The sequence below is a fragment of the Anas platyrhynchos genome, chromosome 1 (assembly GCF_047663525.1).
Source record: "Anas platyrhynchos isolate ZD024472 breed Pekin duck chromosome 1, IASCAAS_PekinDuck_T2T, whole genome shotgun sequence".
In the NCBI taxonomy this organism is placed as follows: domain Eukaryota; kingdom Metazoa; phylum Chordata; class Aves; order Anseriformes; family Anatidae; genus Anas; species Anas platyrhynchos.
In genome coordinates, this window is record NC_092587.1 from 189,605,221 (window position 1) to 189,749,399 (window position 144,179).

A 144,179-nucleotide genomic window follows, 5' to 3' on the forward strand; every position below is an offset into this window, starting at 1 on the left:
TGAATAACTCCCAGTTGTTCCCTCACCTTTTGCTACAGAGAGTCATTTCTGTCCTCGTCTTGAATGCTTGGTGAAAAAGAAGTCATTTCAATAAGTTTGGAGGTTTGACAAATACAAGCAGTGGTGGGCCTGAGCTTTGTCAGGAAGCTGATGAATACTTGGTGAATCGGAGTTGAACTAGCAGAAATATCTAGGCTTGTTTCTAGTGTGCATGGAAATATCAGAAGACATTAGATACAATGGAAGCATATTTGGGGCCAAATTTTCTCCTAGGGGTGTTGGATATTTGCTGATAAATCATTCACTAAATTGATTTGGAGCGGGTATTTGTAGCACCTCGTTTCTTAGACTTGCTTGATACAATCCTTGAAGGAAGAGAAGATTTTCTATGCCTACTTAAGCCCTTTACAATTATCTTGTGTCAAACACCTCTTGAATCACATTAGCCTGCAAAACTCTCAAGAATGGGCTTGATGAGTGAATTAAAACTCTGCAGCACAGAGGCAGGCAGAGGTCTCTAGGAATCCACTGAAAGGAGCTTGCCACATAGCTCCACCAACGGTTTGGGCCATTTCCTCCTCCCTGGAACAGATCTGGTTCTTGTCCACCAGAAATAAATTATACAAATAGCTCCAAAGAGCAACTCCATTGTTTTTGGAATAGACTAGACTGCGCTGAGTAAATAACAGATATTATTACAGAAATGTCCTGGGCTGGGAAAATGTATTTTCCCTGCCTTGCAAAGCTTTCTTGCCAACAACCCTCTTCAAAATGTAAAGCCAAGGGCTGAGCTGTTCTATCCACAGACTTAGCTGGCCAAATCCCTTGTGGACGTAAATCATCTGAATTCAGCTCTGCTGGAGTAATTGGAGCTCTACTGATTTACATCTGCTGAAGACCGTTGGCAGCACACACCTGGGGAAGGAAACAGAACATGCTGGTAGCCATACAAATGCATACATATAGCTCTTCCTTACCTGTGGCTGTGTGACTGCATTTTTGTTTAAATGAGAAAACAATTAATAGATTTTGTATATGACAAAATAAACAAGGTTTACACTAACATGAGTCAACAGCTAGATTAATTTACTTGAGATGTTAGGTGTTGTTGGGGAGGGGTTTAACCAGAAGTCTTCTGTTTAAATGAATTTTTGCTCCCAGATTGTTTGGCTTTTGAATAGCGCTAGTGTCAGACATTTCTAGAGTGTATTTTAACCTGGATACTGAAAAGTACGCCTTAAACCTAACAAAAATTTGATGGATCAGTAAATGACTGCTAGACGCTCATCACAGCCAACCTGAGCTATTATCAGGACTGGAAGCCAAAACTTCTAGCACCCACCCCTACCTTATGGATGGGGACGCCGTGGAACCATGGGCTCATGGACCTGGCAGTGGTGGTTTAAGAAGCTGCTAACCTCCAAATGCCTGTCTTTCCCTCCCTCCTTACCTTCTTTCTCCCCCACACTTGCACAAAACTGCCTTCACCCACCAGGCACGTCACCTAGCCTGTTCTAGCAGAGTTAGCTGCTATAGCTTAAATTACTGAAGGATCTTCTCAAGACCCACTAACTGGGTCACAGATGGGAGGAGGGAAGAGGTGAGAGAAATTTTTACATGACTACACCTACAAGAGCCTGTCAGACTGTGGCTGTGTATGTTAGCATCACAAAGCACAATATCATCAGATTTTCAGACAGTGAGATGCATTTGCACCCCCAGTGACCATCAAGCAATTTCATTTAAATACCTCTCACTATCCTTACCCAAAACATTTCATTGTAATGGAAAGCACTTACCAAAGACGCCTCATTTTGCCTGTTCACTTTGTCCCTGTGCACAGAAGAAATACAAGCTTCCATTGATTAAAAGGTGATGCTTTAACTATTGTAAGACCTTTTCCAGCTTCCCAGAAATTGTGTGCTTTGAAAGTATGCTAATTTTCTCACTCTCCCAGAAAGTGCCCCCTTGGAAACGCTGCATTATACAAGAAATGCAATGCGTATCAGAGCAATTTCTGGTGCTTTCTTCTGATTTCCATACGTCTGGCAATTTCGCATAATCAGGGTAGACGTACCTTGCACTGTATCTTCTACCCAGCAAATGTTACTTTGGCTGGAATCGGAGCTGGAAACTTGCATAGGTTTGCACATACATCCGAGTCCAAACAGCTTCTTATTGGCACCTCGCTGTGCCTCTGCGTAGGTTTCTGTGGCAGTCTATGCTCATGTCTCTGCTGCTAAACACGGAGTCAGGACCTGGGGCTGGAGGACAGGGGACATGGAGCATCCTGCCTACAGCTGGTCTGCCCTGGGGAGCTCCTGGAGCCCCTTTGTCAATTCAGCCTTACCAGGACCAGCCAGGAGTCATGGATGGGCTGTGAAAGGTTGGAATCCCCCCAGTACACCCATATAAGACTGGAGGCCCCGTGCTCTGCATCCCTTGCAGAGGCAGCGAGCCCCAGCAGTGCCACGGCAGCTAGCACGAGCAGCAGGGAGCTGCGAGGGGTAACCAGCACCTCTCCGGAGAGAGACACAACTGCTGCTGTTATGATAGTGCTCTGGGAATTAGTTACTGCTGACTTATTTATCTGCCTAATTAATTTCTCGTCTTTAATAAAACTGTTGCTTATTAGCCATTTAATTCATGTTTCTGAGTGGGAAGAGTAGCTCCTTCAGTGCAATAAAGCTTAGCATCACTTTCTCCAGTTCCTGGCTGTGGGGTTTTGAGAGTGTATGTGTGTTGTTTTTTTTTTTTTTTAATAATCCGCTTACATTTGAAGCTGCCCTTTCTCTCTGCTGCTTGAAAGGAGAGAGGAGCCAGGATTTCTTAGTGAGTCATTATCCTTTCACCATCCATCCCAACCCACTGAACAAAATCCGCTTATGGACAAGATCTGTGGGGTCGCACACCCCAGAGCTGAGAATCCACCTGGTCCTGTCTTACAGAATCGCAGAATCAGAATGACTGAGGTTGACAGGGCGCTGTGGTGGTCTCCTGGTGCCACTGCTGCCCAAACAGGGACACCCAGAGCAGGCTGCCCAGGACCACGTCCAGGCGGCTTTTGGAGGTCCCCAAGGAGGAGACCCCGTTGGTCCCTGCCTTGGGTGGAACTGACTCTTTTAGCTTTGGCTCATGAAGGGGATACAAACCGGTGTCTCACTTTGAGTCACTGCAAGGAGGAAGTTTGGTCCACCAGCTCTTCAGCAAAGCCTTCAGTTAGATGTCACCCATGTCTGGCAATCCAGAGCCATGAGAAATTTGGAAGTATGCAAGTGCTCCAGGTCTAATGTTGTAATACGCTGGGGAGGGTCTTGTGACCAGGGAATAAACGTACTGGATTACTGCATATGCACTAAAGAAAACCTGGCCAGTCCTCCGAGAAATTTTACCTCTCCGCTCTGCACTGCCTTGCTAGGGATTGCAAAGGGATTCATCAACCAGCTGAGGATCTGCCCCAGTTGCAGCAGGTCTCTGCCCATGGTTCTGCCATTCACAGCATACCTCCGTGGTGATTTACTCCAGTGCTGTTGAGCTATCGGTACCTCGATTTTTTACTAACTCTACAGATGCTTTGCAGCCCTGCATGCTGCCTCGCTAAGGATAAATTGTGTTTTCAGGTCATTTTTGTTTTAAGCACCAAAAGGTTTTTGTGCACAGGAACACATAAATTAAACATTATTAATGTTATTACTATGATTGCATGTTCCAGTTCCCAGGCTTATTTTAATGATGTACATTATGAAAAAGCCATGTTGGCATAACAGTGAAAAATATGCTGCTCTCCATGACATTTCATTTTATGGATCGACAGGAGAAGTCTATGATGATGACTAATTTCATGATAAGATCATGTCACTTACTGCCTGCCATAAATGAAATGTCATATGCAGTCACCTATTCTTCATTCTTGAATTCATTCTAATTACTGTCCTTAAACGAATGACTGTGGCTGAGATTCCCTGCAGACAACAGGACTGTCTTTGCCTTTATCCTCTAATACATGCCAAATCCACACAGCACAGGCTAAGACTTGACCTTAAATTAATATAAATTCTGGTTTAGCTGTCAATTACACCCATTCTTTTAATGTATGAAACCATATGTATCTGTGGGCTTTGTGCACTCAGCTTGATCCCTCCTTTCGGGTTCATTTCATAATGCCTCTTGGTTGTAGAACTCTCAATTTAATCTAGACATTTTCTTTCCAGTTGATTTACTAAGGTTTCTATTCTACACATAGATGATTGAATAAAGTAACATAAATCTCCCAATGATTAGAAAATGTGATCATTTATTACATGGACAATCAGTTTATTTAAAAACATAATTGGTTTGTACCTCAGGAAACCTCTCCCCAGTTGTGATAAACTATAAATAATTACTGGCTCTCCTTCAGTGAAATTAAAAGCCACACAATGCTGCTACTAGGAATGTGTGATTTGCTGGAGAAAACAGGTTCTGTTTTCCCTCTATTTTCACCAGATTGATTTTTCTTTCTTCTCATACCTTAAGAGACAGAGGGAAATAGAACAGGTAGATTTTTAGGGGACACAGATTGACAAAGTTAGCATAATATTGCCAGAATTATCAGTGACTGTGGGAATTTAGTTCGCAGTCCTCCTCCTAATCAAGTGAAAGGCAAAATCTTCAGTGATGATAGGAGGTGTTAATGGCTCTTCTAGAAGCAAACTGGCCAGGTTTTCTGATCCTTAAAGCTGCATCCTAAAAGCTTCCCTGGACGAGAGCCACAAGACATCTCACACACATTGAAGAGCTGGGGCATAAGGAACAGATCACAGATGGGAGCTGACAATGCCTCCCTTAGAAGAAGAAAAGATTTTTGGGTGTTGATGGATGTGGACCGTTAGGTCACAGAGGAACTCAGTGACATTGGACTGAGGACACTCTAATAGCTCACACCTCCCAGCACACTCCCAAAGCCAGGGATCTGCATGGGAGCGTCTCACAGGCAAACACAGCTCTGCTATCAGCCAGGTGATGCTGTCATGGCATAGAAGTTGCACTTGAATGACAGGATGTCCAAATTCAGCTCAAGAACACAGGCTGGCAGCTCTGCTGTTTTGGGTGCTATTTCAAATGAATGCTTTTACTTCTATTCTCACAGGTCTGCATTGCTAACAGAGGCATATGGGTGAATTTGTGTAGTGTAATCTCACGGATGAATTTGCTATCAATTGGGTAAAACCTAGCTGTCTGCATGCTCAAATTATCTTTATTGGGCCCACTCCTCTACCTGGATGCTGGTTCTGTTATCTGCCTTATCTTCATCTCTTCCTACTTGAGAATTTGCGGCTCTGGAAGGATGTTCTGAGCCCTGTCACCAAGATGCCATCTCCTTAGCTTTCTACTGTGGTTCACTTATTTGTAAGATGGGAGTAACATTTACTGACTTGACAAGGTCTTCTGGAGCATTCACACATTCAGATCTCTAAAGCTTTCCAAGACCATTCTCAAGCTGTAATGTCAGGCATCATTATTCACACAAATTGTTTTGAGTCAGATCTCTACTTCTGGAGAAGTCTTGCTGCAGTGCCAATGACAATGAAATTCACTTTCCAGTCACATAGTAAAACACAGGTTCTGAATTAACCAGCCGATTTGTCTGTGTGTAAGGCTCTCTTGATGGTCACCCACCTGTTGGAAGTTACTGGCAGAGCTAGACTCTATGTTGCAGATGAACAGCACAGGTAGCAGATTTATGGCGATGAAGATATTATTTGTTTGTATTTGTTTCTGGCACCTCAATTTTCTTAAATACTGTGGATTCTGCTACCAGCTTGAGCAATTTCCTTATCAAGAATGATCAGTCATTCACTGTGCAATCTGCTCTCACCCTTAGCATTTATTCTATTCTTAATTACCATGCTGTCAGGTTCGTCCTTGTAGGATAAATTGCACTGCCCCACAATACACTGATAAAGCACTGAAATATTAAACTCCTGATAAACAAAAGTCATGTGTACAACAAGCAGAAAGTGAAGGGGAGGAGAGGAGATGGAGGAGACTGGCAAGCTCTCAAGCCATTCAGCCATGTCCAAGAGCTGACGGTCACTGTTCGCTCAGCAAGGAGTGATGGGGGGGAGGGAAGACGAGCAAGATGAGGCATAGCACAGCAAGACTTGTTCAGGCTATGTGAAGTGTTTAAGACCTGAGCCCAGGCCCATTAGAATCAACTAAAAGGCTTCCATGGAAAGCCATACGTTTGAATTAATCTCTTGGTTTCAGAGAAAATCAGCTTTTTATCAGTTCTTAGAGCTGGTCTGATCCAGGAACAAGAAGGTCAAGTGACTTTCCTGAGATGACACGGTGATGGAGTGCCTCATTTCTGTTTAAACCTAGAACTATTCTGGTTGTCATAATTGTCTACCTACCTAGGCATTTATAAAACATCCATCATTGTGGTATCTCAGCACTTCGACAGTCACTTAAGCAGGCGACCCTCTGAAAATCTATTCACCACAGCCTCGTACTTGCTGACTAGGGAGGGAGCTATTCTTTTTCATCCTTCTCCTGTCTCCAAGGAACTGAAAGCAAACTCTTTTTTCTATTGCTATGGAGAAGAGAATCGCACTACCCAGGCTTGTTAACTACTAGCTGTGTAAGACAAACATCACTAATAAAAATCTGTCCTATAATTTAAAAGTCAATTTCTTTTCCAAATAGAAATACTAATTTGCAGCAGAGCACCACCCTCTCTTTGCTAATAGATTTGATATCTTTTATTTTTAATTTTTCCCTGTCTGGAGTCAGTAAAATAAATGAACACACAGTTATTTGGGCCAAATATGTTCTTTATTTGCAGCCACCTCAAATAACATTTTATATCTCTCCTACTCCCAGCTGTTACGTCTCAAACCTGTATCATCAGCTTTGGCAAGGAAAGAATATCCTGTCTAGTGCCTGGCAATATCCAGCTTTATAACCTTTGCTCATGCTTATTCTGTGGGAGGGCAGTGCACATCTGAAAAAAAAAAAAAAATATATATATATATATATATATATATATATATATATAGATTAGAAATCAGCATGCAAAAAGAATTATGGGAAACATATAACAAATAAACTAGAGAAGACTTTGTGTGAAACTCAAATAGCTCAGTGCAGAACCAGCCTGAGAAGAAAATTGCATGGTGGAGGTGGGATTCAGGAGGAATTTTTCCACTAAAATATGACAACCCACCTACAATCATTCACCACCTTATTATTAAAAAAGATAATAGAGATAACACACAGAAGACACTTTCCATAGTCATTTGATTGCAGTCATATCAGGAACCAAAAATAGATTTCTGCCCTTTAGGTCTGTTGTATATTTTAGTAAACTATATGCTCTGAATGTGACTAAATGGGTTGTTTTTTAGTTTTTTTAATTAATTCAAAATTTTTCTGTATTTTTTTTAAACTCTTTTCTTCTGGTTGCTTATCTTAGCTTTGCCCTGGATATACCTAAGGGATCTAATTTATGTAAACTACCCAATTATCTTTCAACTGCTGTCTGTCTCCGTTGCAATTTATAAATGAATCTGAATCTAGAAGAAGGTATGTAATTATATGAATAATCAGAAAAAGAAAATGAAGAAAAAACACAATATTTCTTTATTATCTAGAAAGTTAACATTGCTCTCAGCAAATCTTTCCAAAACCAGAAATTTATCCTTGGCTTTCCTGCCTCAGTTTCACATTGATTTCAAAGACACCTATCATAGATTGAAGGGCACCAGCATCCATTTCAAATTTATGCCCAATAATGTTCATAAGTAGAGTCTTTCTGGCAACTCCTGGGGCTTCACACCATACAACTTCAAAATGGAGAGAAGAAAAAAGGCAAGCATTGTAACTGGAATGACGGGGCAAAGGGACATTGAAGAACAAGGAAATTCATAGCTCCTGAAAGGCTTAAAATATTAGATTGAGCTGTCTTAGAGCGTTTAGATGACCCGGTTGCTGCTGTTGAGAGACAAAATACACTCTTTGCATACCTCCAAGAGAAGACACTGTGACTGGTGACCTTCCTAATTCTCTCATGTCCTCAATGTTCAGTGCAAAGGACACTTGAGTACTCAGTCAATCAGAAGGCTGTGGCCAGGCTGCTGCTGTGTAAAACCAAGGCTCTCTTGTAGGGTTGGACCCGAGATCTGTGCTTTGTACTCTGTATCCTACAATGTCTCAGACAAGAAGTTTTAGAGAAAGGCATTAACATATCACAGTAGTTTGGTAGTCTGGACAAAGAGCACTGAAGCACTGAAATTTAATGTTCCCTCCAGAATCTGATTAATTAATTCTGGTAATTCTGACACCCCTAGAAACACCCTGATTAGTTCGTGTACTCAACAACTTCCTTTGACAAGAAATTCCATAGCTGAATTACTGGTTCTGTGAATAAGTACTTCCTTTAAGAGGTCTTGAGGCTCGCACCTTTCAATTTTATTGAAAGTCCAATTTTTCTGTGCTCTGAGACACACAAGGAAAAGTTTCCAACCTCTTCACTGTATGACATTAATGATCCTATTATACTTTTTTTTTTCTTTTAGACCTTTCCTTCACCTCCTTTATAAGGACTTTAATAATGTCCTTATAAATAGTTCATAATACATATTTTCAGACTATAAATTGTTCACCTCGACTCAGAGGTTCTCCCCTTTATAGGTTTTCAAGGTTTTGTAGTACCAAGGAAAATGTTTAGTTTGCGCTTGTTCTCGGGTGTTATTAGTGTTGCATCTATCTCAAGAGTTAGCATCCTCCCGACTCTACATACAGCCCAACACTTTTCTGCTCAATTTCTTTCTTAACTATCCATACTGGACCAGTACTCCTCTCTTGTGGTCCCACAGAGATATCTGGAGTGGGCAGCTAAAAGAGCGGTGGTTCCCTCCTTGAACAGTGTTTTCAGTTAATCAGACCTGACTCTGGTGTGTGATGCCCAACATAGGTGCAACACCTCAGAGGAAGCTGGCTACAGTGTGAGCCAAATCCTGTCACCTGCAGCCAACAAAGAGGGTCATATGTGCTGCATACCCGTTGTAGGAACATAGGAAGATTTCAGCAAAATAAAACAAAGCCATCCAGCAGCTTTGGTCCTATACAAAAGGGACCACTTTCATTACAGATTGGTAGCTGAGAAGAGCTGACACAGAAGCACTGCTAAACATTGCATAGATTGTTCTGGTGACCTTCAGTTGTGTTGTAAGAAAGTGAATGTCTGCAACTTCTAATAGATAAAATATCACAGTTGGTACTTTCCCAGAATATTTTTATTTTGTCAAAAACGATGCGACAAAAATCCATGAAACTACACAGGTTCACAGTTTTCCAAATACATTTATGATTTTTACATAGCAAAGTTTTAGTAGCAGGAGGAGGCTGCAGGGGTGACCTCTGTGAGGAGAACCCGGCAGCTGCCCCAAGTCAGGGCAGATCCAGCTCCAGATGGCTCCAAAAAGGACCAGAGCTGAGCCACAAGTGACACTGGTTGAGCCTCTGGAAGAGTAGACTGAAGGAAAGGGAAATCTGCTGTGCTTCAGCAGCTGGGAGAGAGGGGTGAGAGCTGAGAGAGCAGCAGCCCTGCAGCCCCCAAGGGGAGTGCAGCAGGAGGGCAGGAGATGCTCCAGGCACGCAGCACAAGTTCCCCTGCGGCCCTTAATCCTGGGGGATGGACCCCGTGGGACGGAGCCGTGTGGGAGCAGTTCCTGAAGAGCTGCAGCCTGTGGGCAGCCCCCGCAGGCTCAGTTCGGGCAGGACGGCATCCATGGGAGGGACCCCACGGGGAGCAGGGGCAGAGAGGGACCATGAAGGAGTGGTGGAGACGAAGCTCCAGGGACTGACCGCAGCCCCCATTGCCCATTCCCCTGTGCTGCTTGGGGAGGAAGTTGGGGTGTGGTGGTGTGGGAGGAGGTGTTTTGTTTTTAGTTCTCACTTCTTTATTCCAATATTAATAGGCAATAAGTTAAATTAATCTTCTTTATGCTGAGTCAGTTTTCCTTATGATGGCAACTGGTGAGTAATCTCCCTGTCCCCATCTCATCCCATGAGTCCTTTTTCACCATATTTTCTGCCCCTATTCTGTTGAGGAAGGGAGAGTGCAGGAGTGCTTTTGTGGAACTTAGCTAGCCATCAGTGTGAAACCACCACCATGATGAAAATACCAGGTGTCACTTTTTCTTTCTTTCTCTTTCTATACCCAAGGAAGTTCACGACTAGCTTCTCAGCAGACCAGTCAAAGTGTGGCCTCAGCAGAGCTCAGGAAACCTCAAAAACCTGTGGGACACCCCATGCCCCTGCACACCCAGTGGGTTAGTGCAGGGCCAGACTTGCCTGAACAAACTGCTGTCCTGCAACAGCAAGGCAGCTGGCTGTGGGGAAGAGGCAGGGAAGCAATGCTGGGGCCATGGCCCCACGGAGCCTGTCCCAGTGCCCGAGCACCCTCTGCGTGCAGACCCCTTCCCTAAGCCCCAGCCTGACCCTCCCCTGTCCCAGCTCCATGCCGTTCCCTCGGGTCCTGTCGCTGTCCCCAGAGAGCAGAGCTCAGCACCTGCCCCTCCGCTCCCCTCGTGAGGGAGCTGCAGGCCGCCATGAGGCCTCCCCTCAGCCTGCTCTGCTCGGGGCTGAGCAAACCAAGGAACCTCAGCCGCTCCTCATTCATCTTGCCCTCGGACCCTTCACCATCTTTGTAGCCCTCCTTTGGACACTTCCTAGTAGTTTTAGGTCCTTCTCTTACTGTGGTGCCCAAAACTGCACACAGTGCTCAAGGTGAGGACACAACATCTAGGAGCAGAGCGGGACAACCACTTCCTTCAACAAACTAGTAATGTTGTGCCTGAAATTGCAATTAATTCTTCAGGCAGCAGCAGTACAGCTCTGTTTGGATTTGAAAGACTGTCCTGGCTTTACTCTCGTGCTGTATGCTGTAGCTTTATCTTTTTTTGCTGTGTATTCCATGAAGATCCATGAATATATATATAAGCATATATATATATTATATATAAGTATATATATATAAATTGATATACTTGTAAATCATAATATGAATGTTCAGTGCTATGCCATACTGTACAGAAGCACAATTGGAAGATATGACACCCAACATAGTGTTTATGTGTTCTAGTCTTGTTTTCCTGCTCACACAGGTTTATTTTCTCTCTCTCAAGTTCAAAATATGCTACTGAAATAGTCCAGAAAATAAGAGACGTGTCTCAGAATATGTGCTTTGTTCAGCTTTGTGATTATCTGATTTCTCTCTGCCACAGTTCATGCTAGTTAAGCCAAACAAAGACCTACTGTACCTTGACAGCGGGACCATCTGGAGTTCATTCTTGTAATTATTTTCAAACATACACAGGCCTCCTTGGGCAAATAGGTATTTTAAGGCATCACAGGGCATGTGTATTAGCTTATTGTGAATCAAAAGGCGAGTCTCATATCATTCTGAAAATTATGTTTTGGTCATTGTAAATTATCAATTCTGATATAGAAAAAGTGTGAATGAGTGCATGTGTGTGTGTGTGGTATAGATATATAATTACACGGCTGCCCGCCTGCAAGCTGGGGATTACAGATGACAGTCAGGGAAGATTGATTTTTCATCCTAATAGCTTAGAGACTGTCTTTTTAATTGCAACTGTTTTGCCAATTCTTTGCAGGAATTGCATCTGGTAAAGGGAATTAAAGGCATTCAGACTGTGAAAGGAATTGCAGTGCAAATGCATTAGCATCAAGACTTATTTGCATCTAGATACATATTCTGATTGCATATTTTATACGTGAGCAGAGAACACAGTACTCTGTTTTTTACAGGGATGCACTGCGAACTTATATTGCCCAAGCAAAATTTGGGAATTGATGTACCAGATGTAATCATATGCCTTTCTGCCTGACACTCACAAAATATATGCTTGCTAGGTCTGATTTCCAAAAGTAACTAAGTGACTTAGAAGTCTATGAAAAAAAGAGCATTAAAAACAGATTTGCAGAGGAATGGAGATGGCTAGTTAGATTTACAAAAGCCTGAAGATGATTTAGGAACCTAATTCAATGTTGTTTTTCAATGCCTTACCAGTTTGACCATTTTGTTGATCCCCAGTAGGTGACTATCTGCATATCTGGATGCTCCAATATCTTTGAAAATCTGACCCTACACATAGAAAACATCACCAAGACTTCACTACATCAGAATAATAAAAAAAAAGAGTTACTTCCTCCTTGTGAGTTTTTGATAATTACTCATCCTCTGTCATTCTTATTTGCTAGTTAATGAAGGACTACCCCTAGGGACTGGAAAGATGAGATTGATTTTACTTGGTGTTAGACGTTTCTACTCTAGGTTTCATCAGCTGTGTTTCTCCCCACCCCAATGGAAAGTAAAAAGCACTAGCAGGGCAAGATTTATTTGACCTTTATTAGATATCTAATTAAATATGAGGTGACTCATGCTTAGAAGAGCTTCTTTCTCTGCAGTTCTCTCTCAAGAAAACCAAGAGAAGCAGCTTAGATATAGATATCTTGATTAAAGATACAACATAGGGAGGAGCACAACAAGCACATTCAGGGAAATTATCATTATTCCTCTCCACTTGGCAATAGTGAAATATTATGTCCAGTTCAAGAGGAATATGGAGAAACTGGAGAGGGCTCAGAAAGGGGCTACCAAGCTGGTCATGGACTTTGAGGGGACACACTCCCCGCTCCCAAGGGGAGGGTGTGAGAGATGGCCCTATTTAGTCTGGGGATAAAAATGCTAAAGGGAGATACCATAGCAGCCAAAAACTACTCAAAATGCAGTTGTAAAGATGACAGCACTAAAGCCTTTAGTGGTTGATGAGGTAACAAGGAACAACAGCCAGAAACCACGGTGTTGGGGATTCAGACTGGACCCAAAAGGGTGGTAAAATCTCCCTTCTTCAAGTTGTTCAAGATTTGGTTAGACAACCCTGGTTGACCTGACCTGACGATGAGTTAGACCGAATTTGGGTGGGAGGTTGACCTCCAGACTTCCAGAAGTACCTTGCCAACAATATTTCTACAGTAGAAATCCTTTACATAAGACTAAGGGAACAAAATCCTACCCCATGTCAGCCTGAGAAACAGTCTGAATTTGGCGGTGTTTACAGCTTTTCCTAAATGCTTATACTAATTTTATCCCCAGGTCTTAATTCACTCCTGACAATTCACACTTGATCATTTTGCTTTTTTAATCTTCTTGTATCTAGAGGAATATTATTCTTTCAACCCACCAGTGATTTGTGACCGACGTGAAGAAGCTAAACAGCGATTCCCACTAGAAACTGATATTAGGTTTTGTCTCTTGCAGTGACCAGCAATGCAGGGGTGACTCTTACTTTACAGACAGATGGGCCCACCCCCACCAGAACTTTATAAATCTCAGTTGCATCTTTCTTTATCGTTCTATTTTAACAGCAAAATGCAGAGGTAGCATAATGCAATAGGATCCCATTTTGCGCTCAGCTGGAGCTGCCATATGGAAACTTGTTAAAACATGTAACAACTTCCCATAGAATTTTTGTTAACTAACACTGAGAAGTGGGAAGTAGTTCTTATCTATTCACACACTCGTACAGTAGCCCTCTGTTGGGATTTTGCTGGCTGTCCCCATGCTTGCAAGGATGGGCATGTGTCATCTTGGACTGAGTGTGAGAAATAATGTGTAGGAGAAAGCTTACAAGGTCATTTACAAGGTAATTATAATTTTTTTATCTTTCCAAAGTATAATAGCTAAATAATTTCATTTAGTTAGCATTAACTTTATAATGAATAACCTGTACTGTTCTTATTTTGTATTATATTGTTCTCTTAAATCTCCCCTGTGTTCTCTTAAACCTTTCCACACATAGAAGCCTATACAAAAAAAAAAAAATAATAAAATTGTGTTGAGATTCCCACTAGTCAAAATGCATTAGAGCTGCCACTAGAGAAATGTGAAAACCAGATTCCTTTTTCAGCTGATCAAGATCCAGAAATAAAATGACTTCAAACACTGCAGATATATTTGCAAGGATTGAGATTGTAAGCTTTGTTATAGATGCTTAGATAAATACAAAACTCTGAAACCTTTCTCTCTATTTTCAGTAGCTATGCAAAGCCAAACTTCTTTTAAGTCAGTAATTGAAATGAGGTACGTGTACAGGAGCTGGATAGAAATGTCACACTGAAAAGAAGACAAACAGCTAAAATGGAAGCTTCCACAGATCCTAAATATTTCATTTCCACTCATGAGGATAGCTTTAGTGCTCATCATTTAAAGTTATTCTATCTCTCGGGTCATGGTAATTTTGGAAGTGCAGGAGCTCATGAGCTTTCTGCCCATATTTTAAAAGAAAGTGTCTTTGTGAAAGAGAAGGATCAAGCTAAAACAAGTCCTGTAGCAAAGGCTGGGTAGAGAGCAGTGGGTGGGGTGAAATCACATGAGAGAGGAGAGACTAAGCACCAAAGTTAAACAGATAAAATGTAAAACAGCATGTCCCTAAACACAGGAATCTCTCCTCTTTTACCAAGCAGGCACACAAGGCTGTGGTTTCAGTGAAGTGAGCTTGAAACAGTGTGCTCAAGGGCCCCACAGCCTCTGCTCCAGAAAAAAAAAACAGATGTCTGTGGAGTCCTGACCATTTGTGTGGGAGGTATTTGCAAGAAAAAACACAAAATCCCTGGAGTCAGCAACCCATGTCCTTGTGTAAGGGATGGGACTCCAATTCCACAGCCACTCCTGTCCTCACAGTGTAGCACCATGGTCCCAAAACATATCAGTGTCCAAGTGCAACTCTCAGTGACTCACTAGGTACAGAGCTGTCCATTAACTGGGGCTCAGCAGGCACAGCCAGCCTGGTACAGCCAGGGTCTCCCCTCTGAGTGCTTATCTTCACCTTGAAGTTCATCTGTTTTCATCTATTTCAAAGCAACTTCATAATGCTTCCAGTGAGCATCTTCTAGTCACAGTTCTGTGGGACCTGGTGGTTACCTAGTATGTTAAAGGTAAATTAGAGAATGACAGAATGGTTGAGGTTGGAAGGGACCTCTGGACATCACCTGGTCCAAACCCCCTGCTCAAGGAGGGCCACTTAGAGCTGCTCACTCTGGACTGTGTCCTCCACAACCCCTCTGGGCAGCCTGTGCCACTGCTCCCTCACCTGCACAGCACAGAAATGCTTCTTGATGTTCAGAGGGAGCCTCCTGTGTTTCAGTTTGTGTTCATTGCTCTTGTCCTGGCACTCGGCACCACTGAAAAGAGCCTGTCTCTGTTCTCTTTGCACCCTCCCTTCAGGTATCTATACATATCAATAAGTTCCCCCTGAGTCTTCTCCAGACTGAACTATTCCATTTATCTTACTTGTAGGGTTCAAGACTCACAGTTATATTTGACAGAGATGGCGAAGCCTCCCACCAGTAAGAGTAATACCACTGGTTTACAGTTCTTCCCCTCCTTCATTTCATTTTCCACATTATACTAATTCACTTTTACTAAACAAAAAGGATAGTCAGAAATTGTTTCACTGGGAACTTCTGCATCTCTTCATCTCTTGCAGTCACACACTGGAGCAGAGGGTGAGTAGCCTTCCCTTTCACATGTCCCATGTGTCCTCATACCCTTACTTCAGTCATGCTTTTGAGAAACATGAAACTTATGGCTTTATAAACTTTGTGGGCATACATGAAAGGCTGCAATGTCTCACAGAATGGCAAAAAAAAAAAAAAAAAAAAAAAAAAAAAAAAAAAAAAAAAAGCCTTGGATATGGTGCACAAACCACTGCAGAATGACATAGTTTGAGGGATGAATTCTTAACACAAGTATCTTGAGACTCCAACTGCAAGTGGAAACAGAAACAAGTTTCCAAAAGGCCATTTGCGACCTGTTTCAACTAAAATATGGAGAGTGAAGTAAATCTCTCTAGCCCTGCCATTCTATTCCTCTGGTGAAAAGATTTACTGAGTCTCAAGGCAGTTAATTTGTCATCCAAAGTCCCTGTCTACTTTAATTCATATGGGCTGAATTGTGATCAGCAGAGACACAGTTTTGGAACACCGTGTTTACAAGGAAAAGCATTGTTTACCAAGTTACCAAGACTGTGATGCTGTCTGCCATTTCTGTTTATGCAGAAAAGCAGAACCATGCAACTTCAGTGTTGGAAATACTCTTTGGGTTTTGTTGCTGTATCGTGACAGCATATTATCTTCAGTGAGACAAAAATCCCAGTACTACTGGGAAAACACCTTCCAAGAGACAGCACTCCCAACCTGGCATCCAGGTAAATATCCAGGTATAAATGGTGCAATAAAATCCGGGGTGCAATTGTTAGATCTGGTACCAGAAGTAGTTTTGCTTCTCTGGTGTTGGAGCAAATGAGCCCTGGAGAGAACAGACTCATATTATCCGGAGCAAAAGGCCCCAGCCCCCAGCCATGCTGTTCCCAACCCCAGCGTCGTCCTGCAGACAGTGTCAGTGACTGTCCCATTGTGTAGCAGGGGAGCTATACAGGGTGAATCTCAGCTCTGTTGAAATCAGTGGCAGGTTGGGTTTGGGGGAAGTTTTTAACCGACATTGGTACATCCAGAATTTCATCCTGTCTAATTCTCAAAATCTCTGGTTACCAAGGTAGGATTCAGCCCTGCTGTAAATGGAGACAAGTCATATAGACAAAATGGAAATCAGCAAGGTTGATTTCATCTGCACCTGTTCTGATTTCTGCTTTTGAATTTTCCCTGTTCAAAAAAAAAAAAAAAAAAAAAAACAAAAACAAAAAAAAAACTCAACAACTAGAGGGTTTGTGAATTTTGTCTTCAGTGAGGCAGAAGCTAGTATGTAGAATGAAGTAATCCAAACAAAAATTATACCTTTACTTCTAAAAACACTATATGCAAGTGTGTGTATGTGAGAGAAAGTATGAGCATGTACTTCCACCAACTAGATACTTATATTTAGCAGCCTGGCAGCCAGAAAAAAAAAAATAATCAATTTATATGCAACGACCACCTCATATCTCCTAAATTCATGAAAGTTCTGGGACTGAGAATTCATATTGATTTTTTAAATACTATTTTAGTTTTTATTCCTAGGAATTGATTTCAGCAGTCATTTAATATTATATATCAGTAAAGTTGAGTAAAATCTACACAAGCAGTTCTTCTTTAACACAAATTAGCTCTAATATTTCTCCTTGATTAAGTATGACATATGTAGTTTTACTGTTTGCCATTATGCAAGGGAGAAATCTATTAGAGGTTTTATGAATTACAAGAAATGAGAAAATGCCATTAATTCCTGGACTCTTGGATGATTAATACATGAAGTTTTGTACAGAATCAAATGATGCTGAAAATCTGCAAATTATATTTCTCTGGACTTGGTGTTATGCTTGATAAATGTGCACTGCGACATGCTGTGTTACCTTGCAGTGCATATGGACAACATGGGGGTCAGTAATTAATATATCGGTATCAAAGACACCACCTGGCTTTCTACTCTCAAACAACAGATATTTATAGGGACACTAAAACTGAAGAAACAGCAGGTACTCTGAATGAACCAGAAGAGGAACTTGAGCAGATGTGAAAGATATCCTTTCTGATGAGAAAAACTGCAGCCAATGCTGGTATTTACTCTACCTCATCAAGACGATCCCTCTGAAGTTCCAGAGGGATTCAGACTTAAGTATTAGACTTTGAAGCCTGATGATTGCAGCTCTGATCTAAAACCAACATTAAGATTTATTTAACGCTTCTGAAGAAACTGAGGTAGACCAGGTGGTAAATGCTTGTGTATTTTTGAAAATGTGGTGATTTTATGGTGTTTTCAAGGTACACTAATCTAAAGTGAGTAACGCTGGTTTAAATCCGTAGGAGAATATGAACACCCAGTGAGATCCCGACTGTATTTCTGTATATAAAATTCAACCAACCAAACAAACAATAAAACAGCATAAGTGCCCACTTAGTTGGTGCACCATTCCAGGTGCACAAATGGTGGGATTAATCTGGTCATACATAAATATCTGCAGTGTAGAAATCTCCACCTGGGCTAGTCACATTTACCTCCTGCTGTAGTCTTTGAAGTAGCACCTCTACACGGAGAAATCTAACCATGAGATGCTCCAAAGAGTCTTATTTCTCTCTATTAACTGTGAAGTGTATATCAGATAGCTAGTTCCAACAGAGATACCTAAGTCTGGTGAGATAGATCCTACCTGTAAAGACTGCCAGTGCCTTATGCAGTGCTCCATCACTGAAATTCTCTGAAGCCCTGAAAATCCATTACAGAACACCCAGAAGTCCTTCAGTCAAGTCCACAAATGGCACTAGCCACTACTGTTTAAATAAATGAATCCACTCTCAGATGTTTAGGGTGACCTGAACTACTGCCTGTACAGGTTGTACAGATATGTACAGATATGTCAAAATGATATTACTCATTTAATTTTCTCCTGCTCTTTTAAGGTCTTATGTTTAGATCTTGTCACAAAGGGAACATCACCCACTGCTTAGGCTTTATTTATCCACTCTGCCTCCTGGCTTCATGCTGCCTTTGTGCACACATAACTCTTCCCAGGCTGGAGTAAACGATGAGCATTTAATAGCTTCACTAAGGATGGACCATATCTTTGATAAGAGGTGGACCAGCTTTAAGGAAGCACAGCAGAAACCTGCTGCTCTCCCAGTTAGGACTGATACCTGTGTTTAACAGAGGTCTCATTAACCATCTGAAGAATTTCCTAAGAAATGCAGTGATTCACTGTCATTCCTGAATCCTTTTTTTATATACAGGATAAAGTTACACTTTTTTTCTTAAAAATGCACCTAGATCAACAAGACATAAAGGATTTGATGCAGGAATTATTAGGTGGCATTCAGTGTGTCATGCAGGAGGTCAGACCAGATAATAATAATGGCTCCATCTGACCTTAACAATCTCTGAAATCTATGAACAGTTCACGAGTAAGAATCAGGTTAAAATATACAGATGGCTGTGAGCAGAAGTTACTCTCTGACCTTCAGCTCTGTGTGAGCCATGCATCAGACTTATGGCAAAATTCATCATAGTACAAGATTAAAAGATTTGGGTGGGACAGTGCACCGTGTCTTGATTAAGCCAGCAGAAAAGCCATAAATTGCTTGCTTCCTTCTAGAGCAGAAACTGTTGTTTCTTTTTTTGTTTGTTTCTTTTTTTTTTTTTTTTTTTGAAGGTCTGCTAATAAATGTACTGCAGCAAATGTAAAAACTATTTCCCTATTTTTTAGTTCTTGTTTCATTACAGGTGAGAAACTGGGAGCACTGTAATCCAATACTATCTGCACAGAGGCAGATTCGCTCAGCTACTGAGTGAAATGTCACCTCACATCAGCTCACATATCTACCTCAGCTGAAAGAAAACTCCCTCACTGAGAAGCTGTTCATACATTTCCCCCATTATTCAAGTTTTATCTTTCCTGGGAAAGTTATTAGTGGACTGAAATGTGTTGAATTCATAAGAGTCAGTCTTTGAAATGACACTGACATGTCAAACTGGTTTCCACATAACCCAATCCTCCTCCTCATGATTATTCCCATTAATCTCAGTACAGTCCCTAATTGCCTCCTGATGAATCAGGAGCTCATGGTGCCAGGTGCTATACAAATGCAGGACATAAAGGTATCTTCAGAGCACTCAGAACCTGCAACGCAGGTCAACAGGGAATGCAAAAAATGTAATGGGAAACAGGAAGAAGAATTGAGCTTGGCTGTGGCCAGGTGATTTTGAGCACAGCAGCATCCAGTGTGAAGCTATTGTGGGCCTAATGGGAAAGAAGAGATTACGAAGACATCAGAGAAGGATGGTGGAGGTATGCTACTTTATTACACCATGATTGCCCCCCAAACACAACAGGCATCAGGGACAAATATATGAGAACACGTACTTGAAAGGTATCCAGGTGAGTAAAGGTATCTTGCAGCAGGGGAGGGTCCAGCAGAAATTGAGATGGGATGCAGAAGTGACCTTCAACACAAGGGTGAAAGTAATCATAGAAACAGTTAGACAAGAAGGTAAGTAGGCTGGGTCTGCTGCATACTGAAAAGGAATCTGCTGAAGATGTAAAAAGGATAATGTTATTACCAATGATAGGAAAACAATCTTCTTCCTTTTTATTGTTGTTATTTTTTTAACTCCTTGCTGAGCATATGCTGGCAGGGCAAGACACTATTCAGTAGAGTACAGGAAAAAAAAAACAAAAAACAAAAAAAAACCAAGAATGGCAGTGGACAAAGATGGGAATTACCCAAAGGAGAGTCTAGGTTACCCAGAACCTTCACATGACTGAACAAAATGTTGCTGAGACCAAACATTAATTATTTTCTATTGATTTGTTCCAAAATCCTGGCACTTCTGTTTCTTCTATTTATAGTTATGCTGGGAGCACAAAACAGTCATACACTTCTTGAGTATCTTCATCCCTCTGTGTCACAGGCACAGGCTGAACCCACCCCCACATTACTCCATCCCATGGTTTTACAAGAGGGTGAGAGTTCTGCCTGGAACAACCTCGCTCTGGAGTCCTCTCCTGCTGTGAAATATCTCGTCCCTTCCCAGAGACATGGATCACAGCAAACAGTACATTTGCGAGCAAAAATGTGCTAAGGGCTAGGATAATTCTTTGCCAGGGTTAAGAGGATCACTAAAGACAGGGCTTGCCTCTTCCTCCCAAAGCTGCCCTGGAGCAGCTGAAGATCTGACCCATTGCACTAACATTGTGAAGTTTCACACTCTCTCTTGGGATTAGGTCTTTTACATTCAGCATAGCTTCTACTGTCTCCTCCATTGCTCCCTGGCTTGCTCCTCACATTATTTTATTAATTTCACCAATGGATTTTGACTTTCTCAAGTTTATTTTGTCATAGCATAATGTCTTCTTTCTTCCGGGCTGCCTTCCAAACACCGGTTGTTGAAATTGGCTCCTAAATTTTAATTAAAGGAACCTTTTGTTTGGCCCATAAATTAAAATGTTCTGAGTTCTTTTTTTTCTGTCCACTTCAAGGCATGGAGCCAAACATGAATACTGAAAACTGTCCAGACGTATCCTTCTCTTTATGCTCTTCACTCAAGTTCCTCCCCCAAGAGACAGAGCTACTGCCAGCAAAGTCCCCACCACAGTCCTGTGACCGGCCACTGGAAATACTCTCTCTGGAATGACTGACCTCGTGGCAGGGCAGTCATACCAATGAAAGCAAGTCAGCACACTGAATAACAACCTGGGCATCGCTATCCTGCTCTTGAACTGCTGGACATTTTAAGGAGTAGTTTTCACAAACTAATTGGGTTCTGCAAGGCTCCATTTTAGGGCCAGTCCCCTTTAATGTTTTCATAAACAACTTGGATGCAGGACTTGAAGGCATACTAAGTTAGTTTGTGGAATACAATAAATTGGGAGGAGCTGTTGACTTTGTTGAGGGAAGAGAAGCCTTACAGGACCTGAGGGAACGGCATGGAGCTGGGACAGGGGAGGGTCAGGCTGGGGGTTAGGGAAAGGGTCTGTACCCAGAGGGTGCACTGGGACAGGCTCCCTGGGGCAGTGGTCATGGCACTGAACCTGCTGGAGTTCAAGAAGTGCTTGGACAACGCTCTCAGACACATGGTCTGACTTTTGGGTGGTCCTGTGTGGAATCAGGAGTTGGACTCAATGATCACAGAATCATAAAATGGCTTGGGTTGGAAGGGACCTTAAAGATCACCTATTTCCAGCCCCTCTGCCATTGGCAGGGATGACATGCACTAGATCACATTGCCCAGGGCCTTGTCCAACCTGGTCTTGAACACCTCCAGGGATGGGGCATCCACTACTTCTCTGGGCAAAGAGAGATCTGATCGTTGTGGGTCCCCCAAATCAGGATATTCTGTAATTCTATGATTCAAGGTGTCCACAGGGACAATAACACACATCTGCTGGTTGAGGTGAATTTCCATTAAATGTTTTGTCTTGCTCACAGGAGATTAGACGTTAGGATAAGTCATCTTCCTGATTTTTTAGAGTTTTGTAAGCACCATGATTTGAAGGAAAAAGGGACAAACAGTGACAAAAACACCTCCCTTACTTTTTCCACCTCCCTCTGTCTGGCATCTTTAGCTGTAGGAAGGAGACGCTGCAAGGAGGATATAAACAGCTTAAAAGATCAAACCACTTCCACGCACAGGATAGCTGGGATTTAATGAGCTCTCCAACTGAGCTCACCACCTCCCTATGGCACCCCAGTGCCTTTGCTGGCTGTCACGCACCACCTCAGGGGGAGAAGAATCAGATTTTGCAGCTCCTGGGGCATGTCCTCAATGGTGATGAGTTGCCCTATTTCACCTCCCTGCTTGCTTCTTGAGGGTTTTATACCTTTCCACAATTTTTTTTCCTCATGAACCTTTGAGCTGGCAATGCTGCAATCTCAACCACCCTACCTTTTCTTGTGGTGTCCTTTGTGTCCGTCCACTGTGGTGTCCATCCACTGTGTCCTTGCCAGGGGACTGTGGATGTCTCACAGCTCCTCCTGATGATTGCACAATGCCCACAGCAGCCTAAGCTGCAGTAGTGCTGTATCAGGGCCGAGGTTTGAGGCCTTCAGAGCAGGTGGTTGGTCCTGGGGAGAGGCGAGGAAGTGACAGCCAGGGTTGAAAACAAAGTTTTGCTTTCCCTGTTTTGCACACTGTATTCACAGCAATAAACTCAAAGATAAAGAAGTAATCATGGTAGTATACATCTGAGTCAAAGCCTGGATCTTCTGCATGAAAGAGCAACACTTACTACTTATTTAGCAAATGACAGTTTGTATCCTGACATAAGGAGGCTAATGGAATCTGCTAGCAGACAAAAGTTCAAGCATCCTCACCCCAAGGTTTCATCACACCCACGACATTATCCCTTCTCCTCAAGCTGTTTCTTCTCTCTTAAAGTTTTGTTATTTAATATACAGGGTCAGATTCCCTACTGGCACTCTAAACTGTAATGACACTAAATGACAGGAGGCAATCTGGCCTATTTTATAGAGCATGAACATGGTTTAGCAGTCATTGACAAGCAAAGTTTAATGCTTGGTGGGATATGCCACAACACAGACTGGGGAGGGACCTAAAGAGGAGGAGGGAGATGGATACAGGGAGCAATTAGCATCATAGTATTTAACTGTGCGGTCCCACCAGGTTCATCTGTGTGTATCTGTGAAGAAGCATAACTGTCTCCCAAAGGTATGGCTGAGAAGAGATTATCTCTAGAGCTTCACATCCAAGCTATGGAGGCTGGAGTGCCATTTAAGTCACTGCCAGATTTGCACCTTCTGCCAACATTGTGGAAACAGGCCCAAACTGGGTAGGGTTTAAGACCTTTGAAAAACCTGAGTGCACTGCATCCTACTATACTTGTTGGGTAACAATGGTGAAGGTACTTATTGAGATCAAGACAGTGTGGCATAATGTGATTTTAATTTTCAAGGACTTTAGAAAACACAAAATAATAAATTACATATGTAATTTGTACCTACTGCATGAGGGCCAGGTCCCTGCAACAAAATAGTATGTGATTATGTGATACTGCACAGAACCCAAGTCAAATAAACATGCACACTTTACATTTGGGAAGAATGGGAAGATATGCAGGTGCTCTTCTGATACTGCCCCACTTTATCCACAGCCAACAGTACTTTCTGAGGTGCTGAGGAGCAAGAAGGTCTATCCCCTCCTTCTGCCTTTTTCCCATCTCAGAGAAGCTAATGTGCCAGGACGTGCAGATGGGATCACTATGACTATTCCAAATCTGTCCACTAAATTTCAATGAATTCCATGAGCCAGGATTAGCCATACCTAGTCACAAATCAGACCTTACAATTCATTCCTTACTGATCTTAATGTGGCATTATAACTCAGAATGCTGGAAATCCTACCTTGCAAGGAAGTTTTGAGACTGGCAATCACTGGGCTGTCTGAAGGTCAGTAGATGTTAATTGAATTTTGCCCAATATTCACCTTTTCCTAGCTGTACTGTCCTAGGTCAGCGTAAAGGATCTACCATTCCCACAAGCTCCAGTAACAGATATTTGGTATAGCTATCACAATAATTCTACAGCTATTTCTACATCTCTTTATGAGTATCCCATCCAGGATACTTTTTGCCTTTGGGTTCTGCTTAGGACAGGATGGAAACAAAGAAAACAAATGGCAGCAAAAGAATGGTGTTTACACAAGCAAAATGTCAATTGAAAGGAATAATTTGAATTGCTGTGAAATTAAATGGGTGTAATAAAATAATAGGGTGTAATAAAATACTGTGAGTAGGTACCCACACATATGTATATACATGCAAAAAATCACAGAATCGTTGATGTTGGAAGGGACCTCTGGGGTTTGTCTAGCCCACCTCCTCTGCTCACAGCATGTTCACGTAGGTCCATTTGCTCAGGAGTTTACCCAGTTGGGTGTTGAATACCTCCAAGAATGGAGAACCCACCACATCTCTGGGAAACCCTTTTACAGAGTTCAACCACCCTCACAGGAAAAAATAAAAATAAAAATAAAAATTGAGTTTCTTGTATTTCCGTTTGTTTGCATTGTCTCTTGTTATGTCACTGGACACCCAGACACCACTGTGAAGAGTCTATCTTTTTTACTGTCTCTTATAAGGTATTTATACGCACCGATAAGATGCCCCTGAGCCTTCTGTTCTCCAGGCTGATCAGTCCCATCTCTCTCAGACTCTGTTTATATCAATCTCTTACTTATTTTTGTGGCACTTCACTGAACTCTCTCCAGCATGTCCATGTCTCTCTTGTACTGGAGAGTCCAGCACTTGACACTGCACTCCAGATGCTTCACCAGAGCTGAGTGGAGGGGAGGGGCAGGATCACTTTCCTTGACCTGCTTGGGATGCTCTTCCTGGTGCAGTCCAACCATCTCATCTATCAAACATTCTTTCCTGTTTTGTTTCTTCTGCAGATTTGTTGAGGGTGTCCTCTGAGCCATCATCCAGGTCATTAATGAAGATATTACACAATGTTGGCCCCAGTATTGACCCCTGGAGTACCCAGATAGCAACTGGACTCCAGCCGGACTTCATGCTGCTGATTACAACTCTCCAAACCCAGCAGCTCAGCCAGTTTTCAGTGCCCTTCACTGTCTATTTACCTACCCCATGCTTCATCAAATTGTCAATGAGGATGGTATCAGAGAGAGAATCAAGAATCTTTTTAAAGTCAAAATAAACACATCCACTGCTTTCTCCTCATCCACTGAGACAGTCATTTCTCTGTAGAAAGCTATCAGATGGGTCAAGCATGATTTGCTTTTTGTAAATCCATGCTGACTACACTCAATCACCTTCTTCCCCCTGACGTATACATATATATAAAATACACCAATTGAAATTGTTCCACATATATACACAATCCAAATAACCCCTTGATTGCTAAGCCTTAGACACCATTGCAGACAAATCCTTAATAAATCTTGCTTGACCTATAATATCAGTTGTTTTTTTTTAAAAAAAAAAAGTGTTAGCATGAGCAGAAATATTGGGCAAGTCATGGATGCATCACTGGATGAATCCGAAGTAAGCCAACATCCAGAAGAGTATCCTTTAGCAGTCCTATCTAAAGGAGAGAGATGCTACATGTGAACTCTGGGCCAGACTCAGAGATTAGTGCCAGTCAAAGATCCAGACACAGGGCAGCAGGAGACCAGCACTGATGTAGCGTTGCTGCAGCAGGGGCTGACAGCCCCAGGGGACTGACATGGGGCCCTGGGCTGTGGGCAGGGTGGGGGGAGCCCCAGAGGAGGTGGTCAGGGCCACCGAGACCTAATTGTGCACTCAGGGCCCTGAAATACACTGCAGAAGACAATCCTGCTCTGCTCTGCTTTTGCCTTCCAAAACACTGCGATAATCATTTTATGGTAATAGTTCTAATTAAGTCAATTAGGCAAAATTAGACGAGTACCATAAATGGCAGGTGAAAATTATTTACATTATTCTACTGCCTGAGGACTCGTAAATGCACAAGAACGTAAATATGTTTAAATGCAGCTGACAGTGTTTGCAACAAGTGAAGACAGAAGAATACTGATGAGTGCATAAATATGTATCTTAATCATTTTATTTCCATTCAATCATTTCAGGGAAGGGAACTCTGCAAGTGAACTATCATTATTTAAGAGACTTAGACCTTATCCTCATCAAAGACCATAAGAGAAATGTTCAGCCTTTTACCAGCCACCCATTTTTTTCTAAGAATTTGCAGCAGTGGACCAGAGCTCTGCTCAGTAATGGCACTCAGGAGCTATATAAACCTGTTTGCACCTGGAAAAAGACACTCACAAAGTAGTTTTTGCATCAAGACAGTTAGCCTGGTTGGTTTGCTTAGTTTTTGCTCTGAGTTAAACCTGTGCTAAGGCACCACATGGGCTGGCAGCTTCCTGGGGTCAGCATCCTATAGCATCAACATCCTACAGCATCAGTGGGGCAGTGACTGATGGCCCTGGGCTGGGATGAGAGTGGGTCCTGGGCCACGGGGGAGGCCCCAGGGAAGCCAAACAGGCCAGTAAGACTCAGTACCATAATTAGGACCCTGGCATGGTGAAGTGTTGGGAGAAATAATTCAAGTGCCTATGCCCTTTAGAAAGCTTTTATTTTGAAAGGCAAAAATCTGGAAGCAAGAGCTCTCCTGTGGTTTCAGGGAATGTAGCATAAAAAAGGTACATTACCAAACTGGCACCTGTCTTGAAATATTACAAAAGCCAAAACTGTTCTTGATGTCGGTAAGCATTCTAGGGCTAGACCTAAGATGTATAAAAAGCTATAATTAAGAAAACTGGAAATAAATCAGATGCTCTTGGGATAAATGTGCTTGCTGCTTTCATCTTACCACTTTGTGAATTATCACTGGTGGTGATGGGTCCTCCTTTCTGGGGGATCACGTGGCAGGACTGTGTTTCAAGTGGCAGGGGCGAGCAGACCCTCCATCTCCTTTTTCTACCTACGTTTGCATCGCACTTGATAAATCACATCAGTGGTAAATACCCTGACAGGTTCTGTTTTCTCCGAGTGGAAGGAGGTCACGCTGGTAATGGTTGTGTTTGAAAGGAATGCCATTACAGAGCATGGAGAAAGCTGACAGTGGTTTGAGGAGGAAAAATGTGTCTATAAACATAAAAATATCAATATCTGTGTGCCATAGAATATTATCAAAACAAGTAAATAAAATTTGTTATTGCAGTATATAAAAAGTGAAGGTTTGAATCACCGTTATTAGAGCTGATGCACATTCCTTTAAGTCATTTTTGCTTCAAGAATATACCGATCAAGACTGTGTGCCCTAGTTACTGAGTGTAAGAAAACAAAATAATAAAAAAAGTTCCCAGCAGCCTCTGAAACATGTAATAATAAATACAAAAAAGGAGTATTTAGCTATGGCAATGCTTCTTGGGGTAAGGATACATGGATCTCATCTCATCATTAACAAAACATTAGGATCTGGACACACAAACAGACACACAGACACAACGGCCTAGCTTTACAAGATTCCAGGAACCCTGACCGTGATTCTTTCAATGTAGCTCAGTTTGGTTTATTAATGCTGGTGGCTCACACTCAGTTTGGCATCCACCATAACACCCAGTCCACTTTAACAGGATAGCAACTCAGTCAGTGCTCAGCCCGTATCGATGCCTGGGGTTATTTTTACCCACCTGCAGAACTTTGCACATACATGTATTCTACTGACTGTCATTAAGTTTTTTCTTGGCCTAGTCACCAAGGTTTTCCTGGACCGAAGCTTTGCCTTTCAAGCACATCAACCACATCCCTTATTTTGTAGTATCTGCAAATTTTCTCAGGGTGGAATTTTTCATCATCCAGCTCATACCTAAGCTATTAAATGATGTTATGTTATCATCCAGATCTCTGATGAAATTATTGAACAATATCAGCTTCAGTAATAGTCCCTCAGTTAATCCATTTGTTAGTGTTTCCCAACAGGACGTTTACCAACTGTTTAGTTTTCATAGGAGTCTGACCAGGGCTACACTCCGTGCTGGGACATGCCCATAGCAAATGTGAGAGCTGGAATGGAGTGACACAGAATCTACCCTTCACGATGGGCCTCAGAAATTTATCAGACTAGAGCAACCACATTTCTTTGTCTAGAAAAGTGCCTGGATTGCTCAAGTCTGGACACTGAGGCAGATTATCTTTGTCATTGTAATTGAAAACCAACAAAAAGACCCAAACAAAAGGGGACACTAAACTGTAAGGGATCAAGCCCAGGTGCACGGAGTACTCCAGAAGCAGTGGGTGTTCTGTCTAGTTTAATTTAACCTCCTTGATTACCTGGCAGGATAGGTAGGAAATACATTAATCAAGGAGTCTGAACTGGGAGGTGATAAGGCCATAATCATAAATATATGAGAACTATGTAAAAAGTATTCCTTTGGGATTTAGGAAGGTTAGGAATACGAATAAGAATTAAGATGAAATTCAATCTGGAAATACACAAACCTGAGATAAATAGCAGCATAGCAGTTTCAGGGAGCTCACTATCTAATAAAAGGTGACAGATGGCCTAAGAGTATTTGACTGACCTCAGGACAGCTGGATGGATTAGCTGGCCATCTAAAACCTCTCCTACCTGTATCTTGCTGTGATTCTTGTTTTCTCCTCACTTTATTTCTTCTTCTGATTCCTTTTCTTTCCAGCTGCTTTCAGTTAGAATAGAGGAAGTATTATGTCTTAGCCAGCTAACATTGCACTTTTTGCAAAACTGTTGTAAGCCCTGGATAAGAGAGGCAGCTAAAAAGCAGTGGCTAAGCAGTTCAACACCTGATGCTAGCAAGAGGTACAAGCAGAACAGTGCACACATCCTGCATTTCTCCAATAACATAATTGCAAAGAAATAGCATTAAAGAAATGGCGTATATCATGACCGTATTCTTCTCTGCCTTTCCATGTTTTCCCCTTTTTGTTTTGAAGGAAGCAGGATACTGCAGGAAAACCAGCCCGTTTCATGTAGCCTTTGGACTTTTTTCCAAAAAGGCTAATAATTACAAGCCTTAATGTTTCAAAAAGACTGTCAAAAAAGGACATTTTTCTTATGAAAACTTAATTGAGCTGAGGGTAAAAAGGAATACTCTTTGAATAAGGAAGCTAGATAAAGCATAGGTGGAATTAATCTCTTTTTCTTCTTTTCTGTATCAGTAATAAAAGATTTACAGTGCTTTGGTGGTGATTGAAGACTGAGCTTCATGCATTCAAACCCCCAGCTTTGTTTCACTGCTTAATGCAGCATAATGACAGGGCTGTATTTATACCTCTGCCTCTGTGCCAATAAATACAAAGCTGACCTGATCACTGCAGGTAGCTTCTTACACATTAGAAAACACCTGCTAGCAGGCAAGGGGGAGAATGAAAAGGAAGATGAAATTTTCATCCTTTTGATAAGATAAAAAAGCATCCAGGAAGTTTAAGTGCGATACGTTCAGCTCTGAAGGAAGAAGCAGTTTCACCACCACAAGGAGAAATTGTGAACATGAAGTGCTACTCAGTGGCAGGCAGCTGCCCATGCTGTCAGGCCTGAAATGGGCACCGATACCAGGATCCTTGATCTGTCTGTCTGTGTCTGTCTGTCCCCTCACTGGCCAGGGACAGCGTGCACACACACACACACTCACCCAGCACAAGATTTGCACATCTTGTCATCCCTTGGCTGCTTCTTGGCTCTTCTCTGGGCCACTTGCACCTCCCTTTCTGGACCCTGGCCTCCTCCCAGTGAAACAACTGCTCTGGCATCTTTTTCCCCGTGGTGCCTGTTCTGCCACACCCTTACCCAAAATGTGGCATTTCTGACTGTTACCTGTGTAACCTTGGCCTTGCATGGCACTGCTGACGTGGTCACCTGCTGGCTTTGCCCAGCTCTGCCTCCCCAGAGGCCTGCAGTACTCCCCCAGCGACCTGCAGAGCTGGGGTGTTTGTCACAGAGCCCCTTGGCCACCTGCATGCCCCAGGTGACCCCCTTCTCACCCTGGTGTGGCTGAGTCCAGCAGTTCGTCCCCTTGTGCCCAGCAGCTTCTCATGCCCTCACCTGTGACCATTCCCCCAGGCTGGGACCCAAGGCCCTACAGGGCCCTGCAGCCCTAACAGAAAGTGCACACAGACTTAGGGAAGCATGATTAACTCTAAGCAGGATTTCTGCGTACCACTATTTGCACTGAAGAAATTCTCCTTCCCTTCATGAACATTTCTTGGCATGCATTTTAACACTGCCATTTAACACGGCAGAGACAACAAAAATGTACTGCACAGAGGCTCAATTTTGCTCAGTAACATTTGTCTGAAATACTCAGAGGACATAAGAGATCTGATCACCCTGAGTCCCAGGAACTGGAGATAATATACCTTTGAGGACATGAACTGTGGTGTCCATCAGCAGCATTTACCTACCGCTGTCAATGAATGCCCCTGTTCTTGCTGACTCTGTGCACATGCAGCTCCTTGGTGTCTTTTCCACAGCTGTGGGGATTAGTGCTTTCAGTCCTATGTGGAATAGGATTTGCCGAAGCAGACTGTTTAACTTCTGCCATGGAGCAGGAGGTCTGTCACGGGCCAGCAGCTGGAAAATAAATCTCATGCAAAATTGTGCCTAAAGGGCAACTGTAGAAGTCTGGACAGAGAAAATGGAGGGACTAGAGACAACCGCAGGGAAGAAAAGCGTTAAATGCAAGGACCTTTCTCTGAAAGCATACCGAGTGAAAGGCTTTCCCCTGAGTACACCCTGCCTGAAAAGGCTCGGTATTTTTAACCTGACCTTCACAAGTAGGCAAATAGGCTCACGGGGGGGTTCAGGGAAAAATTCTTTTGCTTTCTTTTCCCACTCTTTAAGTCTTGGATTAAATGACTTGCAGTTTGGTAGGCATCAAAACTAATATTTCTTCACAGCACTAAGAGGATAACTTATGCCTAAAGATTTTAGGAGGTCTTAGAGATATTAATAAATTGAAATTTTTGAAGCTGGTGTTATATCCAGAACATATGAGATTTATGAAGTTTATTATAGTTGTATCTGCATTTTACATTGGAAAGAACCCAAGTAGAGAGGCTGCAACTGGCATATCAGATATCTCTGAGAATAATGGTGTTCCTACGGAGTGAGGCAGCACCTGGACCCTGGCTTCACCCCCATCCTTTTTTGTAGGATCAGGCTTTCTTCCCAGTTATGCAGTACACATAGTTTCCTCCCTGATCTGAAGCAACTCTTTTGCTCAGTCACCTAGACATGGTCTTGGGATGCTGAACTGCAGTCCCTCTCTTCCTCTCTCCCACAGACCATATGCAGACTGGCACCTACAGATCGGGGAAAAACTGGTGGCAGACGAGTTTGGCTCAGAGCATGCTTGTGCATGCAACAAGGAAAAGGCCTGAGAGGCTGCTAGGAAAAATGAGAGCCAGGAGTTTCAGAACAACTCATTTGATCCGTATCTCTGACAGGTACCAGGTTGTACTGGGCTGATGGTTCCACTTCAGCCCAGTTCTACAACCACTCTCATTTTACGTGCCTTTGGTTTTTGACATAACAGGTACTGATGGTCCTGCTGGAAATCCTGACACCTGAGTCACTAAAAGCTACAGTAGGCAATGTGCTTGAGACTGGATCTGGACAAATGCAACCTGAGATCAACCAAATCTATTAGTGAGTGGTTGTGACTAAGAAAATCAAAGCAAATGAATTTGTGAAATGTTTTTTCCTGAGGTATTCCAATGAAGGAGTCTCCTGATTAAGTCTGAAAGTTCCCCAGGCAGAGTGTTGTTTTGTTGTTGTTGTTGTTGTTGTTGTGTTGTTGTTGTTGTTTTAAAAAGGAGTAAAGGAAATCTAAAACAGAATTAAACATTTCACTGAGGGGAAGACAAGTAATTTGGTTAAACAAAAGTTATTATTTGTCTGCTTCAGTTATTACATTCAGCAAGGGGGAAAAAAATAAGGCAAAAACAAAACAAAACAAAAAACACTTGGATTTGACCCAAAACACTGGTAAGTAGATAAATGTTTGAATAACACACTATATGAGAAAATACATGGAGGAGGACCAGCTCTGAGATAATCTGGCCAGAAAGTGGTGTTCAGACCATGAACTGGGCCCAGGCTACAGACCAAATATGCAGCCTGCTTTCTAAGGTCAATCAAGCTTTTAATCCAATTATGCCCAGAAGTACCAAATCTTGATACAGATCATGGGAAGAACTAATTTTAATGATTAAATTACTCACCCATAGTAGGCGCCCTTAATGCATCCCACAGTGTCCCTGAAAACTATTGTCTGTGTTTGATTTCAGAAACCCTATTAGTGGGATTTTTTCAGTTTCTAAAGAAGAATTGCAAAGAATGGAGATTAAAAAGGGAAGTAACACAGCATTTTGCAATGTATCAGAAAGAGTTCTTTTTTAAAAAAGCTGAAAGCATATTCAGTTCCTTAAATACTTTTGTAATTATCAGATTGCTATAATACATAATACTCATCTGAAATCCCAGCTTAATTACTACTTTTCTGTTGAAATTTAATTTTGTAACCATAAAATATTGTGAGGCCTCTTGATTGTATTTAATATCCTCACACTGATGCTCTGTGTATACACTAAGCAATGCTCACACAAAGCAATGCTGGAATACACTTTCCAACTGCTGCCACATTTTATGCAAGGGAAATGAGATTCCTTTTTTTTTTTCTTAATTTAATCTCAGTTCTATTTAGTTATAGTTTTAAGAATTGTTTTGTTTTTGAAAGATGTGTTAAATAGAGGTTTTCAGGCAAATCATTCACTATGGGTTTGAATTCTGGACCAGATATTTTAGGCTATGAATAAATTTGTAAGTGCTAGCAGCACCAGAATGTTAAAGACCTGGGAGACAGGGATGACAAAGAATTTCCTTTTGTCTCCCCAAGAAGAACTGTAAATGGAAGGGTTCTGTGGTTCTTTAGGCATCTTTGCTATTCATTTCATGTGCATGGGTTTTGGGAGGAAGAGTAATGGGACAACTGCTTGTGTTTGCTATTTTTCTGTCTTACTTTTTCCTTTGCATTATTCTAAACTAATTTTCCTTTCTTCTAACTAGTTAAATAGGAACATTTGATCCAGTGGAGGATGCTGTGATGTTGAGAAACTTTACAGAAATGACTCCTGACCACAGATATCTGTGGTTTTGGAGCATTCAACTTGAGAGAACTTCTGCTACAGAAATCTGGTTCATCACCACTGTCGTGGTTTAACCCGGCCGGCAGCTAAACACCACGCAGCCGTTCGCTCACCCTCCCCCCTCCCTCTCTGGGACGGGGGAGAGAAATGGAAAGTGAAGCCCGTGAGTTGAGATAAAGACAGTTTAATAAGACAGGAAAATAATAATAACAAAATAATAATAAAAATAATAACAATAATAATACAATGGTGATAATAGGAAAGTAATAATAGTATGTACAAACAAGTGATGCACAATGCAATTGCTCACCACTCGCTGACCGATGCCCAGCCTAACCCCGAGCAGTCCGGCCCCCTCCCCCCGGCTAGCCACCCCTATATATTGTTTAGCATGACGTCAGATGGTATGGAATACCCCTTTGGCTAGTTTGGGTCACCTGTCCTGGGTCTGTCCCCTCCCAGCTCTTACTGCACCCCCAGCCTGCCTGTTGGCAGGACAGAGCAAAAGGCTGAGATGTCCTTGGCTTAGTATAAGCACTGCTCTGCAACAATTAAAGCATCGGGGTGTTATCAGCACTCTTCTCATCCTAAGCCAAAACACAGCATTCCACCAGCTACTAGGAAGAAAATTAATTCTGTGCTAACTGAAACCAGGACATCTATCCACCCCTTATTCCATACCATTTATGTCATGCTCAGGTTACACTCTTTTCCATACATTCTAATTAGTCACCTATAGTAATCATGGTAGTGATAACATACAGTATAATATACTATTTAACATGGTACAATTCAGTTCATGGGCTATTCTCACCCAGTATTAAATCTCCTTGAGGTACACACCGGACCTCTCCGTTCTTTTGCATCACCCACCAAGTGTATCCAGGTCCCTGAGCGAAAACAATTCCACGAATAGGTTTGCCTTTTCCTGAGGCAGGAGTAGCCCAGACTGTTTTACCCAGCATATTTTTTACATGCACTACAGGAACTTTATCCCCATCTACAGTACGTAACAGGTTTGATTGGGCAGGTCCAGCTCGGTTGGTAGATCCCCTAGTATTGACTGACCAAGTGGCCTTTGCTAAATGCGTATCCCAGTTTTTGAACGTCCCAGCGCCCATTGCTTTCAAGGTAGTCTTTAACAGGCCATTGTATCGTTCGACTTTTCCGGAGGCTGGTGCATGATAGGGGATGTGATACACCCATTCAATACCATGTTCTTTGGCCCAAGTGTCTATAAGGTTGTTTCGGAAGTGAGTCCCATTGTCTGATTCTATTCTTTCTGGGGTGCCATGTCGCCATAGGACTTGCTTTTCAAGGCCCAGGATGGTGTTCCGGGCAGTGGCATGAGGCACAGGATATGTTTCCAGCCATCCGGTGGTTGCTTCCACCATTGTAAGTACGTGGCGCTTGCCATTGCGAGTTTGAGGGAGTGTGATGTAATCAATCTGCCAGGCCTCTCCATATTTATATTTCAGCCATCGTCCTCCATACCAAAGAGGCTTTGACCGTTTGGCTTGCTTGATTGCAGCACATGTTTCACAGTCATGAATAACCTGTGCTATAGCATCCATGGTCAAGTCCACCCCTCGATCACGAGCCCATCTGTATGTTGCGTCTCTACCTTGATGGCCTGAGGTGTCATGGGCCCATCGGGCTATAAATAATTCACCTTTATGCTGCCAATCCAAGTCCACCTGAGCTACTTCAATCTTAGCAGCCTGATCCACCTGCTGGTTGTTTTGATGTTCTTCAGTAGCCCGATTTTTGGGCACATGAGCATCTACGTGGCGTACTTTCACAGCCAGGTTCTCTACCCGAGCAGCAATATCTTGCCACAATGCAGCAGCCCAGATGGGTTTGCCCCTACGCTGCCAGTTGTTTTGCTTCCATTGCTGTAACCATCCCCACAGGGCATTTGCTACCATCCATGAATCGGTGTAGAGATAGAGAACTGGCCATTTTTCTCGTTCAGCAATGTCTAAAGCCAGCTGAATGGCTTTCACTTCTGCAAACTGACTCGATTCACCTTCTCCCTCAGCAGCTTCTGCAACTCGTCGCGTAGGACTCCATACAGCAGCCTTCCATCTCCGATGCTTCCCCACAATACGACAGGACCCATCAGTGAACAGGGCATATTTCTTTTCATTCTCTGGTAACTGGTTGTACAGTGGGGCTTCTTCAGCACGACCCACCTCCTCCTCTGATGATATCCCAAAGTATTTGCCTTCTGGCCAGTCCATGATCACTTCCAATATTCCTGGGCGACTGGGGTTTCCTATTCGAGCCCGCTGAGTAATCAATGCAACCCACTTGCTCCATGTAGCATCAGTTGCATGATGCGTAGAGGGGACCCTTCCCTTGAACATCCAGCCTAGTACCGGCAATCGGGGTGCTAGGAGGAGCTGAGCTTCAGTACCGACCACCTCCGAAGCAGATCGAACTCCTTCATATGCTGCCAATATCTCCTTTTCAGTTGGAGTATAGCGGGCCTCAGATCCTCTGTATCCCCGACTCCAAAACCCCAGGGGCCGACCTCGAGTTTCCCCAGGTTCTTTCTGCCAGAGGCTCCAGGTGGGGCCGTTCTCCCCGGCTGCAGTGTAGAGCACATTCTTTACATCTGGTCCTGTTCGAACTGGCCCAAGGGCTACTGCATGGACTATTTCCTGCTTGATTTGTTCAAAGGCTTGTCGTTGTTCAGGGCCCCATTCAAACTCATTCTTCTTACGGGTTACTTGGTAGAGCGGGTTTACAATCAGACTGTAATTTGGGATGTGCATTCTCCAAAACCCCACAACACCTAGGAAAGTCTGTGTTTCTTTTTTGTTAGTTGGTGGAGACATAGCTGTTATTTTGTTGATCACATCCATTGGGATTTGACGACGTCCGTCTTGCCATTTTATTCCTAAAAACTGGATCTCTCGTGCAGGTCCTTTGACTTTATTCTGTTTTATGGCAAAACCGGCTTTCAGAAGGATTTGGACTATTTTCTTCCCTTTCTCGAAAACTTCCTCTGCTGTGTCACCCCACACAATAATGTCATCGATGTACTGCAGGTGTTCAGGAGCTTCCCCCTGCTCTAGCGCAGACTGGATCAGCCCATGGCAAATGGTAGGGCTGTGTTTCCACCCCTGGGGCAGCCTATTCCAAGTATATTGGACTCCCCTCCAAGTGAAGGCAAATTGTGGCCTGCACTCTGCTGCTAGAGGGATGGAGAAAAATGCATTAGCGATATCAATTGTGGCGTACCACTTGGCTGCCCTCGATTCAAGTTCATACTGAAGTTCCAGCATGTCCGGCACTGCAGCACTCAGTGGTGGCGTGACTTCGTTCAGGCCACGATAGTCCACTGTTAGTCTCCACTCGCCATTAGACTTTCGCACTGGCCATATGGGGCTATTGAAAGGTGAATGGGTCTTACTGATCACTCCTTGGCTCTCCAATTGACGAATTAGCTTATGGATGGGAATCAGGGAGTCTCGGTTAGTGCGATATTGCCGCCGGTGCACAGTTGTGGTAGCGATTGGCACTTGCTGTTCTTCGACCCTCAGCAACCCCACAACAGAGGGGTCCTCTGAGAGACCAGGCAAGGTAGATAATTGTTTAATGCCCTCTGTCTCTAAGGCAGCTATACCAAAAGCCCACCGGAACCCTTTTGGGTCCTTGCAATATCCTCTTCTAAGATAGTCTATGCCAAGGATACATGGAGCATCCGGGCCAGTCACAATACGGTGCTTTTCCCACTCATTCCCAGTCAGACTCACTTCAGCCTCCAATACAGTCAACTGCTGAGATCCTCCTGTCACTCCACAAATATAGATGGGCTCTGGTCCTTTATAGCTCGATGGCATTATAGTACATTGTGCACCGGTGTCTACTAAAGCCTTATACTTCTGTGCGCGTGATGTGCCAGGCCATCGAATCCACACAGTCCAATAAACTCGATTGTCCCTTTCCTCCCCCTGGCTGGAGGCAGGGCCCCCCTAATCCTGGTCAGAATCTTCTTCGTTTCTGTGTTTGAAGGATTGTCTGCTGGAAGTTGGAGCAGCAAACTTTTCGGAGAATCCTTTTTTCCTGATTGTTTTCTTTTGCAACTCACGTACCCGTGCCTCTAGGGTCGCGGTAGATTTTCCATCCCATTTTCTCATGTCCTCTCCATGGTCTCGTAAGTAAAACCACAGGGTGGCACGGGGTGAGTACCCACCATATCGTCTTCCTTGTGTGGGTGAACGCCTACCCCTGACAGCTGAGACACTGCTTTGTACAGGTGCGGAGGAGAATAATCTCTCTTCAAGTTGGTGAAACTTTTCAGAAAGTGTTTTCTCCCAGGTGTTCTCTTTTGGTCGGTGGGCACTGGTTGGTTCAGGTGGGGAGGACAATAGATTCTCTTCAAGTTGGTGAACCTTTTCAGAAAGTTTCTCCACAGCTGAGACGCAGGCCTGTAAGGAAGAGGAGAGACTTTCTTCGTACTGCCGGAGTTGTTTAGCCGCTTCATCCACTGTGGGTTCCTCATCCTCTTTCCAGGCCATTATTGCCAATGAGCTGGCATATGATGATGGTGCACTCCGTACAAACTTCCGCCACATGGGTCGTGTACACTTGACTTCATCTGGATCTTTGGATGTTTGTGTCTGGTCTGGATCCTCATAAATCACTTCCCGTACGGCTAATTCCCTCAGGTACTGGATTCCCTTCTCCATAGTGGTCCACTTGCCTGGTAGACATAAAATATCTTCCTTGAAGGGATACCTTTCCCTCACAGCTGAGAGGAGACGCCTCCAGAGGCTGGTGGGTCGTGCTCCATCTGCAATTGCTTTGTCAATGCCGGCGTCTCGAGCAAGGGATCCCAACCGTCTGGCTTCCCTGCCGTCTAATTCCACACAATTGGCTCCAGAGTCCCAGCACCGGAGCAGCCAGGTGACAAGCTGCTCACCTATACAGCGACCAAAATCTTTTCGCACATCTCGTAGCTCGCGCTCGTTTAGGCTTCGGGTACCACAGGACAACCACACATGTAGAAAAAACACCCCAATGGACTGGCACACCATTCTGGAGATGGTATCTGGTTGTCAGATACCACAGCAGAGGTTTTCATGCTGTGATAACTGTTCACTCAGCCTGATTTGAAGAACTCGTTATCTGAAGGCTGAAACATTTGGAGAAAGCAGTGTGTAAACTCATGGGGAAGGAAGGAGCAGAGAAGAGAAATGAGATATATCTCGTCAAAAATATTTAATTAAATGAAAACCAAAGACACCATAAATTTGTCTTTAAACAGAGGAGCAATGACACAGAGAGGCAGGAAAGTGGAAGGCAGAATACAAAGCTGGACCCACTAAGCTGGATAAGAGATGCAAACCTTAAAGTCTTTGACAAGCACACTTAGGCCTGGAACTAGGTACAGATATATTCAAGCAGATGTAACAGTATTTGGCTTCCAGAGCAATGCTTATATCCATCTTGAATGGAAAAAGCATCCTAATAGTCTTATGTCTAAGACGGTGGAAGGAATTTCAAATCAGATCTTCTGCTCATGAGTATTCCACTCTGGTTCTGGTGCTTCCAGCAGAAGTTTTGTTGCTAATTACTCTTCTCAAAATCTTCTCTGTTCTTTTATAGTCATTATCTTCAGTATTATTTTCTTTCTTTCTCACTAACTTGCTTGAGAGTACATTAATGCTCTTTAAGTCAATTCAGGAGCCTTGTATACTAGGCCTCCTGGCACACCAACATGTTTTCCCTTATTCTGAATCCCTCCTCTGATCTTGGTTGCTTCAGAGGGCAGCCCACATTCATGAACATCAGGCACAGACAAGACATGCAGTTTTGGCTGCAGGTACCACAGGTGAAGAGAGTACTGCACGCAGCTAACATAGAACTGCTCATCAGTTCTCTCTATGGAGGTTATGATTATCTTACAGCAGCATAGCTGCATGGAGAGCTGCTTCCTCTGCTTGTTCTGTCAGAAGAATGGGTTTTATAAACCCAGGCAGAACTCTTTATGGTAAATCAAGATCTTTTGACAGAAACCACTTCAGGAGCAGTGAAACAAGACATGCCACCATATCTGAAGGGACAGCAACCCTCTGTTTAGGAGGCTGAGACAGAAAATCAGCAGAGGTTAGGCTAAAAACATAATTTCCTGCACCCTGTTGAAATTTCAACTGCCCCTTATATTTGACTTTAAACACAAGAAATAAATATTACACAGATCACTGTGAGTCCATTGTTTTTAAAAATACTTATTTTATAAGTAGAATGGATGAATCATTTTCTCTTATTTTGTCCATGTTTTAGACCATAAGATTTTTGAGAGAACAAAGATTTTAGTTTGACCTTGAAGAGGTTTATGCATAGTGCATCTCCAAATTGTGCCATGACCAGTAGGCAGTAATATAGTACAATAGTACAATATTATCACCACTGTAGTGTACATAGTACACTGGCACACAGTACAAATATTATCACCATCCTGAAAATCTGTTAGTTGTTCTGAAGCAGTCTTCAGCACAGTAATAATTTACTTCAATTTTAGGATAGTTTCTATTTAGCATGTTCTTCCAACTGGCAGCATTAAAGATGAAAAAATCAGTGGAAAGGATTTGCTGAACCCCAGTTCTGTTTCAAATATAGCAGTTACATAAGTGAGATTCCCATTAGAGTTCTCTTTAACTTCAACAAATTGTTGCCTGAAGAGCTTATGCAGCATGAAAAACTTTCATTACAGCTTAGCAGTTAGGTTTACCACCACACAAACTATCAAAGTCTTGTTATATTGGGTAGCAAGGGTCAGAATTTGAAAACAAATAGAATAAAAGAGGCTTATTAAGTAATAATAAACTCTTTTTTTCCCCTCTTTTTGAATAGAAAAAAAAAAAAAAGCAAAAAAAAAAAAGCTTATTCTAAACATAATGTCATCCAGTTAGAGAACATTATGAATAAATAATATGCCAGCATTACCCTCCTAGGAAGTTTTCTCACCTAAAAACATATTCCTTTCAAATTCCCATGATGTTATATTTTTGTCAGCATTATCTAAGCTTGGAAATTGTGCATTTTGTATTCTTCTGACTTCATGTTGAGAGAAAATTCTCTGAGAATCTTCTGAAAAGTTATAGGAGCACATACTGAAAAAGCATTGGCAAATACAGCAACTATAAATATAAAAGTCCTTCTTCTTCTAGGATGCAGTCTCTTTTTCTTAAGGCTAGTTTTTATTTCAAACTATGTTCTTGCAGCTGTTTCCTTTCACTGTCATTCTTGCCATCATTTGCTTATTTATGGTATTCTGACTCACCACCTTGCTGTATATCTTAGCTATAGTTTTGTACTTGGACTTTATTGGGATAATGGTTCGAGGAGTACTGTGTTCTAAAGACAACATTAAAATATTTGCAAACTTTGACATAAAAACTTATAAAATTTATTTAATGGCTAACTAGTGCTGAACTTTTCATATTAGTTTATAGGTCTGCAATTGGTAATTATATGATATTTAAGATTTTTTAGGAGCCAGGCACGATATGTGAAGCTATTGTGTTTTCACAGCAAGCTAGTACTACAGCCAATTAGTCCTTTTACATGAAAATGTTTCTGACAACAAAACAACTGTTCCCATGAAATAAAGAAGCTCAATTTGCCCAGGCTGTAAATCTTGAGCTTGATTGACTTCAGTGTCTAAGAGTGCAACCTCTGATTGACACCTTTCTGCAAGCTTGATTGACACCTTTCTGCAAGCTGGGTTTTTCAGAAAGTCCCTCTCCCAAGTGAATCTCAAGAATGTAATAGGAGAATTCTCCATTGGCAGCCTTTTCCAAAGAGACAGTTGTGGAATAATTGCTGGAGGTGAGTTATTGAGACCGAAGGTATGTCCGTATCTTAAGAGAAGGTTCAGCGTTAAGGAAAATTCCAGGGTGAGATGTGGCAGATTTACAAAGAATCTATTCCATGATATTCCCCTTGGCAACATAACCTGCAGTTTTAGATATTGGCAACACCAGGGGAGCTTGGTGTGCTGACTCTAAAGAGAAATAGCATGGAGGGTGGAACAAAGACCCTGCATCCAGGCTCTGTGATACCACCACAGGGATGGGGAACCTGATGGTACTATGGAACTGATGGACTGTATGGCCAGCCCTGAGACAAACTGATAACAAAATCATGTCCTCTGGGTGAAGTTAGCTCATTACAATCTCATTACAATGCCAAAACCTCCATCCCAATGGCTTCAAGGTGTGACCACCCTTCACTGAGCATGAGCTCTGAATTTCTCTAAGCCTATACCTTTAAAGCTAAAGCAAGAACATTTTATACCAGTCATAACGAAGATATGTATGACTACAGTCACTCAAACTCCACCTAAATGTAAGAATATAGTATAAAAATGGCTCAAGAGAGGACAAATGTTAGGGAAGATACCATCACAGACAAGTCAGGAGGACATTGCTGACTTCTGGGATCAGTCGACAGGCTGAACCTCTCTTTCCCCCCACAGGGATTCCAGTTGGGTGAGATTCAAACCCTTGGTTATACCAAGTGCTCCCTCAGGAAGCCTAACAGTCCCTGCAGAGTTGTTTCATAAGCTAACTCATTTGCAGTTGGTTGTGTTTGTCGTATGCTTGGTATTTGCACATGCTTTACATCAGTGTATTTATCACTGACAACCCAAAAGAACTCGTACTCCTGTTGCTTCAATAAACTACACCAGTCATTAATCTACTAGACTGAAGCTGTATTGTGCTATTTGTGTGCCTGTGATCATGGTAATTCAATATATTGAATGCAACTGGACTTTAGTGCTGAATTGGGCATCACTCCAAATCTAAGCCCTGCCACCCCCAGCCCCTCTGATATCTGAGGGCAAGCTGGAATTCAGGGGGATTTAGGTCCTGCCAAACTTCTTTACCCTTTAACACAACAGACAGTAAAACAAACTTACTGCATTAGCCTGGTGCTGGCTGGCACGAAACTCACAGAAAATATAATGCCTTTGAGACTTCTAACCCTCTCTCAGTGTAATTGAATTTGGCCTACACACTTTAAATTATTAGAAAGTAACTTTCCACACAATCTCAATACACACACACGTGACACAAAGTGTGGCCATATAGACACTTTTTTTTTAAAGGAAAACCAAATAAAAAAGCAACATTTCCATCAACGCTTACCCAATCTGGAAAATGCCTTTTGTTTTGTTTTCATAAAAGGAATTTGTAGTTATTCTTAATTCCAAGTAGTTGCAGAAAACCAAAACATGATCTCTTGGTAATTGTTATATGCTGAGTCAGTGTGAGCATCCATAGGCTTGGTGTCCGGAATGGTTTCTAGACCGTATTTCAGTGTTTTTTTTAATGATCACAGTCAAAATTGATTCCTTCAGTTAGAGCATAAAATAAATGACATGCAAGATAAATGAAATGCTGCTGTGCTATGTCAATAGCAATGGTTTCTAATCCTCAACATGCAAGCCGTTACGACCACCATGGGGAGTACACAGCTATCACAACCAGGTAAATTGTGTTTTCCACAACTTGGGGGGCTACTGACTCCATTCTCCTCACAAGAAGAAAACAACAGACAAGCGGTAAGAGCTTTTACTGCGTTCACACTGTCACCTTGGGCTGTGAAGCTCCTGGATCAATAAGGGGCACAAGCACACTCACCTAGAGATGACCTTCTGCTGGGTTGCCCTGGGAAGTGCTTTGAGTTGCCTGCCTACTATTCAGTGAACTTTGATGGACGGGCTGGATACCAGCGTATTTCCAATACAGGGAAGAAAAGTGATGGCCTGGTATGTCTTGTACAGCCTCTGCACAGACTCTGGAGAGCTCTTTCACCTGAACTTTATTCTTCAGCATGTGCTGTCTGAGCTTGGCACTGCACCTCATCAGTGGCTCTGGCTTCTGAGGTGACGTACAAAATCAGGGCATCTGTGCACATAGAGTTTAAGGCCAGTCCAAAACAGACCCACAGACATCATGGGCCAAAAAAGTGGGCAAATAGCAAGAATATGCCAGGTTGGCAACTCTTGTTAGTAAAAGAGAGGACCGTGTCCCTAAAAATATGCTTCTCCTCCCCCAGCAGAGTAGCTCTGTTCTCCTTTCTTCTGCCTTCTTTCTTTGCCTTCCATCCCTCAGCAAATGGAAACACTGTAGTTTTGTCCTTCCTGCTTGTGAGACAACTCACCAAAGACTTGACCTTTATGCTAGGAACAAACCTCTGTGTCATGAGTAAAGGTAACTCCATACTTGACCTATGTTTTGACTCCATATATGACCTACAGGAAAGGTATCGGCCAAGAACATCTGAACAAAGGCTTTACTGACCAAGGGCAGGGTAACTCCCAGAGTTGTACAGAACAGTCAATCTCTGAGTCTCAGAAAGAATAAATGTTCCTTCCTAATATCAATGGGAAGGAAACAGAAGAAAGATGGTGTTTTGTACAACAGCTTAAACTCTTTTCTATTAGGAAAGGACTAATTATTTACATCCTGAAACTGTAAAGCAATTGGGAAGTAAAAGGCTATCCACATTTTCAAAGTTTTGTCCTTGGAACAACAGACACAGCCTTCCCAAACACAATAATAACCACAAAGGAACAAAGGGGATGTAAATACAACAGTAATGCATCTCTAGATGCTACAGAACAAACTTGTTCAGTTGATACAGTTTAAGCAAATCAGTGCCAAAGCAGTGTTGCTTAGCAAACAAATTGACAGTCAGTGAACAATACGTCCGGAATCAATATCAGTAATACAGCAGGTAAACCACAATACCAGATGCTTACAAACGTTAACAAACAGCTACAAATGACCAAAAACTATTCTGCAGCTTATCCCAGACATTTCTAATCACACACACATACACATGTGCATGCACAAACGTGAGTTAGCAGCACTCACCCCTCTCCTAGCAGTGTGAGCTCCCCTGCTTGCACACTCCTTTAGTAGGTATGGGTGTCCCAGCCCTACAGGAGCCTGTGCTGCTCCCTGCAGACCACTAATATGTGCAGTGGTGAGAAAGGACGGCCAGGCTCACATACACACAGTCCAGATGTGGATCCCCACTTGCAGCACCCCACTAGCTGGGCGCCAGCCCCTCGCAGTGTCCATTGGGCAGCTGCTCTGCCCAGCCTTGGCACAGGCTGCAAATTCAGTGGTAATTCTGGCAGCATCACACCAAGTTTTGTCTGATGCTGTTCCTGCTCCAAGGTCTCCCCTGCTGTTAGAAATTTTCATGTTTCTCTCATATTTCACATTAACTTCTTTGTTTCAAAAGCGTCTCTGTAAATCACTAGCTACTGTTTAACCCAGCTGATGGTCATCTTCCTATTTTACTTCATCGCTTTGGATAAACACCCTCCCAGACAGTTTTATGTATATGATCCGTGCTCACACTGTTTATAGCCACGTTCTTATCACAGCATCTGTTGTGGGCCAGGCTGTTTGCCAAGGCTGGGCCATAGGAGCGTGCCCACACTGCAGACCCCGGCTTCTGGTCAATCCTTCTGGGGGCACAGGATGATGAGAAATCAGAGTCTGCCAAGTGGCATGAGTGGACTCAATATTAGTGTCACTGATGGTTAACAGTCAAAGTAATAAATGAAGCTATTAATTACTTCTTTTTTGAAATGATAATCTTAAACCCAACACTAACCCAAGCCACAGACCAGACAAGTATGTGATAAATGCATGAGATATAGACATATATATTGACTAGAAACCCACACCAATATTCTTTACAGAGAAATTTTCTAGGATGTGTTTACATTGCTGCTGGGCCTTCTTCTTATCTTTGCTCCTATTCTGAGCAACCCAGTTCATTTCCATTCCAGCTCATAAAGAGGGTTTTCAGCTCTGAGATGAATTTGATTGGTGAAATATGGTGAAAGATATTGAAAAAGAATAAGTGTATGGAATCTGGTTGTATGAATTCCTTCCAAGTGACCTGGCACATACTGGTTCAAAACCTACCTATCTCCCTGAATGCCAGCCGAATTAGCAGAGGGCAACAGAATGTGTTTTGAGAGAGTCAGAAGACTTTCACATTTCTAGTCATATATTACCACCCTTTATCAATATGCAAACTCAGGGACAGTATTAAAGCTTTTGCTGAACTCAGTTATACACTTCCAGGGTAGCAGGAACAGTCAACGATCTTTAAATGATGCTCTCTTGTCACAGTTTAATATAATCTCATTTCTAGATACACAGGAAATAAAAATATGTTAGACAGACACCAAACAAGAATGTTACGATAGAGACAAGGCAAGACTCAGCACCACATAAATAATCCATTGGAGACCTTTGCATCGTTTTCTGAGGTTCCCAGAGAAGTAGCTCAAACCACATCCTGTACCATTCTAAACTATACTTGATATCCTATTGAGTCTTTCCATATATCCAACTCAAATCCTATTGCTCTAATCTTTTAGTGAAACTGTCTTGGCTGCCATCAAATATTCTAATTTTAAATGCAAAATTTTGATTATTTAATGTGTATTTCTACTAAAGTGTTGTTCTTTCAAGCTGGGGACTAAAAACATGGGTTTGGTGATTGTGTGCCTGCTGCTGTACCTGCTTTGACAACATGTCCCTTGTGGCTGCTCTCACATGCTGAGTCTTCAGGGGGACTTTTTGGCATGTATGGCGTGGTATATTGCCATATCTCCCACAACTTATTCAGCTTATCTCTTGTTAAATTTTTTTTTTTTTTTTTTTCCTCATTCACTGAGCACTGCTTCTGATATTAAAAGTGCTTGCAGCTGCTCTTTTCATGTTTGTGTTTCTATTCTTCACTGGTCTGCTGCAGTTCCTCCTGTACTGCTGGTATGTAGGTCAGCACCACTTTCGCTCAAGCCAGTATTAGCAAGCGATCTGAGCCTAAGTGTAGGTTGTGCTGATGAACTGGTTGTCTCTTTTGCCAAAATTATTTTGCCTCTTATTAATTCCTCTTTTAACATTCTGTATATGCAATATTCAGCAAAACTGTGATCTGCAGTAATAAAAGCTTCAGCTGTTTGCCCTTGTTCCTGGCACCTCCTAGCAAATTTGGCCTTTTCATGTATTATATTTTGCTTGTCTTTGACATCAACTTCAGAAGTCTCTTTTTGTGCTTTTTTGTCACCTTTTTTTTTTCTTCCTTCAATGACAGAGATAGGAAAGCAATGGCAGCAATAGCCAGGACAAATACCAAGGCACTTATTCTTGCACCCTTCCAATTGAACTGCCATAATTTTTAGCTCCAGCAAGGCCCAAGTCACCAAAATCAGTTTCTTTAACAGTGCCATTTGCTTTTCAGGTTTTCAGGTCCTTGCTCTCCATGTGTTCACACTGGTTTGTGGTCCACATCAGAGAGAGATGTGGACTCTGGCAGGTTCCTGTGACACACTGTGCCTCCAGATAGCCAAATGGCACTGGTTGTCACTTCTGTCATAGCCAACAGCAGGGTGCTGCTGGGACATCACTCCTTGCAGCAAAGCCCTAGATCACCTCCCTCCAAACAAGTGCAATTGCTGTGCTCTGCCTTAGACCCTTCTGCACCCTTCTTACTCCCTCTCCCCTTCTCAAAGCACTTTTTTTTTTTTTCCTTCCCCCCCCCACCCCGAATCTTCCTTTTCCCAATTTCTGTGGTCCTTTTTTTTTTTCAATCTAAGACCCTAAGTTCACTTCTGACACCGCATAAACATGAGCATGTTGGAAATGAGCTGTAAACCCATAGTATTCTTGAAACAGTCCCCTCCTCTCCAGCAGGATCCTGCCTTTTTTTTCCTTGTATCTGTGGAAATTTTCTGTTTGTTTTAAAAACATTTATTGTAAGTCTGAAGCAAGGTCTAATCATACCTGCCTTGCCTCAGCAAGCTGCTGCTCTTTTCTTCTGCGAAGTGATTTGTGTGATTTGATATTGCCAGTTTAGTTCCTCTGCAAATGCTTGTGCCAGTGACGTTAACAAATGTCTCCAGGCTGGGCAGCAGGAGAAGGCTGTGGCGGGGGGGATCTGCACCCCCTCGGAACAAAGCTCAATAAACTGCGTACGGTGACATTGGGCATGTCTGGATCTCAGGGAACAGAGTTATTTTTAGCTCCTGACAACAGCTGCAGCACAATGTTCCCCTTCTCCATCACTTGGGTAGCCTGAGATGGGTGTGGATGAATACACGTATGCTCAGACCTTAGGAAGGTTAATTCCAGATTTTGCAAGGGTTCATCTGTCTAATGGTCCTGAATAATTAAAGTTTTGGTGTTACTACTTTATACACCTACAGCATATTCGAAACAGTGGTAGAAGAGCCACACCAACACCCTGAATCAAGAACAAAACAGCAAAACCTTTCTAGGTCAGTAGTTTAATATCAGACTGAACTCAGCACTTTCCTTCCTTAAGAGAAAGGCAAGAAGTGCAAGGAGTGCTCCAATGCAGAGCAGCCCCCAAGACACAGCTCCTGAAACAAGAGCTGGTAGTTGGTAGGGAAAACCCCTCCAAGGAGCACGGAGCAATGTCCCTTCTGGGCTTGGTCCTGGGCAACCTGTTGTAGGTGTCCCTGCCTGAGCTGGGGATGGGACCAGATGGTCTCCAGAGGTCCCTTCCCACCTCAGCCACTCTGTGATGCCGTGAGTGGTGCTGAGGCTGAAAAATAAAGCAGCAATGAGCTGAGAGATGATGGCACGGAGACTTTGACAGCTCTCTGAAATCAAGCCCTGCATATTCTCCTGCTGACGTAATCCCTTTTAACCAACTCCTTTTGCCTTCTCTCCATCTTTTCCCTTGCAGAGGAACTGCTGATAGCAGCTGCAAAAGACAGTTACCTAAATGTGCATTGCACCGTGTAAGTTTTCCATGGCTTCACACTACAGCAGTATTTTTTACTACTGTAAGCATTGCTATTTTTAGCTGTATAGTATCTACTAAGCAATGATGAAACTGAAGAAAGCTCTTCTATTTTTTTTTCCCTTTCTTTTTTTTTACCAGCCCATTTCATTAGAACCATAGGAAATGAAAGCAGTTTGTGACTGTCATATATAAGAACTGCTTGTAATGTTCAGCTCTATGGCATCTTTCAGTCAAGTGTCAGAGACACTAAGAAATTAAGCCTGACAACATAGCTATGAGGAAGGAATTTTATTTTTATGTGCTACTTATACTGCTGGTATTTTATAAATGTGACATTATAATAATTTTTATGATAAATAATAACGCTAGCAATCATCAATAGCAGAAACAAACTAAATCAAAACTGACTTATCTGAAAATAGGATTTGCCCACAGGATACGTAATTTCAAGACATCAGTCTTGGCTGAGAGGGTTGTCTTGATTTTTTTCTGCCCAAATCCTCAGGTTTACAGTATTTTTCACAAGCTTGTGCTTGACAGAAGTATGTATTACTCTCCATGACATTCTGTCTTTACTTTCTATCCATTTTTCATATTGCCTGTATGAAGCTGGTAGCAACTTCTGTGTTCCTTACAACAGGCAGAAGCAATGATCAGTCATGGATAGAGCCTCACTTTCTGAAATACACTGCTAGGGACAAGAGGACAGCCAAAATATCATGAACATGTAAAAATACTAATTGATGGGATTGTGCCTGTCCTTTTCTCTTGTGCACAAGTATAGCTCTTGGGGTATTGTCCATGTATATTTAGCATAAACAATAGGGTAGGCTGTTTCTTCTGACAGCATGATATTCAAAGAGATGAGGCTGGAACTCTACATTTGAGTGCCTAACATTAAATAAACATGCCTCTGGATAAATACTTGGTACATCAGAAAATGAGGCCACCTAGTTAAGTGCTAAGTGTGGATTTATATGTCTCTTTCTATAAACAGCCAGGCTTGAATATTTTAACCCCAGTACATAAATCCTCAGAAAATTAAATGGACAATGAAGCTGTGCTTCTCTTTTACAAGAACAAGAGGAATTGAAAAGCCTCACAGATTTGCAGTGGGGCAAATCTGAGTTGTAGCTTCAGACAACCTGTTTGGCTTGGGAATGGCATGGGGGGAAATGAAAAATTCTGTTCTATGTGTAAATTGAAGCATTCCTAAGGACAGCTTGGGTTTAAATTATAAGGATGTGTGAAGATCTAAATTTCAAGCTAAATATTTCTTAAAAGTGTAGCTTTGGATCAAGCAAATTAACTTACCTTGTTCAAATTAAAAATTAATCATTTCAACTTTGACCTTACCATGTTTGTAAAATAGAATCAAATAACAATATTATTGAGGCATTTAGAAATTAGGATATTGTGTTGAAAGCTACATGAAACCTCCAGAGCATTTTCACTTTATTGAACAAGCAATTTCCAATGGACATTTTCCATGCAAATATTGTTGGACCAGAACAACATGAGATCCATTTCCAAGTACGAAACTGAAGCCCTCATGCCCAAAAGCATGTGCAGTCAAGCCTGCTCTATTTTCCATGGGGCTGCTTAGAGGACACGCTCTAAACTACATCCATGTTCCAGCAACACACTAACAAGGACTTTCACCCAGTTGTTGTGGCTGGATGCAACTGGGAGCAGTCCAGATACAGAAAGAAATTCTTACTTCTGCTACTTAAAACCAAGCACCAAGGTAGCTTGTAGAATGAAGCTATAAATGAAAAGTGAGGGTAGTTGTATAGGTCTAAAATTAATTATTGCAACAGTTCAGTGAAATATAAACCAAAGTGCATTTTAATTGGATTCTAATGTTTTATTTTTAAGGTGACAGCTGGAGACCCATCTGGCTTCATTCCTCACAACACAATCTCTTGTATTGTAATACTTTCAATCTGGTTATTACTATTGTTGGTTGTAAAAAATTAAAATTAAAAAAAAAAAAAAAGAAGTAAAATTTCAGTCTGGACAATTTCATTTGGCCTTCAAATAAAGCTGACTCAACTACTTGACTTTCAATATGTTGTTCCTTGGCATATTTAAAATTTTGTGGCACTGAAAGGAACAAGAAATACATGCAGAAAAATATATCATTTTCTGATATTTCAGTATAACCCTTAAAAACAGCTGCCTCAAATACATAAAACGTTAAAAATAGAAAGAATAGCATTGAAATTCAATTTTGGTTTTCTTTAAGGTAAAGATCCAGATTAACTGCAGAAGGCATTATTTCCCACAAGGAACTATTGCATTCTGATCATCGGGAAGACAAAGAACTGTCTCCTGGAGCTCCATATCACCTGTTCTAGCATTATGCCCACACTAGACCCATGCACTAGCACCAAAAGCAACTCCCCCTGCTTTAGCCAGAGTAATATAATTGTTTACAAGGCCTGCTTTGTGATTTGCAGGAACAGGCCAACCTCGGGAAGTCACCAGACCAAAGGACAGGAAGAGGGTTAGTGCACTGTAAGTTATTTCTTCTCTGTGTTTAGTCTACTTACACTGCATGGTGGCTTCTACAGCACCCAGAGGTATGCTGAGATAAAGCCACTTACATGAAAACTTATGTCAAGCAGGTCAGGCAAATTACATGCAACAGGAGTGTTATTTGAGAACTGTTGGGCTGGGGTGATAATGCTGATGACAGACTAAAGAAGCCAAGGGGTTGAGGTGCTGTGACTCAGTCAGGACGTGCACATGTAAAAACTATTTGAAACATCACTTGCTAGCTGTAATGGTTTGCCATATGAAACACATACCAAATCTCTCCATTTTCACCACAGTGAAAGTCTTTTAAGACCACGACATAGGCTATTTTGCTGTTTTCATTAATTGAACACATTAAGGATAATTATTTTCAAAGAGCAGTTCACAGAATCACAGAACAACTGATGTAGGAAGGGACCTCAGGAGGCCACCTGGTACCACCCCTACCCAGGCAGGGACACCCAGAGCAGGCTGCCCAGGCCCACGTCCAGGCGGCTTTTGGAGCTCCCCAAGGAGGAGACCCCACAGCCTCTCTGGGCAGCCTGTGCCAGGGCTCCGTCACCCGCCCAGCACAGCAGTGCTGCCTGGTGCTCAGAGGGAGCCTCCTGGGTGCCCGGCTGTGCCCATGGCCTCCTGTCCTGGCACTGGGCACCACTGCGCAGAGCCTGGCTCCGGCCTCTCTGCACCCTCCCGTCAGGGATTTAGGGACACGGATGAGATCCCCCTGAGCCTCCTCTTCTCCAGGCTGAGCAGCCCCAGCTCTCCCGGCCTCTCCTCATAGGAGAGGTGCTCCAGTCCCTCTCAACAGTTGTGCCACATGTTCATGTTTTGTATCTAGAGGATGAAGGCTAAAAAAATAAAAATAAAAATAAAAATAAAAATAAAAATAAAAATAAAAATAAAAATAAAAATAAAAATAAAAATAAAAATAAAAAAATAAAAATAAAAATAAAAATAAAAATAAAAATAAAAATAAATTTGTTTGTTTTCTCAATGGAGTTATGAAACCATCCACAACACTAGGTAGCTGGGAATAATCAGCAAAGCAACATGTATCAGAGCTGCCAGTGAAGAACTTCCACCGGTTCTGAATCTTTCCAGTGATAAAGCTGATGACTGCAGAAAGGGAGCAGTGCCAACACCTCCGTGAAGTAATTGGATGTCAGGATTGATCCAGCTCCCTGTTACTGTATTTGGTTTATGTGGCAAGGGTTTGGCAGCAGGGGACTGCAAGCTCTGTGAGCAGAGCCCAGCAGCTGCCCCAGGTCAGATCAGAGCCAGCTCCAGACCGCTCCAAAAGGGACCCGCTGCTGGCCAGAGCTGAGCCATGAGCTATGCTGTGTGTGCTTCTGAGAGAGCAGATTGAAGGAAGGGGAAATCTGCTGTGCTACAGCAGCTGGGAGAGATGGGAGAGAGCTGAGAGAGCAGCAGCCCTGCAGCCCCCAGGATGAGTGCAGCAGGAGGGCAGGAGGTGCTCCAGGCACAAGGCAGCACAAGTTCCTCTGCGGCCCTTAATCCTGATGGATGGACCCCGTGGAACGGAGCCGAGTGGGAGCAGTTCCTGAGGAGCTGCAGCCTGTGGGCAGCCCCCGCAGGCTCAGTTCAGGAAGGACGGCATCCATGGGAGGGACCCCACGGGGAGCAGGGGCAGAGAGGGACCCTGAGGGAGTGGCGGAGACGAAGCGCCAGGGACTGACCGCAGCCTCCCTGTCCCCATCTCAACTCTTGAGTCCTTTCCATCATATGTACTCCACCCTTCTCCTTTGATGAGGAGGAATGATGAGGATGTTGTGGTGGAGTTTAGCTGCCCAGCAGGGTAAAACCACCAGAATTACCCAACTTTGTCAGTTATTTCTCACCCAGTTAGCAAAACTTATTCAAGCAAGTGGATAAAGGTTATTCACATAACCTTTGCTTGACATAATATTTGCCAGGGAATGGCTGCACAGTTGAGCACTGGAGCTTAGCCTATGGAGTGTGCTTGAACAGGGCTGAAAATGGATGAGCACTGAAGTGGGTTGTTTTCTTCATCTGTTTGATGGCTTCATTTGGCAGGATAGCAATGGGACTGTTCACACCAAACTGATGTCCACATAAGTACATGTCCAGACCACACCACTTACCAGCAGCTATGATGGCATTAAACAAAAATGCCAACGTGGTGTTTAGATTTATTTATTTGCTTTTGCACAAGATGCCCTACTGTGGAGTTAAGCTTGTATATTTATAGGCTTTGTATTACTTATGAAATAAAATAAAAAAAAAAAAAAAGATTTTCGATGAGTAATCCAGCAAGTCAAACCAGGGAGAAGAAATGAACTTCCCACTCATGGGATCCTCCTCTAATTCTCTAATTTATATCAGTTTCTTATCCTCGTTACCATGATTTCAGTGATTGAACACTCCAATGGAAAGACGCTCAAAAACCAGGGGACCAATTTTTCCAATCAGAGCTAGTGGAACTGGAGCCCAGAGTGCAAACATGCATGATGATCTGTTTGCAGAGCTGCTACAGACCCAGGTACATGCTCAATGACCAGTCAAACAGTATATTTAACAAATGTATGCGGCATTTACGGATGATGTTTTTGCACTGAGTTAAGAGGTTAAAGGACAGATTCAGGCTGGTGTAAAGTGTTGTAGTATAATGCTTTCTGCAAACAGTTGAGATTCTGAGTAAATAATCTGCTATGAAGTGCTGCGTGACTGCAGTCCTCACCACAGCAGCTAATGCGCTCTAACCTGTAATTACTGAGTGCTGTCTCTTCAGTTTGGAAGAATTCTGCTGGAGAGGAAAAAACATTAATCCTACTTAGTATCCTGTTGGTCAGGTTATCATGAGTGGGCACATGGTGTAGTCTGGCAGGCTTTGCCTTTCCATGCTTGTTCTTTGTATGTGCTTCATGAAGAGTGCAGGAGTTTCCAGAATCCAGAACAATATGTACTTATATTTCCTGGGATCAATGGCTACGTTAGTTTAAAGCAAGCAGTAGTATTTTCCAGGACACAACAAGGGGAGAAAATGAATCTCATGAACATAACAAAAAAGCCCCTCTGTTGGACTTGAAGGTCCACACAGTCCAGAATCCTTGCTGTGACAGTAACCAGTGGCAAAGGAAGGATATAACAAATAGTGCAGATAGAGTGTGACTTTGGTCTGACCCTGCCGAGCTAAGACTCGGTAATAGTTTTGAATGGAATTTCAGAATTTCAGTTATTTCAAAGTTTTACCTCTATTATTCAGAATAAATATTCAGAATAAAAGTTGAATTCAAATCTTAAACCTGTACCTTTGCAGATGACTGATTTTTTTTTTTTTTTCCCTTTTGGTAAAATACCCAAAGGGGGAAAGGGAAAATAGGCCAGCTATACTTTTTTGTTGTCATCTAATTAAATTCTGTAAATATTGACACCTCCCCCCTACTCCCACCCCTTTTCATTATTGTTGTGTGACATTATTAACTACCAGTTTGGACGTGGGACTTTACAACATCAGATTCCTGAGAGTGCTCAGAGATTTATCTGCTCATACAGTTGGTCCTGAATATAGATTAGCAATGTATTTTTGCTGTTGTTTTGAGGGATCTGATCAGAATTCAGATCAGCACCAGAAAATAATCTGGTCCCTGTATACTTCCCCGTGGATGTCTCAGGGGAGCAGAGCAGCTGGGTGATTAGCCAGGCAGCCCACTGGAAACCTCTGTGGCCAAACCTTAGGGTCAAGTGATGGAAAAGCAGCCTACCAGGAAGCCTGGGAAAAGCACAGTGAACCAGCATCACCTTCCTGAGAGAGGCACCTTGAATCTCACATTGTGCATCTTCTCCCATAGCAACTAAAACACCACGAAGAGACGGAGGAATTCCTCTTTTACCATGTTACTGAGCAGAGTTTATTTCTTCTGCTGCCAATTCAGCTGGCAGCTATCACTGTTAATTGGGCTGGGAGCATAAAGAAATTCACAGACTCGCTATTTAAAAAGCAACATTTCAACCCTTGCTTTTTGTTAGAAGGGTTTATTCCTCTTTCCTTCTTTTCTGTTTTCAGTGCCTTTCTCCTGCTTGCTTTAATAATGATTATCTACACGCTGAACAATGACTACTCCTTGCAATCAGATATTTGAGCCCCTTTGTGTTGGGTATGTGGGTATAACATATCTTCACCTCCAAAACTTCTGGGCTTTACCACTTCTGTTCCACAAACCCTTCGGAGGTCCAGAGACTACTTCTAGGGGTCTTGGAGAGGAGCTGAGAAATGGCAGTCTACCATTTGCTCACACAGAAACCCTGAAAGGGGTATCCTCTTTCTCTGGGAAATTATTAAGTTGTCCACAAATCAAACAGGTTGAAATTACTCTTTTACTCCACAGATGATTGATAGGGAATGTTAAGAAGGAAGAAAAATGGCGTGAGGCCCTCCTCCCCGCCTTGATGATGGAGAAGCAGTCACACACACTGGAGCACAAAGGAATCACCACTGTCACACAGACAACACGAAGGTGCCTGTTCCAGACTCGTGGAGAGGAGCTTCCTCCCACTCACCAGCCAGCAAGGCTCTGAAGAAGCCAGACCCTCTCCCATGGGAGAAGACAGCTGCACTACGAGGCCCTGCCATCAGCCCTGTCACTCAGGCTCCGCCATGCCCACGAACAGATGCCTGCTCTCAGCCCTAATGCACTGTGGACCTAATCAGCTCTTAGATTATCAGTAGGTTCTGCCTTTTTATGATTATTTGTTTTCTGTTTTCCCTCAGTTCTCCCTCCTGTGGTTCTTCTACTTCTTTCTTCCTGCCATTTCATTTATCATGTTCTCCCTCTCTTGCCCTCACAATTTATCTCCTTCACTTTCACAGAGGGCTCAGATAGGTCTGAGTATTAATGTCTAGGATTTATAAGAGCAAGCCTTCAACTCTTTATCAAAAATGCAAATTACCCAAGACTTTAAATCCGTGCAATAAATTTAACAGTGCAATGCAATTTTCAGAGAATACTTGAAATTGCTGAATTGAATTACAGCACTCATATATGATGACTCAATATTTCTATAAGGTATGAACAGTGTGCAGACCTTTGGAAAAGAGACAGCGAGGAATGGGGAAGAAGGGAAGGAGAATTATTTTATCTAACTTGCTAGATTTCTGTGACCAAATACTATGAAGATTTTGATTGTTTTTCTAAGGCATAATGATTTTCAAAGTCATCACTTCTACCTGTTACAAGCAAAATTTGCAGCATACTGAGGTTATAAAACAGAGACAGGCTTTGGCTTTGAGTCTATGAGCTATAAAAAATCTTGTTAAATCATCCATCAGTGCTTAAGACATGTTTTCTCGGTGTGCTGTTTTTCTTTAAACTCTTCATTATCCTCTCTCTTAAAAATCAAACAAAGAAAAAGGGATTAGACAGAATTAAAGTTTGGAGGCAAACATGGTTCCAGCTTATTGCAATACTCAGGAACAATTTAAAAATCCCAGGCAATGATTATTAAAGTTGTAAGAACCTTTTAAACAAAACATCTGCAAACTTGTTGTTGACTGATTCATCCTTCTAAAAGCAGAACAGAACATTTCAAATACAATCATTGCTATCAGTTTCCTTGCACTTTTTTAAAGTTATAGCAGCCTGTTTCTAATTGCCAGAGGGGCCAATTAGTCATTTGTAGAAGAAATGGGAATAAGGAACTCTTTAAAATACTAAATAAAGGGCATCATGCAACTTGCTGGATAGAACAAGAGAATTTAGCAGTATTAATAGCCCAGAGATTTATAGCCCTGTTTACTATAGAGAAATAAAATCTCTCTTTTTAAGTTTACAGCAACAGTACCCATAGTGAATCTGATTTTGTTTTCTTTTGCAATACAAAGGGAAGGAATTTTCTTGTGACTTCACATTTCTGGAGTCACAGATATGCTACGTGCCTCATGAGTGGCATGGCACTTTACCAGGAAACCCATTTCTCCCTTGGCATGGGAGAACTTTTCTTGGAGACTGAAAACAGTATAGGATGATCTCAAAGGTGCAAAGGGCAATCTTTAAATCCATTTGCATTATATTCAGAAGACGTGTTTTTGTGACATAACCATATTTCCATAAAGCTTTTGTGCAATTATGTTTTCCTATAGCTGTATTTCCTTGTGCTGGCTCTTTACAAGTGGATGAAGCTCACCTGAGTTTTTATATAGAGTGGTTTCAGAGCTCATTCTAAACCATATCAGGAAACGAAGCTGTTTCCACTCCCAGCTACACACATCTCATGCAAACAAGTTCCAAATTCTGACATCAAAACAAACTATGAAGCTATATGGGTTAAAAAGATGAGCTTAGCCTTTTGCTGTAGAGCTAACCTACCCACTTAGGGCTTTGCTGACTTTGTGGTTGATAAGGATAGAAGTGAAAACACCTTTAAGGACTGTGGAAATCTCTGTTTTGCTATTAAGCCAGGCAAGTGGAGAGAAAGCTCCACTGCTGTAGGAAACACCATCTTACTGGGAGTCTCTGATAGAAATGTGCTGGGAAAGGAGCATCTTTAAAATGGAATCCCTAATTATGGCCTGAAGCACCCCATTTTCAGCTGTGACTCCGGCCTCCAGGAGATCCTATGGCTGTGTTTTTCCCTTGTAGCTCACTTGAAAACACACTTCTTGCTTCAGTGAGGAAACAGTCTGAGCAGTTATCCCAGCACAGATTTTTTTAAAGAATCTTCGTATTGTTTGAGAGCTTTTTCAGTGGTTGCTGCTGAAAAAGGAGGCAGTGAATAAAAGCACTGTAAAAGCTTGGATCATATTTGGAAGCAGCTGTAACATACCTTTTTGTATAGGTAGTCATGAATTGTTACTATCACACCAATAAAGGTATGTGGAAGTAATTGCCTAGACCAGATTTCATCTTATGTTCCTTTCAGTATTCCAATATCTATTTGTAATTGGCAACAAAGCTCTTCATGCCTTCTATATTCTTCCGTAAAGACATCCTACTCTGTTTCCAGGCTCATTTACGTGACATGACATGAGTGGTCATCCATGGGAAGTTATTGAATTTATTCTGTGCTTCTTATATTTTCCTCAGAAGCAGCTGTTGCCATAGAAAGAAATGCAATGTCATTAGCTCTGCACTGATTACTTTGGATGTGAGCAAGACAGCACAGTGAAGAAGAGTTCAGAGGTCTGTAGGATATTTATTTTGAAACCAATGCATCTTCTACATCTACAAACTTGAAATCTCTTCCCTCCCCCCCCAATAACCTGGGACCAAATTTTTCAAGATGTTTAACACCTAAAACTCAGAAAGTTCTTAGTATAATTCCTTTGATTCCAATATATTGATATCATGTCCTACAGGTTCACAGTGATACTTAAAAATACCCTGAATGCTCTTGACAATGCACTGAGTGCCTGTCTGCAGCTCTGGGTGCCTGCACTTCGGAGAATTTGTCCTTCCTGCATCATTATTCAGTAGCCATGGAAAGAGATAGCCTCCATCAAATTCCCCTAAACAGATGTTTATGTGAAAGATCCTGCTGTCCAACAGGCACTAACTGGCAAGCCAATAGGCAGTCCCAGCAGTAAGACCAGTGGTTCAATGGGATCAGAGACAATTAACACACTAGGGATTAATTTTCCTTCTGGCTTTGCTGAATTGAGATTCACAGATCACAGCATTTTTGCAATGAGAATTACTGAACAGGACAAAAGTACTCAAAATTATTCATCTAATTTCACATTTTACTAGAAAACCTAGAAAGAAAAAAAAAAAAAAAGGAAAATCTCTTCTGATCACTTGAAATACTTTAGACCAAAGAAATATATTAGAGAAAGAAAAAATGAGACAAAGCCAGACTTCAGCTTCATCCAATCACATAAAGAATATGAGGTTTAATAATGCCTGAATGTTTCTAGTCTCATCTCTACTGCTGCATGTCGTTGTGATGCTAGCACTCGATAAATAATAAATTATACTACTGCTGCTTGTGAGTGACCTGGCTTCTCTGTCCTGCAGCAAGATCTTTACCGTGTTTTGCTTATGGGGAGAAGGATACAGATAACAAAGACCCCTTCAAGCTGCTCTAGAGGACTGACTCACCAGCAATGTGTCTCTGCCAGAATTTGGATTCTGATGGACCAGTCTTCTGCAATTGCCAGTAGGTGCCTTTTGGTTGTTGTAGGAAGCACTGAACAGCATCTATCCTCACTGACCTCATCTGTCTGTTCCTGGCATCAGCAAGATGCCTGCTCCCAAAGCATGTAAATGCCAAGTACAATTGGAGAGGAACAGGCAGTGAGGAGGAGCTTCTGCAACGTGCTCTTCTCCGCGTGGCTCTCTAAAGTCCCAGAGCATGTAATTCTGAAGGGCAGGAAGCTGAAGAAATGTTATAGAGCACGCTGACGCTTTTCTTTAGCTGGAGTGAGCAGGTGAATTGGGAAATAACAACTCAGCAAAAGGAGGTTTTACTAACAATCTCCCAAGCAGATTCTTTAACGAAGAAAGAAAACAACAGCGTAACAAGAAACTTACTTGTGCCAGCCTCTGTGATCAAAGGTTGATATTCAGCAGCTGGGACTTAATTCCAGTAAATTTGAAACATGGCTTATATAGTCCAAAAAGAAAAAGCAATGGAGCGGGAGAGATTCCTGCCTCTAACGCAAGATAATCTCAGCACCACAGAAACAACAAGAAAATCTGCTTTTACACAATAAATTATGCAGTGCACTCAGCTGACTGTGAGTAGTTGCAACCAGTATTGATGTGATTTGAGGGAAACAAAAATGGTATTGTTCTTTTCAAGGATCTAATTCAAAGAATGTCTACTTATGAGATAAATAAACTTTGAGAGAGGAATGTGGAAAGAGGAAGGGATCTTTGACTTCATATCTTTGATTATGAATCTTTGATCTTAGGCCTCTGGTTGTAACTGAACTAGCTGTACAAATCTACCTCGCCCAACGTCAGTCATCTTGCTACCTCAAAGGTATTATTCCAGAGGCGATGTATGACTGCCCACTGCTTCATTTTGTGCACAGTTTACTCCATACTGCATTTTGTTTCACCTGGGTGCAATCTGTTTGAATAATCCAAGCAGCTGGATTCAGAAACAACTATGAATAAAAAATGGACATCTCCCTTGTTCTCCATGTCTCTCAGTGCACTGCTTTTGCCAGAGGAACACTACATGTAGGTTGTGCTTTATAGCTCTTGGAGACTTTCTCCCTGAGTTTGCTCAGTCCCTTTTGGAACTCTTTGCACCCACATGTTCCACAGTTGAATTAAGTACCGTGTAAAAATTAAATTACTCCTTCGTTATTGGGTTGGTCTCATTATTATCTTAATTAATTATTATTAGTATTACTTCTTCCTGAGCAATATCATTGTCTGCTTGCTAGATCTTCTGGTAAGACTTCTATGGGATTCCTCTGAGATAACAGTTGCATGAAGAGTGAAGAATAAAGCCCTCTTTCTGTTGCCAGAGTTTTCTTCCTATCTAGCAACAACCTTTTCACCCTCATTAGGTAATTGAAAGGTTATAGAAAGCTGCAGTGGTGGAAGGTTAGTTTCAATTTATGGACTAAAATTAAAAATAAAATAAAACATTTTATCAGAAGTGTAAATGCTGATTTACACACCCAGTGCTTGAAATGGTACTGGGAATTGGCTATCTAACCTTTTTTTGCTCTTTTTACAATCTCCATATTAAGCAATATTTATACAGCTCTAATTTTTCTACAGCTCTGATTCCTGTAACTGCTTCCACTTCGTCCAGGAAAAGAAGACAGGTGAGAGATGAATCTGTGAGAAAGGAGTAACCTTTACACATCCATTCGGGGTGGCAGGTATATGCTGATTCATGGAATTATGAAAAGATATAGATGATATGGTTCTGAAAATAGCACTGTATTTATGAACAAGTCTCTGAGAGTTTATGGCATGATTAAATCTAGCAATTAAATTTTCTTATGCAAAACCTTCTGTCAGGAACGGCTGAGAAATCCATGTATTCTGAAGCACAGATATTGTTTTCTCCCATAACATCTAACACAAGAGATTTCCATTTTAGATGTGTGATTTGTTATTTAAAGACAAAGCAAGAGGTTTACTTTTTGCTATTGAGCTTAAAGGTTTGTCACAGTTTTAAGATAAATGAGAAAAAGAATACACAACCAGAATTAAATGTAAGGGAAACAGCTGAGCAGTGGTGCTTAAGGGCTGTGAGTTGTCAAATCTACCCACACCATAAGCAGTATTTATAAGTATCTGAAGAATACAAACAAAGAGAAGCATGAAAAATTGATTAAGGAAGCCATCTAAAGAAATGGTATAATATTAAGCAATCAAGATTTAGGCAGAAAATGGGGAAAAGATTCCTAATGATGAAAATTTCCTTACTGAAGGGTAACTCCACAATGAAACTTCTGTAATCCCTATTGTTCCAATCATTTGAAAGTGAACTTGAATGAAGTACGGGAAGATTTATGTAAAGACATAATTAGGCTTTTACACTGTATTTCTGTTATTCTTTATGATTGTTTCCATTATTCTATGCCCCACTACCTGTATGCAGAGAGAAATCAGCCTAGCAGAAGAGAAGGAACCCAGATGTGAGAATAAGCATTTAGATCTTTCCTTAATGTTTTGTCTCCTCTACAGTGTATTTATTTTTAATAGTTCGGTGACAGAAGCCCAACGGCTAGAGTTCTCCATCTTGCACAAGTTAGGAATTGTGCATTCAGTTGGAAACTGAGAAACTCCCGAGACAATGGCAGGAACACACTTCACCTCATTTAAACAGGCTGTTCGCAGGCAGCGTGTCCTTCTGCTTGTGGGGGCATGCAGCAGACCACAGCTCCCGTGCCTGCCCTCCTAACCCCTAGCTCCTCATTGCATGTGGATGACTGATCACCAGAGGTCCCACACGGAGTGTAACCACAGGTCCTGTTGTGAAAAAACACAGGCTTGAAGTAGAGGAGGATCCGAGACAACTTCTTGTTCAGAGAAATCCTGCAGTGTTTGTAGCCCAGCAGGTCAGACACCCCAACCACCAGGCATATACAGACCACCTTGGCCACAGTATCTCCTGCTTCTCTGTCCCTGGCACAATGGTCCTGGTAGGACACTGGGGGTGAATTTGGAGGCGCAGTGCTGCTCTAAGCACCCAAAACTTGCTGCAGGGTATATCCATATACATGTGAACAGGTAGCAGGTACAGTTTGGCTGCTTAGGTGATTATTTTGTCTCTGGTGGCACATGGACTTGGTCTCCCCCTGCATCCAGACAGGGACAGCTTAAAAAACAAACAAACAAACAAACAAAAAACAAACAAACAAACAGCTCCTTCATCCTCTCATCTGTAGTCAGTAGCTCCATTTACCCTCTTGTGAATGTAACAACCTTCAATAGGCTTTTCTATCTAGAATTTGCCCAAGCCCTTACTGATTGCTTGTAAACCCATACCCATATTCTCATCCCATACCCAATGCTATGGAGATCATCTTATTTTCAGAATATCAGCACATCTCCTTTTCTATCCAGTCAGTTTGATCAGCCTATGATAGATCTCTCAAATGTGTCATTTCCAGGTGTCATCCCTGACTCCAAGCTTAAGTTTAGGGGATAGAGACATATACAGATTTTAGGAAATGGAGACTGAACATAGCCAATCAGTTCACTTTGACCACATCATAAAGTCATTGATCTTTGTTAGTCATTTGTAATATCTGTTTACCTAAGCAATAAGGGCCAATAGCTAGCCCTGCAGCTTAGGTATAGAAGACTCTGTCCTATAACTATATCATGGAAGCTTTCCATTCCCTCATGATGCTGCATACAATAAATAAGAAAAGATGCTAGAAGGAAGTAAAAACAATACGTTGAACTTCTTTGTGCGTTCAGAAAGCTCTGACTCACTTATTTTAGTATCCCTCTTTGTCTGCTTATATGCTTATTGTGAAGTAGCAGACAAAATTGTTCAGATATATGCATTTACCTTCAGTGACATACCTGTGATTTAGTGGGAATAAAAGGAAATTTATTACTGCTCACTGGAAATGAGTCTATTAAGCAGTGCTAAAAGCAATGAAGTACTTAGGGAAGCTTTCTCAGTGCTGTCTGGCAGAGTCACCCAGACTTTCAAGTGTACCTGCTCAGCCCCACACTGGTAAGGCTTTGGCTTCCTCATTGGAACAGTGGGGCCATGCAGACTATCCCTGTACCTTTGAAACCAACCAGTACAAGTCTAGCCAGGACACACCACCTCCTGGCATTTCTCTGGCTCTTACCACGACTACCACAGCCTACTCACTGTAAAGGCTACAGGTGAGAGTTACACCCTCATTTTTTCACCTTGACTCTTCCTCATCATACTGCCTCCTATGTCAAAACACCAGGGGACCACCTCAAAGTCCATGTTCCAAAAGTAGGCTAAGAAAATCAGAGGTGGGGAATGGGGACCTGACATGCCTTCCTCTACTCCTACTCCATCTTCTGCATTGAAGGAAATGAGTTTCCTCCCTACTTTGCTGCTTCATCTGAGCTACTCTGAGAGTAGACCCAGCTGTGTCATCAGTTGTGTCTCGTCTCTCTCCTGCTTGTTACAAGATTTCAGCAAAGAACACCACTGCCCAGTGCCAGCACCATAAATATTCATACCTGGCACGATCAGCAGCAATTATGAAGTTTATGGGCCACATCACAATGTGCACTACCCGTTCAGACCCACGAGCAGGGTATAAGCACTTTCCCCTCTACATGAAAGTGAGGGGGATTTGCCTTTCTGTGCTGTGGCTACATATTTACCCAACACTTTACATACACAAACAGTCAACCCACAAGCACAGATGGTGCATGATTCACTCTGGGGCTCTGATCGCTGACTGCTGCTAGCTTTGGATTGGGCCCACAGCACTGGGAAATTACTGCAAGCATTTGTATAATTCAGTAATGATTTTGCAGCCAAAGGCTCCAGCTGCCCTTCCTTGAGTGGCAGTTTGGAGTGAGGACCTGGCACAGGCTGGTAGGGCTCCACACGTCTCCTCACATCTGGCAGTACCAAGACTGGAGGCAGAACCTCACGATGTGAAGGGCCACACGCTGGGGCAGCTGCAGTCCTCCTTCAGCCCTCCTGGTGTCTGGGGTTCTGCTGGCACCTGGTACATCCTGATGGATCCAGGGCCAGCCTGCTAGAAGCAGCTGGGTCTCTGGCCCTTCAGCATCTGGCACTACTCAACGTGACGTATTTCTGGAGAGATGTAGCTTTATGATTTACCTGTCCCACAAGTTGTGATTTCTGCCTTGGCATGTGGATGTTTCTCACTGTTATTATTAGCTTTAGGAGAAGGTCTCTTGCTTTAAGCAGCTATTAAATATGGCAAATCACAAGTCAGCCTTTTAGATGGGATGCCGGGACTGTCACAGAGAAGATTTTGCAAGCACAGTGCATGGCCATACATTGACATGTATTTGAAAGTGTCTATGTGGGAAATGTCCTGACGCTGACTTTGAGAACAAATTCTAGGCAGGGTGCGTGGTACATATAAATACTTATTTCTGAGGTAACAACCAGCCCCATGGCCTTCTAGAGGCTTTGCAAGCACTGCACTTGGCTTAATTCTGCTCCCCATTACCCCAAGGCGATCAGCACTTCAGATGGAAAGAGATCTTTTGCTACTCCAAGGGTAAACACATCTTCAACTGTGTGCTGCTTTGGCATCCCATGGTCTCCATGGACCAATGAAGAGCATTGGTTTAGGGATGACCAGATATTTCCCTTCATACAGGTTGGCACAGTCCTTCAGCCTTCTTTATTTGCTCATGAAGCCGAAATAATTACATACACAAGCAGAACGGGCAGGAGTTGCAGTGGATGTCACTGACCTAAAGAGCAACCAGCATATGGATGGGACCGGTGGACACATTCTGCTAGATCAGCGTGCCAGCTCGGTGCCAGAAACAAGCTTCCCTGATATTTTGTTTGTTTGTAAATAATTACAAATATTTTGCACAGATGGTGTTTACATGGCTGCTTAAAACACTGAGTGTTACCGTAGTTTCGAATTTAAAAACAATTGTGACAAATACTAGCAATTTCAAGATTGCTATCTCTATATACTAAATCGGAGCCAAACTCTGTGAAGTATTAAACCAAAAGAATTTGCATGGAGCTCTTTTCAATAGGATTTGAAGGTAGCCAGCAGTTTAGATAGTTTAGATTAGCCCTTTTTTATTGTAGTGGCATAAGATTAAAATAGTTTGCTACCAAAGTCAGTGGTTTTATTCCATGGACAGTGGCATCAGAGTTGTGCCTGCAGTGTTATACAAGCAGTTAAACCACACAATCCATAGTACTATTTAGCCTTCAGTTAAAATCTCTACAACAACCTTGAAGGCAAAATATTTGTTTTTTCCAAGCTGTGAGCAGAAGGAGGAATATTTACTGAATAAATTTTCTTAAATGTTGATTTATTTTCTGTAGGAATACTGATTTGATTTTAACATAAGCTTTATATATGTATATTGCCATTAAGAAAACCCAAACAGTTTTTTTCATCTCATTTGACTGACTCAACACGTCCCAAAAATAATGAATACACAGTTATGTCTACACATACAAAATAAACGGTGCATACAGAATAGCTATATAATGTGAACCTTGCTGTTTATTAAAAGAAACATTTGCTTATCTGTGTAAAAAAGAAATAAAATGTGAGAACAAAAAGTTATTTCATCCTATAAAATGTCTACGTAATAGAAATCATTGAAGTGCAAGACAATAGGTTTATTCCAATGCAGCTGGAAGTTTTGAAGCAGCCAACAGAAATATACATTTCAGACGTAGATTAAAGTAGTTTAAAAATACCTGTTTAAAGCTCTTATTAAACAATTAAACAATCGAAGTGCAGACTAACTGTGGAAAAGCAACTGCTCATTTTCAGCTGATTAGAGGATGGAGGTAGAACTGGCCTTTGAATTTGTTACAGGCCAAATTCTTTGTGTTTTAAGCAGGTAGTCTTGGCAGTCTTATGGCACAGGTCACAGATGACTGGGCTGGAAGTGACTTCAGGATTTAATACAGGTCATCCTCTGGTCCCAAGCAAACAAATGCCAACTATGGATTACAGCACACATGTGTTTTCAAGATTAATTTGACTCTAGAAAGAGAAGCAAAAGTAGCAGATGAAAGACAACATTCAAAGAAATGTTATTTCAAAGAACATTCCCATTCAAAGCCATTTTTTTAGCATCCTGGCATGATTCAAACGCTTCTGGATTGTCCAGGAGAAAACATGCCTTCTTGTAAAGGCTGGCATCCCGCTTAACCACCTGACTCACGGTTTGCCCAGCCACTAGAAACTTCACAGCACACCCCACGAGCAGTCCTCCCTCAGGGAGACAATTAGTTGCTGTCCCTAATTAGCAGCTGGATGTCCTTCTCAGCTGCTGCTGAGGCCGTGCTGTCTGCACCCAAACCACCAACCATTTTGTCTCCAACAAATAGCTGTGAGGACATAGAAAGACAGGTCCACTAAGGGGAAATAATGGTGTAGACATTTACCTAAAAGTACGTGCAGTCACAAGCATTTTGGTTTCCATTTGGGGGACTTTTTGTTTGCTTGGTTGGTTCCACCATTGGAGTCTTCTGGAAACCAGAAAAAAAATGCATAGGTAATAACAATTTTTATGCAAAGTACTACATGCAAGGTGAGCATTTTGTGTGCACAGAATGACGGGACATCTGCCAGATGACTGAAATAAGCTGTGCTCCTTCTGGACCAGACACTACTCCCCTGCAACCCAGCAGTTTTGCTTATTGAAATGAAAAGCCAATGAACAGCACTGCCCAGAAAGTAGAAAGGATTTTCTCCTCTTCACCATTTTCCTGATAACATACCTGGCCTATTGCAGGCTAAGAGCAACGCTCAAGGGATGACCTCCACTTGCACTCAGCTGTTCTGCAGAACGACGTGAACTCTTTAAATTCAACTAGCTGTGGTTATCCAGGGCTCAGTTAAGTGCAAGGAACTGATAAAACCTCAGAAAGAAAAAAAAAAAAAAAAAAAAAAAAAAGGAATTCTAATCTAGAATCAACTAATGAACTCTAGACGTACAGCTCAGGAAGGAGCAAATGAGACATTTATTCACTTTAAGAAGATATTCTGAGGACAGCAACTGTTCAAAGACATTAAGGCCAGAACTTCTTTTATCTCCTGAAGAGGTTAAATAAGGAACTTGAATGTCTGAATATCAATTGAGCAATTTGCATTTAGTCATCCCTGAAGTCACTGCTGCTGCTAGATCAGTCTGGTGGGGAGCCCAGTGTTTGAAAGGGTCATTAAATGCTGTCTGTGGAGGGAAAAGACTTTCTCACCCAAGAGGTCTCCTTTGTGAAACTTGTTTCTATCACACTTATTCTCCTCCTCCTCTGTATCTTTTCCTTAAGATACACGAGGCACTTCAAGATGGAGATACAGAGTGCCTGAAAGCTTCTTTACGAAGTTACAGCAACCATTTGATGTTTATGTTAATTGTTTCTCCCAGTCACCCTTTTCAGATCTGTAAAAGAAGCAAACTGATCCTAACACAATGCTGAGCATTTCACAGTCTCATTTGGTAATGAAGTTGCTGGAGGAATAACAGAGAACAGCTGCTGTTTTAAAATAGAAATTCATAGCTTTGTAGGGTCAGTGGTATTTCATGGGACTTTTCATGCCTGGAACAATTTAATGACAACTAGTGTATTGCCATACTTATTCCCTGTGATTTCCAAGTTTATTACCAATTATTTCATCTTTGTATGCCAGCAGTTTGTCATATACATGAAAAAAGAGTGTGGGGGCAGCTAGGACCTTTGATACATATTTTGAGGCTGAGGGCTGTTCTTTTTCAGCTAGGTGATTGGAGTTATCCAACTTAACAGATTAAATTTCTCTCTGATACACATGCTTGATCTACAGCCACAGCTCCGGACAGCAGTACAAACATACTGCAGCTATTGTTCTGATCATTTATATTAATAAGGAAAAAAAAATAGACTTTGAGAGCAAGGGGAGAATGAACACACAGAGCAATTATTTTTGTGATACACAGGTCTAATTCTCACTGAATTAGCTTTACCACTCTACAAGCTTTGCTATACTGCCAGCTGTATAAAATGACCTCAGTGATAGCAACGAGATTTTAATTTCTGTTGTATTACTGTAATTTCCTTGGGTCCCTTTTCAGACAGAGCTTTGAGACAGATGAAAATGCACCTTTGAAAAAAAAACCTGTCTAGTCAAGTTGGGAGTGTGGGTGGAAAACATGATTTGGGAGGCATCTTCCCTGTCTCCATCCCTCTCAGGAAAACTGCACCAATCACAGCATCACAGAACTGCTGAGGTTGGCAGAGCCCTCTGGAGGCACCTGGTTCCACCCCTGCCCAAGCAGGGACGTCCAGAACAGGCTGCCCAGGGCCACAGTTTTATGTATCTGCCAGAGGGCACGTCCTGTCCTGTCATCCAGATCATAACTGCTAAGATGCTAAACAGGACTGGACTCAGTATTGACCCCTACCATGTCTCAGCTCAGGCACCCTGGCGCATTATTTTTGATATGTTAGGATACATATCAATCAGGATACATATGTCCCATCCCTGGAAATGTTCAAGACCAGGTTGGATGGGGCTTTGTGCAACCTGGTCTAGTGGATGGTGTCCCTGCCCATGGCAGGGGGTTGGAATTAGATGATCTTTAAGGGCCCTTCCAACCCAAACCATTCTGTGATTCCGTGTTTCTATGATACTGAGGTGGATTTGGGGGAAGAGAGGAAAAAACATCCAGAGTGCTTTGAATCCAGTGACACTCTTCAGTTCCGATTCCAGTATGTGAATAATCCCAGTGAAGTCTCTGGGAATCACTATGTGCTGATTGCTGCAATACACTGATCAAAGTGGGCAAGTGATTTACTAATGGCAATGCACAAGCTGAAATTTTTGATCATGTGCCTTATTCATCTGTATTGATTAAATCAAGTAAGGCTAAACTTAAAATTAAGTTCAGGCTTTAAAATAGATCTAAAATTAATGGAGAGGTGAGGTGAGGTGGATTTAAATATATACATATACATATTGATATTATTCTCCATATCATAATATGAAATTATGTTTGAGATCTCTTTCCTGTTTCTCTCTATTCAACTTGTCCCTGAAATGCACTTGCCTCAAGGAAGGATTACTGTAACATATTTTTCCATCAGGATCATATGACAGTTGTTAGCAGGAAAAGCAAAAAACTGCTAAAATTGCAAAATGTTTGAGACCTGGCTTAGAGCAGGAGCTGACTTGCTCAGGCTGCTGATATCCATCCTGTCCTGCTGGCTGCAAACTGCCTAGTTAGCCACGGTCCCTTGTGTAGTTTCAGAACACCCTGCTGAGGTTAGCAAGTGTTGTTTGCCTTTGATGAGTCAACTTGTACACTAACAAGGGAACAGATAAGCTATGGTTAACTAATGAAGACAGCATTTGCTCCACTTTAGCATATAAAAATTAGATCAGCATGGTTTCACTAAATAGATAAATAAATAAATAAATAAAAATTATTCTCCATGACAAGTAAGCATTTATGATGGTTTATGTTACAGCTTAGTGGTGTGTCAGCTGCACATGCAGCACAGCATTTTGAATTGCATCATGCCTGCACAGCAAGTGTAGCCTGAGGCCACCATAACCACCGGGCATCACCCGCTATTCGCTGCCTTGGATCCATCACTTCAGTGGAGAACGTTGGGCATGTTCTGCTGGCATGAAGACAACACTATTACCTTCAGTACAATGGAGGTTGAGTTGGCTGTTCTCTTAGAAATCCCTGCTTTAGTCTTCATGGTAATTTAAAATTATATCAGGCTACACTGGTCATTGTCAGCCCAGCTGAGTGTTCCATAGATCATTTTCCCAAAGTGAAATGGCTTAAAATTGAAAAGAAAAATGTCCAAGGTTGCCAAAATGAGTTGTCTGTATTAGGATGCAGCCCTGACATCAGCAGTTATTAATAGGAGTAAGTGCCACTAGTGGAAATTAGGCTTTTCCAGGTCTCTGCTCTGGGACTGTAGCAGACGTTATCAGCAGGCCACCCGCTGCTGAAAGTGGGATTAATTCTCAGTACAGAAAAGGCCTCAGAGACTCTTTCTTTCATTTGAATTCGCCTCATTGAAATTAAAGCCCGCTGTTCCTTATTCTGTCTACAGAGAGAACATAAAAGACAACACTTTCTCTTCTCCCCAACAACTATCTGTTCCCTACTTGAAGACCGCTATCATATCATCCCCTTGCCTTTTCTTCTCTACAATAAAGGATCACAGCTCCACAATTTTTTTCTCTTAGGCCACATTTTTTCAGAAGTCTTTTGCATTTTTTCCACATCTTTCTCAAAATACAGAGCCCAAAACTAAATGCCATATCCATTCTGAACTGAAGGATTGTTTCCTGGCATCCCTTCTGCATCCCCAATCTGCATTTTTGTGTGTATTTTTGTTGGTTTTCTTTTGGCTGTTTGTTTGTTTTGGTCATAGCCTAAATATATTGACTTGTGTAGCTTGTAAATCAGAGCAAATCCCAGGTCCCTTTCTGTGAAAATGTTACTTAGCCTGTGCTTCCACCATTATTTTTTTTATACAGCAGTTTATTGCTTTCTGCATCTAGAACTTCCATCTATTTTAAGAATCTAATTTATTTGTCTCTAATTTATCAATATAATCCCGATCTCTGGTGCACTTTTACATTTGCACATACATTTGTCTTCTGAGAATTTAAAAAGCGCATTCTCCACTTCATCTTCTTAACACTGTTTTACATGGACCTGGGACCCAGAACCAGGTCAGAGTTTCAAAAGACAGCACTTCCAGCTTGACAGTGAACCATTGGCAGGTACAACTCAAGAGCAATTTGCTATAGCTCAGCTGCAGCTGTAGCTGTTCTGATTGATTTAACCTGAGGACAAAGCCCCTGAGGAAAGATTCATGAAATAAACTTCTAATTTTTGTGAGTCTCCCTGGCAGTACTATCTTCTTTTAAGAGGGTAACACTACACACAATCTAAAACACCAGAGCCCACTGAAGAGCTGTTTATTGCTCACTGTTTATTGCACTACTCTGACCATCTCTTTGTCGTTCTTAGCCATACTGACTCCCAGATTAATAGACTGTCTTCAGCACAAGGCTTTCTATTCCATAAATGAACAGCAGGTCTGCAGGACAGAGCTACATGTAGGACAAAGAATAGATCATTGCTGATATGCTCATTTTCCCAAATAGCAATTAGATCAGTTGTAGATATCAAATCAGCAATGAACCTGACTTTCCCTCACACTAGCACGGCACTCACAGAACAGTTAAATATATATGGTTGTAATTAAAACATCAGCAATGTGTTTGACTCGGTATTACATCCAGAAAAAAATGACAACCTCTGTGACAGAAAGTGTGTAACCTAAATGACAGAAAGCAGACAGGATGCACTGAGAAGTGTCAAATGAGAACAAGGAGGTGTTTTTCTACTCACATTGTTATCAAAATCACCTCACACTACCATTTACCCTCTTCTCAGACACTGCTACGAACAGCAGCTGCTGCTGTAAATGCAGGTATCTCCTAGGTGTGTAGGTGTCTACAGTCCATAGTTTTGGCTCTGTTTGACTGGAATACTAGACATGGGGTTTGGGAAGCAACCCTACAGCAGTGAGGGTAATTCCCTGACAGGGGAAAGTGAGGACAAGTTCAAAGAAGCTGAAATGTTCTTTAGGCTCAGAGTGCCTACAACATTAAATACAACTTATTAAATTTTCTTGCCCAAGATCTGATAGATTTCTCTTAGTCTGGGGTCATTTTCCATCCATCGCTTTTTTAAGAAATTAAAGATCTGTCTGCTTTGCGAAACTGAGCGTGGCACTCCAGCTGGACTGCAAGCTTGTTTGTGCTATGCACATTTAAAATAAACTTGGTAGGTGGAATGATGGGTACATATACATGCCTCACATCTCCGGGCTGTGAAATATGCTTGTAGGTGAATGATAGTCTAAGAAAATGAGCCTGTCTGAGAATGGTATTACCCAACTTTCTAATTGTATTTCAAAAAGCCTATGTGAGAAAGACTTATTATCTTGCCTGGTTAAAAAAAAAAAAAAAAAAAAAAAAAAAAAAAAAAAAAGACTTTTAATAGATGTTTAATCTTGTTATCCAAACAGTGTAGCTGCTTTTCCATGCTGGGTGGTCATAAATGCTACCTAGAAGCAAGAAAGGCAGTGCAGGAACTTTGTTAGACCTTGATTCACCACTTTGCTACTCATGTAATACAAGATGAATTTCAACAGAGCTCTGCAAGAATCTGCCAAGGGTATGTGATGGGTAATATTAATATTGGAAGGTAAAAGTAGAATTTGTAAAATTAATCAGTAATTTATCTGAGCGATGATGAAGCAGGAGGGAAACATTAAAACTTTAATAATAAGTCTAAAGTTCAGAGATGTCCCATTACCGTAATGCTAATACAAGAACTGATTTTCTAGGTCCACCTGGCTTGTTACAGTTCCACCAGTTTATTACCAGGATATAATTTGGTACAGTTGGTTGCAACTACACTGGGTATTCCTACTGGTGCCTGTACTATGCCATGGGGATATTCCCAAGGACCTGAACTGGGCCAGAACAACCCAGCCTTATCATAACCCAAAAACAGAGACATTTTCCCAGCACAGCACTGCTGAGCAGTTTCTGTTATGAAAGCTATGCTGCATGTACTGTATAGACTGTAACACAGAGAAGTCCTGAAGAAGATGTAAATTAGAGAAGTCCTGAAGAAGATGTAAATTTAGGACTGTATTTAGTAAATAAGAGCTTTCCACATAGCACACAGCTGTTAGGAAATGACCTGGTCCTTTTCTTCCAGAAATGCTTCAAGTCAGTCTCCACAGCAGCAGAGAGAGTGATAGGGAATGACCCTTCTTCACTCCTTCATTTTACAGGCACCATTTCAGGTGCTTGGTTATTTTTTCCTTATCTGTTTATCTTGTCCAGCCCTTTAGTGCACTCATGTGAATGCACTGGAGCAGCCATTCCAAAAAAAGAATTGGAAAGCTGTAATCAAAATGAGTGGGATTCAATCTATCTATCACAGAGACTGTCATCAGTGGTTTTGTGCAAAGAATATGTAAAAAAAAAAAAAAAAAAAAAAAAAAGCTTGCAAAATATACTGATATACAGGTTTCCCAGCTTCAAGAAAATAGTTATTCTTGGGTTTCTACCTGATATCTAGATATATAAAAGAAGCAAGAATGTTCACAATTTGGATTTCCGTTTTCCTTTGTAGAAAAATAAAGGTATATTTGTTTCATTTCCAACATACTCCCTGCCCTTCACATGAAGAGCAAGCCTGAAAATGTAAAAATGTTGAGTTTGCTTGCTTCTTAAAGGTTTGATCTTAGAGAAAACTTGCTGACAAAAGTTTTTCCTCTCCAAGCATTTTTGTTGATTGTGTTGCTTGTGTTGCTAGAAAATAGTGCTTGGAAAGCTTTATAAGCCATATAAAAGATTGGCTCTTGTTGCTGCAGAATGAGACTTTTTTTAGCTTTCTGAAGGGCCACACATGCCTGTGTTTGACCTTCCCAAAACAAATTACTATCTTTACCCTTTGATGCCACCTTTTTGGATAAAAAATATCTCCGCTGTGTACAGAGGTCTTTGGGTGACAACAGATGGCTGATTGGCTTTCCCATACCCCATAGCTTATAGTTTTCTCCCCTTTCCATCTTTAAATTACAACCAAATGACAGGAACACACACACACATATACACACGCGTGTATATGCACACACATATTTATTGTCAGGAAAATACATATAAGTGTTAATGATGTGGATTCCTCCAGCAGGCGGGCTCAGACACAGTCTGCTGGTACAGACCCCTCTCCTCCCACCAACGCACATGACACACTCACAGACTGTCCCATAGGCACTGAGACCCCCGTACACACACATGCGTACAGAATGGATAGTCCCTTGATCAAGAAAATAGCTACAAATACAGTTTAATAAGAAGTTGGGTCAGGCTACATTGGCCAGGTATATGGCATAGCCAAACAAACATGGCAACCAGCCCCTATTATCCACTCTTGTTTCTGTTTTCTCAAATTTGTTCTTCTCCAGACCACTCCAGTCCTTTTCATTCTCACCCTTTGGTTCTTCACTTTTGGTTTCCTCAGATTTATGATGTGGCAGAAGTGGCAGTGCCAGGGAGACAGAATCATGGAGTTACAGAATCATAGAATCACAGAATATCCCCATCTGGAAGGGACACACAGAGACCATCAAGTCCAACTCCAAGCTCCACACAGGACCACCCAAAATTCAGACCATGTGTCTGAGAGTGTTGTCCAAGCACTTCTTGAACTCCAGCAGGCTTAGTGCTGTGACCACTGCCCTGGGCAGCCTGTCCCAGTGCCCGAGCACCCTCTGGGTGCAGAACCTTTCCCTAACCCCCAGCCTGACCCTCCCCTGTCCCAGCTCCATGCCGTTCCCTCGGGTCCTGTCACTGTTCCCAGAGAGCAGAGCTCAGCGCCTGCCCCTCCGCTCCCCTCGTGAGGGAGCTGCAGGCCGCCATGAGGCCTCCCCTCAGCCTGCTCTGCTCGGGGCTGAGCAAACCAAGGGACCTCAGCTGCTCCTCACACATCTTTCTCTCCAAACCCTTTATCATTTCTGTCACCCTTTTGTAGCTGAAACAATACCCTGTGTGTCAGCTCCAAGAGAGTTTGAATAACACACAGTGCAAATCTGTGGTGTTTATCTGGTCTTCATATAGCCTGCTGCCTTCAGTCTGACTTCACACAGCACAGGAAGAGAAGTCAAGATCTTTGTAGCATCATGAGAGCTGAGAAAAATTTGTTGTGATGGACGTCAGCCCTCTGATTCTGCTCCCACTTCAGGAGCTTACATAAACCAAAACCTTAGTTTTAAGTGTTCAAGTAGCTCTCTGATATCCAGTATACCTAGCATGTGCTTACCTTCTTTTTGAAAACAAAACTTCTAAAGTTAATTAATGAAGTGACCTTGAGTAGTTTGCTTAATCTGTGTGTGGTTGTCTTCCCCCTTTTGTGCAATTAAAACAATAAAACAGTGCATTCACATGGGCATTTTGAAGCTTAATTAACTGGTGTGTGCAGGACTCTGAGATTCTCCAAAGGGAAGCACTGTAAGCACAGAAAATTAATGTTAGGATGAATATTACACAATAACCCGACACAGCAGCTGTAGGTGAACAATTTGGAAAAAAAAATATATATATATAAAAAAAAAAAAAAAAAAGAGAGAACAAACAAACTTCAGACCAGGTTTTCTGATGCCCTGCAATAAGTTTTGCAGCAGAGCCTTCAGATTCAGCATTCAGCAGCCAGAATTATAAAAAAGGTGAGCAGTTTGCAATCCCAGGCTAATTGCTGAATTTAAAGAACACAGGTTTCACCTAGTTATATACCTATGCCATGTATTCCTATCCATATCCACCTAAATCTTCATAGTCTACACACCACTGCCATTTGAATAACAGGTAGAAACTGTCCCTAAAGATTGTTCAAAACAGACATCAAGCAACCTGGAAAGTATTTGAATACAGTTTATTTTATGAGTCTGGTCAAGGTTCATCTGGTAGTCTAGGGATGTTTGCCAGCTCTCCGTTAGAGGAATACCCATACCACAGTTTCTGTCAATGCACTTTGTTTTCAGGTTCTAGCCTCTCTCAAAGTTTTGGTGAAACTCAGAATATGCAGATATTAGCAAAGAAATTAAAAACAGTATCTACACCACACAAGGAAAAAAAGAAACTGCAGAAGTCCCAGCAGAAATTGATTGCTTGAAACTTCCATACATTAACATAAGTTTGCTTTGTAGATTGTGCAATATTTTACCTTAAGCATTCATAAGCATCTCAGCTGTGTAGCTGAATTTCTTCCCTGATTATGACAAAAAATCGTAATAACCAAGTCATGAAGTTCTGCTTTTTGATGTAAAACATAGCAGATGCCAGGTTTCCTAGTGATGCCACGGTCCTTAGAAGCCAGGTGATGCACAGTTAATTTTTAGACAGTTACCAGGCAACAGTTGGGTCTAACAGAAGGCCATGAACAACTCCTTAATTTTCTTTCCTGAATCTGAGCTACGGGGTCTATATTTCAACTTCTTTTCCCCTGAAGGTCTTAGTCATGGAAAAGGGATCATACAGTATATTGGTTAAATTAGATAAGTGATTTTCTTTAGCAGGTCTAAGTATTCAATAAATCTATTCCTTTGCAAATATAATATAGAATTGCTTTTTCAATTTTTCATCTGCTTAGATCTAGGAAATTCTAGCTTTAAGAAAGAAGTTGAACAAAATTTCATAGCCACTCTGTGGCATTGCAAAGTCTATTGCTTTGCTTTTTGTTTAGATTTTCTTTTATCTGTCATTTCTGTTTTGACACATTTTCCAGCTCTTGTTACCAACCATTCTCATTATTACCATTAAATTATGAATGATGGTTTAATGAACAATGGAACATTCAGCTATGCTACAGCTTTTTCTACTTCTTTGCTTTGCATTCACCAGCAAACTGACTGATACACTTACAAAAGAGATAAAATGGCATGTTTGCCTAGATTAGGAAGGATCTGGACTTCAAGATCAAGATGTACACTTCACTGTTACTGTTCTGTGATAACGTCAGTTCATCATACTGTCTTTTACATGCCAGTAATCACTCTACCTTCACACACCAAGTCTCCCAGAGTCTGAGCTCAGCATGCAGGAAGAGAAAATTAAATACAGCTGACTGAAGGTCTCCTTTCCATTTAGCATTCCATATAAAAAGAAATGGTATTTCATGTAATCTAATCACTCTCATACCTTAAGTATATAATCATCATCACAATTTCTCTTTCACAACATCGTCAACAAATGCAGTGCCTCACCTTGTCAGATTTCTATATCCACCAATGTGATCTCACCTTTTAAAAGGAATTAAATCATTGCAATAATAATTATATAAAAAAATCTCCCGTGTTTCCGATGCAATTTGTGTGGAAATCCATATAATTTCCCCCCCTGTGAGGAAAATGGAAGATAAGGACAAGAAAGGGATCTAATTTATCCACTTCACATACCATGTGTTAACACACATTAACGTATCCTTGTCTGTGGGCCATTAGGTACCTAGGTTTATTTTTACTGTTATTAGTAACTGTTAATGCACTAGCTTCTACACAAAAGTTATGTCATTCAGTTACAGACCCATTGTGCTCAGCCCTCCAGAAACACAAAACAACAGATTGTAGACCTGAGGGGTCGAGTCTAAGAGCCTGCACATACCTCACAGAGGCTCTTTTGAATATTTCTGGCATTAATGTCTTGTTAAAGTACAACCTGGGACACAATGAATAGGATAATTGAAAAGCTTAAGTGATACAATATGCAGGAATGGGTGTCTAGAAAAGATGCTACATCATGCTTCAGGTCTCTGCAGCACCTGGCACTTCACATTGATCAACTATGCCTCACATTTCTGTTATATAGGGAAGTATTAGTAACTCCACAATTTGTGTGAGACAAAATTGAAATGCACAGTGATTGAGGACAGTATTTTCATGCTTGAAAGTCAACACCCATATTGTGACCATATATCTGACTGTGAATCCTTGATGATACAGCTCCGGCTTCATAACTACTTTGAGCTGACCTAAGTGTAGTTGTTTTTTAAGGGAATATTTCTACCTTCTGCTCTCTGACCTAGCCATGTTCCCTCCCCTGGGCCTGAACAAGGTGTGTAGATGCATAATGGGTCAGATCAGGAAACTGGTTTAGCTGAAAGTCCACAAAAAAAAAAAAAAAAAAAAAAAAAAAAAAGCTGAGCAAATGGCTTAGTCACATCAAATGGATCATGAAACTGCACCCTCGGGTTCAACACCTCTGCACTGCACTTTGGAAGAGCTCTGCTTGAAGTAGCTGGAGGTGAAATGAATGAGAGGACACCTGGCTCTGCTGTGCCTGTTTGAGGAAAAAGCTTTACTGTGCACCAAGGGCTTGGACTTCTCCCTGCCTGAGTGACTCAGAGCTCACCAGTATCATGCTTGCATAGAGGAGAGGCTTGGGGATTAGTGGCCCTCTGTCTTGAATGGAATAGTAAAGATATTCTTTCAGCTGCTCTGCTCTGCATCCTGCTCCTGTAGGTGGGATAGTACCTTTCTCTCACTCCTTATGTCATACAGCACTGTGGTGCCATTTTGTCCTCACTTCTCAAATAATCCCATCACTGCCCACCTTCCCTTCTCCTGTGCAAGTAACCCAGATGTTTTCCTTTGCCACAAATATCCCCAAAGCTTCCACTTCATCACTGTTTCTTCCCCTGACCCCACAAGCTCCCTTGCCTCCTGATTTTTGACATTCTCCAGCTTCAGGCCATTTTGGCCAACAGCCATACTTTGGCAGGGCAAGTCAACAGCACACCCCAAAGCCTCCTACTTCTTTTGACCTGAATACGCTCAAAGCACTTGCCAGTATTTCAGATCTGTTTCTAAATAGGCAACCCAGAACTGAGGGGTGCCTCCAGCCCACCTTCATAAATTCCAAGGCTAGATGACAACTAGAAGAAAACCTTAATTTAAAAAAAAAAAAAAAAAAAAAAAATCACTTTGTCCTATTAAAGCAGATTTCATCTAATTGGAAACAATAAAGCTAATTAAAAAAAAAAAAAAAAAGCCGAAATGTTCCCCTTGGGCTATGTTTATCATTGAAACACTGCCATTTTATGAAACAAAATGACAGCACTGGGTCTGGTTTGTAGCCAGTATGCTGCAAGGCTTCAAGAACAGTTTTATCATAATTTAAATCAATAGACAATGCTGAACATTTTAGGAAAACAAAGGGGAAACTATGTAGGATGCTTTCAGTAGATGAGTGCCCCAAGCAGTTCCCAAACTTTGTTGTGGCCAAGAGGTTCTGAACTGGTTGGCTGTATCCTTTCGTCTTATGCTGCTAAGGAATCATAGAATCATAGAATATCCTGAGTTGGAAGGGACCCTTAAGGATCATCAAGTCCAACTCTTGACACCGCACAGGTCTACCCAAAAGTTCAGACCATGTGACTAAGTGCACAGTCCAATCTCTTCTTAAATTCAGACAGGCTCGGTGCAGTGACCACTTCCCTGGGGAGCCTGTTCCAGTGTGCAACCACTCTCTCTGTGAAGAACCCCCTCCTGATGTCAAGCCTAAATTTCCCCTGCCTCAGCTTAACCCCGTTCCCGTGGGTCCTGTCACTGGTGTTAATGGAGAAAAGGTCTCCTGCCTCTCGACACCCCCTTACGAGGAAGTTGTAGACTGCGATGAGGTCTCCCCTCAGCCTCCTCTTCTCCAGGCTGAACAGGCCCAGTGCCCTCAGCCGTTCCTCGTACGTCTTCCCCTCCAGGCCTTTCACCGTCTTCGTAGCCCTCCTCTGGACACTCTCCAACGGTTTCATGTCCTTTTTATACTGTGGTGCCCAGAACTGCACACAGTACTCGAGGTGAGGCCGCACCAGCGCAGAGTAGAGCGGGACAATCACCTCCCTCGACCTACTAGCGATGCCGTGCTTGATGCACCCCAGGACACGGTTGGCCCTCCTGGCTGCCAGGGCACACTGCCGGCTCATATTCAACTTGCTGTCTACCACGACCCCCAGATCCCTCTCTTCTAGGCTGCTCTCCAGCGTCTCAACGCCCAGTCTGTACGTGCAGCCAGGGTTTCCCCGTCCCAGGTGCAGGACCCGGCACTTGCTCTTATTGAACTTCATGCGGTTGGTGATCGCCCAGCTCTCCAACCTATCCAGATCCCTCTGCAAAGCCTTTCCACCCTCAACAGAGTCCACAACTCCTCCAAGTTTGGTGTCATCAGCAAACTTGCTCAAAATACCTTCTATTCCTGTTGCCGACGGAAGGAAGACACAGCACATCAATATGAGTGAACAGTGAACTTCAACTTTAATGGATAGCTCAGTCGCCTTTTATCTAGTTTGAACATAATCAACTCATACATATTGCAGAAACTAAGCTCAGGATTGGCTAACACTTCCCGGGCTTTTCAGTCTGGTCCTCCTTCTTTTAGCTACCTGTCCCGCCTTAGGGACTTTCCCGATTGCCCAAGGGCATCGTGTCCTTGAGCCTGATTGGCTCTCAGCCAGCTGCGTACGTGCCAAGGCTCATGTGAGTTGAGTACGGTGCTTCACCAGCCCATTGTCTCCCAACTGCTCAACATTCACATGTCCTGCCTCACTTAACGATTCCTCCACATATTCCTATATCCAGATCATTTATAAAAGTATTGAAAAGTACCGGCCCTAAAATGGAGCCTTGAGGGACCCCACTGGTGACCGCCCGCCAGCCTGACGCAGCCCCATTCACCATAACCCTTTGGGCCCTGCCCGTTAGCCAATTGCTCACCCATCGTATGATGTTTTTATTTAGCTGTATGGTGGACATTCATGTTCTCAGAGGCTACGATGAAGCTGGTGTTGAACTTCCTCTTAATACCGAGGAACATTCCCTGAATATATCACTCCAGAGCATGTTTTCCAAATCCTTAATTACATTTTATGGATCTTCTCTGAGCCTTGTCCAAATTATCAACACTCCTCCCCAATTGCAGGAAGCTAAACTGCAAACAGCTTTCCTATGGCTGCTGCCATAGGAAACACCCTATGGATGTAAGATGACCTGACTGCACGACGCTTCCCTGGATGGCACACGAAAGCACAGCACGTGTCTGAAAATCCCACCTTTGGGCAGGTACAGGCAGAAACCGAGCTGATGAGGCCATACATCACAGCTGCCATACCACAGTCCCATGGGGCGACTACAACATGTGTACGACATCTGCTTGAAAATGCAAGGCCGGTGACAACCCATTCCACCCTAGAATGAAGCCAGATCAGCTAAGCAGTGGTTGGCTGAGCCCACTCTGAGGTCATAATCCCATGACTTGGGAACAACAGGCTTCAAAAAAAGGCTATTTTTACGGGCCTTGCCTCCTGTAACAGCACAGGACGGAGAGGAGCAAGGGGTGATCCGAGCGCCCGCCTGTCCCCGAGGCACACAGTGGCAGCGGGTGTCCAGTTGTGTCTGGAAGCTGGACACCCCCAGGCTTCAAATCCTTGGTGGGAGAGAGGCACCAGGCGACTTCCAAACAGCCTCACCTCACTTCTGAGATGGTGGACTACTACAAAGTCCTTGGACTGCAAAAAAACGCCTCCCAGGATGACATTAGGAAATCCTACCGCAGGCTGGCACTGCAATGGCATCCTGATAAGAATCCCAGCAACAAGGAGGAAGCCGAAAAGAAATTCAAAGCTGTCGCTGAGGCATATGAAGTTTTGTCAGACGCTCAGAAACGGTCACTCTATGACAGGTCTGTTAAGGAGAGCATTTCCCACAGAGCAAGAAGTCCCTCGATGGGTCATAACAGCTTTTTTGACGCCACTTATGTATTCCAAGACCCCAATGAGATCTTTAGGGATTTCTTTGGAGGGATGGATCCCTTTGTGCATGCTTTCTGGGACCCATTTGACAACCTCAGGAATGGTGATGAAAACAAGCAGGGTCCAAGTGGAAGAGGAAGCTGCTCCAGTTTGTTTTCTGACTTCGTGCAGTCTTTCATGCCATTTAATCCATTCAGCCCCAGTGAGCAGCCCACCTTCTCCTTTGCTGAGGACATGGCTGAGCCACACAGTTTCAGATCAGTCTTGACCACTACTGAAGGGATCAACGGCAAGAAGGTCATAGAATATCCTGAGTTGGAAGGGACCCTTAAGGATCATCAAGTCCAACTCTTGACACCGCACAGGTCTACCCAAAAGTTCAGACCATGTGACTAAGTGCACAGTCCAATCTCTTCTTAAATTCAGACAGGCTCGGTGCAGTGACCACTTCCCTGGGGAGCCTGTTCCAGTGTGCAACCACTCTCTCTGTGAAGAACCCCCTCCTGATGTCAAGCCTAAATTTCCCCTGCCTCAGCTTAACCCCGTTCCCGCGGGTCCTGTCGCTGGTGTTAATGGAGAAAAGGTCTCCTGCCTCTCGACACCCCCTTACGAGGAAGTTGTAGACTGCGATGAGGTCTCCCCTCAGCCTCCTCTTCTCCAGGCTGAACAGGCCCAGTGCCCTCAGCCGTTCCTCGTACGTCTTCCCCTCCAGGCCTTTCACCGTCTTCGTAGCCCTCCTCTGGACACTCTCCAACGGTTTCATGTCCTTTTTATACTGTGGTGCCCAGAACTGCACACAGTACTCGAGGTGAGGCCGCACCAGCGCAGAGTAGAGCGGGACAATCACCTCCCTCGACCTACTAGCGATGCCGTGCTTGATGCACCCCAGGACACGGTTGGCCCTCCTGGCTGCCAGGGCACACTGCCGGCTCATATTCAACTTGCTGTCTACCACGACCCCCAGATCCCTCTCTTCTAGGCTGCTCTCCAGCGTCTCAACGCCCAGTCTGTACGTGCAGCCAGGGTTTCCCCGTCCCAGGTGCAGGACCCGGCACTTGCTCTTATTGAACTTCATGCGGTTGGTGATCGCCCAGCTCTCCAACCTATCTAGATCCCTCTGCAAGGCCTTTCCACCCTCAACAGAGTCCACAACTCCTCCAAGTTTGGTGTCATCAGCAAACTTGCTCAAAATACCTTCTATTCCTACATCCAGATCGTTTATAAAAATATTGAAAAGTACCGGCCCTAAAATGGAGCCTTGAGGGACCCCACTGGTGACCGCCCGCCAGCCTGACGCAGCCCCATTCACCATAACCCTTTGGGCCCTGCCCGTTAGCCAATTGCTCACCCATCGTATGATGTTTTTATTTAGCTGTATCGTGGACATTTTGTCCAGTAGGATCCTATGGGAAACCATGTCAAAAGCCTTGCTGAAGTCCAAAAAAAGCACATCAGCTGGTTTCCCTTGGTCCACCATACGGGTGATCTTATCATAAAAGGAAATCAGGTTAGTTACGCAGGACCTACCCTTCACAAACCCATGCTGGCTGGGACCAATGACTGCTTTGTCCCCCAGGTGCACCTCCATAAGTTCGAGAACCATCTTCTCCATGATTTTACCAGGCACTGACGTGAGACTGACAGGCCTGTAATTGCTAGGGTCTTCTTTCTGACCCTTCTTGAAAATCGGCACAACATTTGCCAGCTTCCAGTCTACCGGGACCTCTCCAGATTCCCAGGATCGTTGAAAAATAATTGAGAGAGGTTCCACGATGACGTCCGCCAGCTCTTTCAGCACCCATGGATGAATCCCATCCGGACCCATGGACTTGTAGGGATCCAGGTGGAGTAGCAAATCCCGCATGCGTTCAGGGTCAGTTGGGAGTTTGTCATCCCCACCGTCCCGGTCCTCCAGCTCGGGGCACCCTGGGTCCCGAAGCCCATCATTGGCATTGAAGACAGAGGCAAAGAAGGCGTTAAGCGTCTCTGCTTTGCCTATGTCATTGTCTGTGAGGAGACCTTCCCTATCAAGGAGCGGCCCTATGTATTCTTTAGTTCTCCTTTTTCCATTCACATATCTAAAAAAAACCCTTTTTATTTTCTCTCACAGACACGGCCAGCTTCAACTCTAGGTGTGCTTTAGCCACACGAATTTTCTCCCTACAAACACGAACAGCATCCCTGTATTCTTTCCATGACACCCGGCCCTCCTTCCAGTAGCGAAACACTCTCTGTTTCCGCCTTATCTCCATAAGAATGTTCCTGGTCAGCCACGCCGGCCTCCTGCCCCGCCTTCCTGACTTGCGATATTTAGGAATCGCCTGATCTTGTGCTTCTAGGAGGCATCGCTTAAAGAATGACCAGCACTGGTGGACATCGAGGCCTTCAAGAGCAGCTTCCCAGGGGACCTTGCTGACTAGTTCCCTGAGCAGCCTGAAGTCTGCTTTCCCCATATCTAGGGATGAGGTTTTGGTGGCATTTTTCCTTCTGTTACCGTAAATTTTGAACTCAACCACTTCATGGTCGCAATGACCGAGGCGGCCACCAACCACCACATCTCCCACCAGACCCTCTCTGTTTTCTAGCAACAGGTCTAGGAGGGCACCTTTCCTAGTTGGCTCCGTTAGCACCTGCACCAAGAAGTTATCATCTAGGTGCTTCATGAACCTCCTGGACTTGCTCGTGTCAGCCGTGTGGCACTCCCAGTTAACGTCTGGCAAGTTGAAGTCCCCCATAAGGACAAGGGGAGTTAATCTCGAGGCCTCTCTTAGTTCTGTAAAGAATAATTTATCGGCGCTATCGTCCTGGCCAGGCAGTCTGTAATAAACTCCCACAATGACATCCCCTTTATTCGTTCGTCCCTTGATCCTTACCCAGAGGCTCTCAACTTTGCCATCGCCGACCTGAAGTTCCACACAGTCCAGCCCCTGCTTCACATACATCACCACCCCACCACCTCGCCTACCCTGCCTGTCCCTCCTGAAGAGCCTGTAACAATCTATCGCAACACCCCAGTCACAGGACTCATCCCACCAGGTTTCGCTTATGCCGATGATGTCGTAGTTGCGGGACTGGGCCAGTACTTCTAGCTCATCCATTTTATTCCTCATACTGCGTGCGTTCGTGTAGAAGCATTTCAGGTGCATCTCCTTACACTCAGCACCTTGTGGATCTAACCGAAGGACCTCACTGGCACACAGCCCCTCTGATTCTAGCGTACCATCCCTTAGGTCTTCACCGGCGTGCCTGGTTTTAGCCCCTTCCCCCTTCGACTCTAGTTTAAAGCCCTATCTATCAGCCCTGCCAACTCCTGACCAAAGATCCTTACCCCTCTCCGAGAGAGGCGCATCCCATCCGGTGACATCAGGCCCGGTGTAGCATAGACCTTCCCGTGATCAAAGAACCCAAAGTTCTGCCGGTCACACCAGTCTCGAAGCCACGAGTTTATGTGAACAGCACACCTTTCAGCTTCGATCCCCCCTATCGGAAGGACAGAGGCAAACACAACCTGCGCGCCTGATCCTCTAAGTAGTTGCCCCAAATCCCTAATGTCTCTTTTGATCGCCTTCGGACTTCTCGTTGCTACTTCATTGCTACCAGCCTGAAAGACCAGTAGCGGGTAGTAGTCAGTGGGCCGTACCAGGCCCTTGACTTTCTTGGCAACGTCCCTGACCCTGGCCCCAGGGAGGCAGCAGACTTCCCTACGGGTAGGGTCAGGCCGACAAATAGGGCCCTCTGTTCCCCTAAGGATAGAGTCTCCCACAACAATCACCCTCCTGTCTTTCTTGGTGGAGGCAGTCCTGAGGCGTGGAGTCGACCTCCTCGCCCTAGGCATCCTCCTGGGAACACTTTCTATCTCTTCCTCAGTCGCTGGTCTCTCAATCTCCAGGGCCTCAAACCTGTTTCGTAAGGGCACCTGGGAAGGTGGGGTCGGAAGGGGAGGGCATCGCCTGCCATGTCGAGCAGGGACCTGTCTCCATTCCTCCTCAACTCCCAGATCCCCTCCCTGTGCCCGACGGCGACAGGGCAGGGGGTCCACCCCCATTTGGGGTGTCTCACCCCGGTACCTCTCCTTGAGGCCCTGCAGGGAGTTACTCCTCAAGTCTATCTCCCGCTCACACTCCCTGATGGCCCTCAACCTCTCCACCTCCTCCTTGAGCTCCGCCACCATGCGGATCAGGTCATCCCCCTGCTCACACCTCACGCACGCAGCGTCTCTGCCTCCCACCGATGGCAGCAGCAGGCTCTGACACTCCCTGCATCCGGTGACCTGAACCGCTGCATTCTTTAACGGGTAGTCGGTCTGGGTGTCTACCGACCTCCTGGAGAGCCCACCGTGCCTGGTGGATACCATTATCACCTAGCTAACGGCTGTCGTTAACAGGTGTTCGTGTGGGCAGGGGTTGCTCTCCGCCCTGCCTGCGCGAACTGCCGCGCGAACTGCCGCGCCACTCCCCTCTGAAGCCACTCCCTGTTTGCCCGCCCTGGTCGCCGCGCTCCCTAGGGGCTGCTTTTGAACGGCCGGGGAGGGGGCGCTGCTGGCTCCGCCTTCGCCTCGTCAGCCTCCCTCACGAGGGCTGCCGGGTCCTGGCGGCTCCCTGAAGTAGGCTCGATGCCGGAAAGTTAGCCCTGCCTGGCCCGATCCCCCGCTCCGCTGCAGAACGCGTCTGCCCCGGAGCCGATCGCCTCGGCAAATGGCCAAATTCTCTAGGAAAAAAACAAATGTTATCAATCCTCATTTTTTTTTTCTTTTATTTGTAAATAATCAATTTTTTCTTTTTATTTGTAAATAATCAAATAATATCAATTAGTATGTTTCATATCTATCAGTCATTTAGACTCATTGTTCTTGTGATAAGCACCTGTTTTAAGTGGTTACCTGTTTCTCTTCACCTTGAAGAGTTCCCAAGTCCCCTTCCTGTATTAGAGCCCAAACTCATCTCACCCAAATTATGCCATTTACCTAAGCTGTCTCCATTCCAAGACAAAGAGTGAAATGAGTAAACCCTGAAGAGTAACTCAACTGCCACTTCAGACAATGTGGATCATGTCAGACTGAGATGTCAGACCTGATCAAAGAAATTCCATTCATATTAATATTTACATATTTATATTTATACCTCTGTCGTTACCCTTTGAAGGAACAGAAATCTAACTTGCAGTCCCTTGCAAGTCAGTGCAAATGTCTATGCAGAGCTCAGATCCTCCTCCCACGTGTGAGTTATCACAAGGGAGAGATGATGTACCAGTTTTCCTTCCCCTCCAAAGCTATGCAAAATCTACACCTGTTTCCAGGTGGTCCAGGCTTCAGATATTCAGGAACTGAAATGAGAAATAATTTTAAACACCCCACCCCCACCGGGTGGCAAGACACTGCACTTACTTCAGAACTACAGTAGCAAAGCTGTGTTGACCAGCACTGACAAGAATTTGGAATGCTTTGCCTCACAAATTGGTTTCAGTTCCCCAGGGACTTTTCTGTCAAAGCTGAGTGCCACTTGCAAATGGGGGACTGTTGTGTTGTCCTTGAAAAAAGCACATAAAAATACACTTCAAACTTTTATAAAGGCCTGAAGTTTACTCATGAAAATTGTTAAAGGATTTATGTATGATATTAGAATGAGGAAGTGTTATGATATGTGATGAAATAACTGTTCACCAAGGAAATACAGGTCCCTCATTCTAGTAAAGCTGGAGACAGAGACACAGGCTTGATGACCTGATGATATTTCTTCCAGGTTTATTTTCAGTTATTTCACAGTTATAGTCCTCTATAACATTTGGAAAATCCATGCATACTGTGCAGATCTACAAGCACGTACCCTCATTACAGTTGTCCTTTTAAAACAGTTTTCAAAAATGCCTGAAGTAAGTTCCTTTGTTTACTGTTCAGACTTAAAATTTGGCAGCCACAGTGCCATAATCTTACAGATTGTCATCAAAAATATGTTCATTTTATGACCATCCAGGAGAGTATCTGCATTAACATTGTATTGAAATGCAGTGAATCACATTCTTGCCCTTTAGCATTAGTTATTCTTTAAAATTATCCAAAAATCACCTTGAATATGTTTCCTCTATTAGCAGGCTACCATTCAAAAGAGAAGATAATATAAAGTATTTGAATTTTAAACTGTTGGTTTAATAGAAAAGCAAGATATTTTCTATTAATATTCTATATGCCTAACTGCTCTAATAAGCAATCTGAAGCACTGCATGGGTAGTTAGGAAGGAAAAGCCTCAGTACATCAGATCCTTTGAAATGAACTGATTATTCTGGCACGCTCAAATTTTACATGATGCACTTAACAGCTGGTTTGTACAAAGCTTTCTGTGCAGTGTTTTGTGAAACAAAAATTGTCATCAGAATTAGAGTAAAATACTGGTATTTAGCACTACAGAAAAAATCAGCTTCTGGTCGTAATTACAATGTGAAAACGAGCTTGTTGGCCATTTAGTTATCCCACCTCTATCTCTGTCTCCATTGTAGCAGCTTTCACCTCTCTTCTTCTCCCTTCAGGGACATGATTTAATAGTGAGAGAGGTGCCACATGGCTAATGTTTATCTTGGGACTCCAGCATGCAATGTTGGTCCAGTCCAGAGAATGAAGTTGAAGTTTCACCTGCAAGAACAGCAGAGTGTTCTCTGAAACTGGAATTACATTGTTTTTTTTGTTATTGTTTGTTTGGTTGGTTGGTTGGTTGTTTTTTACCTTCACCCCAGCCAGAATTTGCTGCAAATGACCAAGTAAAATAGCAAGGAACAATTGAAACAATAGAAGAGAGAGATGCACACGTTTTCTGTCCTCCAGGGGCAACCTAGGTTTCTTATTGCACTGACACAGACTAAAACAACAGTACGAACTTCATTCCTCCCTCAAGGATCAATACTGCCCACCTACCATCAGCACAGTGCCCTGCCTACTGCTCTGGAGGAGCAGAACCAGTCAGGACAGTGCTGCATCTGAAGTTAATGCTAGAGTATTACTTGGGTATTAGATTTGCCAGGGACAAAGCTGAGTCCAACCCAAACAATCCATGACCTTGGTTGGGTGAAAAACAGGAGAAGACAGAAATGACCCTCATCTATTTCCTTTCAAAGCTCGGGCTGCTTCTCAGTGTTTTCAGATGGGCACTGCTCTTTCCTCTCATTGAGGCTGCCTGGTCCATCTTTGAAAGACCAGGCAGATGAAATAGATGGAGAAGGAGTACCACATTCATACCTTTTTGATTGAATTCATTCAAACATTTCCCTCTAAGGGCAGCTGTGCAGGATTAGGTGCTATAGTCTTCCCCTGGTAAATTTCCCATATCTAAGTATCTCCCATAGGTTCATGCACTGAACCACCCAGGCAGGGACAGTGTTATCTGGTAAGGCATTTATTTCACAAGGCCAGTAGGATGAGGCATCATTCTGCAACTGCCCAGTTGCATTTCTTACACATACATGTAGATTTCACCTCACAGGCATGCAGCTACCAAAGGGGACAATCTGGTTCATATCCTTTCGTAAACTGAAGAACCTGAATTCACATTTCTGGACTGCAGCTAAATAAATAAATAAATGAAATAGATTTAAAAACAAACAAACAAACAAACAAACAAAAAAGAATCAGGGGCTTGTTCATTGATTCTTATCCCTTGCAGCCCCTGACAACCACACAGTAAATATCTAGGTCAAAAAGCTGTGCCAATTTCCACCCCATGCTAAAGGCTGCAGAATACTCCCTATGACCTTGTATCAGTCTTAAGCTGCAGTAACACAGAAGGAAAGCAAGCACATCACCAGTAACCCAGAATAATGAGGAAAAAAAAGACTTAAATGTGGTTAAATAGAACTTTCAGTCAGGCTTTACCAACTATGCAAAATAGTGAAAGGACAATGCTGACAATCTAATGGTCTTACCTGGAGGAAAATTCTTCCCAGCCCCAAGCCTGGTAATCAGTTTATTCATGAGTGCAGGGCCCATCATCTACATATCTAAGGTATGGCACCTCTTAAATCCTGTTTATAGTTACGATAAATGTCATATATATTAGGGGGAGATGAAAAGACAAAAACCAACAAACAAACAAAAAAGCAGCCAAATATTCATCAAAGGAGAAACTCAATGGTCATTAATAGAGTGCAGATAAGTATTAGAAGCCCTAGCAAAAACACGAGACTGAATACAACAGTACCAGAGCCTTCAACAGCTCTAGTCTTCTGCAGCTAATTCAAGATCAGGTCAATATTGGTGCAGATGACTGTCAGCAAAGAGTCTCAGAGATAGATGGGAAATCTGAAAGCCCATACTGTCCATTAGAAGATCTGAACAATTTCTTCATCCACACAAATGGTGATACTCAATGATACCAGATGTGCTGGCAGCTGGTTTTCAAAGAACAGCTACAGCAGCCAAAAGAACAGACTGGAGACCTCCATCTTCTGCACTGTGAACATTATCGTCTGCCTCCAACTCACACTAAAATGTGCAGTGTTTTTCACATTAATTAAGTGATTTACAGAGCAGTGTCACTGTTACTCTGTGCCTTGGAGGGCAACACCGTGTGTTTCTACATCTGAGTACAGTTTTGCCACTGCAGGCAGCTGCAGAGCAGACAGCTTGTGAGCAGTGTCATTTATGAGCAGTGACAGAAATGGAGGTCACTGTCATTACAGAAAGGAACCTTTAGAAGAGCACATCATTGTCCCATGGACAAAGACATTTACAAATGATCTGGTGTTTTCAGTCAGAAAAAATATTGCCTGTAGTGGGAATATTGTAGTGGAAATACTATGCTGTTGGAAAAGCATAATCCAGGGCAGGACAACCTCATCCCTGAGCTTCATGCTCAGATAAATCTATTGGAAATGAAACTCTGCTGACAACATTTCAACAAGTGTTCTAATTTCCTTATAATCAAACACATTAACAACCCACCACATTCATGTTCAATGGCTTCAGCTTTTCAGCCTCGCATATTGGAACGATTCAACACATCTGGGACTGAATTAATGTCACTAGCAATTCCATACTCTTAGAATGATCTTCTCGCTTTGCGTTTCATAGAAGAGAGTCCTCAGAGCAAACAGCATTAAAATGCCCCTGCTTGTGTAAGTCACCGTTGGAAGCACAGCTGAACTGAGGTCTTATTAATTAGTGGCATATCCTTTGTGTGTATATAGCACCATTTGTGTGCCTGGTACATGTGAACAAAGTCCCTACCCCAAGGAGCTTAGAGTTTAAATTATACAGATAGCTAACCCCCTCATTAGAAACTTGTTATAGATTTGGATCTAAAAAGGAGGCAGAGCAAGACAAAACCGTGGGGAGTGAATACATCTGTTTTGCAAGGAAGTCTGAGCTAGGATATGAGGTTATGCAAGGATATAAGCTGCTCTTTTAATAAGTGTATCTGCTGTCATATAGAATCAGGTGGGGCTGGAGAAGGTTTTCACTAGATCCAGCTCTGGGGACACGTTTAAAGCCAGATCCTGGGCACTGCAACTTTTAGATCTTGCCTCCTGTTGTAATAATTGGGCTACATCCAGCAAAGTATTTATGTGGCTTAAGCAGGGATAGTCCCAAAGGCATATCTAAATTCCCACACCTAGTTGCTTTTTGACCCTCAACGTGCATGAAGACTCAAGCTGATGTGCAGCTTCCTGAGTACCCAGAGCTTGCTGCTCCCTCTGCTCACGGCCATGGCACTGAGCACTTGGTTGCCACCAAACCCTGATCAGGACCCTTGGAAACAGGGGCTTCTCCACCCAACCCTCACTTTCCAAATCCTAGTTTCAGACTCCCACACAAGTCATGCAATAGGCCCAGACTTCTGTTATTAGGTTTAGCTGCTAGCTTAATGGGCTTGAAGGAAATATGAGGAACAGGATGAGGGAGAGTGAGGTCTCATGGTGCATATGCAAGGAAGACAGCATTTTGTGGGGGGAAAAAAAAAAAAAAGTGAGATGGATGAGATGGAGATAAAAAAAAAATGGCTCAGGAAATAGCTATGAGAGACTACCAATGGCTCAGGGAGATTGTCAGGGAGAACAAAACCTGGAAGTTATTCCCAATACATCAAATTTTGCTTTCATTCTTCCTTCCATACCCTTCTTTCCAGTTATCTCCACTCGCCCCTGCAGAAAGACTTTGAATTCCTTAGTCACTTTTTGCTTTCCTCCAGTGTGTACAGAGCATCACCTCTTTGAAGCTGAGCTGCATCACTAGGGAGATACCAAGCAATTACTGGATCTGTCCACAAGGTTAGCTGATGCAGCAAAAATCTTATGAGTACTTAATGTCTTTCATCAGACTACTGAATTTAGTTTCTGTGAATATGTATTTACTAAAACATCTACTTATGTAGGAGAGGTGACCATGTTCTTCCAGTACTCTGATGGGTAATACTTTTTACTTTATACAACATGCATGCTGCAAAGGAAGAGCACAGGCTCCTCTAGCCCAACCAGCCATGGTAACAACTTTGCATACAAACTCCAAAATCTGGCAGCATGCATATAATCCCACTGCTCTGGGGAATACCCATGAGCACACACATAGTGCCACTAGAGGATTCTAACTTTTTAGGGGGCTACTGTCCTGTTCCAATGCAATAAACTGTAAAGTTTGGTCTTTGATCTGTAGAAAGGTTATTTGTGAATCCCACAATACTTTCAGTTCATAGTTATAGTTGAAAATATAAAGTTAATGCAGTGATTGCCTCCATTTTATATTTTTTAACGTTCTGGTTCATCTCTTGAAATGAAACATGTGGGAGAGGAAACTTGAGTATTGTTTGAGGCAGCCTTTGACATTACCCACCTAATAGCTGTTGTCAAGGAACTTGAATGTCCTCTATCTCTTCAATGTCTCATGCAGTAGTGAGGGTGTGCTACGAGAAAGCAGAGGAACTCTCACTTCTGGGAAACGCTAGCCTGATATAAAAAAAATTACTTGTGACATTAAAATATGATTTTTTTTTTAATTGTCCATTTCTGTGCAGTTTTCTGAAAAATAAATAGATAAATAAACCACTAATTCCCTTACACAAAAACAGGTATTTAATGGTGAAAAAATATGTTCCGTGGGTCTATTGATTGAAGGCTAAAGGAAAATGATATAATCATCTTGTCCTATCTCCTGTAGAAATCCATCTGAAGAACATCATTGACCAAAAATCTTTTTATCAACCTTGTAACTTCTTTAGAAGTAATGATATTTTATAATAACATGGATTTAAATGGTCCAAATGATAAGAATGCACTGTAGTGCACTTCATTATCTCCAGCATCAGAAATGTTCTCTGTATTATACAACCTCAGCTTCTCCCCTTTGAGCCACATTGGGATGCTTTATCTTACTCTAACCAATTGCTCCCCACAAAATTAATTAATTAATTAATTAATTAATAATAAATACATAATAAATAAAAATAATTTTTTAAAAAGTTTTTCCCTTGTAGGGCAGTTCTCAAACCACTTTTCAGTTTTTTCTAGGGCTGTTCTCAAACCACTTTTCAGCTTTTTCTTTGGTAAGCAGAAGAGATTGAGTGTTTTAGGTTCACACTAGAAGGCAGATTTCATGCCCCATCCTATGGCTGCTTTCTAAATTATTCATCAGTTAAAAGAAAAATTCCATCTTGCTTCAGTATATTGTCTTGTGTCTAGCTGGATACCCCAGGAAATACTCACTGGTAAGCATGAATGCTATTCTCTTTCTCTTATGACAAGCCAAAATGAGGACTGCTTCTGAGCTCAGGCTGGAAGACAAATGGTTTAATGCCATTTGCTCATGCTCTTACCAGTAACCAGAACCTTCAGTAGGTGGTGATTCTTTTTAGAGAACACAGATGAAAGCAGTGAGGGAAGAACAATTAACTTGACTTTTGAATCCTGGGCTTCAAGAGGAGCAAACAGACCTAAATATTTGTATAATAGTTTATATATACATATGTATATGATATGCATGCATAAATCGCATATATATATATAAACAAAAAGCCGTGGACAATATGTGGTCTTTTTATGCATCCTGCTAAGGTTGTGTTTTTTTTTTACTATGGTCACCCTTGAAATAAGACTGTTTAATTTGTTTCCAGCTGCAGAAAGACCAACATACATGTCCTGGCTCTTCAGAGGGCCAATGCAAGACCAAAATTTCCATCCCACATCCAGTCAGCTTGATGAACACTGAGCTTCTGCATCATGCTTTCTACCCAGGCCTTCAAACTGCCTGCTGTAGGGCCTCTCCCTGGTCACCAAGACCAAGGTGACTTTGTCTTCAGAGGTGCTGAGGGAAGGGACATTCATTTGTAAGAACACCCTTAGAGCCTAAAGATTTTGTTCTGCAAACCCCCTTAAATACATGAATTATACCTGCAAGTGCTAACACTGCAACCATGTAAAGTTCATCAGAGGAAGGCTGAGAAAAAAAAAAAAAAACGCTACTGCTGAGGCAAAAAGGAATTGCCTGTAACTTTAGGAGGCTTCATAACATTTTATTTTTTTCTCTGTCTACAAGTACAGAATCCTGTAACTTTAGCCTAAAAAGTATCATAAAAGGGAAGGCTTAATTCTAATTTAAAGAAGTCTGATGAGAAAAATTCTATGTCCCTAAGTCTCCTTTGGAAAATATTTTTGCATAATCTATACAGGCAAAATACTTTTCAGATATTTAACTGTAAAAAGATATTTGAATTTCCAAATACAATAGGCTTGGTGCATATTAGACCTTAAAAACTATGAGATATGCTCCAGAAATATTTTTGATATGATCCAAATCCAATTGGAATGGACATAAGCTTCCCATTAACTTCAGTAGGGTTTCAATGCAGACCTTAATCCATTCAATGCAGTGTCAGGGGAAAAAGAAGAAGAAGAAAAAAAAAAAAAAAACCTCAACTTTGCTCTGATGTTAGTGAGGCACAGAGAAATATTTGGAGGTTCAGCACAAGGTTTTTTTGCTTGTTTGTTTTTGCTAAAGAGACATTGGAATAAGGAGGACACAATGAATGGGGGGGAAGACAAAATCTGTAAAAACAGTTTATTTAGTGAGACAAAATTCCACAGCTACCTGTAAAAACAGTTTATTTTGTGAGACAAAATTCCATGGCTACCATGAGCATCTCATTTATTTCAGCTGACACCTCCAGAGTAGGTACACAGTTGCATATGTAACACTTTCCCATATTTTTCCCTCAGGACACAGTTTTGTTTACACTCCCAGTGCTGTGAATTTATAACAACTGAGACGTTGTTTCGGTTATTACATGTAATAGGAACTGTATTTTCACAGATGGCTTACCTCCTTTGCCAGATGTCAGTTTTTAACAGTGTCCTAATAACTACTGCACATGCTAACTTTAGTCTGCATACTAAAAATTGTTGCCTTGAATGGACAAACCCTTTATTCTTTGGGTTACTTTTGTAATAACTGGAATAACTTATGAAAGTCTGAACTGGATGCTCCACCACTTGCAGGTTGGAAATCAGCTCTAAAATCAGCTCTAAAAAATGAATGCTCCTGTGCCAGCAGACCTGCCAGGCAGGACATGAATTACTGGATTAAAATCCTGTTTGTGACAGACAGTAGATCATTTTGTAGCTTTATCCCTCCAGATCCCCTTCTAGTCTTAGAAATCTATGATTCACCTTCTGAACAAGCTTAATGCAACCACCACAATTATCAAACAAAACCCTAATTTCTTGCTTCAAAAGATTACAGTCTGGAAAACCAAAGGAAACAGACAATGCCTGGGGGTTGAAGAAAGAGCGGATAAACAGCACAGATGGGCTTCAAAGATATTGTTGAGCAGCACTGCCAAATCCAAACATTTCAAAACTATGAGTCAGGCACCAGAAAAGTCGTGAAATTTACTTACAATTCATGAGATGTGAGAAATTGCTTATTTCAGTAATGGCTGCATTATTGTGCCATCACATTCGCTGCCCAACTGCCTGTCAGTTGTCCTTCCCCAGCCATTTCTGTGTCCATTGGATAATTTCAACTACGTTTGAAAGAAGAGCAGGGAGATGAATGATGTGGACCCCTTACAAGACCTGCAGGTGGTTGGGTTGCGGGTCAGGACCGGGCTGGTGGCTGCACTGGGACAGGCAGGGACAACTGGGACCAGGCCTGCACTGATGACTCCACCATCACCCCTGCAGCTCTGTACATACCATGTGCAAGAAACCAGGTCAGGAGCAGGAGCTGCAGACAGTGTATGGGGCTGGACACATGAGGAACTCACTCAGAGGACAGAGGGAGGAAAGCAGGGGAGCGCTGCTGGCCACCATGGGGTGTGAGCAGGCTGTGGGAGATGTGGTGCTACCCAAGAGCCAGCTGAAGCTCTGCAGCCCCAACAGGTTGTCTATATTTTAATCCCAGGCATCCATAAGGGAGATACTGAGCACCAGGTAGACTAAGACTCATAAACCCTTCTGGCCAAAACTGTGCTGAAGGGTTTAGTGCCCCTGTATCCTTCCCTTCAATGCCACATGTTGTCCCATCGCTCCACACTCATGGTTGGCATTGCTCCCTTGTGATTCACTACTTGTTCACCATCCATTCATACAAGTGTGTCATAACTTGTGTCAGTCCAAGTAAAATAAGTTAGCGAAGACATAACACTGAATATTGTTGAAAACATTGACATTAATTAACATTTTGTGGTTGTTCAAAAGCAGCACCTATGCTGACTTCTCCATGGCACCTGGTGCAAGAGCAGCACTGCAGCAGCCAGCCCAGCTTTCCACTTTGCATCGGGTGATACCAACCAGGAGAAAAAATGTACAAACTCCTGTTCCCTAATACTCACACAAACAGTGCTTACAGAAAAGTAATTTAGGCTAAGATACTAGGAAGTAAACCCTAGTACCTCTTCCTTCCCAAATTGCCAGCTCTAACCCAGCAAGAGCTTTGTGTTTACCAAAGTTGCTTTTTTTTTCTATGCCTTACACGATGGGAGGAGAATGTTTTCTCTCCAGTGCCTCACTGACAGCTATTGCCACCACCTCTGTCAGTTGTGGGGAGCTGAGTGGAGACTGCATGCTCCAGGAGTCTGAATTCCTCCTCCTGGCCCCTCACTGCAACGGCAGGTACACAGCATTGGAGACAAAGCACAGCTGGTGGTGAAGTGCCCAGGGTTTGAACACATAAAGATTGGTCAAACTGGTGTCTTTCAGGAGCACAGCTTTCTCACACAGGTTATGATGTCACATCACTGACTATATTTGGACATAATCTGAGATTCTTCTTTCTGGAATGTGTGAAGAAATATTCTGAGAAGAAACAGAAAAGGCCTAACTGGAGCATGGTGATCTCAAGGGTTTCTCTGTAAACTGCAGCATCTGAAGTTTTCATTTATAAAAGACATTGCACACAGATCTGATACAAAAAACATCGTGGTTGCTGTTTTTTCCACTTGCAAGCAAAGGAATCTGCCCTTATTTTGGTACAGTCCCCCTGCAGTATGGCCACAGCCCTGTGCAAATAATAGCACTGAGGCCAGTCTGTTATACTTCAGCTGCCTTTTTCACTCCTCTGCTAGCTTCAGCATCGTCCCTTTACACCAGGAGAAGCTGATTTTAGAGAAGCTCAGTTACATAGGTAATGGCCCATATATTCAGCTCCATTTTAGCAATATATAAATCCAGGATGGCTCAAGTAGTAGAGCAGAGAAGATCTGAACTAGCGTCACTGTAAATGGGTAAAAAGACAAGATATTAAATGTTTCTTGTTCATTCAAATGCAATCAAAAGTTGTTCACAGAACTTTATAAAGTGCCCACATGTGACCAGCTGGACACTTGTCCTTCTTTATAAAGCACTGTTGCCAGATTGGGCGAGCTCTAGCACATGCTCTGGAAGTGAGGGCTCCCCTTTGCTGTTGTTGAGGTCTATAAGACAGATGGTTTATTAGAAACTATTTCTGTAATGAAAGCAAACAGACTTTAAACAGTTCAGCTGGAGTTTATAGACAAGCAGAGACTCACTGACTGATTTTTCTATCTGTGCAGCGAGGTAAAATCATATGTCTGATAGCATCACAAATACTCAGAACCATAAGTAAAAGGATGGACTATGATAATTTGTTTTAAGGGAATAAAATGTGGACCAGGAGGTCAGCCTTCAGTAGACATTCACTTGACCTTGTCTGTCTCACAGATTTACAAATACATTTGCATACTGATACCCATATTATCACCGCATCCTCTCAACTATGTATTCTCCCCTCTGTAGTAATTGATACTTTTCCTTACAGTGATGTTCCTGTTATGAAAGAATGATGATTTTTCAGCAGTTTCAGCCTGTAGTGTAGGGCTGGCAGCTTAATCAGGAAATATGACGCTGTTCCAAAGCCAGTGGGCCATCTTGAGACGCGTGGCAGGATTTCTCAGGCTGTTTGAAGTCCAGCACTTTCTCAACAGCTTGATAGCAGAGATTTTGATGCTGTGCTCATAGGGTTGGGCTATGGGTAAATGCATGATCAAGGTGAGGGCAAAGTCTTACAGTAGCTTTGCAGAAATCAAAGAAAATGATCATTTAAAGAGAGAAAATTCGTAATGTCAGAGATAGCCTGAGGTAAGGAAGAAGCAAGCCTGGAAAACATAGCTCTCATCCCATGGAAAGATTCACCAGACAGGCTCTCTAGTGGAGAGTCAGATTCAAAATGAACAGCAAGCCATAAAGAAAGCTAAAGAAAGGTGAGAGTGAGCTTGTCACATACAGGTAACCCCCAGGTTGTCCCCTGCTGTCCCCCCCAGGAGCTGGGTGCAGACTGTGAGCCAAAAGACAAGAGAAATCCCAGAAATACTAACTGCAGCAGTCAAGAGTCTGATTGCACTGGCAAGGGATTAACAGCCAGCAGCAGGTGTAATCCTGGGCATAGTCCAGACCCTGCTGAATTTGGGGAGGTTTTTCCATCAGCTAACTTCATCAGTGATGGATTATTCCCAAGAATTTTCATCTATATCCTCACTACCTGAGTCAGCACTCCACTTAAAGTCACACAGAACTGTTAGGAGAAAAGTGTTATGAGTGATGAAATGGTAAAACAAACATTAGCTTTCTTGGCTCTCCTTCATAATACTTATTCCACTTCAACTTGAAAATTACACTGGGTCTCTCGGTGTGCTTGCTGAAGCATCTTGCCCAGCCATCCACCTCCCAGCTGCGCCGTATGCCACTTGGACCTCACTGCCAAATGTAAGCGTTTGAGTCATCCAAGCCAGGTGATCAGCATAAAGACTCTTAATTTGTATTGTGGTATCAGCAATTTCTTAATGCATATGAGGCTTAATTTATGCATTTCAGGGCTGCCTGTTTGCAGGTTCTGTGTCTTTATTTAATAAGTAGATTACGTATCAGTTACTACACACATAGCTCTGAAGCTGAAGGACTAACAATAAATGAGTGACAGAGCCAGGAATAAAATTTAAAGGAGCTTGTTTACAATGGTGAATTCATCCTCCAGCATATATTGTTCTTATTGCACTACAGAGCTAGTATTTTCTCTTCTAATGTGGTCTACTTACCCTTATTTACAGTGTTCATAATCCCTGAGGATACTTTACTATTTTTAGATTGCTGGATGTTTGCAAAGTTTTAACCTGTACTTTGTCAATGACCGCCTGTTACTGCTCTTTGCAAAACTAAAACCATAAAGGAAAGGCAAACTCTGTGTTATATGTTATTTGGGAATTTCTTCAGAAGATTTTAGGTAAGGATTTAGCTTGATTGGGGAGGTCTGAAAAACAGAGAACAAAGAATTTCACAGAAGCCAACAAAACCAACATTATTTTGTTGTGATGTACAACGTGAAATCTTTCTCTGTTTGTTTATGAGTATTTTGCAGTGCTTGCTTAAGAATCTTCATACCCTTTAGAAAAGTAGAATAATGAACAGATTAAGTTGCTCCATTTCAAGGAAGAAAACAACAAGGAAAAGCCAACTGGAACACTAGATTATACAAATAAAGGCAATTTGTACTGGCAGTGTTCTGATCCAAATAATTATTTATTTCCTAACTCATTTAAAATTGATGCTTGTGGAAGTACTGGGTTAAAAGGGTTGGAAAATGAATTCTTCTAGTTACCCACAGAGAACATATAATGCCGGTGGAGCAATGAAAACTTCTTTGACTTGAATGAGAATTATATTACATGTAGTTTACTGAAATGAGATCTAGTGCCATGTAGAAAATGATGCTTTGGAGCAACAGGGTGAAGAAGGAGGCTGATACTTGTCTGTGCTGTGGCTGGAATGGATCCCCCTTCATCCAGGTCAGCCAGAGGATGAGGTTTCACCTCCACGACTCCAGGTGGGGAAGCTAAGGCTGACATCGGCAGGAACCTCCCCTGTGTGCCTGTCGGACAGTCACCTCTCCCCTCAGGGCTCCTACACCATCCAGGCTTCACAAGTTTGTAACTCGTTTCCTCTACTGTCGAGTTTGGCCGGATTTAGACCAGAGAGCTACATGTAAAAGACTAAAAACAGAAGGAGGCTCTGTTCTACTAGAAATTTATTTAGTGATCAGATGGAAAACTTGGCTTCAGTGAAAAAAGAGTTAGGTACCAGAAAGAGATGAGAAAGTCAGTCCTGGATAAAAGTAGTTCTAATACTTAACATAAATAAAAACGTTATTAAAGGTTCGTATACGAGTCATGCCAACTTCTATGTAGATGAGAACTGTAATGAAATGGTATCTAAGTCATTATAAATTTTGCTATTTACACAAAAGAGGAAAAAGAATGTTTCCTACTTCATTTTTCGCGTTACCCTCCATAGCTTGCGTACTTATTAAAATGTAGGGTTTCAATTACCCATAGAAAAAATACAAACGTGCAGAGAAAATGACTACTAGAAAGAAAAGCAACCAAATCCCGTAACTGGATTTATAATAATTCAGTCCTGTCTAAGGAGTCAGATCGCGTTCTTTTTCCTCCCTACATAAAAGTTGCACTCATATTCATAACAATAGAACAAGAAAAGCACAGTTGCTTCAAAACACTGGACATAGTTTTCCAGAAACAAGATAGCAACTACTCAGGAATGCCGTGGAAAACATTAATCACATAGTAACTTGCTATTTACATTGAAGATAGTAGCCTTTAAAATGAATTAAAAACTAACAGGAAAGGAAAAAAAAAAAAAAAAGAAAACAAACAAAACTAAAACAGGTTTTTGTCATGGGACAGTTTTGCCTATAAGGTGGAATCTCTGTTCTTTTTGTCCAGCATTTCTTTGGAGATATATATCTGTGTATGTGCAGATATATGTCTGGGAGAGGTTTACCAAAAGCGAAATCATGCCTGGATGGCAAGCTGGCAAATCTCATCTCAGAGACTACGTTTGCAGCAGACAAACCCCCTCCGAAAAAAAAATGCTGGACCAATACATGTGAACGAAATGCCTCTCCCTGTCCGTGACCCACGCAGGATCCATGAGCATGCCACGGGCCGGTGAAGCGGGGCTGACCACAGCCAGGCTCGGCGTCCCAGGCGGTCCTGTCCCCACCAAAATGCCGAGCATGGCAAGCAGTGGGGATGAGGGATGCTGTCACCCGTTGCCTGGATGACAGACGGGCCCGAGGTCCCTTCGCAGTCAGCAGATGCCACTCGCATTGCTGTCAGTGGGAGCTGGACGGAGCCCCGGGGGAGCAGCAAGCTCTGGGGATGCCCTGCAGGATGAGGAGTTGCTGGCTCGCTGGTCCAGCCCCGGCGCTGCCACCCAGCTTTGGTGAGGCTCTACAAAATAAGCGACTGCAGTTGTGCTCCTTCCGTGGGACGACGACCGGACCGGGCTGGTGAGCACCACGGCACTTCTTCTTACACCTGCAAGATGCAACAGGCCCCGATTTCTTATTCTGAAGCAGGGAAATCCAGCCAGAGGACGTGCCCCTTACCAGAGGAAGGACTGTCTGTTCTCCAGCAGCCAGCACGCAGCTGTCCGGGCTCCAACGTAACTTGCCAAAAATACAGTGCAAATTTTTAACAGTTCGCAGGAAAAAGAACGTCCACATAGTCAGGGTATAAATCCTTCCTTACGTACGAGAATGGATCAAGCATTCACCCAGCATCTCTATCAAATATCGTAGAAAAGGTTACACAAAAATATTTAAGTATATGGATACAGATACATAGATATTACACTTGCATAAAATATGTAGATTCAAAACCCTTTGGGCAGTTTCACAGTTAGCTGAAAATGTATGCTTTAGAAATATGAACAATTTCCTACACTTTTCTAGTTTAAGAAGGAGGGGGAAAGGGAAGAAGCATCAGCCTTATTAATACTGAATGCTAAGTGCAGAAGTTTAGCTGTAGCTGTAGGGTTTTGAAGCAATTGATTTGACAGAACCTCCAAGCATAAACTCTGTTTTAAAAATCCACATTTATTCCCTAGATTGCTTATTGTTTCATGAAAATGAAAGCCTACGTGTCCTGCTTGTATCAACTGGATCTCCTGAGACCGTTCAATTAAACCTCGTAAGCTTACAATACTTCAAGGTAGGGTCGTGTACTGGGAGAACGCATGAACCTTATTGCAGTATTCCTGTGTGATAAAAGGAATTTATAACTTCTCGCATCTTGTGTAACTTAACTTTAGAAATGCAAAACCTTAAATGACACCACAAGAAGCTCACAGTTCTGATAAAATTAAAGTCAGTATGAAATTTTACTTATAGACCACATAATTTACATAGATTTACATAAATACAGAGATATTAAAATAATAAATCAAAGCTAATTAACAGAGGATAGAGGTTTACATGATAACATTTTAACTCTAGTTACATTTTTTGCAACTACTTTTTAGTGTCATGAGATAATATAAATAATATATATACCTATATATCCGTAATATATATAAAGATATATATATGTATCTCCATCCTTCTTTTTTTATTTTTTTCTTCAAAAATAGGGCAATTTTATAACTGCAATGAGATGTGACAAGCAGTACACTTCTGGGGAATTATTGCATGCCTTGAGTGCATAAGGCAGAAGGAAGAGTATCTGACTTCAGACACTAAAGAAGTGGAACCATCAACCAGAAATGCACTGGAGTGATCTGGAACATCTTATTGCTTTTATAAAACTCGAAATTATACACTGGTTTTTATGAAAAGGCACAAAATAAAGGGGGAAAGTAATATCTCTCTATTTAGTGGAGATCAACGACCAGGAAGCTCCGTTGCTGCTCACTGAACTCTCTTCATTGTCCTAAATCTATTCCCTGTGGTGCAATACCGTGCTGCAGTTGCATAAGGAGGTTAAACACAAAAGTTCATGCATCCTTTATTAGGGGAAACAAAACAAAAGCCCGTTTTCCTCGCCCAGCAACGACGCAGGAGCCATCAGCATCTGGTGGCACCAGCTGCCGGGGAGCATCGGCCACTGGTGCGGCTGCGCCGCAGCGTGAAACCCGGTGGGCTCCAGGCACGTCCCCGCACTAACCTCGGCTGGCGGAGCAGCTCCTCGAGCGAGCGGGATGCTACAGCACCTGCCCACAGCGTCGGACACACGGATCCAAACCCAGCAGTCATTGCCCATCAGGCCAGGCAAGATCAGAAAGGGGTAAAACGGGGTAACAGAGGCGCTGCCCTGAAACCTCCGCGTTTTAGTGCTGCCGAAGGATTAGGGAGCGCTTCTGCCGCCCTCCTCCCTCCTTTTACCTCGGTGAGCAGCATTTGCTCCCCGCCTGTGCCCAGGGTTTTCCAGCCTGGCAGCCACGCCAGGAGGCAGAGTACAGCAGAGCGGGGACAAAACACTAAGAACTGTGGACTACTATCTCCTCGCACCACTTTGAATGCCGGGATAGGAAAGGAAAAAAAGAAAAGAAATCCCTCGGGATTACTTTTCCTTTGCTGTATTTTTTTAGATGTTCATCTGCACAGTAGAGGGCTGCCTCTGCTGTGATACCACACGAGATGTCTCAAAGTTTGGACACAGCACTCTGCTAAGGCACCTCCAAGGAACGGGCACTGATTTAATCGCTGAGCGAAGCCGCATTCGCTGTACCAGGGCTCCTCCAGCACCCACATCACCAGCAGCCCCTCACACCTGCCTGCCACATACAGAAAGCTGCTGGTGTGTGCTCAGGAGAACCCACACCAGCCACTTCTGAAATAAACATTTGCCGGGGTTTACGAGCTGACATTTTTCACAACCGCATGGTTTGCTCCCCAAAAGGGGGAAAATTAAGTGTTGCGCATCCTTAACTGCCTACTGGGTTAGGAGGGATAAAAATACATATCAGCCAAAAAAAAAGTAGGAGCCAGCCCCGTTCTGCTGCAGGATTCCTTGCCGGGAGGTGAAGCTGTGAATGCAGCGCAGTCGGAGCGGGGTGCCTGGTGCAGAACCAGGCTTCTTTGGGGACCACCAGGAGGGACAAGGCCACCCTCCCTCGGGGTGCACCGCCTCGCACCGCCACGCAGAACGGTGCCGGGTTTCGGGGTCTGTGTCACGGGGGGTGTTTGAAGATGAGGGATGCTGAGGGGAGAGGAAGGCTCTGCTCTGCTCTGCCCATCCTGCTGGGTGGACGGCGGGGGGCTCAGCGCTGCGGCTGGGGGACGGGGCCGTGGGGTGCCCGCAGTTTTCTAACGCCCAACTGGGGGTGGACATTTCTACACGAAACAATATCCAGTCCTGGAAAGGAGTGAGAGGGGTGGGACAGGGGCAAAGGTCCTGGCACAGAAGGAGAGACCACGGTGGGCTGTCACCCTGCTCCGAGGGGACGGGGGGTCCCGAGGTGCCCGCCAGACCTGCCTCACCCCCTGCACCCCTCACCCGTGCCCCAACCATGCCATGCAATGGTGACAGAGGGAGCAGGGGGAGCCCAGGAGAGTGGGATTGCCCTGGTCCTTGGGGTAACGACGTCCGGGGAAAAGGGACCCCCACCCCTGACCCTCTCCTCCAGGTGGACGATGGTGTGTGGCAGCTGAGTGCAGCTCCTTCTCCGGTAAAAAGACGCATCCTTTCCTTGCACACAGTCAATGAGAAACGCAATGTGATCTGTCATGCGCTTGGATCGGGGGCTCGTTCGTTCGTCTGAATTAGCAACGTTTTTTTCTTCTTCTTCGGGGACAAGAATAATCACTCAGGTATTTACAAACACCAACCAGCGCCGTCGCGAGGTCTCCCCCAAACCATCATGACAAAATCACCGTCTGCAAGAGCCCCGCGCCAGCTGTGTCCAAAGAAGCCCGTGGCTGCTGGGAGCTGGGGGCTGCCGAGGGAGAGGGGCGCTGGATCTCCGAGTCCTGGGGGGGTCTTCCCAGGCGGCTGTCTCTTCCTTGGGGTGCCTCTCCCCGCGCCCCTGTCCCGGGGTGCTGCCGGCTGCCGCTACTGCTGCTGCGGGTGCAGTGGTCCCTTTCGTACTCCTCCTGAGCCTTTTGCATCTTCCGCTTCTTCATCTTCCTCTTGTGGACGTGGAAGGTGGTGAGGGAGAGGAGGATCAGGCAGAAGATGAGGGTGACCAGGACGATTAAAACCAGGGTGGACGAGAAGGACTGGAAGAGCTGACCCACTTGCGCGATGCAGGTGCTGCTGGCGTTCAAGGTGGCAGACGTCCTGTTCAGGAGGCAGGGCGGCAGGGACAGCCTCAACTCCTTGGAGAGCCTGGCACTCATTGAGGAGGCTTCGCAAAGACGAGGATCTCCCTCCCCTCTCTAAATTCGCCGAAATTTCCAGCCGCTGCCGGGCTGCTGCGGCCGGCCGGGCGCTCGCTGCCGATGCCCGGGGTGCTGCCGGCTCTGCCTCTCGCTCGCCCTCGAGCCCCAGAGCAGCCTGCGAAGGGGGAGCCGGACACATCAGCGCCCACCCTGCCCCGACCCCCCCACCCCTGGCACGGGGACGGGGGGCAGCCAGCCCCGCCGCCCGCCCCCCAGCCCCTTACCTGCGCCGGAGGAGGCGGCCGGGGGGCGGCCCGGCGGCGGCGGGCGCTGGGGGGGCTGCGGCAGCGCCGAGCGGTGCGGAGCGGGTGCGGAGCGGAGCGGAGCGGAGCCGCCGCCGCTTCGGGGAGCGCCGCCCGCAGCCTGGCACCGCCCCGGCCGCTGACGTCAGGGTGGGGCCGCCCACCCCCTGCCCCCATCCCCACCCCACCCCCGGCCCCCCCAGCCCACCCCCGGCCGCCGCATTCCATCCCCACTCCACTCCCGGCCCCCAGTTCTCATCCCCACACCACCCTCCTTCCCCCCATCCCACCCCTGGCCCCCCTATTCCATCCCCATCCCACTCCCAGCCTCCCCATCCCACCCCCACCCCACCTCCAGTCCCCCCATCCTATCCCCATCCCATCCCCACCACAATCCCGGTGCACCCTTCCCACTTCCAGCTCCCCTATCCCACCCCCATCCCATCCCGTCCCTGGTCCCCCCAGGAAGGATCTGAGCACCCAGCCGTAGCGATGTGAAGGTTGCCCTCCCACAGCCGCAGGTGTCTTCTCCAGGAGCATCCAGACATGAACAGCCTGAGAGCACTTCCCAGCTAAAATCTGGCTGATTTCACAGAATCACAGAATCATCCAGGTTGGAAGAGACCACCAAGATCATCAAGTCCACCCTCTGACCTAACACTAACAGTCCCCACTAAACCATATCCCTAAGCTCTACATCTAAACATCTTTTAAAGACCTCCAGGGATGGCGACTCCACCACTTCCCTGGGCAGCCTGTTCCAGTGTCTAACAACCCTTTCAATAAAGAAGTTCTTCCTAACATCTAACCTAAAACTCCCCTGGCGCAACTTTAGCCCATTCCCCCTCGTCCTGTCACCAGGCACGTGGGAGAACAGGCCAACCCCCACCTCACTACAGCCTCCTTTAAGGTATCTGTAAAGAGCGATAAGGTCGCTCCTCTTCTCCAGGCTGAACAAGCCCAGCTCCCTCAGCTGCTCCTCGTAGGACTTGTTCTCCAGGCCCCTCACCGTTTCCAAACACAAGGGATCTGCATGATGCTTCCTGTAGAGATAACAGGGCAAAAAAGAAATAGGGTGGTGTTCCTCAAATGTCCAGGAGTGAAATGATGGGCTGGGTGTGACTGCATAGGGCCAGGCCTGGTGGCCCAGGAGGTTCCCTCAGTGCTGCCCTGGGAGCTGGGGCAGAGGTGCTGCATGGCCCTACTGCACGTAGCAGGACTTTTAGGGAAGACAGAAAGTGTCAGTGTGCTCTGCTGGCCTGGAGGCACCCGAGAAGCCTGGAGGAAGATCTGTAGGAGATCAGCTCTGATGTGACTTCAGAAAAAATCACCATTCAGGAACAAAGACCCTTTGGCCCCGACAGCTGAGGAGTGGTCTCAGAGTCGGGATGTAGCTGATAGGCCGTGCGTTTACGTGCTTCGTGGTTTCCCCGTGGAGTTCTTCTGTAGTGCTTTTGCCTCTGGTAAACACATGATTTGCAAAATCTGGTCAGTCACCATTAACTCTTTGATGGTTCCTGAGAAAGATTTAGGCTGCAGGGCAAAAACTGCTCAGCCCAGTTGGGGTAGACCCAAGCAAAGGGTCTGCAACTTGGGATTTCCTCTGCCAAGATGAATTCTCAGCCCCGTGGCCAGGGCTGGGAAGGGAAGGGAAGGGAAGGGAAGGGAAGGGAAGGGAAGGGAAGGGAAGGGAAGGGAAGGGAAGGGAAGGGAAGGGAAGGGAAGGGAAGGGAAGGGAAGGGAAGGGAAGGGAAGGGAAGGGAAGGGAAGGGAAGGGAAGGGAAGGGAAGGGAAGGGAAGGGAAGGGAAGGAACCATGTAGGAATGGCCTTTTATACAGAAAATAGCATTGGCAGCTTTAATGTAGGTATAAAGACATCTTAGGATGTTAGCTCTATTTATGGCAACAATAACCAAATTGTGAATTGAATAAACTTCAAAGACAAAGAATTTGCTAATTCAGGATATGGTTATTACAAAATTAATAGATAGATCTAGTTACATATAGCAGTAAAATATTTAATCATCATCTGGTTTCAATTGTCAACAGGTAACACAGAAGTACTGAAAGTTAAATTGCTTAAAATACGTTTAAAATCAGCTGTGTATTCATTTCATCTGCTGTCTTTCACCAAGTGACCATCTGCCTACCATGTCTCAAACTGCCTCTTCATCTCTCCTGCCCCAGTTTCCTCTCTCCTGCCCAGTCACATTAACCCACTTTCACCCAGACCATTTGGGCTGAAATCCTCAGAACATTTTGTGAAAATGTTACTTACTTTCAGAATGCTACTCTCATTATTCCTGGCTTTCAGGATTATCAGATAGTGAAAATTCAAGTGTCTTGTGTATTGGTGTGTTAATTACTCTAAGTCATAGGGTTTTGTGAAACTGCAAGGGGTGAAAGTTGGGCCCAGGGACTGGAGAAGGGCAGAGAGCATCGAAACCTCAGCAGATGTTCAGCTCTCTCTCTGCTGTCACAGACCCTTTGCTGTCTGTGCTCATGTACCATTTTGGAATATTTCTGCTTCAGCTAAAGAATTGAAAAGCAGAGTTAGTTCTTGCTCTGTCTGGCAACTAATTTTACAATTTTTAATGAGAGAGATAGTCAGAAGAGAAGCATTGAAGAGAAGAAGGGAAATAACTGAACTGTCATTATATATACCTTGGCATTCTGGCTCACACTGGCTGCCAGCCAGTCAAAGTTTATAGATTTAAATACCCATGATCAGAATATGGTCAGTTTCAGAAATCAGGGGAAAAATCTATATTGTTATGGACAAGTAGCTGTGCATTATTCCACTCTTCTGATTAACTGATACAATTGGATTTGAATATAAACATACAGAAGAGCATGCATGTCCAATACACAATGTGGTCATGAAAAGCCCTTCCCTTTATTTATCAAAAAAATAAAGAATATGAGTGCCCTCTTTCAAGAACAAATTGCTCGTTAGTTATAGTGAATTTCCCCATAGTATATACACATTATGGCATTTATGGAGGTCAGGTTTCTTGTTCACGTAGGAATGGCCACTGCATGACCTACAATATTGTATTTAGTTTTTGTATTTTACAATTGTGTTTATATTCATTACAACCTTTGTAACTTCCAGTTTTCTCTGGATTCACACTGGTAAGAAGCAGACGGCATACATATTTGCAAATCTCCCAAACAGACTTTTGTACATGGATATTTTTTAATCTGTTAATTAGAGAAGTTGTTCCTTCAGATGCTAATTCCTCAGACCCTGTATTACACAGCCCTTTTTTGCCAAGGCGGGAGCCTAATGAGATAACCTGTAAGGGCAAAAACCACTCATGTAAGTAAAGGTTTGATGGCTCAGGCCCTTGGCTATTAATGACCCTTCCTGAAAAAAATTTATCGTCCCCTCACTGTTTAAATTTAGCAGTTGATTACATATAGAATAATGCATGATCCCTTTTGCACTGAGATTGATGTCATCATTTGCCAGACAGACCAAGTACCTGATGAATGCCAATGACCCTCATATTAATTCGCAGTCTCCCCACGGGATAAGGTCCATCTGTACAGAAGTCTTTAGGTCCTTCCATACTCCCACTACTATAGGTGAAGCCCAGTGAATTAGACACAGTCTGAAAGCATGGTGCTGTAAATAAAAGTAATTTTAAAAACAAAATAAAATAGATTTGTATTTCATGAGCAATGGTAGGTCAGCTAATATCCTGCACGTTGCAAAAGTTTATCTCGCAAAAATATTATGTGTCCTTGAGAGATATTTGATTGGAAATAGTTTAACTGTGACTGATAGTGCTGCTTCCCAGGTTACCCAGCTCAAAAGCAGGTTTTCTTTTTCTTTCTTTCCCCCATGCCTTCTAGAAGAGGGTAGTCTGGGTGATGCGGGCTTACAATTGCTTCATTCTCAAGAGATGATTCCTTATGAAGCGTAGGGACAATTTTACATATTCATTTTCTGTTCTTACTTTAGAAAAATATTCTTTTCTTTTTCTGGTAAAGGAGAAATCTACCACATGGGACAGTGAGAAAATGAAAGGATGCATGTGATGCAGACTGGGGAAGGTTACTGAGCTTTTGCTGAATTCAGCAGGGTGTTAAATGGCAGCAGGAGCAGAACATGGGCTCAGACTATGAAGGCTTTTTACAATAAATAGACAACATTGGACATGCCTGACAGAACACACGGATCTTCAGTTTAATTATGACAACAGGCTTCTAAAGCTGCAGCATGCGTATATCTACTAATGAGTTGCTGATCTGGGTAAAATTAATACAAAGAGGAAAGAAAGGCAGGATTTTATCTGTAACAGCACATTAAAAATGCTATTTATTTTTTCATTAGACAATACATTTTAGAAAGGCCTCTTCAGAGTAATGACCTTTCAGATTTAATCTTTTTGCTCTTCTTAATAGTTTACAGAGTTTTCAGGGAACTCAGAGGTGCAGAATTTAATTATACTTTTTAAACGGAAAAAATGGCTACTGGCTGGCAAAATATAAAGTGACCACTCCAGTGGCTATCACTGAGAGAGATGAAAGAAATGTGTATTCCTTGGTTCACCTGGAAAGAGGTTTAAGCAATGCCCAATTTAAATCCGAGTTCATGTTAACAGCCCCTCACCTTCTTCCCTTAGCACAGTTTGAAAGCATTTAGAAGAGAATTCATCACATCACTCACTCCAGCTTTTAATATGGGATAAACCCCTTGTTCAGACAAATTTCAGCCCCAGATTTTGGTGGTTTTGTACAGCCTTGGTGCTGTGTCTGCATTGCTTGATCTAGGACACTTCCCCATCACACCAGTGGGTACAAGGGGGAACCTCCTCAGGGCTGGGTTAAAGAGAGGAGAAAGAAGTTAAAAACACACCTCCCACAGGTCATCCCATGGCCCAGGAAGAGAGTGGTCCTGACCGACGCTCTTGTGATCCCTCCAGAGACTCAGAGACACAGAGGTGTTGTGGAGGGGACAGCCCCCAGTCTGACAGCTATTGCCCACATGCAGGAGGGAAGGGGCTTGAATTCGCATCTTTCATCTCCTGGCTAGAGCAGGGCTCAGCAGCACGGGGCTCGGGCTGAGGTTTTCTTGCTCATTCCATGCACACAACAAGCCTCCTGCTCCCTGTCGCACCCTGGCTTCATTCCAGCCAGGAAATCTAAGAAAGCTGGAAAAGTGTAATGGATGACAAAGCCATTTACCTCCAGCTCTACCAGAAAAAAAATCCATGCTCAGTCAACCCCGGGCTTACTGTGGTGTTCTCCAGTCAAGTATAGAGCTCACATTTTGCTCAGGGCCTTTTATAACCTCTCTCTCTCTCTTTTTTTTTTTTTTCTTTTTTCTTTTTTTTTTCTTTTTTTTTTTTTATAATTTTTTTCCTTCAACCACTGTGTGAGGCAGGAAGTTGGTGGTATTCGTTATTATTCTGCTCTGTTCTCATCTCCTGGGCCTTAAGTACCCAAGAGACCACTGGTTTTATCCCTATATTCTCCCTACCAGTATAGTAAAAGAAATCCAGGTAACAACTGCTGGAAATACATTTTCCTCCTGTTGTTGTGTACTTTAAATCCATTATGAACAATCCTGTGCTTTCAACGTGTCTATCACACTGCTTGTAGCCAGGATGTTAATAAGCAGCCATCTTCTGTACCATTCCTCTTACAGAACTTTGAATTCGTTTTAAAAATTTTATTTAATCATAACAATTTTTCTACTAGATTTATACTGCTGCTTCTTTTTTTTTTTTTTTTTTTTCTTCCAAGAGTGCAATTTGGAAAAAGGGAGAAGGAATATTAATTTTTAATGACAGTACCACCCCCAAACTTGTTAAGTGCAGAATTTCCGTATGTTGATAGTTTCTAAACTAGGATCTTAAAGTCTTATTCTGCAAAGTGCCATGCCCTGCAGTCAAATCCAACCCAGGATACAAGCAACTGCCCACAGAAAATATTGAACTAAAGAAGTCACTAATTGCTCGTGGGATTGGGTCAAGCACCTTTCAGCAACAGCCCCTTTCAGGCACTTCTTCCAAAAGAGCAAATGGCATTTCCACAGCAAATGGAGCTGCCCCAGCTGCAGAAGGGATGGTCCTGTCCATGGCAAAGGGACCCCATCTTGTGACTGACGATACCAGTGGCTATTAAAGGGGAAAAGCCTCTGACACATGGACAGAGAAGCTCAAGGTTTTCACTTTGTTATTCCTGGCATTTACCTGATATCATGCAGGATGTGCTTGTGAATAATCCATTTTTACAAAAATAATATCATTCCCCTTAGAAGCATTTATTTTCCCAGTGATATCAGCAAGAAAGCAGCTGTTTACTGTGTTTTCATTTTAAAGTTGGCTTGCTTCACCAGAGACTATATGAGGCTTTACTGGAGAACCATGTAATCTCTTATTGCTGCACTCTTTTTTTTCTCTTCTCTCTGTCTCCTTCTGCTAAGTTTTGTAATACTCTTTGCCATGTCATGTCTGAAATTAGACTAAAAACACTTTGAGAAAGCAACTGAATTATCTGATTTTTATCAGGAGATGCTCTGAGAGAGCATTAAGCTCTCTCTAAAATAATACCAATAATAATGATTTAAAAGAATGAAAAAAAAAAAAAAAAAACCAACAAAAAAAAAAAAAAAAAACGAAAAACACCACAGCAGCATGTGGAAATAAGGAGAAAATATCAATGTAATAAACATTCAACAAGAATGACCGGCTTTTTAAAAGCTCTGCAAGAAGATATTTGGATGTGGCAATGTCCTTGCTTTAGAGCAGGAGGCATTTTAGCTGTTTTGCACATACTCAAAGAAAGTATTGATACCATAACTTTTCTCTGCGTACTTAGGTAAGAAGTGCCTGTAGATTATAGAACCGGGAGGAATCCTATGTATATATTCTTTGCGATTAGCACTGCTTCCTATTTCTTCTGACCTTCATGGCTCAAAAGTAAAAATTAGGTCTCTAAATCATTGCTTACTGCAGAGCATCAGGACATGGTGCAAATATTTTTGCTTGCCTTGAAGGACCCAGGAGTATAGTTCAGCTAACCGACCCCTCACCGTCTTTGTGGGTCACATTGGTAGAGCATCAATGTGAAAAAGAAAAGCTCGGTAAGCAAAGAGGAAGACAGTCTACAGAACAGAAATTAACTGAATAGACAAAAAATGAACATGAGAATACAATTTATAGAATAAAAAAGTGCAGGTGGAACATGGGATATACAGCGCAGACATGACAGTAAATAGCTATCATTTGGGGAGCAAAACATAACAGTGGGAGATTACAAGAAATTGGAACTACATAACAGAAAATTATACAACATAAAACCATCACCTGTCATTTCACTCACAGGCCTGTAAGGACATGATACTAACGCAGTTTAGCTGCTCTGGTTAGAGCAAGATGTAATTCCTATGAGAACACACATTTAAAAATTCTGTAAATTCTGTGATAGTATGGAAAAAAAAAAAAAGAGAGAGAAATGCTATAGCGGTTTTATGTCACCTGCCACTTTCAGTGCTGTGGGGTCCTTTCCAGCCTGTCATATTTACTCCACTAGTTTGAAAAGAGTTGGACATTCACTACAAAGTGTGTGTTAAAGATAGAAATACTACACATCATAAACTCTCAGGGACAGTACTACAAGAACAGAATGTCTGCCTAATGAGAGCAAATGTAGAAACAGAGCTGAAATAGAATAGGAATTGGTATTGTGTTCACTCTTTTCTAGGAAAAAAAAGAAAGGGGGGAAGGAAGGAAGGAAGGAAGGAAGGAAGGAAGGAAGGAAGGAAGGAAGGAAGGAAGGAAGGAAGGAAGGAAGGAAGGAAGGAAGGAAGGAAGGAAGGAAGGAAGGAAGGAAGGAAGGAAGGAAGGAAGGTGGGTGGAGTCTCACAAGAGCAAAGCAGAGGGGGACAATCCCCTCCATTGCCCTGCTGGCCTCGCTACTTTTGGTGCAGCGCAGGGTACAGGTGGCTTTCTGGGCTGCAAGCACACATTGCCGGCTCATGTTGAGCTTTTCACCTGATTCTCCTTCTCCACAGAAGGATTGGCTCAGCCTGTATCTGTGCTTGGGATTGCTCTGACCCAGGTGTAGGGCCTTGCACTTGGCCTTGTTGAACTTCATGAGGTTCACACAGGCCCACCTCTCAGGCCTGTCCAGGTCCCTCTGGATGACAACCCTTCCCTTCGGCATGTCAGCAACACCACACAGCTTGGGGTCATTGGCAAACTTGCTGAGGATGCACTTGATCCCACTGTCCGTGTCACCAACAAAGATGTTAAACAGTGCCAGTCCCACGGACTTTAAAGGAAGTATTGATTTCTAAAATGATTCACTAAGAACTGAATTTTGTACCTGTAGGCAAGCAGACCTCTGGTAGGGCATATGATTTTTGCACTGCAGCTAAAGAAAAGACAAAGACATCCAGAAATGTATTGTTTAAAAGAAGAAGGAAGAATAGGAGAAAAAGAAGGAGAAGAGAAGGAAAAGGGAAATCTGCTATTTCTCAACATGCTTGGAAAAGGGAAATCTGCTATTTCTCAACATGCTTGGAGTATCATTTGACTTCTCAGCAAGCAGTAAGTATCTCAGAGTGACTACTCTCAAGTCTTGTATGGATATGTACAGTGTTCACACAGAAACATAAGATACTAATTGTTGATAAGGAAATTATCAGAATGGAACATCTGCATCAAAATATTAACTCTGAAGTTAATAAAGTCTCATTCTATGCATAAGGTCAGGATCTAGTAAACAGGAAGGAATTTTTAAATACCTTAAATCTAGTTGGGGGTCACAGTCTTAAGCTGGCAAGAGGCTGGGAATGGGGCACTCTGGAAAAGGAGTAAGTGACTGGATGACATAGAAGGGATGAGGACTGTTTAAAAGCAGGAACTTTCACTATCCAATAGCAACCAGAGAATTTGGCAGGACAAGGGTCACTGTTCATCAGAAAAGTTGGAATATGTCTTCATGGTAATACTTGGGGTAGATACCAAATATTTCTGCCACCCTCAGAACAGGCAGGAGGCTGAAAAAACAAAGAAAATATTTGGCTCAGTAAAGGATTGAGCTTCCTAACTTTCAGTGCTTAACCCTCTGAACAGAGCTGTATAAGGCAGCAGTAACTACTTGCACCCCTAATATGATGACTAGGAAAACAAAGTACCACAGAAAGGCTAGCGAAGCCAAGCACACTGCACAGAAAACTTGGCAAGGAATATGGTTCTTAAGCCTGGCTGTTTAGAAATGCACCTTGAAAGCAAAACCTGGGTTCTGGTCCATGTTCAAAAGGCCATTTATGTATTATAGATTAAACAGCTATTGGATGAAAAATATAGAAAAAGTCCAAGAGAAATGGACAAAAAAAAAAAGGGGGGGTGGGGGGTGGGGGCACACAACCACTTCTAACATGAATGCCCTGTTTAAGAGTGTTACAACTGAGATAAAATCAGAGATTAGAATTTACTTTGCAAGACCATAACTAGCATCCAGAAGTAGGAGAAGTGTGGTGCTCTTTGAAGAGGCAGGAAATCCTTTCTGGATGCAATCCTACTCACAGGAGCAGTGCACACAGACAAGGATAAGGGCTTGGGTGTCCTGTTAGCATGCTTTGTGGCTCAGTTTTGGCCTGTGGCAACAAGCACCCTTGCAAACAATGTGCCATCGTAGCGTTGAGGCCAAGGACTGTTCCCAGCAGATGGTAGGCATAAGGTGCAATGGAAAGGAGGGGAAGGAAAGAGCTTGGCCATACAAGGCACTAGCTGCTCAGCGGTATCAATCTTGCTCGTGATGTCAAGTGCCCTTTGCTGGTTTGACCTTGATTAGAGTCTTATGCAGTCATGATGTCTTGCAGAGTGCCTTATGGATCTTTTGGGGCAAACCATGCTTTCAGTTCCCAGGGCATCTTCAGTTTCTCACAGGACTGCACTTTGTGGTTTTCTGAGTAACCAGTCCTGACAATTATTTTTTCTTCTCCTATATCTCATGACATTTGATACCAGAGAAACAAAGGACTGGGATGCTGGTAGTGGAATGTTTTGAAGCTAAATTACATATGCTTGAGCCAACTATGTGATTAGATTGCCTTTCCAGATTAAAACAGTCCTGGGAAACAACAAAATGATGTTAACCACCTAGTTGATGAAGGTGGCACTTTTATACTACTGCGTTTCATATGAACGTATTTGGATGCCTCTTTCTTATCAGCTAAAATCTGTTCTGTTTAAAAAAAAAAAAAATCTATTTGGTGAGTGATTTTAACTTAATTTAGTCATCACATACAGTATTTTCACATTAAAAAAGCCCAATTAATAACAGCTGAGTTACTGCCACTTAAAAAACAGCTACTTTACAGAAGTACATTTCTCCATAGGTTTCCATAATGATTTTTACAATGACTGGAGTAGGACACAACCTAAAAAGATAAATACTTCATTACTTGATAGACTAAGCTTCATTTGAGTTGTTCCAGTCTATTATGCGAATTGTATCATATTAAACAAAATTTATTGATTCTTATATAATTGGAAGATGAGAGCATCTCCTACTTAAAGCCAGACCATCAGCTGAAAAATATTAGTATGAAAGGCATGCAAGCAAAGACCTCACAGATCAAAAGAATCCTCCTTATTTGTGGAGATTTTACACTGAACACAATCTGTATCACTTCAATCCACAAATAACAATCATGTTAGTGAGTAATTAAGGCAAGGGACAAAGTCAGGACTACAATATTCTATTCCCCACTCAGCTACTGACTCACAGTGTGATTTTGCTCATTTACCACCTATAAAATGGAAAATGTGATAATGGTAATGACAGGGATAATAATACCTACATAAAAGAAGTGCTAGCAGTCTTAATGTTTGGAGAGAGCTTTGAGATAGAGCTGCTATATAAACACAAAGTATAATTAGCAAGGGACTACAAGTTTGCACAATTTGTATGTTCTCTGGGCTTTTAAAATTAAAGACAGACTCACTCTGTACATCTGAGAGGCTGCAACTCTTCTGTCTTAAGAGTTTATTTGGAAAATAATTATGTTTCTCAGTTGCCATTACAGAGCATTGAATCCATGCTTATAAAAAGACCTAACTACTTGCCAGTCATTAACATGAGAAACTTTAAGATGGTTCAAAATAATCTCATCACTGTGTCTGCAGGCTACAGCTTGTCTTGTTTTATTCCCTTCTTTGTAGATACACGTAACAATGCATTTATATGAAAGGCAGGAGAACACAGGCATTTGAACAAGAAGTTCAGTGCTTTTGTGAAAGGTGAATCACTGAGGCATGGATGAACTTAGAGATTTTCTTATACTATAAACCCCTCTGCCAAACTCTTCAAAAATGGACAAATACAACCCCAATGGTCATTTTCCTGATCAGTTCACATGTCTAGTCTGAGCACAATGATATTTCTCTGCTGCTTGTTGAAAGCCTTTGAAAATAATGGACTGCATTAGAACAGAAACTTTGCAAAAATACAGATAAGATACTTTGGAAAGGTGAAGTCTCCCTTGCTGAAAGTCAAATTAAGCAATATTTCTGCAAAGGTAATATAAGCAGACAAAATTGGAATAACAACAAAAAGCAAATGTACAGCTTACAGAACTTGGGAGGCTACAGCACAATATCATTCTGCAAAACAGGTCAATAACATTGCAAAGGCACAATGGTCTCTTTCTTTTATATAATCAACTAGATTTTTTTTTTTTAAACAAATGAAATCAAATTAAAAAAAAAAAAGAACAGTCTGCAAGTAATTTTTGTGTGCAAACAAATGATTAGTGCAGAGGAGCAGCAAAAATTTCTTCTATTAATAGCTTGTTTTGTAGGGGAAAAAAATTAGACAGGACTAGATTTGTGTAAAACTGTCAGACTATAGGAGCATGAAGAGTGAAGTGATATTGAAAGCGTTTATGTAAGCATTCTGAAAGCTTTTCCAGTGCATGACATTACAAATCCCTTTCTATTTTTCTCAAAAAGATGGCAAACTCTTATACCGTCTTGGAATAGAAAGTGTTTTTGAGTCAAGGCCGTAACCAAACTGCTTGATTCTTCTCAGCTTGCTATGTTACATTATTATTAATTACATTATAACATTAAAAGTCCCCATCAAGTCAATGTCAAGATATTGAAACATTAAAGAGGGATCATGGTCTACAAGAACACAATTAAAGAACCAGTGAGGTAAAGCTAAGGCCACAGAAGAGGTCAGTGGCAGAACAAAAGCAGCACCTGGATCCCAGCATCTGGCATGTGAATATGGAGTATAAAGACAACACTTGCAGCATAAATCAGTAGGACAGCCCAAACCTAAAAGAGGCTATAGAAAAGTGAATATTTTGCTACCCATCTAGCTGCCACTGCCCCATCTCTGGTTAGTGAAGTCGCTGGAGTGACATCCTCCACGGGAAGGGGTTGCTTGGCAGAGTAGTCCCCACAAAGGTGCATCTCCGTCTGTTATTTATGATTTTGGAGATGGAGAACAGCTAGCAGGTGACAGGAGATAAAAGCACAGGCTCTCAAAGAGAGTTTGAGGTAAGGAGGAGCAGCACCAGCAGCAGGCACAGTGTGTGGTGGAAGTCCCTGCTACAAGATTTCATTCTGTGACAAAGAAAGTTCAAAAAAGCTCATGTTTATATATAAGAGAACACCAATCGTTTGCTGCAGCTTCCCTCTTTAAAAAGAAATTGAATAAGTCCAAATGGAATAAATCTGGGCTTAATGCGTCACTGAATAATAAAGAATTGGAGGAAAAGCATTTTATGGAGACATTATTCTGTAGCTGCCTGTTGTAGTCGTTCCTGAACATCCTTATGAACTACTCAGCACCAGTCTCAGCGACAGACTGGCTATTGCGTGGATTGTTTTCCTGTTGCTAATTGAGCAGAAAGCATTGCATGTCTGATTTGCTGGTGGCATTGCTGGGGAGCAGCATCCTGGGGGAGCTTTCTGAGGACAGCAAATGGGATAAACCCAAACAGAACCAATGTAAAACACAAAATGGAAAACCACAATACTTTTGTGGATGAATGAGAGAGCCTGCATAGCAGTCCTCAACACAATGCTTGCCAGAACATTTGCCCAAGGACCACGGGAACAAGGAGGAATTCCTGGTCCACAGAGTTAAGAACAACAATTTCCTTACCTGTACCTGAGATAAGAGTTCACACTTGAGACATGCACCTCAGTACCACTTCAATTTTTTTGGTTTTCTACACTAGTATCACTTTTGTGGGTATTTCCTGCAACAATAAGGAAATCATTCCTGTGCTTCCAGAGACAATTCAGAAGCACAAAGAAGGGCTGCAATGAAGGCTACAGTCACTTCTGCTAGGCCATGTCCAATGATTGTTGCATGCTGTATTGACCTTAGCACTGTTCTTCTCAGCTCAGAAAAAAAAAAAAAAAATCCTTTTTGTCTCACTTTGCCATGACCCTTCTTGCCTGAGAAAAGCTTAGTAGGAGGCACAGAGGTATCAGTGTCAATGGAGTGTATTTGTCTGTGAGGATGGCTGGGCAGCATCCAAGTGAACACAGTCAATATTTTATGAAAATAGCCTTACACAAGGTTCACTGTCCCTTTTTTCTATCTATACTGGTGCTCTCCTTTTACTTTACAACACCTCAGTAATTATTGCTTTTTTTTCCTCTTGTGCTCTGCAGGCAAGTGGCAGAACCACTCCTGTCCTTCTCAGTGCCACAGCCCAGTCTCCACGGGAGTAGCCAAATCCCCACAGTGTGAATGGGAGAGCTGTGTAGGCTGGATGCATCATGTGCCCATCACTGAAGCTCGTACACTTCCCAGTGATAATCTCTCCATTCTGAAAACTGTACTTCTGAAGCCTTGGATACACTTCAGATTGGATGAGCTGCAGAGGACTACAGTATGCCTGTGGTTTCATGACAGGACATGTAATTCATGCAAACAGCATGTAAGTCCTCAAGGGAATATTACCTGGTTTTCCAGCTGAACAATGTCTACATGATATTTTATATATGATCTGGTATAGGTGTGCCAGGGAGAATGTCCTAAAATGTTCATTTTAGGACAAAGCACTGAAAAAGAAAAAGAAAGCACTGAAAGCATTAGCTACACAATTTCAGATTCACATCGTGGCCAGCTGAAATGCATTCCCAGCCTCTTCTCTGGTATCAGTACCTGCTGCCTGGCTTCAGCACCGTGCTGCTTTGCTTTTGTAGTTACCATTGCCACTACAGAAAGCCCATATGGCTTATTTCTACACAAGTAACTATGGACTCCAAGGATGTTTGCTCACCCGTCCTTCAGCTCTAACAACTTTCTTTATTCTCTTAAAACTGTAAGTTATTTCTCTTCCTTTTGTCTCTTGGCAGATGTGTCCTTCAAATGCCTTCCCTCACTTATGGAGTGATCCTGTTGTTTTCCCAGCCACTGCCACACAACAAGATCCAGATTTCGAATCAGCAAACAAACACAGCCCGCACCACCATATTCTGGTCTCTCCATCTTGCTTTGCACTGCCTGCTCATTCCTCATACCCTAAACATAAGGCAGATTTCTCAGCATCTCCGACTTATTTCCTTTACTGCTGGCATTTCTCAGGTTGTCAGTTCCACATCATCTCCAAATCTGCACATCTTGTTCTACATTTCCTTCTGTAAGATAACTGCTACCTCCTATATATAGCAGAAACAGAACCGGCTCAACATATTCCCACTTGTCACTCCTATCTCACTGTCTCTCTCAACCTCTCTGTCCCATTTACCGTCCCTGGTTTCTGTTAGCAAACCCAACTGAGCATTTCAACATCAGTGTTCACTTGTTGACCTTACAGAGGACTGTCTCAGTGGGAATTGAATCCCACATGAATGATGCCCACTCATTTGCCCTGTTCCATCCTCACTTTCTCCACCTGGGAGAGATCAAGATGGCTAAGTTTGATCTTCTTTTATCTGCCCGATCTGAGCATCCCTAACTAATCTAAGTCAGCCCAAGTGTTCTCCATTTGTTCCTCACCAGCTTTCCCGAGACTTCAAAAAGAAGCCGCAAAAAGGGTCTGCAGTTATCACTTCTTTTGAACTCCTTTTAATTTGTGAAGCCGAAGTAGGTATCTCTGTTCTCTAAGCGAAGGAGGCTCAATCATCAGCTGGCACCAGATCAATATAGCTGCACTGTTTTTAGCCCAGAGAAAGTTTTCTCTGTCTTCAGCTTCTAGTACACCTATCGCTGTGTAATCTGAGATCTGTGAACAGCTCATAGCGGTTTGACAAGGTACCACTTGTTACCGAGGGGACACATGCTCCTCGCTGAGCTCCTTGCTGAGCTGACAACCAACACGCACCAGCTTTGCTTCTGTGAAGGTAGTTTAACACATTTTTTATCCAACAGGCAGCGAGGAATAAGAGAGTGCACATACACTCTTCTGGAAGCTCAGCAGATGAATGGTAATTTATTAAGTGGCAGGACCTAGTTACATTAAAATAGTACTTGTAATTTATAAGCAAAGTACTGTGTCTCTACTCCTGTTGGGAAATTTAAGTCCTGTGCCATAGCAGTCTCCTGAAGTTCTGGCTGGATCTGGCTGGGCTTCTAATTCTTCCATTTTCATAGATCTCAACCACTGCAGGCTTCTTGAAGGGTATGTGGGAGACAGCACAGATCCCCTCTTTTGCTCTATTTTTAATATACTGTTCTTGTACATCTTTCTCAGTAAAATTTTTACCTTTGAGTACAGAAAGATACAAATGAACAATCTCTCCTAAGCGTATGCTTGACTGTGGTGCAGAGGTGACAGGAGGATGTCGGGCGCCTTAGCTTACTTCTCAGTTTGCAAATGTCAAAAATTCAACAGGGGTTTGCCTACCACAGGATTACAAAACATGTTTGCTGTGTTAATTACCAAGAGTGTTTACATTACATTTTCTTTCCTACTATAGGAGAGGCATTATTTTTCTCGCAAGAGATCCTAGGAGTGCTTCATATCATACAGTCACCCTTCCCTCTGCACTACTCCTCCCCAGTGCATCCAGAAGGAGACTGCTTGGTGCAGCCTGGGACATGTACACAATCATATTTCGGATGCCCACAGTGTACCCTGCAAACAGGCTCTTCTTCACAATGGGAACACCAGTCAGACCCTACCCCATGGGCAGCACAAGGCAGACTGACACTTCTTTGGCTTCTCCAAGTGTGAGATCCCACCAGGCAAAGCAGAGCCTGGCCGCCGCTTGTGATTGCACAAGCAGGAGAAAAGGTTGAACAACTGCCAGCTCAGCTCAGACCAGCAGTTCCAGGAAGTGTAAGCTGTAGATCATCCACAGTATAGGATGCTAGATTTTCACCCTCCTTGCTCTTGGAGCATTAACTCTCTCGGTAGTACAACAGTCCACTTTCTGATAGCCATTTTAGCTGCAATCTTTTTTATCTTTGTTCTAGCCACTGACCTCTATTAGATTTCAAAGATTTGATGGGATTTACTGGGAAGTATAACCCTGTCTGTAGACCATGCTGCCTCACAATTTTCCTTAAAGAATTTTTGAGGATTCCATTTTTTGAGGTTTCTGCATTTAGAGTGACTTCTGAAGGCTCTTCATTTGCTCACAATCCTCTAGGTGTTTTCTTAATTGGTTGAATCAGTGTTCATACTTGTGGAGCCTGAAAAATGTCTACCACTCTTGTTTCCACTTCTAAAGATAATTTGTAAGTTACTTCCAAGTGTTCATTTTATAAGCTGTTGTTATACACTCATCTTAACATATATACTGTTTTACGCATTCTTGTTTATAACACCTCTTTGGAAGCTCAAACTTCAATATATTTGCTGACCAAAATGCATTTTTTTCTGACCATAAAATACACGTTGCCTTATGATGCTAGGATTACTCACATCTGTTGGGCTCTCAGCAACTTAGCAAGATTAAGAAGGAACCAGATTTCTATTTGCACAGGAAGTATATCCAGGGCTATAACAGTTAATGCTAACAGCATTAGTAGGAAGGGATGTTAAATGTCATGTCTTAAAGCAATCTAACTATCAAAGATTAGAATAATACCAAATGTGTGGGCCATGTCACTGCCTACTGCATGGTTCATGGTGCTTACATCTGAATCACCTCATGCCACCGACTGCAGGAGACCAACAACAGATCCAATTCCTGTTCCCAGCTTTTGTTAGGATCCAACTCCTTCTTCAGAGAAAGAAGTACGTGGAAAAACACAGAAGCAGTGCAAGCAGCTTTTGTTCTTGTTGCACATTGCCCCCTACCCTGCTGTATGCTCCACTTAGCTGCAAGTCCAGTGACACAAACGAGCTCCCCAAAATTTCCAAGCAGCCTGTCAGATTGAGGTAGGTGCTGGTGTGTGACTGCCTGTCAGATTATTTTGCAAGGGTGCCTTCGGTTATCATACCATACAGTAGCAAAAAGAGTTGATTTCTGGTTTGGGAGAAGATCTTTGAACAGCCAATTGATAATGTAAAGAAATGTTATAGCCAATTAACTTCCTTTACCCCAGTTTCAACACAGAGGGGGGAAAAAAAAGAAAAGTCTGCTTAGCCAAACATTACACAGCCTGAACTCAGGCTTTGCTTTGATCTTCCCTGATCATATGCTTAACAGGAAAAATGAATTCACTTTTATTTAGCATCTAACTGCAGAATGAGGAAGTAGGCATGAAGAAACAGAGATGGACAGCACATTGCATTGATTCATTCTAGTAAGCACTTCAATACAGATACATATCTAGAGATATACACTAGGTTTAAATAGAAATAAACATATGTGATATGAAAAAGCATTTTAAAAAAATAATATTTTTGAAAGTCAAGGCTCTAGTCTGTCTCAATTCAGTCACTGATATGTTTAGCTAATGCTCTTGAAGTGGGTACTTTCCTTAGCTGTACGTACTGTTATTCCCACAGAGCAAGATGAAGATCCACTTCTGAAGGATCAAACTTTATAACTCTCAGTAAAGCCATCACTTCTCCATCCTACCTAAAGTCACTGTTAAATGGGACTTTTCACCCAGGGATTGCCATTGAGCTCAACAGTAACTAACTGCAGCTTTTGCTGTTATATTTCCGATTTTGTGAGACTCTGGAAAGGTAGTATAATTTAATAAGGATAGTCCATTTTTCCAGGTTGCATGGTGAGGTAAATGAAAAGCCATGGTGCAAACAAGATGGTCATGCCTATAACCTGCAACCTCAAGGCAAATATATATTAACAGATATAGGACACATACAACCTAAGGCCTTGTCTTTTCCCAGCTGCAGCTTGCCCAGCCATGCACACCAGCGTGAAGCTCTACTCAGCACCACAAGATAAGAACAAGAGCAAAACAAATGGCTAAGTTGCACTGGAACTAACTCATTTCGGGATCCAAACCTAGTTTTCCTAAGTAAAAGCTTTTTTCAAGTAGGTACTCAGATAACTCTGTACCATATCATATTAGGGTTCTAGGACATGTGGATCTGGATGAACTTGCTGTCCAGGCTTTCTGATACTTCTCTTAGGAGAGGAGAAATGTGTTCTTCTAAATGCATTGAAGCAGATACTATTTCAAACCAGTCCAGGGAGTCACTTCCCTAACTCAAGGCAACCTTACTTTACTTCTTAAATAGCTGGGATAGGATTTTACACTCAAAATGAATGGCCAGGTCTATGGTGTAACAGAGGAACTGAAAAATCAGTTGTATTGCTCATGTTTTAATAAGATTAAACATAATTTCAGGACTGCTGGTTAATTTACCATTCAAGCTTCGCCACCAGTATCAGGAAATTATGGATCAATTCTAAGTGTTTAAACTAAACATACTCTGACCATTCATAACTGCATCTTCTGTTAAGCTCATAAGCAAAAGACATTCACGCTCTGGTTGCACATCTTTTAGAGATTTCACCTGACAAAAAACGATCAGTCCTGACATACCGAAACCAATGATATTGCAAAACCAAACATATGATATAGTGCATTCTTTATGTGTTCTCTGAAAGCACCTATAGCATTTATCAGAAATTGTTTTGAAAAATTTGGGGGTTTAGGACCAACAGTGGTGGTCACACTGCACCATATCACCTGCACCATCATGTGGCTGGAATTACGCACCACACATGAAAGCACTAAATCAAGAGAGGGAGGAGGTAACTACTCCCTTATCTGTCCTTCGTCTCACTGAACAGAAAAGCAAATGTGGCACTGTCTCAGCATTCATAAAAGGAAGAAGAAAGAACTTACTAATTATGATTCTTTACATTTAGCTTCTAATCCTGGCAAATACAATAAAGTCTTAAGAAATAAAGTCACTTCATTTCCAGAGAATAATGTAATGATGAGCAATAAGACACAGGATTTATAAAGAATAGATCTTGCCTGACAAACCTAACACTTTTTTATGGAATTACTGAATTAATGGATGAATGGAAGGGAATAAATGTAAAGCTCTTGGATTTCAGCCATATTTTTTAAACAGTTGGTCTGATCATCCTCCCCCTAAAGCAAAGGAGCTACACTAACATAAAACTGGAGAGCAAGAGAATAGAAGGTGGCTTCTCACATTTCACAAAAACATGCTTAAAAAGATCAATTGTATCTGCTTCCCCAACCCCCACACTCCAAAACAAATCTCATTTGTCCTGAAATTTGGACTGAAGGACCAAAACAAGGCTAATAAACACATGGTAGAATAACAGCTTATAGGGAAGACAAGCAAATATTTAAGGATCAGTCTTAGGTCTTGCCTTATTTAATACTTACAGTAATGAGCTAGAAAGAGGAGTAAACAGCATACTAATGAAATTCACAGGTGATATTAAATTTGGAAGAGACAAGAAAAACAAGAGGCCAGAGAATTAGGACAGAGGGATTAGAGCAATTAGTACCACGGGCCAAAAATACTAAAACAAGAATCACCTTCGGTAATGCAGTGAAGGACATCAGCACAAGAGAAGGAGAAAATTAGCATGGGAGATTTCTGTAAGAGGGAGGTTCTTGGACGATAGAAACTTGCTAAGGACTCAGAGGATACAAAGCAGCAAGTTGCTTTCCAAGCTTCTAATAAATATGGCAGTAGAAAGGTCAGTGTAATTTGTATGTGTATGTGCAAAGAAGCACCAACAGAGCAGCAAGAAGCACTCTCTCAACACTGAGGTGTTGTGTGGGGGCCATGCTTCATTTGGGAGCACCTAATTTCTAGAGAGATTTTCACAGATTGCAGGGAAGTTCAGAAAACCACAACACTTGGGAGTGCTGGAGGAGCTGGAGCCCAGGAAGTGATTAAATTAGAAACACATCGGGTGAGCAGTGACTAAGAACATGATAGAAACATTGGAAAGGTGTGATCGACAAGCAGGAAAATAATGGAAATAGAGGCAAGGAACAATAAGGAAGAAAAAAAAATGACCAAGAAATGGTCTTATCACTGGACATATCTCATGATAAGCATAATAGACATGACAGCTACACAGCTTGGACTTGGCTGGACATCCACGCAAGTCTCAGATTGCTGAGTCTTCCTATTTCCCTCACTCTTTCATTTGTACCTTGGGCATCTTCCTCCAATTGCATTGGCCTTGCTCCCAAACAGCTCTCTTGACTCTGGGCCAGGTGTGCCTCTATGTTTCAGGTATTATCGTATAAAGTGGAGGTCAAATCTCACTCCCACAAGGCCCCATTTCCACAGGACCTATTCCCCTCCTAGCAGCACAACACTTACTGTAATTTCTGCACTGGAATTATTTCAAGCTCTCAAGAGATTTTTCTGAATAGTTCTCATGTAAACTCCATTCAGATTTTCTGTGAATTTATTTTCAGCATGGAAGAAGATGCAGAATTTGCAGGTAAAGTTGTGTTCTTGAATGAAATAGAAGGAATGTGATTCTGTGAATGGGAGTCCAGTGAAAAGAAATGGAAGAAAACTCAGAATGATATTAAAATCTGTCAGAGAATGTGCTAGGACAAAAATAAATCATATGTGAAGAGGAAGCCTGTGGAGTGTTGGGCACAAGTCAGCAGAGATAAGGGCTGGCACATTAGAAAAGGCAACCAATGCATCTAGATGGAGCCAAGGTCAAAGCAGACATTGAAAAATATTCTGAAGGATTATGACTAAGATTGGCAGGGCACATTAAGAAAGAAGAAGAATACATTTTTTCTTCATGCTAAAATGCTTGAACGTTATCCTATTTTACCCCCTTTCTACTGAGAGACCACCTTCATGGTCACACTGCACATGAAGGGTCAGATATTTCATCCATTGCAGAGAATCCAAGAAGCATTCCTCAAACAATATCTCTCTGGATATATCTCTCTACATTCATAATCCTCCTCTATAGAATGAATTTTAATAAGTATCTCTTTTTCTTTTGTTCCCCCTGATTGCTTCAGTTTTATTGTGGCTTTGCCTTTGTTTTCATTTTCATGTTCTCTCCATTCTACTGCATTATAGATTCTCATTTTACTTTCTGGAACTTAGAGCTACTGTACATATATTTAGAATACATGGGGGTGTATGTGGATACAGATATTAATAGATACATGAGCATCACATAGCTCTCATTACTGTTCCAATATTATCAATTTTATTCACCATATGTCATGCTATTCAGTCCTCACCTTTGCTAACTTTAGATGGTTGTTTACATGTGGTTCATTAAAAACTGATGCACGATTGTCCAGTCTTTCAGTGTTTGGGACCATTTTTATTATGTTTGTTGGCTCACAAACACAATGCAAAGGACCTGATAATGAAAGAATCTCAAAATAATGCGGCTGAAGTTTTCCCTAAGAGGGATTTTTTTGTAGCTAAAACAGCATCAGCCTAAAGCTGTTTTATCACATTTATACAATGGACAAAGATTGGCATGGTCAATCTCAAAAAAAAAATAATGAAGTCACATAATGATAATCAGACAGAACTCATGTTCATTTTCATTCTGCAGCATTTGTTCTCATTTGAATGTCTTAAGGCCAAGAATAAAATGGTCTACTGTCACTTGCAGTACTTTGAAAATCACAGCATTTGAATACTTTGTTCTGTGTGAATGATTGATGCCCATAAAACTGGCAGATCTTGTGTTTTAAAACTTCATTTTACATTAAAACACCGAACAAAACACAACATACTGTCATAATAAGCAGGAACTAATGTTTCTAAGATTCAACCCTGTAGGTGACAAAAAGTAAGTTAAAAAGCAGGAATAAAGTCCCTCTTTCCTATCACTCAAAATCTCAGGGCCAGATACCATATTTCATTTTAATCTCTATGCACCGTGCTTTCAGCTCAGTTTTCTATGGTATTATAATCGTTCATCCATCAATATTTCTTAACGCTTTCTAAACCTCACACCAGATAAAATCAGCCCCTGGAGAACATCTTCCAGAAAAGGGGAGATGATGGATGCACAGAGCAGAGAGATCTCCCCGCATCACCACACACAGTTGTAAAAGGAGGGACCAGGAGGTGTAAACCCATGTCCTCCAGCACCAGCAAATATACCATGGGATGCAATCACAGTCGTGTATCTCACCCATCAAGATCAGGGCTGCATCTCTCTGATTGTCATGGAGACTGTTTCAAAGTCTTGCTGTGCTCCAGCAGCAGCAGCGAAGAGGACAATAGTACTTGGTCCTGCAGGGCTGAAAAGAAAGCAACAAAGCACAGTGGAAAAGGGAACGAGCTGTGACTGAAAGGAGTATGTGTACAGTCAGATGCACTTTATACTGTTGTGGAGGGATATAGGTACAATTCAGAACAACCTTCCAACTACTCTGATACTATTACTGCCTTCTATTCATGCATAGTCTCAAATAATTGTGCCTTCAAGATAAACACGGGATGCATATTTTCAAGGATAACACATTTCTCTTTCCCCCTTCTTCCCTGAAGCTGTGATGCTGGGGTGTTTTAGATTAAATGTGTTAATTAGGAAACTACTTAGTTCACGCTGTCTTGTCTGGTTTTCCATTCCTGTGGGCACTGCAGGCATGCAGGGGATTGGTGCAAATACTATACGGTGACTCGGAACAAGAGGCAGTCCAAGCCCCAGATAAGTGGAAGGCGTTTAATAGAGTTGGTTATTTTGGAGGACCTGAGGCAAATAAGTGATTTGCAGAGGAGTGAGGAGACAGTTTCATGTCAAATAGTAAATTTGCTAAGAATTGCAATTCACTGGCATCCCTAAGCTATTCTCAAGTTAGGTCAATTCTCACAAGAAATGGGAATGAAAGGTGTAACTGAGGAACACAAAATGCAAATTAATATAAAACCTCTAGTTTTAACCATGTCTCAGAGAAAAGAAAAAAAAAGACATCTGAAACATCAGGCCAAACTTTCACTGTAAGTGTAGTTAATAAAATAGTTAAAAGTACAAACCTCTGAAAAATTGGCTGGTGAGCTGCCTGTCAAGATTTATGCTCATGTTACCACAAAAATCACAGCACCTCTCCAAGGACTGAGCAAAATTATGAGTGATACCAAGGTTGTGATCTGAATAAGTACTTTGAAAATGTGAAGGACACCATCACTCTCACGATGAAAGTAAAAGGTTACAATGAAATTAAGAAAATAACAGAAGAAAATATGCTTTCACAAGCATCTTCCACAGCATTTAAGCAAACTGGCTTGTATGAAGGAACTCCACTGCGCAACAACACACTGGAAAATCATGTTCATGTGGTACCTGTGGCCTCTGGAATGGAAGAGGAGTTGGCTGTGGAAGTTGAGACTGGGTGAAGGAGCCATGTGGGACATCTGTGGGGGTTTCTCTGCAGAGGACAGGGCTGTGGGATGCTGAAGCAGCCGTGGGGGAAATTCCTGCTTGTGCTCCCCGTGACCACAACCACCCATAATAGCATGAGCACTAGGTGACATTGTATTGTTCCCGAGCATGTGTGCAGCAATATATAATTCAGCTGGGACAGAAAATTCCACCTAATGAACAGACAGATCATAATAAGGTCCACTGCCCTCAGCTGAAATGCTCCTCTTGATAACCTCAGACTTCTCCTGTTTGCAGGAAAGTTTGGTGGGCTCTTTGCACACAGTTGAAAAGAGAACAAAAAGTAGGTGAGAAGAGGTTCCAGGATTTGCAATCTCCATTCTCCTTTCTCTGTGCTAGGCCAAGCAGCTGAAAATAGGTTGTTGCATTTCAAAATTTAAAAGTTTCTTTATTTAATGCTTTGCTGTGCTGATTTTCACTCCCATGAGAACTGCCTTTGGAGGCGCTGCAGATCATGAGGTACAGGGGGGCAGCAAGCAACACCTTATGTGAGAGGATCAGATTTCCCCCATGAGATATTTCATTTAATTCCGAGACAGACTTCATTGTATTTCCTAAATAGAAAAGTGGGTCTTACGTCTTCCCAAGAGCCCAGCATGTCACAAACCCTCTAGTTTCTCACGTGTGCACAGGATATCCAGTACAACAAACAGCCAGCTTATTTTTGAGTCAAATCTTTGCGCTACAACTTACACAGCAAATTTCCTTCAATATATCACACACACCTTTTTTTTTCCTCCAACCAGTTGCCTGGCTTCACGTGCAGAAAATGAGCAGCAGGGCGATTTCCCTTGTCTCTAAGGGACAGAGTTACACCGTTTCACATGACAGAGACCCACGTGGCACACGATGCACAGGAATACCACGATGCTTTTGATACCTGCCTACTTACTGACCCGTTCTGAAGCTTTTTTGACCCAAGCACAGAGGCTGCAGCCATTTTGCTCAACGCTGCTGCAGCCTGTCAGGCAGACGACGCATCTCCCATGTGGGTGGGGAGAGGGCTGGTTGCAGCTTTCATTAATACAAAATAAAAGCCGCTTTAAGACCAAAAATATAAATTTTGCTGTCTCTATTCATAAAACGTAACTGTTCAGACAGAAGGGGGTTGTGTCAATAAACATTTCTGGCACATCTAATGCCATGGTGATAAAGCTGTTATTCCTGGGTAATGCTCACAAGGTTTGACAGCTCAACAAATGACCTCCTCGTGCAAACCTGTAGCTAACATCTGCTCCTAACAGGTCCAATAGACGCACCACACGGGAAGAATCAGTGGTGACCTCGTGCCTACCTCCGCCAACGTCCCCCAGTACCGTTAGGACATCACAGGAGTCATTATGAGCATTTAATTCCAAGGTCATTCTGTGAAATAAAATCTCTGAGAGACGCCGCAGGAAGGCTGTCAGAGCCCAAGTAAATCCACACAGAGGAGACGCTGGTAGCGAGGCAGGGAAAAAGACAACATAAAGCTGATCAAAATGAGATTTGCATGTGAGTAATGCGAGAAACTTCTTGTCACTGATTAGATACACAAAATACTGAGGATTTTATGGGTTTTGCCTTGATTTTTTTTTTTCCGAGAAAATCAGTTTTCAAGAAGATCGGTTTTCATATGCATTAAAACCTTACTTTTCCAGGCACAACGAAGCTCAAGCTCCAAATGACTCTGAAATTTCCTCCGACAGGGATAATTTACATCCTCCCCTTAGTCAAATCCTCCAAGAAACAACATCTTAGCTTTATTCAAGAAGTGAGCAGTGTTGAGCAAGTTCTCTTCAGGTGTTTATATAGCCTGGAGGTGCCCCCTACAGTCTGAGCCAGGTGAAGTCTGCCCAGTGTTGATGTAGCTTTATGCATAGGGCTAAATGCACACATTCCAGGAAAGAGAGATGACTGAATGAGATGACAGGGACTTAGAAGGAGATGCATTAATCATCACACTGGAGAGATACACAGACCATTGTTCCCAGAAATGGAAAAGCTTTTAGAAGCTTTTCTGTACTGAAGGCAGCGGTAATTACATTCCTACCTCCAGCATGGGTTGCAATGGGACTGATTCTCCTCTGTAGTGCCATGGAGGAATATAAGAGCAGCAAATATGCTTGAAGGATCCTGGTCTTCCTCTTCAGAATGCTCTCTGTGTAACTCCTTGCAAAACCAATGGAGTATCCTCAGAACTGATTCGGGAAGCACAAGGATCACACTTTGTTTCCATAAAACATCCCACAGCAGGTAGATGTCATTGTCCATGCTCAGCAGAATGGAAGATCAAGGAGATGAGCAAGATGAGGCCGGCATCGTCCCTCTGCAGTCAGCAGTGCTGCAGAAGGCTCAAATCCACCTCGAGTCTGGCCAAGCTGGGGACCGATGCCCAGTGCTGGGGACCAACTGGTTTCACCGTGGCTGGACAGCATCTCCCAGTTCCACTTTCCCGAGCATTATCACTGGCTTTGCACAATTCCTTCTTGGCTCTGCCATGAACAAATGATGGATTGTTTTGGACAAGCACGTCTCAGGTAGCTGGCAGGAGCCAGGACTTTCATTTTTGTAGTGTGCACAGCAAATTCTTGAGAGCAAAACTGCAATAGTGCTTTGCAAAATAACTTTTTCAAGGCACAACAGCTTTTTTTTTGCTTTTTTTTTTTTTGCTTTTTTTTTTAACCCTCAGCCACATTTCACCTCTCTAACCCTCATGATATTTTAAAAAACGGTGCTTATGTGATTTCACTGCACACACAGGCTCTTATCTTGTTCCCCCAAATACACAGATTCATGATGAAACACAGAAGCTGTTAAAACGTTATGCCCTATTAGCAGTACTGGAAGCTTGTTTTCTATCATATTTCACATCAGCTGAGATACAGGACAGGAGAGATTCCTGGGTTGTTCATAGTTTGGCTGCAGCTCTGGGAAAAAAAAAAATTACTTCAGATGGACTCTTTTTGTTTGGTTTTGGAGTTTTGACAGTCAGTGAAAATAACATGTACGTTGTACAGTTCCAGTAATGCAATGCCACCAAATAAACCAACAGAGCATCTTTTCATTATATGCTGCTTTCCACTCTGGTCAGCTCTAGCTCAAAAATCACAGAGAAACTGAATTGAATTAAAGAAAGACAACAAAAGGATTAGAGACAAGGAACAACTTTAGGACTTTTTAATTTCTCTTGAGGAGGGATTAAAAGTATTAGGACTGTCTGGGGAGTGCTTCTGCTAAAGGAGGCTCACGGAAAGAGACTGTGCTGGTAGGCAGCCCTCAGGCCATTTATGATTTACAGCATGGGTCAGACCAAACACTGTAAACACCAGGAAACTAACAGGTAGACAGCACATCTGTGCAGCACTGGTGTCTTGGTTTAGATCAGATTAGTTCCTCAGTAGGTGGGCTGCTGTTTTTAACCCATTTTTTTTTCCACAGATAGACACCAGAAAAAAAAAATAAATCACAGTGTGCAAAGGCACGCGTCACATGGGAATGACCCAAAGCAGAAGAGATGGTCAAAAAGTGTGAACACTGTCTAAGTGGAGAGATTGCAGCAGGGATGTTACAGAGACAGCAGCCTCCTACAGAAGGATGCTCGTACTGTGTGCATCCAGCCACAGCCACCACCACCCCTTCCAGCCAACGATGTCAGCCCAGCCACAGCTCACACCACAGAGATCTAAAGTGTTCCTTTCAGTGGAGAGCAAAGCAGTATAAATCAACAAATTCCTTTGATTTAGTAAACATCTTCTCAAAATATGAATTTAATTTAATAGTTATTATCAGAGCAGCCACGTTCTCATACAAAGCTCTGAAAAACACATGTGAATCTTATAAGTGCTCAAATGAAAAGTTTGGTTTTCTTGATTTGCAAGATTTTTTCCCCTCATTCCCTCTCAGGGAAAGTTCTCAGTCTATGGAAACAAATGTTGACTGTCATTGTACTTCATAATTGCCTTGAAGTTCATTTCCAACATTTGCAGTTATTTGTGGCTACTGTTTGCTGCTGGCTTTACAGATTATTATTTTTTCCCTCCTTTTTTCTCCAGTTCCACTTCGCAGCCACAGTTTAATAGCAGGATTTGTCTTCTCCAGACCCTGCCTTTACTCCTAGCTTGTTTGTTATTATTTCACACCATCGCCAATCCTGCTTTTGCATCTTGCAGGCAATGAGGTTGTCATGGATAACCGACTTCCTCGCTCCACAGACAGAACTTCATTTAACTGCTCTTTTTTCTTCCTCTTCTGCCACGCAGACGAAGCTTCTTTCAAGGCTCTCTAGTCTTCGTGGCTGTGAATAAGTAAAATCTTGCTTGAGCCTAAGATTACCATGGTGACGGGTTTATTATCTACCCATTTGGATGCAGGTTATCCTTCTGGTAATTTTTGGCATATAGCACTCAGTTTGTGTCGGCGTTAATTGCTGTTTTGTTGGGATGCATTTGGAAGCACAGTGTACATGGGCAACCGAGGAGAATTCTGTCATTTGTAGTAGCAAAAGATGCAGACTGGGATCTAGCTTTGAAAAAAAAAAAAAACATGATAGGACGGTCATGTCATGGAGGCACAGTTCCATGTTGTGTTGCTGGCTGTGACACAAATTGCATGGACAAGTTCTTTGTCTACACCTTAAATACTCCATGTGAGACAGAGGCCGTGCCGGATCCCTGACCAGCAGGATAGTGGACACACAGGTGCCACCAGCATTATCTCATTCCATATCACTTGATATTTACTTTACTGAGCATCCCTTGTTTTCGGACAGCAACAGACCAAGTGATTTTAATGCCCTCCTGTGCAGCAGCTGGGTTCATTTTACAAGAGGATGGGCTGATACGCCCTGACTTATCCCCACCCGGCTTCACAGCAGGGGTATGTAGAAGCGCTGAGCCACATGGTAGCCAACCTTAGGCTGCAAATAAGTTATCAGATCCTCTCTGCAGCTCTTTGGTCTTACGCCTTGCCACAACTTCTGCACCTCTCCCATTCCCTGGTTGCTCTGAACCACCATTTGGAAGGTCCTGGGGGGAACGTGATGGCCCAGAAGCTCTGCATATACATATGACAAGTCTTAATCACAAAGCGAATGTGAAGAATGCAAATTTACTGGTCTGAGCCTCTCTGCCACAGCAGCCCTGAGAGGTGTTAGCCTCCCCGTTCAGCTGGGTGGGACGTTACTGCACCAAGTAAAATGCTGAGCACCAGGTGTTTGGGCTTTTATTATCACTGTTTTCCTTGGTCAGGCCATTAAAGCCTGAGGTCTGTGCCCAAATCTGTATGCAGACAGCAAGTAATGGTCCAAGGAATGAGAGGACTACATTGTCCTCTTATCATTCAGCAGATTTTATATCCCAGTAGAGATGACTTACGTTTGCAAATCCTCACATTGTCTTAAACTGCTCTCAGTCATGTCTCTCTGATTCGTGCATTTCCTCCTCTATCCACTGCTGATAAAATCAGCCAGCTTTCCCTCCCTATACTGTGCCAGCCGCAGTCACAGTCTACAGACCTGCACTTAAACCCGAACAGCAACAAAAACAAAGAAAAAAAACATTGGGGCATGGTTTGAATAAGACAAGAATAAGCTTTGCCCTCGGTGTTATGAACAGTACTGAAGATACTTACTTTACCAATTCTCTTTGGGCATTTTGCCCTTTGACTCAGGGTGGCAGAAAGCAAAAGTCCTCCAGGGTGAAATGAAAAGAAATTGAAATCACTTAGGGATTTACTTTAACAAAATCTTAACAAGATCTTGCTTTTCAAAAAATTTTTATAGTTTTTCCATTATTTGATAATTGCAATTATAGTATTGGAATTGATTAGTTGTACAAAAATAATTATACACCCTATTAAAGCAAATTAAAATAGACTTTAAAGGCTGGCACCCATTCTTGCTGTCCCCAACAGGATGAATTAATTGGACCGGGATAGTTATACCACCTAAATGTCTGAATGCAGATAAGGAATTGTATTTATTTATTTATTTATATTGGCACTACAACGATGAATTTTAATGACAGATTTGACTGTGGGACAGTGCTGACTGGACAAAACACATCGCGTGGGATTTAATTATAGAAATCAACAGCTAAAAATAGAACAGAAAGTAGTTAATGCTGGGAAAGATTATTTGGCCCTGATGCTATGTGCATAGCTCAAAGAGGAATTACTGACGCTTAAAACTAGCAAGGAAAGCTGGCACTCAGGATGAAGCAGACTTGCCTTCCGACCCCCAGAACACAAAGGCTTTTTATGAGAAGCATTGGCCCCTTCCCATGGCAGTGGTTATATGCAGGTGGGGCTGAGGGCTGGCACAAAGATGTTCAATACATCATAATTTGGATAGGAAAAGGGTAGTGTGATCAAAGCATGTGGGAATTAAACAGAAAAGAAAAAAATAAATGGCAGTAAGACCACACATTGGCCAACTCCAGCTACAACCACCACACACCCAATCTGCAGGAGACCAGTCTTAGATGTAGCCCCTCTGACCTTATCAACGTCCTGCTGTCAGCTGTGTGCCTGATCAAAGGACATGAAAAGCACAAACATCCTTATTTCTCTTCCTCCTGAAACTTGCTTTCAGTCAAGACAACGTGTGATCCGATCTCATCAATATTCCCCGTTATAGGATTCACCGATGCCAGGGGACAGACCGCCCCGGAGACAAGGCTCCCCTACCTGCTGATACACCACAGCAATGATCATTTCTGAGCTACATGAGTGACAAAAAAGTGACAAATGCATGTCTTAGAGCCGGTGCCTTTCAAAAGAAATCACCAGTGATGGAAATTGACTCCATCGCTGCAGCGCAATCCAGCATCTATAACACTTGCTATACTCGAAGAGCAACTTGCAATCTGATTGCTATGCAGAAATAGCTTGAAAGAAAGTGGTGAAGTAATATTCAGTGCTGCCTGATGAAAAAAGCACTGGTGGGACTCGCATGGAGAACCCAAACCTTGCCTTGCTTTCACAGAGCTGTGGGGCAGCAGCAACAACAGCTTGTGCAATTTCACAACAAAATAGAACGTCTTAACCAAACACCACCGATTGCCCATTTCTTTACCTGAAGAAAGCAGCAAATCATAAGATTCCAGCTGCAGGTTTCTTTTCACACCTCCATCCCACCCCCCCAGACAAATAAATAACATTTTACACTGAGGCTTCCCTTCTGTTAAGCACCTGGGAAGGTCTTCCCATGCTATCATAGGAATATCCCTCTGACTTCCATCCTTCTTTGTCCATTATCAGCCACAGAACCACGTAAGAACTCTGTACAACCCAAACTGTTCCAATCCACTGAATTTTAAGGCTTTCAGAGTAATGGGTGAATTGGTCCCAGTGAGTTAGCAAAGTTACAGATGCATAACAACAACAGCGACCACTGTTCAAAGCAGCAACAAAACACCAGTTGTATAATCATTAATCTCTGCACTAAAACCAAATGTTGTTTCAGCCCTGGTTTACCAGCCATTAAAATAAGCGATTACAGGAATCGAGGAACAATTCAAACCTCCAATGCGTACAAAGCCTTTGATCAATTAATTTTATTAGTTCATCATACACACAACAAATAACACCTGCAAATTAGGGCTACTTTGGATTGCTAAATGCTGGGAGAATAAATCTGCATAGCTGCATTAACTTCATAAAATATGCTATTAAATGTCAAGGAGAATATCATAAAAAAGCTTTAACTTATTGAATAACTGTATTTGCTGAAGGGCATCAATGTGTTAACATCAGTGTTTTATACAAAATTCATCCTGCAATATAGTAGCTTCACCTCTAAAGCCTATTATAGCTCTATCCCCTTGGGCAGAGGCTGGAGAGCTGCCATTTAATTGTCAGTGCTATAAATTAAAGGAGTGCTTGAGTCAGATGTCATCCAGAGCTTACGGACCCAGCAGAGTGGGTAGGAAGTGCTGACAGGGAGCATCAGCCCGGTGAGAACCTTCCCAATGGCTCTCCCAGCACTCCCAACCTAATTAATTCTGCCCATCTTCTACGTGCGTCTGCATTTGCATTGTATTTAAATTAAATACAGCGATGTGTGCTGAGCTTGGCAAAGCCCGGATAGCTCAGAAACAAGCATAAAGGAAAAACCGTGATTCTGCTTTCTTGGCTATTGTTTAGCACATTATAGGGGGAAATGTAAGCCTAATAGCTTACAGAGTGCTACAATTCCCCCAAGCGTTAAGAATTGTGTTACAACCCAAAGCAGAGAGTCACTTCCAGGAAATATTTGAAACCATGATTGCCCGGCACATGAAAGTCACAGTCCTAATTGGCAAAAGAAGTAAAATATATCCAAGTTCCTTCCTGAAGGCAGAAATCATCTCAGACGGGCAGCTTTGTGACTCATGTCTGTAAAGAACCGGTAACGGTGGCAAGCTGCAGGCATTGACCAGAGCCCACCAATTCACCCATACAAACCAGGACAGTCTTATCCAGTTGCCTGCTCCTTGAGCTGTTTGGTTGCTTTTTCCGATTTTTCTTGAAAAGTGAAGATAGTACAGTCTCCTCACTGCAGCCACAACTTTGTATTTATAGATCATGGAGTGGCAGAGTCAATCAACTCAGAGCTCTTATTTCAGATGTCACCTCAACTTTCTCTTCTCACTTAAGAACTTGTCATAACGTGAAGTTCTTCCCCTCCTTTTCCTCATCAAAAAAATGGTTTTAGCTTAAAAGGGTACCCAGACTACAAGCCTATTGATGAAAATCAAGGTCTGCCAGTAGCGCGTGTTGATCTTTGATTCAGACATCTGATATCAAGGCCATTTGTTTCATTGCTAACCGTGGTGATATGACAGCACCAAAGCCTGCAACCACTGTCACGTAGCATTCAGTTACTTTCATTTTTTATGCATGCATTTCTGGTGCTGGCAGTTGAGTTCTCCAGGGAAACTGTTCCAGCAAAGCGAAAAGTTCCTTCAGAGCAGGTTATTTTACACTAAGAGGGTATTACCACCAAGAGTAGTTTAAGCAATTTGCCATTTCTTTCCTGATTTGATAATTACAACTTTATTTCCCAGAGTCAAATACAAGATTTAAGAGCTTCCTTCCATTTGAGTTCACCTAGGCCACTTGAAGAAAACAGTCAGAAATCAACATTCAGAAAAATCTGATTCACTCTGATGAGCAGCAGCAAGGATATGGAAACACTTGAAATTCAGCGTGGCTGGGAGAAAGCTGCCTACACTTCCTACTGAATTTGTGAGAAAATAGAAGCTGAACACGCACAGATTAACATGGACACAGAAGTAAAGGATACAATATATTTTAATTAAGCCTCATGGAGCAAAAAGAGACTAAATAATTAACTAAATTCATGCAAGTGCAAAGGGCTGTATCTGCAAGAGACCTTCGGCATGACCACATTCCTCTTCAACACACCTAAATATAAGGCATCTGAAGTCAGGAGCTGTGAATACAGCCCCGAGCTCCCTGTGCACCAATGGAGGAAGAAGAAAAGACACCAAGGGACTTCCGTGGGCCAGTACCTGATGTGAGGAATGGCTAAAGCCACCAAACAGGAACACTGCCCAGGTCTGAGACTTTTCTCCAGAGATAATATTCCATCCTTCCACTCTGAAAAGGTATATTCGGGCAATAAGGTATGGCAGCCTACACCCCCAAACTAGACCAAGATAATTATGACACTCCCTATGGGAAAACAACTCAGCCATGACAGCATTGAAAATGAAGACCAGAGACGATATCCTCTTTGGTCTGAGAGATTCAACCCCCTGTTCCCCTCACAGGCATAGCCCAGATAGAGCATCAGAATGGTATAAAATTTGCATGGAGTGCATAAAAGCTGTTGTTGCATGTCTGGTACCTCTCTGGTTACACTAAAAAATGCAGGGTTGCAAAAAAATAGCCCAGACTAACAATTTGTTTGGATGTTTTGATAGGCAGGGGAAGTTAGCATATGGACAACTCTTTATTTCAACAATCTTAGGACAAAAAAAAAACAAACAAAAAAGTCTCCCACTATTCTCATTATTTTGTAAAGCTTGGCTGGGAGGATTTGATTTTCAACAGCAGAACATCCTAAGTCACCTTCAGTTCACTGATGACAGGATATTTTAAAATCTGATTACTTGTTCAAAGAGTGAAGTGGTATAGTCACTACAAAAACTTACAAATAATATGGGCTATTTCCAAGTGTAACAAACTAAATAATTCAATATATATGTATGCATGTATAAAAACCAATATAATAACTAATAATCAAAAGGCAAGGGTTATAGTTTCACTCAGTAATTCAGAATCAGAAATTGTATATTTTTTATCAAGGAAGTTAACCCAAAGAAACTAGGGAAAGATGAGAGAACCCTGAGAGAACCTTTTATGAAAATCTGGAAAAAACCTGCATTATCTCAAACTATGTAAAGGTACTGAAAGACTCATTTTTATTTTTATTTTTTTTTCCATAACAACTAAAAGATGGGAATCCTGGGAAATCAATGGTGCAGACACTAAGAAATTTGAAGTTTTTACACTGTTGCAAAGACAGAGTCCTGCATCTCCTCGAAAGAAAGGACAGCGATTGCTTGTAATAGAAATATTACATATACCAGTGTAGAAATGCAGACTATATTATAAATCACTATGAAAAGACCCCACACTTTTTGTTTGTATCAATCAAAAATAGACTAAACACTGGAAAACTAGAAGATGCTGAGACAGCAGAGGTGCCGGGAGGATGTAATAGATGCTGAGCAGAGTGATGTCCAACGTGCAGTGGTAGAAATAGGATAATAAGTTTTCTAAATGTTTAGCTGAGATATCAGTGGTGCTTAGTTGTGGGCAAATGGATTTTGACCAGCAAGTGCTGACCCAAGCTTTGCTGGCTGCTTTGTTCCGGGAGCTGTGGAGAAGATCACTCATGCAAACTCTGAGCTTGTGCATTGCCAAGATACGCTATAGGGTCCACCCCTTAGAGTCCACCAGACTGGTAGCCAAAAACAGGCTTCTGCAGTCGGGTCACCAGCATCTCCCATCACTGTAGGTACTACAGGGTGTCCCAGCGGTGTCCAGCTGCTGCTCCTGGAGGCTGTGGCCCTACTGTAGGTACCACATCACATCTGCTGAACCCACACAGATGTTTTAACTGGGGCAAATGACTCTAGATGCCTGAGATTCTCCCCAAATGACATGAACACTTTTAATAAGCTCTGAAGTAGCCTTGATACCCTAGATAGATTTGGCAATGGTAGGAGAAGTGCTGCCATGCTGTAAAGCCTACCATATGCATCTGGGCTCTGTCAACCACTGAGAGACCAAGACAAAGTAGGGGGGAATCTGGAAAAAGAAGACAAGCCCTGCTCTGCTGCCTCTGGCCCAAAACTGAAGCAACCATCATCTGACTGCAAAATCACTTTGAAGGCACACATTTGTCTGCAAATGTGCACACCAAATAGGATTTTGCTTAGAAGATGAAAAGTTTTGTGTTTTCTTTTATGGAAAAGGTCTCTCCTAAACACAAGAGACTACTCCTCTTCATTTGTTACTCACCATTTACATGTTTAAAAAAATTTAGTTCTCCAGTCACAGCATAGAAACGCTGCACCACCTGAATAATGAATGGTCAAAGTTCACCAGCCAACGGCAGGTTCCTCCAAACTGTCTAGCAAACACTTATAAATGCTAAACACATCTGCAGAAATCCATGCTGATTCAGAGCTATTTTCAAATAAAAGCAGGAATATTCATCACATAATATGTTCCCAACAAATAATTCAGTCAGCTTCAGAACCTGGCAAAAAACAGAACACAGTACTAAGAACTTGTCAGAACAGAAAAGAACTGTAAAAAACTGATTTTTTTCAAGAATCCCTGGAATTAACATGAAGCAAAAGAAGAGATATTGGGTAGCCAAAAGATATTGTTACTTGCTGAAAGGTATTTCATTAACCAGCAACAATGATTTGCAATTCTATAGCACTTCTCACAAAATAACCATCCCAAAGAATTTCAGTGAGGTGCTTCTCTGGGCTAACCAGAAAAGAAAAATGATGAGTTCAGTATTGTACCAACCAAAAGGAAGTGACCTATCTGACAGAAACAACCTTAATTTCTGACTGAGAAATGACAGAGCTGGAACCTGTACTGACATTTTTACTGTGTTTAGCTAGACATGGTAACTAAGAGAAAACACAACTAAATAAACTGTAGCCCATCCTCTACCTTTGCTCCCTTTCTTCCTCACCCATAAAAATATAGAACTACAAACCTGAAAGTAAAGTTGCTAGCTTTTACTGGGAGAGCAAGAGAGCAACCCCAACAAATCACTGACAAGAAATGGGTTTTCACAGCTCTCCTCATCAGATAATAGAGAACATACTCAGAAATTTCCTAGGAATTGAAGGAAAACAAGCAGGAAAAGGTCTAGAGGTTACCTAGCTTGTTACTTTGCACAAGGCAGGATTATCTCTATTTATACCATCCTGACATATGCTTGTCTGTTCCTAAAAGGCTTCAGTGATGAAGAAACCACAGGCTTCCCAGCAGTCTACTACAGAGCTTAGCTAGATGCACGGGTAGCAAATTTAGCCTAATGTTTAAGTTTAATTTCCCTTGCTGGAATTTAAGCCAATTACTTCATCTTTGTAATGGATATGGAGAACATTTGACTGTCTTTTGTGCAGCTCTCTTTTACATATTTGAAGATTATCGTGTCTCACTTCAGTAACTTTTCTAATTCCTTCTGTCCAGCCTGGTTCTTTCAGCCTTCCCTCCAAGTTCATGTTTTTAGGTTTCCAGTTATTTTTGTTCTTCTCTCCTGACTTTCCATATGGCCTGCCTTGATGTTGTAAAATGATATTTGAAACCGGACACAATGCTGCAACAGACACCTCAGTGATGCTGAACAAAGTTTTAGTTCCTATGTCCTATGGCATTCTGTTCACGTATCTTCACTTGCTGTGCCTTATTTTGTTGTTGTTATCAACAGCAACATAGTATTTTTGACCATACTTAAATTAAGATGCAGTTGGGACATATTTTTTGACCTATTTAAAAAAAAAAAAAAAAAAGCCATTAAGTATGAAAGTAATCACAGAAAATGTGATGGTGTGATTATGTAAATTGATTATGTAAAGTACAGTATTTTAAAATATCCAGTAAATTTTTATATTAAATAATACATACATTCAGTGTTTTTTCCCCAAAAAAGGCAATTTTCAGACAAGGTAAAACACAATGGGAATGCACAGAGAAACTTCAAACATGGTAAAATTTTAGCTCAGTCACCTTATTATACAGAAAAATGCATTTGACAATGTATGCTTGTCTGATCTGTCCCTCAGTAAAATACCTTCTGGGTTATCAAAGTCTTTTTTTTTTTTTTTTTTTTCAGAGGTGCCATTACAGTCCTGGGAGCAAGCTGCTGACACCCTGAAGTTCTGCTTCTTGCAGTATTGCCAGGGCACTGCAGGAATGATTTGCCTCTCATCGTTCAGAGAATAGTGAGTGATGCAGAGTAATGAGCCATGACACTGAATAAATTGAAGGAATGAGATACAACAGAAAGTGTGGTGCTGAGTCCTACAGTGGAGACCTTTGTGTTGGTTAATCTGAACCTTTAATTTAATTAGATTTATGTGCAGCAACAGCAGGGCGTGAGGCTTTAGTACACGGTCAACCTCTTAGCTACTTTCTGGGAGACCCAGTGTAGTGGGTTTACTTGGCAAGGTTTTGGTAGCAGCGGCCACAGGGGTGGCTTCTGTGAGAAGAATCTAGAAGCTGCCCCATGTTAGGTAAGGGCCCCACTGCTGACCAGAGCCAAGCCAATAAGCAATGTTGTTTGTGCCTCTGTGAGTGCAGATTGAAGACGGGGGAAAAAAACGCTGCCTCTCAGCAGCTGGGAGAGTGAGAGTAGTGAGAAACAGCCCTGCAGGCATCAAAGTCAGTGAAGAAGGAGGGCAGGAGGTGCTCCAGGCACAAGGCAGCACAAGTTCCCCTGTGGCCCGTGGAGAGGCCCCTGGTGGAGCAGGCTGTCCCCCTGCAGCCCATGGGTCCCACATGGAGCACATCTCCACGCTGCAGCCCCCCCGTGGGTGGAGGAGCCCCCGGTGGAGCAGGTGGATGTGGCCTGGAGGAGGCTGCAGCCCATGGAGAGCCCCCGCAGGAGCAGGCCCCGGGCCGGAGCTGCAGCCTGTGGAGAGGAGCCCACGCAGGAGCAGGGGGTCTGGGGGGAGCTGCCGCCCACCCGTGGGGGACCCGTGCTGGAGCAGTTTGCTCCTGGGGGATGGACCCCGTGGGACGGAGCCGTGTGGGAGCAGTTCCTGAAGAGCTGCAGCCTGTGGGCAGCCCCCGCAGGCTCAGTTCGGGAAGGACGGCATCCATGGGAGGGACCCCACGGGGAGCAGGGGCAGAGAGGGACCCTGAGGGAGCAGCAGGGACGAAGCGCCAGGCACTGACCGCAGCCCCCACTGCCCATTCCCCTGCGCTGCTCAGAGGGAGGAGGTAGAAGAAGGTGGATGGGGTGAAGGCATTTTTTGTTTCTTTCGTTTCTCACTTCTCTAGATTGTTAGTATTAGAAAATAAATCTTACTATCTCCCTATGCTGAGAATGTTTTGCCCGTCACGATAATTGTTCAGCAATCTCCCCGTAGATATCTCAAACCTTGAGCCCTTTGCATCCTATTTTTCTCCTCCTTTCCCTTTGAGGAGGGGGAGTGAGAGAGCAGTTGTGGTGGAGCTCAGCGGCCCACCCGAGTAAAACCACCACACCCAGTTCTCCCAAGATGAAACCGAATACTATAAAAACAGCCTTGTAAGAAGGGCTTGCTAAGTTCTCGTGTTAGGCTGTTTATTTCCATTGTTCCATTATTCCCATTGTTCCTCAATGGGCACTGGGCCTCACTCTGGGAAGCGGCAGAGGACAACCCCCCAGCCTAAGGGGGCAAGTGAAAATATCACCTTTATCTACTTGTCTGAGGCACAGAACTAAGGGGCTGCATTCGATCCAACCATTATGGAGCCTAAACCAGATGCTGGCATTTGGGTTCAAAGAGTGATGAGCATCTGTGCGTCAGCCAGCATGGCCAAGCCCTAGCTCCACCCCAGGACAACATGGACACGCAGCCCACGCTCGAACTACAGTCACTGTCTCTGGGGGTGCTTAAGGAAAACACCTAGGAGGAAGGAAAAAACCTGGGAGGTGTTCACATGCAATTTCTTTCTTTATGAGAAGGTGAACACAAAGTCTGGGTATGAATCCTAATGGTTGTAGAGCATTTGGATTTGAGGTATTAGCTTGGATCTCTTCTTCCTTTCCTCTTTACATTGGTCTTGAAGGCATTGAGCAGATTCTAAATATTTTCAATGAAAACAGAAAAAGACTAAAAGGGCCATTCCCCCGCTCTGCTTTGTGATGGGGAGAACCATGGTTGAGGCTGTTATATGCTGACGTGGCAGTTCCTGCAATTGTTCCTGAAATTTCTCACTTCTGGAGTTCCACAGAGACACTTGAAGG

General features: G+C 42.7%; 2 protein-coding genes and 2 long non-coding RNA genes across 4 annotated transcripts; 2 read left to right on the forward strand and 2 right to left on the reverse strand.

Annotated features, from left to right (window-relative positions):
- Positions 1-19,866: 19,866 nt before the first annotated feature.
- On the reverse strand, positions 19,867-59,205 carry LOC140001340 (uncharacterized). The gene is made up of 3 exons (XR_011806512.1): positions 58,646-59,205; positions 22,442-22,620; positions 19,867-19,999 (listed from the first exon to the last, which is right to left on the reverse strand). It is a non-coding gene; the product is annotated as an uncharacterized lncRNA (long non-coding RNA).
- On the forward strand, positions 54,579-65,042 carry LOC119715648 (uncharacterized). The gene is made up of 6 exons (XR_005262921.2): positions 54,579-54,706; positions 54,938-55,274; positions 57,632-57,727; positions 58,562-58,703; positions 60,287-60,333; positions 64,330-65,042. It is a non-coding gene; the product is annotated as an uncharacterized lncRNA (long non-coding RNA).
- A 13,832-nt stretch (positions 65,043-78,874) lies between these two features.
- LOC113844717 (dnaJ homolog subfamily B member 3-like) lies at positions 78,875-81,570 on the forward strand. Its single transcript, XM_072032722.1, has one exon. It carries the CDS (start codon positions 80,777-80,779, stop codon positions 81,440-81,442), a length of 666 nt encoding a protein of 221 aa, XP_071888823.1. The 5' UTR covers positions 78,875-80,776; the 3' UTR covers positions 81,443-81,570.
- Positions 81,571-99,535: 17,965 nt separating this feature from the next.
- Positions 99,536-105,079, reverse strand: C1H11orf87 (chromosome 1 C11orf87 homolog). The gene is made up of 2 exons (XM_027468575.3): positions 104,931-105,079; positions 99,536-104,821 (listed from the first exon to the last, which is right to left on the reverse strand). Exon 2 carries the CDS (start codon positions 104,662-104,664, stop codon positions 104,185-104,187), a length of 480 nt encoding a protein of 159 aa, XP_027324376.2. The 5' UTR covers positions 104,665-104,821; positions 104,931-105,079; the 3' UTR covers positions 99,536-104,184.
- Positions 105,080-144,179: the final 39,100 nt, after the last annotated feature.

Bases quoted from the DNA above. Each gene is read 5' to 3' on its own strand.
- LOC113844717 (XM_072032722.1), top strand. From the start codon at position 80,777: ATGGTGGACTACTACAAAGTCCTTGGACTGCAAAAAAACGCCTCCCAG.
- C1H11orf87 (XM_027468575.3), bottom strand. From the start codon at position 104,664: ATGAGTGCCAGGCTCTCCAAGGAGTTGAGGCTGTCCCTGCCGCCCTGC.